The 115,853-nt window shown below is 30.2% G+C and overlaps 3 protein-coding genes and 1 long non-coding RNA gene across 12 annotated transcripts; 1 reads left to right on the forward strand and 3 right to left on the reverse strand.

The window, feature by feature from the left end:
* Positions 1-6,531: 6,531 nt before the first annotated feature.
* On the reverse strand, positions 6,532-64,500 carry LOC119609783. 9 transcript variants are annotated; one of them, XM_037964727.1, is made up of 6 exons: positions 63,994-64,499; positions 39,331-39,393; positions 16,026-16,183; positions 15,870-15,949; positions 11,491-11,639; positions 6,532-7,099 (listed from the first exon to the last, which is right to left on the reverse strand). In XM_037964727.1, exons 1-6 carry the CDS (start codon positions 64,387-64,389, stop codon positions 6,620-6,622), a joined length of 1,326 nt encoding a protein of 441 aa, XP_037820655.1. In that variant the 5' UTR covers positions 64,390-64,499; the 3' UTR covers positions 6,532-6,619. The 9 variants fall into 9 exon arrangements, with proteins under 9 accessions (XP_037820655.1, XP_037820627.1, XP_037820697.1 ...); XM_037964699.1 differs by having other exon boundaries at positions 11,491-11,643; positions 15,571-15,949; positions 63,994-64,497; XM_037964769.1 differs by having other exon boundaries at positions 11,491-11,643; positions 15,571-15,949; positions 39,331-39,469; positions 63,994-64,085.
* Positions 64,501-77,571: 13,071 nt separating this feature from the next.
* On the reverse strand, positions 77,572-83,720 carry LOC119609934 (PRADC1-like protein). Its single transcript, XM_037964981.1, has 3 exons — positions 83,492-83,720; positions 83,161-83,413; positions 77,572-78,070 (listed from the first exon to the last, which is right to left on the reverse strand). Exons 1-3 carry the CDS (start codon positions 83,568-83,570, stop codon positions 77,776-77,778), a joined length of 627 nt encoding a protein of 208 aa, XP_037820909.1. The 5' UTR covers positions 83,571-83,720; the 3' UTR covers positions 77,572-77,775.
* Positions 83,721-91,477: 7,757 nt separating this feature from the next.
* LOC119609836 (CCHC-type zinc finger protein CG3800) lies at positions 91,478-92,720 on the forward strand. The gene has a single exon (XM_037964812.1). It carries the CDS (start codon positions 91,663-91,665, stop codon positions 92,143-92,145), a length of 483 nt encoding a protein of 160 aa, XP_037820740.1. The 5' UTR covers positions 91,478-91,662; the 3' UTR covers positions 92,146-92,720.
* A 19,997-nt stretch (positions 92,721-112,717) lies between these two features.
* LOC119609930 lies at positions 112,718-113,343 on the reverse strand. The gene is made up of 3 exons (XR_005231965.1): positions 113,081-113,343; positions 112,919-113,025; positions 112,718-112,850 (listed from the first exon to the last, which is right to left on the reverse strand). It is a non-coding gene; the product is annotated as an uncharacterized LOC119609930 (long non-coding RNA).
* Between the last annotated feature and the right edge of the window lie 2,510 nt (positions 113,344-115,853).

The raw sequence follows: 115,853 nt of genomic DNA on the forward strand, positions 1-115,853 counted from the left end.
ATTGGCCCTTCTCCCCCTATTGGGTCCACTTCAGGAAATAGCTTTAACGCTCATTACTGTCTTAAAAATAAGAGTAAAGCGATGAAATGCTACACATGTAAGTTTCTTACGAGCCAAAATCTCGGTACCAATTTTTTTTTTGGATCGGCCCATAAATGACCCTTCCCCCATATAAGGCCCCCTCTGCAAATAACTATACTGCTCATTACTGGCTTAAAAATATTAATGTAGTGACGAAAATTGACGCACATAAGTTTAATGCGTGCCAAAATCTCTCCACTAAATTTAGGGAGGATCGGTCCATAATTTACCCTACCGCCCATACAAGGTCCCCTTTAGAAAATTTCTTAAACGATCATTACTGGCTTAAAAATATGAGTTATGAAATACGGTTATGAAATTCGCTCCGAATTTCATGCGGAATGTGTCGGTAATTCACCCTACCCCCCATATAAGCCACTTTATAAAATTACATGAACGCTAATTGCCGGCATAAAAATGCGAGAACAGCGAATGTAAACAAGTTTTATATGAACCAAAATCAGTCTACAAAAAGTTATGAGGATAGGTCAACAATTGACCATACACCACATATGAGATCCTCTTTAGAAAATTTGATGAAGAAAACTCTGATAATTACAAGTACAGTACAAAATATTAAAAATTAATATTTTGTTAGTTCAAAAGAGCTCGGTCCATAATTGTCTTAAGCTATATTCCAAACATCACCCTGATGTTTATATGGGAGCATTCCTTTTACGGCATACGGTTTGATGGTGGGTATATGAGATTCGGCACAGCCGAATATAACACTCTTACTTTTTTTTTTTTTTTTCGGGTTTTAATTAGGATGGCGGTACATTAAGCACTCATATTGCCAGGTTATCACACGTTTGTCCAGAGAAAAACCCCACCAACCGACCTATACCTTCATATAGGAAGTTGGAGCATCCGGACTTAATTTCATCAAAAGTATTAATGGTCTCCACCAGAAAAAAGTTTTAGAGTTTTAATGGTCTCCACCAGTAAATATTTGAGTTTAAATGGTCTCCACCAGGTTATATCGTGAGTATTTTATGGTCTCCACCAGTTAAATACATAACCTCACTCTGAGGTAAAACGAAAGCACGCGTTTAATGAAGACAACGCATAACTTAGAACAGTTATACGAAGTAGTGCATTAAATTAGTGCGGGGTGAGAAGTAATTCTGTCGAAAGCCCAGCAACAAGCACAAGCCTGGCCGTCCTTAAGAAATAAAAACGATGACGCGAGAGTTGTTCCCCAACTCAGACCTGAATTACAACTTGACACTCTTACTTGTTTTTCTCTTATTTTGATGTTGTAGCGTTGCCATATGTTCATAATATTTTGCAGATTTACAAAAACAGGGTTGTTATAATGCGCATTTTTTGTCATGTGTTATTAGATATTAAATGAAAATAATAAAAATTAAAATACGAAAACATAATAACAATATTATTGTTTTGTTTCTTTTATTTTATTCTGAATAATTTTTAACCATTCCTATTTATTTCTTAAAAAATAATTCTAATTTTAAACAAAAACATCATTTTGCTTGTTTTTTTCTAATAAACGTCAGAAATTGTGGTCTGTCGACAACCGCTTAATTTTAATTCGTCGCTCGCTCTTTTTTTGTGGTTTTCGACAGCGGTTCCAATTGTAATTAAACTGTTTCTTTTTTCAGTTTTAATTAAAATGAAATGTCAAAAAACAAAAAAAAAATCGTTTATAAAATATAAATTAGTCGCAAAAAATAAATATTGTGTTTAAGAGATAAGTGCTATTAGCACTTTTTTGTGAGTGCGTTTACTTCTCACAAGTGTGTTTTATTCTCTCAGAACTCGTCTGTGTGAAGACAATCAAAATTGTTTGACAATCGCTTCAATTTCGCCTATGTGTACATTCCCTGCAAACAATTGCTATCTAAATAGTATCCATAACGTAACCACGTGTAGGTAAAAATATCTAAAAAAACATCTTATATTGCACAATTTGAAAGGAAGAAAAGTGACCGCGCACAGTGGTATAGGAAAAAAAAAAGAGGGAAATAATTCGGTAACTTCTAAACTGTATATAATTTTCAAAAATTATATACAGTTTTGAAAAATAGACAAAATTACCTTTCCATTGATATATAACATGCCTACCTAATGTTTTTTAAGTGACAAATTAATTAGGGAAAACTCAACATCTTTTAGAAAATTTACCTAGCACTATTATTTTCATCCATATATGTAACAAATTTAAGAGTTAACCTTATGGATGAAAATAATAGTGCTAGGCAAATTTTCTAAAAGATGTTGATTTTTCCCTAATTAATTTGTCACTTAAAAAACATTAGGTAGGCATGTTATATATCAATGGAAAGGTAATTTTGTCTATTTTTCAAAACTGTATATAATTTTTGAAAATTAAAAAATTCGCGGAATACTTTTTTTAAAAAAAATTAAAAAATGTTTTTTATTCAGTTTTTGCGAAGATACAAATTTTTCTAATTGCAATAAAAATTTTATTTATGAATATTTTTTGATGAAATTTTACAGTTAGGTAGATTTTTTTACTTAAAATCCAAAATTAAATCAAAATTTCGAATTTTCTTATTAGAAATCCCGGAATTCCCAAAAAAGTTTTAAAAAATCCCAAAAATGGGATTTTTTAGTTTTTTGCCTATTATATCCATACCAGGGGCGGGGTTATCGAAACCCGTTACAAAATGATTAAGAACATATTGGGTCATATAAAACAGGTCACTATAATTTGATATCGACTATGCGATTTGAGAATTTTTGCTCAAAATTTAATTTTCCATAAAAAATAGGGTTTTTTTGGATGGACCTGGTCCCCTCGGTATCAAAAATTTTTAGGTTTTGTTTCATTTATCGTATTTTATGTAAAGTCAGCTTTCCAAAAAGTATAAATTCTATATACATCTTCTTAGAAACTTTTTAGATAACTTAAAAAGAAAAAGATACTTTTTTCCCAAAAAAATGACAAAAAATCGCCTTTTTTTAATTTTTTAAATTTAAATGCCTATAACTTTGGACTCAGTCATGATTTTTACATAATTCTTTCACTGCTTGGTATATAAACTTGTTGTTAAGCAAATAAAAAAAAATGGCGAAAATCGGAAATATTTGGACCTGCTATTATCAAAAAAACTAAAGTAAGGACGGTAAAAATTTTAAAATTTTAATATTCAAATGCGAATATCTCCTAAACTATAAGAGATAATTTACTGCTACGACGACATTTTTTATAGTGCTCGATGAGGAGATTCTATATACGAAATTTTTTTTAAATCGGAACTCAAATGAAGAAATAGGATCGTTTTAAAAATTTAACATAGCCGAGGTGTCCTAATTTGAGGACCCCCCGCCGGGCCCCTGGTTGGCCTATAAGGTCCAAATTCAAAACCTAAACTCGACAACACCTCCTCTTTGTGCATACCAAATTTCATTAAAATCGGATTAACCGTTTAGAAGTTACCGAATTATTTCCCTCTTTTTTTTTTCCTATACCACTGTGCCGCGTTGGTAAGAAACTGTTCCTCCTGTTTAATACTTACTTAGTGAGTCGATTTCGTTTCAGTTTTAAGTCACTTTTTTATAGCATAAAAGTGCGTAAAATTAGTAAAATTTCCAATTTTGCCATAGCAATAGGGAAACTGGAAATTTATCTAATTTTACACTATTTTATGTAGTAAAAGCGACTTTATAATACATTTTCTTTATTTCTCTTACTTTATGAATAATTTAAAATTGATTATACTCACTAATCTCTCACTTATGTTTATCATACCCTCCACCACCATCAGTGGTGATAGAGGGTATATATAACTTTGTCATTCCGTGTGTAACACCAAGAAATATTCATCTGAGACCCAACAAAGTATATATATTCTTGGATCTTATGAAATTCTGAGTCGATTTAGCTATGCCCGTCTGTCCGTCCGTCCGTCTGTCTGTCTGTATAAAACATTCTCACGTTAACACGAAGCAACAAAAATTAACGAAATTCACCCAAAATATTTATTATTGTCCTAGGCAGTTGGGTATTGAAAATGAGCAAAATCGGTTTACACCGGGAAAAGTTATGAATCAAAATTTGAAACAACCTCGAAAAAAATTTTTTTACACATTCTGATGTAATTTTCTCAAAAACTATGAAAGATAATTCCATGAAAATCAGCATACATTCGTTTCTACAAGAGCTTGACTCCTGCTGAAAATTGCCAGAATCGGTCCACAATTTCATATACCTCCCATACAAAAGTACATATTCCCGGAAAATGGGTTTTTTGTTAATAACTTCCGTCACAATCTCGAAATCTTTACAAGATTTTACAAATTAAAATCTTATGTCAATAGAATTCATTCAGAGAAAAAATTTTCTGGATCGGTCCATAATTGAACATAGCTCCCATACAAGGTCACCTCCCGAAAATAACTTAAACGCAAATAATTCATTTCTAAATCAAGTTATCTATGTAAAATTTGGTACAAGTACATACAGAAGTATTACTGTGAAATTTTTTTCCGATCGGTTCATAATTGGTCATAGCTCCCATACAAGGTCCCTTCCCGAAAGTCACTTAAACGGGCATAACTCATTACTAAATTAAGATATCCATATAAAGTTTGGTACAAGTATTGCTCACATATACAGAAATATTACTATGAAAGTTTTTTTCCGATCGGTCCATAATTGGTCATAGCTCCCATACAAGGACCCTTCCCGGAAATCACTTAAACGCGCATAACTCATTACTAAATTAAGATATCCATATAAAGTTTGGTACAAGTATTGCTCACATATACAGAAGTATTACTATGAACGTTTTTTTCCGATCGGTCCATAAATGTTCATAGCTCCCATACAAGGACCCTTCCCGAAAATCACTTAAACGCGCATAACTCATTACTAAATTAAGATATCGATATAACATTTGGTACAAGTATTGCTTATAAGCACAGAAATATTACTGTGAAAATTTTTTCCGATCGGTCCATAATTGGTCATAGCTCCCATACAAGGTCCCCTCCCGAAAATCACTTAAACGCACATAACTCATTACAAAATATTGATACCCATACATTTAGCACAAATATTGCTCTTATATACATAAATTACACTATAAAAATGTTTTACTATCGGTCCATATTTGGTCATAGCTCTCATACTAGGTCCCCTCCAGAAAATCCCTTAAATGCACAATATTTATTGCCAAATAATGATATAGATACAGAATTTTGAAATTTTGTCTTAATATACATAATTGGTCATAGCTCCCATACAAGGTCCTTTTACGAAAATCTCTTAAACGCACATTACTCATTACCAATTAAAGCCATTGATACAAAATTTGGCACAAATATTAGTTTGGTACACAAAAAATCTATTTCAAGATTTTTTCACGATCGGTCCATACCATGGGTGCGGTCGGTCCCATGCAAGTGTCCCTTCAGAAAATCACTTGAACACACATTAGTTATTACTAAATTACGATATAGATACAAAATTTGACTGAAATATAGCTTTTATGTACAGAAATGTAGCTTAAAGAATTTTTTACGATCGGTCTATAATTGGTCATATCTCCCATACTAGGTCCTGCCCCTAAAAGCAATGTAACCGTTTTTAACTAGTTGTATTATCAATTTGTGTAGAACAAAATTATATATGTATTTTGAAAATCCTTAAATCTTTCACACATATGCACACATGGACATTAAATATCGTTAAAGCATATCTTAGGGCGCTATAAAAATATAAAAGAAAATGGGGTTTGTAATGTTCAATAAATCTTGGAATTGTAACAGATTTAAGCTGTTTAAATCTTGGGGTTTTTCTATTTAAGACATGAGAATACTTATTTCTACAAATATTTGATCAATTAAAAAAGTATTAATATAAAAGTAGCTGGTGGAGGGTATTTAAGATTCGGCTCAGCCGAATATAGCACTCTAACTTTTTATATATGAAATTTATTTTTTATGTATTAAATTTTAAATAAAATCATTACAAAATTTCACAATGTGTTACTATTCACAAAACTGATCACTATAAACTTAATATATTTACTGAAATATACAAACACTTTTTTAAATTTTGAGAGCAAAAATAATTCTGCCTTAAATTATCTTATTAGTGTATTAAAAAGTGTTCTTTTTATACATTTTTATTCTATCTATTTATTATCATTTACGTTTCTTTTTGGTATATTAGATCGAACTTAAATTTTACAAAAATGGGATAAAAATTAGAAAATAATGTATTTTGTTTTTGTAAATATTTTTATTTAGCACTGAGAAACATGAAGTTGAGCCTAAATAGTGTAAATTTAGTTCATTTATCCAAAATTAAACTCAAATTTGCTGGCAGGGTTACTATCTGCCTTTTGGTATATAACTCAAATATACACAAACGTATCATTAGTGAAAGCTGAAATAGAAAAACAGGTTTTTTAAAAAGTATTTGACAAAACTTGGAATCTACCCAAATACTCTGTATTAATTTAAATGCTGTTTATTTTCTTTTATACATTTTTCAATATTTTAAACCAGAATAAAAACACCACTTTTGAATAATTACTATATATTACAATTTAGGAATACCAAATATAGAAAGATTAAAACACATTCCCAATGTTAGAATAACTATTGATATAATAAGCACTGCAAAACAAATGTAGTTAGATTGTATAGGCATGCGAAACAGTTTGGCTGACATATCCAAGGTCGATGAAAATATCAACATCGAATTAAGGTCCTCCGTAGATGTATTATGGTACACAAATGGTCTTACTCGTATCTGATGACCATTATTTCTGACTGATTGACATGCCTGAGTTAACGATGCGGCAATGAAAAACGGCAATAAACCTAATATTAACCACAATAAAACATTTGTAAAATTTAAAATTACGGTTTTCATGGCACAATAATGGAAGTCAAAGTCTTTGAACATATAAACAAACCCAGCGAAGGCATACGCCATATTCATGATTACAAAGAAGGACACCGGCAAAGACACATTATTGTTAAGACGTTCGAGTAATTTCCGAAACTGCAGGATTTCCTAAAAATACAGAAAATATTTGTTATTTTTTTTTTTTTTTTTTCATTTTAAAGCGATTTTTAATAAATGGATATATGCGAATCTGAATTCTTGGAACGATTAAACAAAATTTGCCATAAAGTTTTAAAATACTACTATTATAATATATTTTTATACATAAGTGGTGATAGAGGGTATATATAAGTTTGTCATTCCGTGTATAACACCAAGAAATATTCATCTGAGACCCAACAAAGTATATATATTCCAGGTTCTTATCAAATTCTGAGTTGATTTAGCCATGTCCGTCTGTCTGTCTGTTTGCCTAAAACACGCTCACGTTAAAACTAAACAAAAGAAATAAACCAAATTCACCAAAAATATTCATTATTGTCCTAAGAAGTTTGGTATTGAAAATCAAATTTCAGACTACCTCGAAAAAAATTACGTTTTTTCCGTAATTCTTTAGCAGTTTTCTTACCAAATACAAAAGATAATTCGACGAATTTTGTCACTAGTCATTTGTTTACCCAGGGATCAATTATGTTCAAAATCATAACAATCGATCCAAAATTTCCTATAGCCCCCATTCAAAGGTACATATTTCCGGAAATGGATTTATCGTTAATAACTTCCTCAAATATATCGGTATCAACCCAAAATTTTTCACATAGATTTTTCACGTAGATTGTTATTGGTCCACAATTGGTCATGGCTCCCATGTAAGGCCCACTTCCGAAAATAACTTAAACGCGTATATATCATTGATAAATAAATCTATCGATATAAAATTCGACATGAATATGTTTTGTGTATGTATCAATCACTCTACGAAATTTTTACTAATCGGTCCATAATTGGTCATAGCTCCCATATAAGGTCCACTTCCGAAAATCACTTAATCGCTCATATTTCATTAACTAATAATAAAGCTATCGGGGTAAAATTCGACGAGTATGTTTTGTGTATATATAAATCTTTCACCGAATTTTTTTCGAATGAGTCCACAATTGGTCATAGCTACCACATAAGACCCTCTTCAGAAAATCACTTAAATGCGCATATTTCATATAAGTTTTGTGTATGTATCAATCACTGTACTCTATTTTTTTCGGGATAGACCCGTAATTGGTCATAGCTCCATACGATAAATTGCAACTGGCAGTTGCTCATTTTGCTACTGGCAGTAGTAGAACCAACACAATTTATTGCACAATTTTTCCATGGCAATAGTAGTTCGACAGTTGTGTGCGTGCGCTGCTAAAACTGAAAAATATATTTTGATAGTTTTGAAATATTTTGCGTCTGCTAAAAGAAATTGCAAACAGAACAAATATTTCTAGTAGTAAAGTGATTTGTGATTTTGAAAGTTTTATATATATTGCATAGTCGTACAAAAAAAATCTTGTGCTATTGCTGCATATTTCAACGCTGGTTATTACTAGGATTTCATATACTAGTGAATGAAAATATTAGTTAATGAATTTTTTTTTCAGAAGATATTTCATCTTAAACCATATTATAAACACGTCTTTTTGTTATTTTTTTCAGCACTAATCGAAAAAGAAGAAAAGTATGTGAAATACTTTTTGCATTTTCAATACGAAAATTTACAAATTTTCTTTTTTCAGTTTTAATTTAAATGAAATGTCAAAGAATAAAAAATATTTTTTTTTTCGTTTGTAAAATATAAATTATTTTCGGGATTTTAAATACAATAAAAGTGTGGCAAAAAATAATAAATATTAAGTTTAAGTGATAAGAAAAACGATTAAGTGCTAATATCTTCGCAATTTCGCGAAGAAAATTTGAAGTTTTGTGAGTGCGTTTAGTTCTCTCAAGGGTATTTTATTCTCTCAGAACTCGACTGTGTGAAGAGAATAACAAATTTTGTTTGACAACCCCTACAGTTTCGCCTATATCCCTACTATATGTGGTACGTTTTAAACGATTTTGGCATTTTTTTGACAAAAATTTCGTAGGTTTAAAACTTCCCAGGAAAAACTTACATTGAAAAGTAATGAGTTAAATAGCTAATAAAACCTCTTTTCACTACTTCTTCATTAGCATTTTAAGTCATTATTTTAACACGGTGATGTCATTGGAGGCAAGTACTTCTACGCACGCTTACAAATAGGGACTTAAAGAAGTACTTGCAATTTCCCTTACAAAACAGTTGTTGAGTAAGTTGTTTTGTTTTTTAATAATAAAAAGAGCCAGCTAGAATACGAACCAGGGGCTTCGGTTTGTTAGTCAAATGTTCTACACACTGCACCACTGCTTAGCTATTTTATTGCGCGTCAAATAATGGTTTTCACAAACAAAACTAATTTTTTTTTTTATTTTTTTAAAACACAATTCTTAAAACGCAATTAAATAAAATGTGCAAACAAAATGACAAAGCCGAAAATAAAGTACTTCTATATCAGATTATAAGAAAGTCATTACTAGAGTACTTCTATGTAATGCAGACGGTAAGTAATAGTCATTGAAAAGTAAGTGGTTATGGAAGTACAACCCATTACCGAGTTTTTGCTGGGTTGGTCAGTGGCAACGCTGAACCTGACTAATAGTTTTTCTCTCATCGAGACTGTAAAAAATCACACTTTTCCTTTAAAGTTAGTGTTTTATGTTTGCGTTTATTATTCAAAGACATAATACTTGGTATTTTAATTTATTGTAATCTATATAAATATATAAAAATGAATGTGTGTTTATTTGTTTGTGGGTTTGCTTGAAGTCTATAGACGGCTGGACCGATTTTCTTCAAATTTTAACAGTACCTTCCTGTATATCTGGAATGAACTATAGGCTGGTGAACTGGTACAAATAGATTAGTTAGGATAAAAAGTGAGCGGACTAGCAGCAGGGGGCATGGTACCTCCCATATGAATTAAATACAACAAAATATTTTATCTAAGAAACTAATAGAACTAAATTCCTAACATTTTGCAAAAAGGACTTTCATATTCATCTGAACATTTTGGGGGAAAAAAGCGGACTTTCATCATCAACTATAGGCTACTTTTATTTTAAAATTTCAAGTAGGCGAGGTGCCACGCCTACTCATTAAATAACTATTAAAAGTCATATATGTATCTTGGAAACTGGTACAATTAGAGTCCTCAAATTTTGCACGGACAACTTTGACATCCATAAGAATATTTTTGGATAAAATGGGCAGAATGACTATAGTGAGCGTGGCACCTTCCATATTAAGAAAATATTAAATCAGTATATCTTGGAAAATGTAACAGTTAGAGCCCTCAAATTTGGTCGGAGCCACATAAGTCTCAATATGATTAGCTGGGATAAAAAGTGGGCGGTCTAGCAGCAGGGGGCGTGGCACCTCCCATATTAATTAAATACACAAATTCGTTTATCTTGGAAATTATTAGAGTTAAAAGCTTGAAATTTTGCACGAAGAACTTTCGCATCCATGTAAATATTTGGGTAATAAATTGGCGGACTACCAATGGGGGGGAGCGGCACCTTCCATATGAATTAAATACAACAAAATATTTTATCTAAGAAACTAAAAGAACTAGATTTTACAAAAAGGACTTTCATATTCATCTGAACATTTTGGGGGAAGAAAGCGGACTTTCATCAGGGAGTGGCTTGGAACCCCCACAAGAATTATATAGAAAAATTTGTATATCTGAGATGCTATAGAAGCTAGAATCTTCAAATTTTACATGAAGAACTTTGATATTCATGCGAACATTTAGAGAAAAATGGGCGGACTTTCAATGGGGGATTGGCCCTTCCCATATAAATTAAATACAATACAATATTATTTACATTTTTAGCTTGCATTAAAATCCTTATTAGCGTTCGGAAAAATTGGCGAACTTGCAATAATTTGAGTGGCATCTCCTATGTGTAAGTGTAAGTTTTTTTGCTTTCAGGGTAGCAAATCACACTGAGTATAGCTAGTTTTAATTATAATAATGATAGTGCAAAATATAAATACAAGTATGAACAACAAAACATTCTAGTTAAAAGCGGGAAACCCCGGAATTTAATTATTTCTTGAATAAGACCGGATGTATGTATGTATGCATGCATGTATGTATGTATGTATGTATGTATGTATGTATGTATGTATGTATGTATGTATGTATGTATGTATGTATGTATGTATGTATGTATGTATGTATGTATGTATGTATGTATGTATGTATGTATGTATGTATGTATGTATGTATGTATGTATGTATGTATGTATGTATGTATGTATGTATGTGTATGTATGTAGTATGTATGTATGTATGTATGTATGTATGTATGTATGTATGTATGTATGTATGTATGTATGTATGTATGTATGTATGTATGTATGTATGTCTGTATGTATGTATGTATGTATGTATGTATGTACATATATTACTTTTTACTTTCTAGCTTACCCGCATCCAGTCAGCTGATTCTATAGAGTGCAATAATAACTTCTGAGACAATGTTAACAAATGAACCTTTAATAAATAACATTCGATACAATAACTGCTTAAAATAATTATCTCAATTAAATTTTGCACCGACAACGTTATCAAGAGGGCTACCTAAAAATAAAAATAAGATTTATAAACATTGAACGTGTAAATAAGTACTTAAAAATAGAAAAAAAGTAAATATTCATTAATTTAAGCTACGTTTACAATACTGTATTTTGTGGAATTGTATATACATTCTGAAAAAGTCTTGAAAGAGTGATGATTTTAACACAGGTTTGTCATAGGAGGGATGTCCATTTTATTTGATATTTTATTTGATTTGAGAGTTAGAATAACCGAACCAAAAAGTAGCGGTTATATCATACCCACAGCTACTTCTTATGTTAATGCTAATTTTGGTATTCTTGAGTTCAATTAAAAGCAATAACAAAAAACTGATAAACTGAATCAAGCCTTATACATAAGATCAAAATGCTTTAAATAAGTAGGCGTTCTTATGATAGGGATGCGATAGGTTGATATTGACCTTCAAAGTTTTTGGGTTAACATTATTCGATTTTACTAAATCTGAAAAGGTTTTATATAAAATACTTAACAGTAGAGGATTAAGGCAAATTTTTTTCTTCGAAATCCTCAAAATTCAAATCGCGGACCTAATCTATGAGCGATATTGATCTAATTATTCTAATGATCGATTATTCGACGTTTTCCAAAAACCGGTTTGCGAATAGTTGGCATTTGAAAAAACCGGTTGATATTTTTCAAGTTCAGAAAAAAACTGGTTAACGGGGGATTTAATGATTTTTCTGGAAGCAAAACTTAACATTTCTGTTTAAATTTGTTTCATAAAACATGGCCCGAGCAGTTTTTAACATTTCAAAATAATATAACTTTAGATCTAGTCTAATTTACATTACATCTTTAATGTATTAAAAATTAAGAAAAATGTGGGACACTTCTGTTAAACTTATTGGGTAATCATAGCTTATTCTAAAATCCCTTAGTTTTTTTAACAAGAGTTTAAGTAATTCTCATAGACATTCCAACATTTCCATAAAAATTTCAGTCCGAAATTTAAGATATACTTCTATTATTATTTGGAATATAAACTTAAGAATAATAACATATGGGAAATTGTAAGTATGTGACGTTCGTACGTCTTCAGAGTGTTATAGATTTTGTAAAAATAGGAGTACAGTAGTTTTCGCTTATAGTCCACTACTACAGTTGCATATTTTTTGTGGACTATAAGCGAATTAGGACTAAACCGAATTTCTTTTTAAGCCACTTTATGGACTATAACTAAATCCTGGTATAATACACATTTTGGATCATATACAAAGTACGTACTTTCTTCAATAAAACCATTTTTTTTAAACAAAATAAAAGTTTATTTAAAATATAATCAAATATTGATTTAAATAAAATCAATAGTTTAAACAAAACCTTTACATATTAATATTATTTATTATAATTTAAATGCTTTAAAAGCTTATTGTAATAAAGTACAAACTTAAAGTATGAGATCCATTTTAAGGCCCGTATTCAGAAAGAAGAATGTAAAACAATTTTTAAAATTTTATATGAAAACAAGTAAGAAAGTATAGTCGGGCTTGGCCGACTATGTGATACCCTACACCAGTTATGAATATTAACTGTGATTTATTTTTCATAATAAAGCATTTATCTTGAATATTACCTTGATTCCGATTTATTATTTATATGGGGGATAGGAGCAAATGTGGACCGATCCCGATAAAATGGGTTGGATAGATTTGTATTTATATAATATATATAATATTTGTCTGTGCTAAATTTCATTGCAATAACAGTGCTAATAAATGAATTGCGGATATTTAAGTCACTTTCTGAAGGGGGCTTTGTGTGGGGGCTAGGGTCAAATGAAGTCCGATCATTTCGAAATTCGGCAAGGTCATCAAGGCTTGTATGAAACTTAGTTGTGTGAACTTTCATCGAGATACATTTATACATAATTATGAGCTCAAAACCTCTTTTTGGGGTGTTCAGTTATATGGGGGCTAGGTGAAATAATGGACCGATTTTAACCATTTTCAATAGGCTTCGTCAAAACAAACGGAGTCAAAACAAACGTGTATTCCAAATTTCATCAAATTATCTTGTAAATTGCGGCCTGTACTTTGATTACGTTTACAACGTTTACACACGGTCGGACGGACGGACATCGTTACAAACATTAGCACAAACGCATAATATAATTAGTATAAACACTAACAAAAACTGAGTAGTTTTCATACAAAATTTTAAAAATTATTTACTTCTTTCTGAATTCGGGCATAAGTCTTTGGATGACTAAATCTAACACAAGATAGATATCAATATCTATATGAAATATAAATTGCGAATTGTTGAACATTTTTAAAAGAATTCTTAAATCTTAGATTGTTTCTTTTTTAAAGAATTATTTATTATAAGTTTGCCAGTTTTTTTAAAAAAAGTGGACCTAAAAAGTGGACTTAAAAACAAATAATTTGTATGAAATTCGTTATAAAATATATATTTTGCAAATAAGTATATGGATACACATAATTCAACAAATAAAAAGGAGTAGGAACGTGTAGTCGGACATGGCCGACCTATATAAATATTTAAGCAGATAGATTAATATTAGTAGATTAAAATTAACAAACAGAAGTTTTATGGCGACTAGGGTCAAATATGAACCGATCCTCATAAAATTTGGGGGTGGGATTTTTATTCATTTATTCATTTTTATTCAACTTATTTGTGCCAAATTTTATCATAATACTAGTGATTAGAAGAGAGTTACAGATGTTTAAGTGTTTTTCTGAAATTAAACTTTGAATGGAACTAAGGTCAAATGAAGTTCAATCGTTATGAAAATCGGCATAAGGGTTCAGGCTTATATACATTTTTGAAGGGATAGTATTATAATAAACAGAATTATGAGCTAAAAAGTGATATTTGCGAGTTCGTTTGTATGGCGGTGAAGTGTAAAAATAGACCGATTTCAAAAATTATCAACAGTCATCGTCTTTGGTGCTACAAAAGAGCATATACCAAATTTTGTTGAATTATCTTCAAAAATGCAAAAGTTATAAGGGTTTTATATGTAAATGTGTCAAATAAATAAAAAAAAAAAAACTAACAAATAACTTAAACATTTTTCATGTCGGACTGTGTTATTATTAACTTCAAAAATTTAATATAAGTACCCGTTGAATACAAAACAAATAAATGTATTCGAAACCGGTTTTCTCAAAATAAAAAACGGCTTATTTGATATTCGAAAAATCAACATTTAGAAAAAACCGACAGTAGTAAAACAGAAAAAATCGGTTTTTAGGCCGGTTGAAAAACCGAGTCGATCACCCTAATATATACATGTAAAGGTGTCGCTCCGCTTTTAATTTCTATAGTATAATTTTCCTATAAAGTATATAATCCGACTACTTATAGATAGCGTGGTGAATAAGCTATGTCCGTCTGTATGAAATCAATTTTCTGAAGACCCCAGACATCTTCAACAATTCTGTCAGAGATGCTTTCGAGAAGTTTCCTACATCCATGCTTAACTTTAATATTTAATCTAATTTTACGAACAAAATTAATTAGTAACATACAAAAATTATTTTGATTTTACGAAATAAAATTATTTTGTTACGAATTTTTTTGTTATTATCGTAATTTTAAGCGAGTTAAATTAAACGTAATTTTAAATTGACAGGAAATTAGCTGCCTTATTTCTTAAGTTTTTGAAGGTGAACATTTGATGATAAAAATTTTGATTTATTTTAAACTAAAAGTATGAATTACAACAGTTAATTAGATTTATTACACGTTTTACAACATGTTTATTTTTTATTTAATACTATAATAAAATTGTCGTAAGTTATAGTCGATTAATCGACAAAAATTTTTCGAATTATTCTTGAAAAAAATTTGTTCGTTCAAAGAAAAAATATTTTTTCCTCGATTATTCGAATGACACCCTTATGTGTATATATTTACTTATTTAATTATGTACATATATACCTTTACAAATAATTGCCATATAGTCTCCAAATCACCAAACCATTTGTACGGAATAATAGGTGATTGTAAAATAACAACGGGTATAAAATACGCATATAAGCAGCAACACAGAACAAATGCACCAACTATATGCAACCAGAAGGTTCTAAATAGTTTTTTCGGTTGCATTGACATTAGAAATGTACGTTCAATAAGATTTTGCAATTGTTCGTGATCGATGAATTTGCATATTATAACTGCTGAAACGTATCCAGCAAGATCCAATGAACAGGGTATAATAAAACCAAAAAGAAGCTCACCAATTGTATAGGCCGAATCGTCCTTTGATTCATCAATAGATTCCACATTTTTAGTATTTGTTGAAAATCCACGATCGCCTCTGAAAGGGATTTAATAGATATTTATGTTTATGGTTGACACGTTTACATTTAATTAACATTTGACAAATTACTTACCGATATGCTGACAAATACTGCAAAAAATAACCAAAAAGTAAAATAATTATTAGAATTGTGCATTGCAAATAGCTTAGGTAAGCTTTACATCTGGTTGTATCTGTTGATATTGGATTTAATCCCACCAATGATAGGATGGCAACATATGGGCGCAAGACCTAAAAATATAATTTTATAATAAAAAACTATTTAAAATGAAAAGTTCATCATGCAATATTCAAATTGTATTAAAAATAGACCATGTTGTATATTTATATACTATAGTTATGTATATGTATTTTTATACCCTCCACCACCAGTGGTGATAGAGGGTATATATAACTTTGTCATTCCGTGTGTAACACCAAGAAATATTCATCTGAGACCCAACAAAGTATATCGAGGGACTATATTCAATAGTCGCTATCTCTCATTTTTATGAAAATGAGATTTTGATGGCAAAATATTCAGCAAACTATCGCGCATCAGTGATATAAATGTCAAAGAAAAAAATATTTTTTGGCAATTTTATAGCATTTTTTAAATTTCTCCATCTTAAAAAAAGAAAAATTCTGAATGCAAAACTCTCTATCTTATCCAAAAATTGCTTCAAACTCGATCCCTTTGGATAATTTTCTGTTGCAAAACAAGTCTTCTTAATAATTTGGACATGCTGAACACAAATCCGTAAAAATATTTAAAATCGGTCTAATAGTTTTTGAGATATCGCTCATTATGATACTAATTAAATCAATTTTATTGTCGTGTTTAACCATATAACATTGGTTTTGGACCAAAACATTATAATCTGTTGCTTTTTCAACAATTTGGTTTCATTTCCTCCATTAAATTGTATAAAATATAATATTTATTGATCTGTTGGTTGAATGAACATTTTCGTAGAAAAATAAGCTCTATCTGATATAAATTTGTGAATAATTTTGTAAATAATGCAAAAATTAAAATTCTTTTTATATAATGGTTTAGAATATGGTCGTAAAAATATATTGTAAAAGAAAAAAATTAAAAAATCTTCACGAACTAGCGAAATAAACAGTTTTTTTGCTCTCCTGAAAACTTGTATTATTTTAGATAGAGACTATTGAATATAGTCCCTCGATATATATTCTGGGTCCTTATCAAATTCTGAGTCGATTTAGCTATGTCCGTCTGTCTGTATAAAACACGCTCACGATAAAACGAAGCAGTAGAGCTTAACCAAATTCACCCAAAATGTTCTTCATTTTCCTAAGTTGTTTGGTATTGCAAATGGGCAAAATCGGTTCACACCGGGAAAAGTTATGAATCAAAATTTAAAACAACCTCGGAAAAATATAAGCATTTTTTACACATTCTGATGTAGTTTTCTCGAAAACTATGCAAGATAATTCCATGGAAATCACCATACATTCGTTTCTGCACAAGATCTTGATCCCTGCTGAAAATTGCCAGAATCGGTCCACAATTTCATATACCTCCCATACAAAAGTACATATTCCCGGAAAATGGGTTTTTTGTTAATAACTTCCGCCAGAATGTCGATATCTTCACAAAATTTTACAAATTAAAATCTTATGTCAATAGAAGTCTTTCAGAGGAAAATTTTATGGATCGGTCCATAATTGGACATAGCTCCCATACAAGGTCCCCTCCTGAAAATCACTTAAACGCGCATAACGCATTACTAAATTAAGATATCCAAATAAAATTTGGTATAAGTATTGCCCATATGCATAGAAATATTACTGTGAAATTTTTTTCCGATCGGTCCATAATTGGTTATAGCTCCCATACAAGGTCCCCTCCCGAAAATCACTTAAACGCGCTTAACTCATAACTAAATTAAGATATCCATATAAAATCTGGTACAAATATTACTCATATGCACAGAAATATTGTTGTGAAATTTTTTTCCGATCGGTCCATAATTGATCATAGCTCCCATACAAGGTCCCCTCCCGAAAATCACTTAAACGCGCATAACTCATTACTAAATTAAGATATCCAAATAAAATTTGGTGTAAGTATTGCCCATATGCATAGAAATATTACTGTGAAAGTTTTTTCCGATCGGTCCATAATTGGTCATAGCTCCCATACAAGGTCCCCTCCCGAAAATCACTTAAACGCGCATAACTCAGTACTAAATTAAGATATCCATATAAAATTTGGTATAAGTATTGCCCATATGCATAGAAATATTACTGTGAATTGGTCATAGCTCCCATACAAGGTCCCCTCCTGAAAATCACTTAAACGCGCATAACGCATTACTAAATTAAGATATCCAAATAAAATTTGGTATAAGTATTGCCCATATGCATAGAAATATTACTGTGAAATTTTTTTCCGATCGGTCCATAATTGGTTATAGCTCCCATACAAGGTCCCCTCCCGAAAATCACTTAAACGCGCTTAACTCATAACTAAATTAAGATATCCATATAAAATCTGGTACAAATATTACTCATATGCACAGAAATATTGTTGTGAAATTTTTTTCCGATCGGTCCATAATTGATCATAGCTCCCATACAAGGTCCCCTCCCGAAAATCACTTAAACGCGCATAACTCATTACTAAATTAAGATATCCAAATAAAATTTGGTGTAAGTATTGCCCATATGCATAGAAATATTACTGTGAAAGTTTTTTCCGATCGGTCCATAATTGGTCATAGCTCCCATACAAGGTCCCCTCCCGAAAATCACTTAAACGCGCATAACTCAGTACTAAATTAAGATATCCATATAAAATTTGGTATAAGTATTGCCCATATGCATAGAAATATTACTGTGAATTGGTCATAGCTCCCATACAAGGTCCCCTCCCGAAAATCACTTAAACGCGCTTAACTCATAACTAAATTAAGATATCCATATAAAATTTGGTACAAATATTACTCATATGCACAGAAATTTTCTTGTGAAATTTTTTTCCGATCGGTCCATAATTGGTCATAGCTCCCATACAAGGTTCCCTCCCGAAAATCACTTAAACGCGCATAACTCATTACTAAATTAAGATATCAATATAAAATTTTGCACAAGTATTACTCATATGCACAGAAATATTACTGTGAAAATTTTTTTCGATCGGTCCATAATTGGTCATAGCTCCCATACAAGGTCCCCTCCCGAAAATCACTTAAACGCGCATAACTCATTACGTAATTAAGATATCCATATGGTACAAATATTACTCATATGCACAGAAATATTACAGATAATTTTTTTCCGATCGGTCCATAACTGGTCATAGCTCCCATACAAGGTCCCCTCCCGAAAATCACTTAAACGCACATAACTCATTACTAAATTAAGATATCCATATAAAGTTTGTCAAAAATATTGCTCATATACAGAGAAATATTACTGTGAAATTGTTTTCCTATCGATCCATAATTGATCATAGCTCCCATACAAGGTCCCTTTCAGAAAAATACTTAAAGGCACATAACTCATTACCAAATAATGATATAAATAAATACTATTTTTGTTCATAAATACTATTTTGTAATGCAAAAAGCACTTAATGCTATTTCAAAAATTTTTCACGATCGGTCTATATTTGGTCATATCTCTCATACTAGGTCCTGCCCCTAAAAGCTCTTTAACCGTATTTAACTATTTGCATTATCAATTTGTGTAGAACAAGATTATATATATGTATGTATTTTTAAAATCCTTAAATCTTTCACACACATGAATACATGCAAATACGAGATATCGCTAAAGCATATCTTAGGGCGCTATAAAAATTTAAATGAAAGTGGCGTTTCTAATGTTCAATAAATCTTGGAATTGTAGTAGATTTAAGCTGTTTAAATCTTGGGATTTTTCTATTTAAGACATGAGAAAACTTATTTCTACAAATATTTTATTAATTAGAAATGTATTAATACAAAATTTGCTGGTGGAGGGTATTTAAAATTCGGCTCAGCCGAATATAGCACTCTAACTTGTTAGATTTAAAGACCGCTAGCAGTCAAAGTTAAAATTTCTTAAAACATTGCTTGTGACAAACAAAAATTTCCACTTTTTTAAATTACTATCTACGATCACGCGATCGGTGGCACATTTTTCAAAAAAATAAGAAGAAAAAAACACCATTTCGTATCTCAATATTGGAATAAAACCAAAATCCCCAAAGGGTTTAAAAAAGTTATAGGCATTTAAAGTTTTGCAATTTTGTGAACAATTTTCCCATATGTATATTTTATATGTATAGAATCCAATAAAATAAGTCAATATATAAATTACTCAATTATATTTGCCTACTTAAGGTCTAAGATATTTACATTTCTTAATGTTTATACTTTGTGGGTTCTAATTTCCTTTCTGTTTTAATAGTTATTAGTCGATACTCCACTAGAAATTTTAAAATTTTATTTGATTTATCAAAAAATAAAATATTTGTACAAAAAACGAATTAGTTTACTATAATTAGATTTTCTATGGATCCCTTCACGGTCTAGCTCTGATTTTTTTATATGCTGTTGTAGATATTATAAACTAATTTTAGTAAAGGAATAATGAAAATGGGGGATACCGTTTTTAAGATATCCTTGACTCAAAGACATTTTTTGATATCATTATCCTCGTTTTAAAACCATAATATTTCAAATAACATATTGGCACACTACGACATATAGGCATTAATTACAGTCTAAAATGATTAAAATCCTATAAATATGTTAGAATTTATACAATATCAATTTTAATCCTTTTTAGAAAAACTCTTAGAAATATGAACTTTAAGCCTCGATAAAATCAAAACCGTAACGAATTTTCAAATTTTGGAGAACTCTAAATTTTGTAAGTATGAAAAGAATGTGTGTGTGTGCCGAATTTCATCAAAATAAGAGAAATTAATGCACTAATTAGATTTGAAGACCCAAAATTTGTTGCATAGTGTTATAGGTCTATCCAATCAGCATTTAGAACAATTCTTATACAAAAATATTTAGTTTAGATCATGCCAAAATGATATGCTCTGATTGCAAATTGACACAGAATCAGGCAATTAAGTTTGTATTTTTTAAACGTCTATTTTACATCCCTTAAAATAATCCAACTCGTTTCCCTTTATTTGAAACAGAAATATATTTTTTCTCAAATTTTCGTAACTCTCTATAATTTGTACCTTTTTAGGATGGTGTTCAATAAGATTGGCGATTTATTTAATTTGGTTTGTTGAAATCCTAAAAAAAAACATTTTATTAATTGTAAAAATATTATAAATTTAAATATAATAGAATCTTGTAATGGATTATTTTATAGCTAAATGTATAAATGAGGAAAAACCAGCGTTTAAATATGTATGTATGTAGAAAAAGCACAAGATTTATTTTTACGAAAATGCAATAAATATAAAACTTTAAAATTTGTCCATCACTTCACTACTAGAAATATTTGTTCTGTTTGCAATTTTTGTTAGCAAAATATTGCGAAAAAATCGAAATATATTTGTATGTTTAAGCAGCGCACGCACACAACAGTCGAACTACTATTGTCATTGACAAAATTTCTTTTGTTGTGATTTGATTTTTTTCCAGCTACAATAAATTGTTTTGGTTTCGCTACTGCCAGTTGCAATTTGTCGTATCTTTTACTATATGGAAAGCGCGGAAAGCCTTATATTTTATATTCAATACATGTTTAAAGTTTTTAGTAAACAGTATGCATGTTCAATAACTAAAAGTTGATACTAATTTTGACAAAAATATTTGCACTCTGTATTGAAATACAAAAACAATTTGTGATAATTTATAACAATTTTTCGTTAATGAACAGACAGATTAGGTGCGCGTACTTTCCAATAAAAAATATCCAGTAACAATTGTTGCAAATTGTTACAAATTATCGAGTATGCGAACAGTCCTATTATTAGTTGTTTGTTAAAAATTAAAACATATTTGACAAAGAATATAAAGAAATTGGGACTTGTCAGTTGGTAACTAAAGATGTTGTTATTCGGTACCTTACTCTAAGAATGTATTGGTAGAATTTTTGTATAACCCAGCAAAAACGAACTTCCAAAGAAGCGTACTGAAAGAGACCTGAAGAAGTGATGATTTTAACACAGGCTTGACATAGGAAGAAAGTCCTTTTTATTTGATTCCAAATTTACTACTTCTGAAGTCATTCTCAAGTTGTAATTTTAATGCCCTTTTTTGGAAGTTATTCGGAAGTGAAATTGTAGTATTATAGAATACAACTAATTTGACTTAAATAATATTAACATTAACAATTTACTACTTCTGAAGTCATTCTCAAGTTGTAATTTTAATGCCCTTTTTTGGAAGTTATTCGGAAGTGAAATTGTAGTATTATAGAATACAACTAATTTGACTTAAATAATATTAACATTAATTAGGGTTATATAAACATTTAATACAAAAGCGCAAATATAAAATTTTTTATCTCATAAAAATGTAAGAACAAAAAATATATCTTCAATATTGAAAAAATAGAATTATTTTCGCTTCAACATGAAAAATGCAGCTAACTCTCTGCTTAATCGCAATGTATGTTATAATTAAAGTGCGTGATATGTTGAATTACGCATACATTGCACTCTAAGTACTTAGATTGCTCGCATAGAACGTCATACTTATGTATGTATGTATGTACATATATTAAAGACGGCACAACAAAGCTTTACCAAATTTCGCAATGATTTGACCCTAGTTCCCATACAAAGCCCACCTTCAGACCACAATGTGTTAGCTTTAATGTACATACATGAGATTAGCACACTTGGTATATGTTTCCTATAACATAAAAATTTTCCTATAGTTCATAACATTTTTAATAAATTATTTTTTGATGCGTAACAAATGTCCTTCGAGGATCACGACACATTACAGTTTGTTCCACTACTTTGTTTCTATAGATTTTTTTATTTCCAAAGTAAATTTACACCCTAAATAAATCTGGACATAAATTTAGCACACAATAAAAAAATTATTAAAAAATTAAAAATTAAACAAAACGATCGGCTAAATTTATCTAATTTCACTTAAAATTTCATATTTTATAGAATAGTTGCACATTTTGATAATATCATTCCTTCTCTTGGACATAATCTTCACCAGAACCCACCAGAAATTTCATGACATAAATTTTAATATTCAGGCCAAAAATTGGCAAAATTCTTAGGTATTTCTGCTTTTATTTGTTGATCCATATAATTTCATATGTTCTCTATTGGATCGGGATAGAGAAATTATACTGGGCACTACTTCGCTCGCTTCCAAGCGAAATATATACCTAGAAACATAAAATTAAAAATGTAGACCCATAAGCCCCCTTCACACGAGCACACAAGTAATATGATCTGTCAAAATTTTGTGTTGAAGAAAACGGATGGGATCGTCTAAACGCAATATGTAATAAAACCATCACACATTGAGAGAAAATACGGATGGAAAATTTGACAGTCGTATGGATCTCTTCATTTTTTGAAATTATTAAAAAAACAAGCCGCATTAGATCAGGGATGTATTTTTATGTAAACACATACAAAAAAAGTGAAACAGCTGTTTCCATCTTTGTTATTGTTACTTTTTTGTTCTTCAAAAGGTTTGGATGGCCGATATACGAATTTATATGGGGCATTTCACGTCAAGTGAACCAACTTTTGAAATCGATGTCTTCCGATCGCGATGAAATTTGCACCATAGTTAGTTCTATTGGATAGTAATTCAGACACAATTTTTCAACAAGATCGCTCGTGAACTTTCTAAGTTAGAGGCGGTCAAAATTTGACATTTTGGCCATCCAGGTGTTTTTTCTCATCCGTGTAACTTATTACCTATTGTTCTTAGCAAAATGTGTCCCAAATAGTTTAGATAGCTATTTATGCAATCTTTCGAAAAAAAAAATTAAAAAAATTTAATAAAATATTTTTGAATTTTTTTTTTTTTAAATCAAAAACATTTTTGACTTTTTTTTCAAAATGGGCCCTTTTTATTTTTTTTTTTATTTTTTTTTAGAAAGCTTAAGTCTTTTCCTAAGCGACATATATGTTCGCTTAGTGGGATGCGAGTGGGATATCTATCAAAAAAATATTTTGTAACTCAAGATTTAAAATTTTTGAATTTTTTTGCAAAATCAAAAACTTTGTTGACTTTTTTTAAAAAAATGGACCCATTTTTTATTTTTTTTTGCTCAGAAGAAAGCTTATGTGTTTTCCTTTAACACCCTTTTTGTCGCTTAGTGGGATGCGAGTGGGATATCTATAAAAAAAATGTTTTGTAACTCAAGACATACAATTTTTTACTTTTTTTTTTTTGAAAAATCAAAAACTTTTTTGACTTTTTTCCAAAATGGACTCTTTTTTTATTATTTTTTTTCTCAAAAGAAAGCTTAGGTCTTTTCCTTTAAAACCTTTTTGGTCGCTTAGTGGGATGCGAGTGGGATATCTATAAAAAAAATATTTTGTAACTCAAGATTTAAAATGTTTGAATTTTTTTGCAAAATCAAAAACTTTGTTGACTTTTTTTAAAAAAATGGACCAATTTTTTAATTTTTTTTTTGCTCAGAAGAAAGCTTATGTGTTTTCCTTTAACACCCTTTTTGTCGCTTAGTGGGATGCGAGTGGAATATCTATAAAAAAAATGTTTTGTAACTCAAGACATACAATTTTTTACTTTTTTTTAAAAAATCAAAAACTTTTTTGACTTTTTTTTCCAAAATGGACTCTTTTTTTATTAATTTTTTTTTTCTCAAAAGAAAGCTTAGGTCTTTTCCTTTAAAACCTTTTTGGTCGCTTAGCGGGATGCGAGTGGGATATCTATCAAAATAAATGTTTTGTAACTCAAGACAAATGTTTTAAAATTGATTTTTTTCATATTTGTGTCTAAACCTTAAAAATTAAACTTACGCAGAGAAACTAGACACATTAGCCTTTCCGATGGTATGTAACATACCCAACTAAAATTTCATAGCCTCGATACTGTAATACCCATAATATGTTAACCTCAGGAATAAAAATCACTTTTTTTCTATGGAAATGTTGAATAATTTAAGTTTGTTATTTATTTGTAATAATAATTAATTTAATATATAATAATAATAATAATAATAATAATAATAATAATAATAATAATAATAATAAATTTAATCTTAATCACAATAGATCAATTTATATAATAACTATTTTTACACTTAATTTATGAAATTTTTAAATTTTCAAATATCCATACTTTTATCCTCCTTATTTGTCACCTTTATTAGCTGCTTTTTTTTGTCAATCCTTTCTTGGCGTTATTAGATTCAGCACCTGATATTTTAACAATGAAAATCACGTGCGCTGAAAACTACCTCTAGGATTGACTAAAAAAGCCGCAAGATACAAAACTCAGACAAATTTTGGGGGTGGAAAATTAATAGCGGTCGGCCTCATATTGCACCCCTCCAGTGGCTATTATCGGTCAGTTGTTGTGGTTTTTATTTTTAAGGTTTTGGAAACACTTACACACAAATATGAAAAAAATCAATTTAGAAACATTTGTCTTGAGTTACAAAACATTTATTTTGATAGATATCCCACTCGCATCCCACTAAGCGACCAAAAAGGTTTTAAAGGAAAAGACCTAAGCTTTCTTTTGAGAAAAAAAAAATTAATAAAAAAAGAGTCCATTTTGGAAAAAAGTCAAAAAAGTTTTTGATTTTTCAAAAAGAAGTAAAAAATTGTATGTCTTGAGTTACAAAACATTTTTTTTATAGATATCCCACTCGCATCCCACTAAGCAACAAAAAGGGTGTTAAAGGAAAACACATAAGCTTTCTTCTGAGCAAAAAGAAATTAAAAAATGGGTCCATTTTTTTAAAAAAAGTCAACAATGTTTTTGATTTTGCAAAAAAATTCAAAAATTTTAAATCTTGAGTTACAAAATATTTTTTTTGATAGATATCCCACTCGCATCCCACTAAGCGACCATATAGGTCGCTTAGGAAAAGACTTAAGCTTTCTAAAAAAAAATAAAAAAAAAATAAAAAGGGCCCATTTTGAAAAAAAGTCAAAAATGTTTTTGATTTAAAAAAAAAATCAAAAATATTTTATTAAATTTTTTTAATTTTTTTTTCGAAAGATTGCATAAATAGCTATCTAAACTATTTGGGACACATTTTGCTAAGAACAATAGGTAATAAGTTACATGGATGAGAAAAGGCACCTGCATGGCCAAAATGTCAAATTTTGACCGCCTCTAACTTAGAAAGTTCACGAGCGATCTTTTTGAAAAATTGTGTCTGAATTACTATCCAATAGAACTAACTATGGTGCAAATTTCATCGCGATCGGAAGACATCGATTTCAAAAGTTGGTTCACTTGACGTGAAATGCCCCATATATAGGCAGGTGCCACGCCATTATTGATTTACCCACTTATTTAGTCCGGAATTAATGCAATAAATAAATCTCATATAATAAGTATATACAATAAAAATTCTCGTTTAAATGAGTTCGTTTAATTGCGCTACCTTTCCAAATGACTTATAAATTAGGAAGACATTTTGTCAGACCAAAATGTCAATTATAAAGCCGTAAAAAATATCGAAATATCGACTTTGCTGCAATTTAAATTTTCATATCTTAAATAAATGAGGAGCTTTGTGCAAAATATAAGTGGTCCAGTGTCACTATAAATAGAATTAGAAATAAGAAAACACAACGTTGACTCTTAAATACACGCAAAACTTGATTTGGATGATTCAAATCAGGTGACGAGATATATTTCCCCGTATGTCGAAATAGAAAAAAACGCCGCAAAGGAATATTATTTGTTCAGAATGCCGCATGTCGAAAACATTGAGATGTAGTTTTCAGGTCTGGGCATTATTTAATGCTTTAAGGGTTATTTCGAAAAAAATTTTACAGTCAAACTCTGTAGAATTCGGTCCATATTTCCCAATGCTCCCATAGGGGAAATCGTCTAATCGCATAGTGAAAAAATTCATTATAATGAGGAATTGTTTTACTAAATTAACTGCCGGTTTCTCTAAATGCGAAAAAACATTTTCTTTCTTACAAATATATTGAAAACAACAAATAAATTTAAAATTTTGTTTTTGTTTTCAATATATTTATAAGAAAGAAACTGTAGTTTCGATATTGTGAAACAGGCAGTAAGAGAGAATGTGCCCATAATTGACAACAAAATTATAGCTGGTGCAGTGTATCAATACCCGACTACATTATTTCACTGTTTAATTGGTTAATGGGCGCAATTAAACAAGTGCCATTTAATTGCATCACTGAATGAATAATTGCACTAAAAACTTGAACATTTCAAAAAATCAACTAGGCGAAAACAACCGTACTTGTCAAAAATATACCATAATACAATTTTCTAGTCTAAACACAATTTGTATTTTTATCTACGAAATTATTGTTGATTTTTTTTGCTCGGTATACAAAATTTTGTAGAACAATTCAAAAACGTTTTACTTATTTTATTAATACAATAAAAAACAGACAAAAAGTAAGTAATACGTTAAAAACAAGAACGAAGTGTTCATAAACAATTTAAAATTGTATTAAATATGTTACAAATATTATAGTGTTAAAATGAAATGTATTTTTCGGATTGTTTTTTTGAAATTTCCTCGAAATGTAAGCAGTCGAAATATGTCACTTCAATATATCAGAAGTTTCAACCATGCATCTATAGCATACCATAAAATAATAGCGCTTCCACTTCTTCCATATACCTCAATCAGTGTTGCCAAAACGGCGGTTTTCCCGCTAAATCTGGAGGTTTTTGATCATCGATCGCGGCAACATTTCAATAAAACCCGCTAAGTGGTTTTTTAACTGGAAAATATTTTTATTTAGCTGGTTTTAGCCTTTTTGGCCAATTATTTTTTTTTTGTTTATCAGGTGTTTGGATGATTTATCGGTAAATGCACATATTTAATATAATATCTAACGGATTTTTTTTCTTCATAAGTGAGTGCAAAGAAAATTTGTGTTAAAAAAGAAGAATTTGTTTAAAAAAGTGAAAACATTAGTGCAAAAAAAGAAAAATACATTAATAAAATCAAACATTGAAATATACAAAAGTTAAATATTGTTTTTATAAAAAAATTCGTTGTTGGTAAGAAAAAATACAAATATATTTGCAATAAGCGTTCTTGTTGACAACCTCTTTATGCTGGAAAATTGGTAAACCAACCTATAGTCAAAAATTTAGAAAATAGTGGAAGACAAACCCCCAATTGAGGGATTGGATTAGTGAATCTGACAATGCATCAAAGGCTTTTTGTCGCCATTGCAATTGTAATTTGCAATGTAAATTCTAAGATTTAATTGCTCATGTATCTACAAATAAGCATAAGACAGCTAAATGTGGCTTTGCAGAACAAAATTAAATTCACTTTTAATCATCAAACCATAAAGTTCAAATGAATGAAGCTGCATTATCAATGTATTTTTGTCAACACGGACCTATAGCTCCTGTAGATAATTTGACGTCGCTTTTAAAGAAACAGTTTGACGATTATACGAACTGTCAACAAATTCGATTACATAGAACCAAGTGTTCCAAAATTGTTAAAAATGTTTTGTCAATACACTTTAAGGAAGACTTACTCCTTTTAGATAAATCGACTGATATTGAAATAGTGAAATTACTTGGTAAGTTTATTGCTGAATTTTTAGGAAAGGCTTTATTTTATCTAACATGTATTTTTACAAGTATTGCAATTATATATTATAGTGTGAATCGTGAAAAAATTGTCTCAACTTTTTTAGAGCTTGTTGAACTCCCTGGGTCGGACTCAGAATCTATAGCTCAATGTTTGAGAAATGTTCTGAAAATGTTTCACCTAGATATGAAGAAATTGCTTGGAATTGGCACAGATAATGCGAACGTTATGGTTGGGCGTAATAAAAGTGTATATCGTCACCTGAAACAAATGTCCACACCAAATATTGGACTCCTACGTCCAACATTATCGATTTTATTGACAAAAAACAAAAGACAAAAACATTTGAATATTGAAGGTAAAAAGTCCAATTTATCCATTTTTATATACGCAACTGTCAACTATCATAACAAATTATAGGTTTCACTATTAAACAATTTGTTTATTTACTACAAATGAATCGCGTTAATATAAAAAAATTTTTCAATTTAAATAGTTTTTTGCTTTTCCTGTAAAATTTTAAAAATGTTAAATAGGGCCGTTTGCGTTTTAGGTGACGATATGCAGAACACAGAAAGGAGAATCCTCATTTAATATTAATAAGATGCGTGTGTCATTCTGTGCAACTAACTTGCCATAAACCACGCTTCTGCAACTCTTCCCAGAAACCTTGAGTTTTTAGTTCAGGAAACCTACAACTGTTTTTCCAAAAGTTCTGCTAGAAAGATGTCATACAAAAACTTATACAAGGCTATTAACGACGACAAGGTAAGTTCTAAGTAAACATTTTTTTTATATTCTTAAAACTATTTATGTATATAGGAACCATTAAATATAACCCGTATATGTGATACCCGACGGCTCTCTATAAATGTCGCAGTCAAAAGAATTCTTAACCAATGTTTAGAGTTAGAAACATATTTTGGTATTGCTCGTCTCTCAGAAAGATGTTATTCAGCTGAAACACTTCATAAAATGTATAATGATACGTAAATTTGATATACCTTTCGTTTTTGAATCCAATTCTTTTCGACATAAATGTTGTTAACATGAGGTAAATAATTATATTATTTATTTTTGTTTTACAACTAATATTTTCTAGCTTTCAGGTTACCGGAAAATAGGGACATGAATAGAAATAGACTGCTTTTCTGTGAATAATATATTCCAATTAAAAAAAAGGAAAATGTTATTCCATGTTTGGAACATTTTGGATGTAGTACAGAAAAAATTGAAAAGATTTTAAATCAGCTAGGTTATATCAACATTGTTAGATGGAAACATCTTTCAAATACTACATCGTTCTGGTTTGAAGTTTTGCAACACGAAGATTCCGCAGGAAATAAAATATTTAAAGAATTAGCAGATTTTGCTTTGGAAGTTATTTGTATGCCGTGGTCCAATGCGGAATGAGAACGAGTTTTCAGTCAGCTAAATATTGTAAAATCCAAATTAAGAAATCGTTTACAACCTGAAATGGTTAATGCAATTTTGACAGTAAAGTAGGAACATAAAATAATTAATTTGAATATGTTTTCATCAAAATTTGTTTCAGACAGGGTTTAAAAATATTCATTTACGAACACTTAAATTGATACATTCGTAATAGACATGAATGAAATTTGCAATTTCTGTTTTTATGTTCAAATTCTGAAATGAGAAGTTAATTTGTCTTTTATTTTAAGCACACATAAATGAAAAAATTTGTATATTTTATTTTAGCACATTTTTGTAAAGTGAATGATGAAAAACAAAAAATGCCAAATACTCAAAGTTGTCAAGTGTTCTCATCACCAGTGTTACCGTTGGAAAATTTCGAAAAGTCGCACTGGAAGGGGATTTTTAAAGCAAAAAGTGTCAACTTAGGTAAAATCATTTCATTCGTATTTAAATGTGCATTAAATTGGTAAATAAATCAAAATAATTAACCACATTTTAATTAGCAATAAAATTATAATAATAATGCTCAGTACCGCAATTCAGTAACTTTTTAACAACAAAAATTTGTCGTTAAATAGTAAAAATCGTAAGTTAACAATAATTGTCGTTATGTGGTATTCTGAATTTTATTTCAACGATTTTTTCGTTGAACATAATCATTAGTTAACGAAAAGTATCGGCAATGTAACGACAAATAAAAAGTTCACGTTAATAATTTTATATTTTAAAAATATTTCAATACAAAACTTTTGACATTCTCATATTTTTCCGATCTTTGTCGTTAAAATATTCTAAGGTCGTTAAAAAGTTAGAAAATTACAAATTCGTTAATGCAACCGTATTTGTCGTTACTTTACGATATCGGTAGTTAAAATTAAAAAAATACAGAATTGCGGTACAGATATAAAATAAAAATTCAGTCGATACACCCAATATCAAATTATTTACCCCATTTTCTTTATTTATCGTCGCAATATTTTTCCGAGATAGAATAAATGGAGACTGAGAAGAGTCATAAATTTGTATTAAATCAACGATTTTTATATTTTCTAAAACGTTTTCTAGCTCTCACCTTAAGGTTTCAGTATATTAAGGACATTCATAAAATATTTTTCTAGTTAGACGATTCACCAATTTTTAATATCATACTGGGGGATTAATCTGAAACTCGATTCTAATGGAAAATTTTCGAATTTGTGTGTTAATTGTTTGAATGTTTAATTAATTAACATTGTGTTCGAAAGATTTTTCTTTCAAATCGAAATACAGAGTAAACCCCAAAAAATGTTTGAAAAATTCCACCTCCTATGCTCACTATTTGTGGGCCGTTTTATCCATAGAACAGTCAAATAGACAGAAATAGATTTGTATAAAAGCCTAAATAAAATCGTTGAGCGTCTTCTACTTGTAAAAACATATTATTTTTTTTTAATTTATGATCCCATGGCTTAACCGCACATCTGGAAACAATAAATAAATTTTAAGCAATTTTCGGAATTTAATCCTATATTTGACCACAGTTTAATCATTAATACTGAATTTCATTATCGTATATCAATAGTCACATGAACATCAATAATATTTTCGGAATAGAATGGGGGTAAGAACATTTATAGACCGATCCACATAAATATTGGTAGAAATATTTTGGTTTCTTTAAAGTTTATTTATGTCGAATTTCATAGGTATAACAACAGTAGTGATTGTTGATGTCATTTTCTGTAGGAGGTGAAGGTCCTATAGGTGTAGTGTCAATTATAAAAAGATCTTCATAAATTTTGGTAAAAAGATTTTGGCTCCTTCATAATTTGTTTATTTTTTATGGTTTATTTGTTATACAGTCATAAGACTGTTATGAGCGTTAAACTTACATTTTAAAGGAGAACCTCTACATGGAGAAAGGCCAATTATAGACCGATTCATATGAAAACTTAGCAAAAAAAATCGGTTATTTTAAATGAGTTTTTGTCGAATTTCATTGCTGTACCGTTTTTCTGGGTGATATTCATACAAACATTTTTAAAGAAAGATACATAAAAACAGGTATTTGCATGAAAACTGTCAATCTACCGTTTCGGTGAAATATAACCAGACATTGAGAAAATGGGGGTATGTCTGTTAAAGTTGTCTTTCGATGGGCCTAAACGTTGACTAATATTGCCGATTTTCAATACTAAACAAACCTACCCATAGGAAATATTTGTGTCAAATTGCAAAAATACAAAAATGTGTTTTATTCAAAAAGGGGCAAAAAGTGGCAAGAAGTGAAAAATTCTCAAATTTAGTTCATTTTGACAAGGGGTCACAAAAAGTAAAAAATAAAAACCAAACAATACACACAAGAATGAATAAAGTAAAAACTGTTTTGTCTATTCGTACATGAGTAGATGATAACACAACAAGAAATTAAAGAATATCTGGTACTTTGGTTTCAGATATGGACTTCGTCGCCATGAAAAATGCTGTTTTGCCTAAAAAGTTTTTAAATTTAATTGGATCCAGTGAAATATATTCTTGTTCTCAAAACGATGATTTTGAATGGATAGATATTAATTAATTTATATGAATGTATACATATATATTTTATTTAAAAATTAAATTCCTATTAGTTTTGTAAACAGTTTTGTTTAATAAAATCGGTTTTCTACTAAATAAACTTTAACGGTAAAAGTTAGCGTTTTTATTTGTGGATTTAGCGGATTCTGGCGTTTTTCAAAACTCAATCTGGTGGGATGGGACCTAAAAGTTTTGGCAACACTGACCTCAATTAAGATGGCTTTTGCTGAGATTAAAAAAGGTATTTTAGTAATGGACATAATTTTGCATGCTTTTTGAAGTATTTCGAAAATCAACGGATAAAAAAGGTTAGATTTAAATAAATTGATTTACTAAAGCTGGTCATACACGTTGGACTTGGGTGTGCTATTTATTGAATGCCATTTCTCCACAGACGTCGATGTATGTTTAGCTTAAGATTAATTATGATATATCTTATAATTAATCACAGGTTGGATAAGAAATCTTCAGTGTTTATAAGCAATGCACTCATACTACTTCTGCAATAGAAGCGGACAATGGAGTTTGGGGAGATATATTAAAAAATGGAAACTTTTTCAAATTCACAAAAGCAATTCGAAACGAGGAGTTTTTTAAAAGCAAACATTTCGAATGTTTCTTTTCTCCAACAAAGAAGGAAAAGAAACATCGATAGAAATGCAAAGATCGAAAAAAGCCACAAGTCTGTTAGATTCTGGCAAAATTTGAAGAACGAAAAAGTACCAAAAAGCAGAGATTGGGGTAGTGCACTAAATTATTAGTTAAATCAATATTTAACTAGCACTAAATATTATTTCAAAAAAATTATTTTTCACCAATTTTCAGTAGCTTAGTGGTAGTGAAGCTTAAATTTTTAGCACTAATATTTTTTAGTGATAATGTTATTTTTTTAACTATAACTCAATTGAGTGGTAATGTAGAAAAAAGCACTACACTCAAATAGTTAAAAATTTGAACAGTCACTAACAAAAGGCTTCAACAATTTTCTTTGCCCTATTTTTTATGAAAATGAAAGAATTTGTAAGACAATAAATGATTAAATTTTTTAAAAGATACATCTATTAAAATGGAAAATACAGATTTTGTTAGCGATGGCACTATGATAGACCCTACATATGCAGTTACCCCAAAAAGAAATGGTTGAAACACCTAAATTCCAAAACTTTTGCCTTCTGCTCAAGTATAACGATTTTTTCTTTTGCGGAATGGTGAATGGCAATCGAGGTTAATTTTTAACCTCGATTGCCACGATATCTGCGTTGCCAAAATGATGTGGTTACTGGATGTTTTTTAGGCAATAGCTTGGAACCTTTGAAAATAATGAACGTTTTACCCATTAATAATATTCGTCCAATGAGTTTTTGGTTGACTTAAACCATTTCTATACTGTCCCATTAACTTAAACTTTCAAATGAGTGAAACATTTCTCTGTTGAAAAAAAAAAAATTGTGCAGGAATATTTTTTGAACTAATAATTTAGTGTAGAAAAAATTATTTCACTAGGCTGTAAAAACAAATATTTTAACTAGTTTTTAAATATTTTTAGTTAAAAATGTTAAATATCACTATCACTATTATTGAATGAGGCTTATATTATTCAATTCATCACTAAACATAAATAAAAGTAGTGACTAATTTTGAACTATCACTAATAATTAGTGATAGTTAAAAATTAGTGCTCTACCCCCATCTCTGCCAAAAAGTCCAATTTTATAAGTTCTCAATCCGACCTCTACATGCTTAATTTCATGTTTCTAGCATCAATATTATAGAATATTCAAAAAGTACATTTTAAACAAGTACCAAAAACGTCCATTTTTAGGTTTTCACTTAATCCGGGCTCTACATGCTTAATTCCATGGTTCAATATTATAGAAATTTCTAGGTTCAATATTATAGAAAATTCAAAAATATCTTTTAAAGAACTAAAAAGTGCCAAAATGTCCCATTTTATGTTTTTATATGTTCGCACTTTCTCCGGGACCTACATACTTTATTTCATGTTTCAATGCAATAACAACACACAGTTTCATCCGTAACGTGTTGCTCTTGTTCTGCTTTGTTTTTATAAACAAGCAAATTCAAGAACAAAATTTACCGTATAATCATGTGTGTTGTTGTTTGTTTGTTCATTATTCTTATCTCTGCATGCACCAAAAATATAAATTTTCGATGAAATTTTCAGAGGTTGTCTCAGATTTTTGCTCATATCTCCGTTATTTATGGACGGATTTTGTTGATTTTATGTCTGATAGAATTATTGAAGATTCGGATCTTGCCGATATCTGTGGTCTTTTAATATATTGCTAAAAGACCTTTGGTTTTTATGACACTTTTTATTCGTTTTGGCACACTTTCGTCCAAATTATCAATGGTCCGGTTGTACTCTCGACCAAAGTTCATTAAGATTTCTTGGTGCATTATCGTATTGCGCAAGACGTTTTTTTAACACTTTTCACTCTGATTGAGGTCCGAGCTTTGCGCTGGCCATTACATCATTTGAAAATTATCCGCTGAAAGTCAATACTTCGGATTCCCATCCTGTTGGAATATAACTTCTGACTGTAGACATGCATCGTTTCTTTCACTTAAGGGACCTTGAGACGATCACACTTTACGTACGACAAGTCTAATGATAAAGTAAAATGAAATTCCATCCGTATGACAAAAACGAAAATAAGTCATATGATTTATATTTTTTGTGTTTACACGATTGGTATAAAACAATAACAAAGAAAGATGGAATCAGCTGTTGCACTTTTTTGTATGTGTTAACATAAAATCATTTGTTTTTTAATCATTTAAAAAATTATGAGAGCCATACGACTGTAAAATTTTCCATTCGTATTTTCTCTCAATGTGTAATGATTTCATTACATATTGCGTTTAGACAATCCCATCCGTTCTCTTCTACACAAAATTTTGACAGTTTTAAGCTTTCATAAGGGTGGTGCCAGTAATATTCCTTGCCATCAGACTGAAAGCGATTAATCTTCGTTTCATCGGATTATATAACCCATTTTCAATCGTCAACATCCCAATTCTTGTACTCCTTGCAAAATTTAATAATTTAATTTTTTTTCTGACAACGTCCAATTCTACGGTTTTCTAATAAAATATATATTTGTTTTAATTTTAACTTGAAAATGAAATCTGCCAAAAATTTACAATTTGACGCAAATATGGTAACTATTTGTTTTGATGCTTTTTTCAAAAGTAAATCAAGTAGCGGTACTCTAATTCATTGTTTTTTTTTTTTTAATTTATTTGTGTTGCCAGATTAATTAAATTTAAACGTGCAAAAGTTGATACATTAACTTTTTTAATAAATTTAGATAAAACTTAAGATGAAGTTTCAATATTACCGAATTTTCTATTGTTTTACTTTCTTATTCTTCCATTGATTGGTGCGTGAACTTTTTCTAACAACCGAGAACAAATAATACCATAGTTTCTTGTATTTGTTTGCTTTATTGGACTATGCTATGCCAACTTACATACATATTTGCAAACAATGTAAATATTTATATCCCTAATGTCTATCTGTATATTTAATTTTATATGTATTCTTTGAAAGAATTATTCATTTCGGTAATAAAATATGACATTTTATAAATATATTATTATATGGGGAATTTCATATCAAAATCGATTTTGACGAAATGTGCACCAGTACTAACCTACTGCCGGAACTTTTTGTAATAAATTGTTATAGCGCTATTTTTTTTCTGTTCCACTAAAAGAATTTTAAGTTATTAAAAAGATTTTTAATTTCTTCAAAAACAAAATAGGTAAAATTTGCTGATTTAGCTCCTTTAAAAAAATGCTAATAGGAAAAAAGCAACATGCGGGTTTTAAAAAGCGCTAAAAGCGATAAGATGGCAATGCCGTCCCCCTTCTTCCGCTCACCAGCAATCATCGACAAACATGAAATCAGACGTCTGGGCAAATATCATCACGTGAATGGCGAGAAACTGTGAAGTCAACTAGTACATTTCTAAGAGTATAGGATACATTTTTGTATTTTTTATTTTATGGATCACTATTTCATTGAAGGACATACAATTTTTAGAATTACTGTCCGAAAGTACGAATTATTAGGTATAAGAAACTGGATACGAAAATAAAATTAGCTACAATTTCTGCTAGTTCCCTGATTCCATGGGAACAGGGTATCGTTATTTTGGTAAAGGCGGGCAAAAGGTTTCTGGAACTCATTTTGTTAAGACCAATCAACAGAGCTAGACTTTCAACTTGAATAATGTAAAAAAATCCTTATAATCCAGGCAAGGATTTTCATGCACTAAAAAATTAAGAATATGCGCTTATAACATGCACTATAAAATGGGAAAATATGCACCAAAAAAATATTTCCCTGTGAAATTTGTTTTGATGCAATACATTCGAATAAACAATAAAATCGATTTTGAATTTTTGGTAAGTTAGGGCTACTTGCGTTTCAGTTGACGATATATAACAGTCTTCAGAGAAAACTTTTCTTCGGAAAACAGGCCTGCTGTCGCAAAATTTGGTGAGTGATTTTTTAAGAAAAGAAAAAGTGAACCAACTTTAAAAATCGATATCTTCCGATTTGGATGAAATTTGCACCAAGGTTAGTACTATGGGAGAGTAGGCTCTATCGGTCAAGAACTGCCGGAATCAGCGGCAGTTTTTGGTCATACAGGGTTTTATTCAAAGTGTAACTTTTCACCTATTGGTCGTAGCAAAAATTCTCCAAAGGAGTTCAGACAGCTATTTCTTCATTCTTTCAATTTTTATTTTTTAAATTTTAAAAAATTATTTTTTAACTCAAGAATAAAATTTTTTCCAATATGTTGCACTTAATTTACGTTTAATGGACTTAATGGACGTTTTTGTTGTATTTTTATACCTACCATCAAAAAAGATAGGGGGTATATTGATTTTGTCTTTCCGTTTGTAACACATCGAAATATTGGTCATAGACCCATAAAAGTATATATATTCTGGGACCTTATTAAATTCTAAGATGATCTAGCCATGTCCGTCCGTCTGTCTGTTGAAAGCACGATAGAGTCCGAACGGAATTAGCTAGAGGGTTGAAATTTTCCACAAATATTCTCTATATAAGGTTTACTTGGTATTGAAAATGGGCAATATCGGTCCACGTTTTCGGATAGCCCCCATACAAGGTGCCACCGAAAAACTGCTTTAACGGGCATATCTGTCTTAGAAGTACGAGTATAGCGATGAAATTCGACATAAATAAGTTTCATATGATCAAAAATCTCCCTACTAAATTTTATACGGAACAGTCCATAATTGACCCTACCCCCCATATAAGCTCCCCTTCGGAAAATCACTATAACACTCATTACTGGCTTAAAAATAAGAATATAGCGATGAAATTCGACACAAATAAGTTTCATGCGAGTCAAAATCTATCTACCAAAATGTATACAGATCGATCCATAATTGACCCTACTCCCCATATAAGGTCCCCTTCAAAAACTTTAATGCTCATTACGGGCTTAAAAATACGAGTATAGCAATGAAATTCGACACATATAAGTTCCATGCGAGCCAAAATCTGTCTGTTTTATGTAGATCGGTCCATAATTGACCCTACCCCCTATATAAGGTCCCCTTCAAAAAACGACCTTAACGCTCATTTCTTTCTTAAAAATACGAGTAAAGCAATGAAATTTGACATGAGTAAGTCTCTTACGATCAAAATCCTCTCTAGCTAATTTTATGTGAATCGGTTCATAATTGACCCTACCCCCACATAAGGTCCTCTCTAGATAAATACTTTAACGCTCATTACTGGCTTACAAGTACGAGTGTAGAAATTAAATTTTACATAAGAAAGATTCTTACAAGTGTAGAAATTAAATTTTACATAAGAAAGATTCTTACAAGCCGAAAGCTAAGAAACTTTTATAGAAACGTAAATCTTCCTACCGGAAAGTGTCGGGAACTGACATTCGATGTAAACATGTTTTATATGAACCAAAATCGGTGTAAAAAAATTATGAAAAAAATTATGAAAAAAATTATGAAAACGGTCAATAATTCACCCTACCTCTCATATAATGTCCTCTTCAGTAAATTTGAAGAGTAATTTTACCCTGATGCTTATAAGAGAGCATTCATTTTACGGCATACGGTTTGATAGCACTCTTTCTTGTTTTTTACTCAAAAGAAAGCTTAGGCCATTTCCTTTGTGGTCACTTAGTGGGATGCTTACTATATAGTACTAACATTACTGCAAATTTCGTCAAAATCGATTTTTTGAGTTGCGTTACTTGACATGGAATTCCCCATATACGATAGTGAATATGTCGCGAAGAAGAAAGAAGATATGTACATATGTCAGATGTTAAGCCTTTATTATAAATTTGTCAAAAATGGCCAAAATGCCATTTTCAAACTTCAGTACACTAAAACCCCAGATGTGGTGGAGAAAATGTGATGTCAGATTCGCATTCAGAGCAGCTCGATCTTTTAGAAAAGTATTCTTAGGTTTCGACTTTTTTCAAAATTTTCATTTGGAACAAGTTTTCTACTTTCAGAATTCACAAAAACAGGAAATTACTTAATAAGAAATGCGTATGTAAAATATTCATATTATGCAACATTTAACTGTTAAACAATATACCATTAATATAAGTTAATTAATATAGGACACTTACCTTTCTTTTGCAATAATCGAGAATTGCTGAAGTTGGCTCATGATCATTTTGATAGTCATCAGACTGCGGAAAATTCCAACGATTTATAAAACAAAAAGAACTATTCAAATCACTTTGAAACATTTTTCACGAATTTCAACTATAAAATTAATAAAAAAAATGAGGTAGTGCGGAATATCCAGGAAAGACCAATTTTGTATGTCACCCTAAGGAACAAAATTGTACTTAAGCGTCGCTTTTTCGAGTCCAGTTTTTATAAAATAAACTGTTGTTTTTAGAATATTAGTTTAATTTTTTGAGATCTCCTAAGGCCTTATTCATAATCAAAATCAAGGGCCGATTGTGAATTAAATAATGTACACTAGAGATGCCCAAGAAATATCGATATTGTTGAATGGGTCTTATTTTGTTCATTAGTGTCAAACTGTCCGATTGGTAGCCCAAAAGTGTGAAATTGGTTATATAATAGGACATTTTAATTACTTCTAGACCTATAACAACTTCGGATAAAACGGTATTTTTGTTTGTACCAAAAAAATTCAAACAAGAGGGTATATATAACTTTTTCATTCCATGTGTAACACCAAGAAATATTCATCTGAGACCCAAAAAACTACATATATGTATTCCTGATCCTTATGAAATTCTGAGTCGATTTAGCTATGTGCGTCTGTCTGTATGTCTGTGTGAAATACGCTCACGTTAAAGCGAAGCAATGGAAAGTCACGAAATTCACCCAAAACATTCATTATTATCCGGTACAGTGTGGTATTGAACATCAGCAAAATCGGTCCAATAGGTTCAGAGATACCAACAAGTACTGGTAATTTTGAGGAGTCAAATCCGAGGTCAAAGCGAGGAGGAAATCACTCACTCGCCCAAAGACAGAACAGCAGTGCTGTCCAAAATTGGGAAAGTGTCGATTAAAAAGACTGCTCTTGCTATGCTATGCCTGACCGCAGTACCATCAATGGTACCCACTGCATCAATAGCCACTTCAGGTTACCCGGAGGAGTCAAATCCAACGAGCTGATTGATCACTAACTCACAGGAAGACAGTTTAAATGGATGACAATGATTGAGGTTATTCAAACAAACCTCCATCGGAGCGAGACGGCTACCAACGCTCTGATAGCTAAAATTAACACAGGTAAGATACATATAGCTTTAATCCAGGAACCTCGGACGATGTTTCTGGATTAAATCAAGTAAATTTCCAACTTTTATCTGATACAGGGTCTCGACCGAGAACATGTATCTTATGTCACAAGAACTTATGTTTTCTCCTCTCAACAGGATTATTCACATCGGATGCAACGGTGCTGAAGCAAGGTCGTGATAACATACACCTTGCATATGTTTACCTGCCTTTCGATTCTCCGACACTACCACCAGCTGATGAAACTGGTCGAAGAGGCACAAAGGAAAAATAAGAAAATTGTAATAGGTTGTGATGCCAACTCCCACCATGTAGCTTGGGGTAGTACAAACACCAATCGCAGGGGACAAGCCCTTATGGATTTCCTTAATACTAAAGACTACTTTCCTTAATACTAAGAGCTACAATAGAATCAGAGAAGAAGTATTAGATATAACTATATGTTCAGAAGAGCTTCTAAATGAAATTCAGGATTGGAGAGTTTCGGATGAGCACTCCTTTTCTGACCATCGGTACATAAGATTCTAAATACTACGGCCGCCACCAAAGCCGATAAAGTTTCGGAATAAGTCTAAAACTAATTGGACAATGTTCGGTTCCTTACTAAAGAACCGTTTATGTCAGAACACTTTTCAATGTCGAAATAAAGAAGACATAGACGCCAAAGTAGAAATGCTCACATGTGCCTTGGTTGAATCGTTCGAGGACAGCTGCCCTCTGCGAGAGCGATGATCTGCCCGGGAGAAACCCTGGGTAACCGGGGAGATCCGGAAGTTTTAAGACTCTTCGCAAACTAAAGACCGCAATATGCTGGGATGAGTATCGTAGTAAACTTGGTGAATATAAGAAAATTGTTCGTAAAGCCAAACGAGACTCCTGGAAACTTTTCTGTGAACAGGTAGACAGCGTAAATGACGTATCGAAGATAAAAAATTCCTATCCAAAACTCATGTCCAATCGGAATCTATGGTCGATGATACGGGTAGGAGGCTGGAAGATATGGAGGAGACAATGAAACTCCTAATGGTCTCTCATTTCCCACCCGGTATATCGAATAACGTAGAAGAACCGATATTGGAGGAAGGGGAGGCTAACACGGAAATTGTAATTACATCTAATATGGTTAAAGGGGCAATCAAGAGCTTCGCTCCCTATAAAGCTGCAGGGCCGGATGGCATTTTCCCGGCACGCTTACAGATGGAGGCGGGACTGGTTTCCGTACATCTGTCTCAGATATTTACTGCATGCTTGAAATTCACATAAACTATATACACTGGCGGTATGTATTGACATCGAAGGCGCCTTCAATAACGTGCACACTAATACAAAGTGCAATATCAAACTACTACAGGGAGTTCAGCGTACATGCTGCTTGGGTATAAGTGGTGCCATGTGTACTACTTCAACCAAGGCTCTGGAAACGTTGCTAGATATTCCACCCATTGAAACATATTTAAGATATGAGGCGGCGCTTACAGCCGAACGGCTCTTTACTTTAGGCGAACTGGCCAAAAACGGTTATAGGACACGTCATCAATGTATACTGGACACATTGGAAGGTTATACACATTCATCGGACGTGCCTGATTGTATACCAGACACAGAATATGTCGGAAACTTTGAAACGCTGATCTCTGATAGAATGTCTTAGTCAAGCGGAACATTATAGCAATGGCTCTAATTGGGGACAAAATGGGGTTGGGGTTCTATATTAAAGACCCAGAAACAGAAATATACCGTTTGCCAAATCATAACACAAGCTTAATATATTTACCGCTAGCAAGAAGGCAATTAGGGCGATATTAGGCGATAGAACTAAATCTAAGACCGTATTGGATTGTAAGAAAGCTTTAACTGAATACTCTCCCAGAGGTAAAGTTCACATCGGGAGTAGTCGGTAACGAAAGGGCGAATGTAATAGCTTTAAAGGGTAGGGAGCTCGAGGCAGTTAACCTGACAAACGCGAAACCATACGACGCAACAAAAGCTGAAATAAAAATATGGGTGAGAGAATCCCATAAGGCCTCTTGGAATAATGAAACAGTGGGTAGAACCACAAAGATCATGATGAGAGCAAGACGAAAAATCTCCTCAAAATGAGCAAGTCTGAAGTTAGTATGATGGTACGTATTCTGAGTGGACACACAGGATTACGAGCACATCTATGCAAAATTGGACGTGCGGATTCAGACGAATGTAGAGCATGTGGAAAGGACAGTGAAACTCTGGAGCACTTTCTTTGCCACTGCCAGGCATTCGTCGAAGTTAGATCCAAGTATCTTGGAAGTAATGTTATTCCGGAAATAACATTCCTGACTAACACTGATTGGAAGATTCTTAGGAATTACGTTCCGGAAACTGAGTTTATGAACACTGAAAAATAATTCATTCAGTTCCTTTTTTAGCGTGGGTCGAAAATAGGCTTTTCTCTCAAATCAACTTCTTATAGTGAAAATATGTTGTATTTTAACGTCAAATGGAAGACTGTAAAATATTATTCAATTATTATGAGGGTAAGAGGCTCTTACTTGTAAATGTGTTCATATGGGGGAAAAAAGGTAGTTTTTCGAGTATTTTGAAAAAATGAGTTATTAAGTATTAATTTTTACACCATTTTATAGCAAAATCGTAATGTGTACAAAATTGTATTTCCAAAAACATAGAAAAATATAAGATTTTTTTTTAGTTTTGAAAAATTGTACAAAAAATATGATGTTTACCTTCACAAGATCCATAAATATGCAAATACGAATTTTTGTTCAAAGTGGATAACGCTTACTTGGTTTAGTCTGTGGTCAATAAGGGCCTTTATTTTATCAGCATCACAAAAACTCCATTTTCAAATTTAAAAAAATGGTTAAATGAATTTAAATAAATTAAAGTTTTATATACTGGATGTTATAACGGATATACATATATAAGAATTAAATATAAAAAGAATGAGCTCATTATCTCTTATAGTTTTGCCGTACCTGCGATGTGAAATTGAAGGATTTCGGGAAAAGGGTAATGTTTAATTCTTACATATATTCCTTATAAAATCCAGTATAGAAAATTTAATTTTTTTAAATCCATTTAACAAAATTTTAAAAAGTTTTTGAAATGCTGTTAAAATAATGGACATTTTTTGACCACATACTAAATCAAGGAAGCGCTATCTAATTTGAACAAAAATTCGTATTGACATAATTATGGATCTTGTAAATGTAATCATTATAATTGTTTGTGAATTTTTTCAAAACTAAAAAAAATTGTTATATTTACTTTTATGTGTCGTCAGAACCAAAAGAAATTTTAATAACTTAGTTTTTAGTTTTTCTATGTTTTTGAAATAGCGCAAAAATTAATACTTAATACCTCATTTTTCAAAAAATGCGAAAAAGTGCCATTTCCCCATATAAACGCATTTTCAAACTTTGGCGGCGATGCGCGGGCTCTTACCCTCAAAATAATTGAATAATATTTTACAGTCTTCATTTTGAAGTTAAAATACAACATATTTTCACTATTAGTAATTGACCCGAGAGAAAAGCCTATTTTCGACCCACCCTATTATACATAATTTATTATTTAGAAAAAAGTTGCAATAAATACAATAAAGTTGCTTTTATACCCAACATCAAAAAAAGATGATTTCGTCATTCCGTTTGTAACACATATTATTGGATTCTACCCCTGCTAAAAATAAATAAAAAACTAATAATATTATTAAAATTACGATGTCGTCATCAAAATGTTTTTTTACAAATCATTGCTTAATATACATCACGTAAATTGAGAATATTATTTTCGAGTCCATAGAAAGTTATCAAGAATCGTCAACCCTTTTAAAAGCGGGGTCAAAATCAGATGTGTGTATATTTGATATTCTTCTTATAATACTAAGCATAATGTCGTGTATGTGAAAATAATGTTACATTTGTATTTTTGTAAGGTGAGCGATTGTGACGACACGATTGCAGTAGAATCTAAGGTCTAGTTCTGGCAATCTGAAGAACATTTTTGTGATAAACCTTGGCTGAATCGTAGTTTATTCAAATATGTTGTATTTGATTTTAGTAAAACAGTACTTACCGCACTATTGAAATTACGGATTTCTTGATTATTTTTTTAAGTGTACTACATCAAATCCAAAAAATTCACCTAGGCCACTATCATACAGTGATTTGAATTATATCCTAAGAATTTTCCAATCAGTGATCGTGAGGGATTTTATATCCCAAGATAGAGTTTCACTATCCTCTGGACATGCTTAACATTTGTCTGTATGTCCACTTAGAATAAGGATTTGCTCATTCTGAGAAAACCACTAGTCCTACTCTCGTTAGAGTTACCCCTTGGTGGGTTCTTGGTGGTTCTATCCACAGTTTCATTATTCCAAGTGATCTTATGAGATTATCTCACCCGTAAGGCTAAGATTAATTTCCTCGATAATCGGTAGCGAGCTCTTATTCCCTAGTTGCCCAAAACAAATATGATGCAAAGCTTACCTCTGGGTGAGTGTTAGGATAATGATCAGGCAAAATTAGTATAAATTATTAAAAAAGCTTTTTTCATTCATTGGCTTACGGCTAAGATAACTTTTGTATGAAAAAGTTAAAAAAAAATAACTAGACATTGAGTAATTGGGGGTTAAAGTCACATCCAGTTTAAAATTTTTATTGTTTATATTTAAAGCAATGTCATTTGATTGCGAACAGAACTTTTCGGCAAGTCGTTTTACGTACTATGTATATATCTACATCTTTTTGATTGACTATTTTCAAATTAATATTAATAAAATTTTATTGATAACCAACATTAATTACACAAACGAAAAAAAAACACAAAATAATTTTAACATAACTTATTTCAAACTTTTTAACTAAACTTTTTACTTTGGTTTTTTTCAAACAGCTGATTTTGATTTCAGTGTTACCGTTTAGTAGTTTGTTATCTAAATAAGTTATTATTATTGATATACATATGTACATTAGAGATATAACTATTGACATATTTTGCAAATATGCCAGTTGGAATCGAGCATTAAAATGGATGTAAAATTTTATATCTGCAAAAACATCAAAAAGTCTTTCCCCTAATATACATATGTATGTATAAAGACATTTTGTCACATCATATCGGTGGAAATACCTGTACATATTTAAAATAAAGAAATTAAAAACTTGAACAAAAAATTTGGTTTATATTTGAAATTGGTGTTGGTGCGTGGTGTTTTTGATTCCGAATGACATAAATTATTATCACAACTTATACAACATTGGCCATCAAATGGTGGTATGACAGAAATTTCGACAAATTACCCAGCAAAAAAAGAACTTCCAAAGAAGCGAAAAAAGGTAGAATTTACTCCATGGAAGTACTGAAAAAGACCTGAAGAAGTGATGATTTTAAAACAGGCTTGTCATAGGAGGGATGTCCTTTTTATTTAATTCCAAATTCACTACTTCTGAAGTCATTCTCAAGAAGTAATTTTAATGCTCTTTTTTGGAAGTTATTCAAAAGTGAAATTGTAGTATTATAGAATACAACTAATTTAACTTAAATAATACATATTAACATTAATTAGGGTAATAGAAACATTTAATACAAAAGCCCAAATATAACATTTTTTATACCCTCCACCACCATCAGTGGTGATAGAGAGTATATATAACTTTGTCATTCCGTGTGTAACACCAAGAAATATTCATCTGAGTATATATTCTTGATCCTTATGAAATTATGAAATTCTGAGTCGATTTAGCTATGTCCGCCTGTCCGTCCGTCTGTCTGTCTGTGTAAAACACGCTCACGTTAAAACGAAGCAATAGAAATTCACCCAAAGCATTCTTTATTATCCGGTACAGTTTGGTATTGAAAATAGGTAAAATCGGTTCACGACATAAAAAGTTATGAGTAAAAATTTCAGACTACCTCGAAAAAAATAAAGTTTTTTTCCCCAATTCTTAAGTAGTTTTCTCAGAAACTACCAAAGGTATTTCAATCAATTTTGTAACACATTATTTTTGTGCCAGGGATCAAGTATGTTCAAACTCATAACAATTGATCCAATATTTCCTATAGCCCCCATTCAAAGGTGTATATTCACGCAAATTAGTTTATCGTTAATAACTCCCTCAAATATATCGGCATCAGCACAAAATTTTGTACATACAAATATAATATGAATAGAAATCATACTAGCAACGTAGACCTCAGTCGATCCACAATTGGTCATAGCTCCCATATAAGGTCCACTTCCAAAAGTCACCTAAACGCACATATTTAATTGTCAAATAAAGGTATCTTGATAAAATTCGACACAAATATATTTCGTCCATATATGAATCACTCTACGAAATTTTTTTCGGATAGGACCATAATTGGTCATAGCTCCCATATAATGTCCACTTCCGAAAATCACTTAAACGCATATATTTCATTGATAAATAAAGCTATCGGTATAAAATTCAACTTGAATATGTTTTGTGTACATATAAATCATTCTACTGATTTTTCCCCGGATCGGTACATTATTGGCCATAGCTCTCATATAAGGCCCTCTTCCGAAAATCATTTAAACTCACATCTTTCATTGTCAAATAAAGCTATCTTGATAAAATTCGACACAAATATGTTTTGTGTACATACATACATTTGTATGAATCACTCTACCAAATTTTTCTGGAGTGGCCCGTAATTGGTCATAGCTCCTATATAAAGTCCACTTCCGAAAATCACTTAAACGCACATATTTCATTAATTAATAAATCTATTGGAGTAATATTCGACTTGAATTTTTTTTTTGCATATAAATCATTATACGAATTTTTTCCTGATCGGTCCATAATTGGTCGCAACTACAATATAAGGATAATTTCCGAAAATTACTTAAACGCACATTAACAATAAAAGTCATCGGAATAAAATACGGAATTTTATTTCTGAAAATCACTTAATACCACTTAATTCATTATTAAATGATTATATCTAGATAAAATTCGACATGAGTACGTTTGCGTATAGATAAATCAATAATCAAAATTAGTTCCACATATAATATTCCTCACGAACACTGATTGGAAAATTCTTAGGAATTACTTCCAGGAAACTGAGTTTCTGAACATCGGACGATAATACATTTAGTGAATACTATATAAGGTTTTTGTTTTTACCAACAACAATTTTTTTTCTTAAGATACAATAATAAATATAATTCAAATAACAAAACTTAAAATTTATAATGGAACTTAATTTTCGTCCGATAACTGACATATATTTTTTATGCATACCCGGGTATGTTAAGTATTGATGTACGAGGTAAAAGTAGAAAATCGGTCATAAATTTGTTTTAAAAACATACTTCCAACTAGTTTTAGGTAAATTTATAGAAAACATTACTCTGACAGAATACTCCAAATTTCAAGTTGATACGATATATTTATAGATCTCGAAATACATTACTTTGAAAATAAACAAGTAAGTATATTCGGCTGTGCCGAATCTTATATACCCTTCACCATGATGTGTTAAAAAACAGTCAGTACAAATTTTATTACAAAAAATCAAAAAATACCTATTGTAAAACGGTTAGGTACCAAAAAGCCCCCTTTTATGGGTTATCACTTAATCCGGGATCTACATGCATAATTTAATATTTCTAGGTTCAATATTATAGAAAATTCAAAAAGTACCCATTGAAGAACGATAAAGTACCAAAAAGTACCCTTTTATAGGTTCTCACATGATTTTCATTGAAGAACGAAAAAATACCAAAATATCTCACTTAATCCAGGCCCTACATACTTAATTTCACGTTTCTAGGGTCAATATTATAGGAAAGTCAAAATGTACCTTTTAAAAAAGTCCTCTTTTATAGATTCTCACCTAATCCGGGCCCTAAATGCAAAATTTCATGTTTCTAGATTCAATATTAGCTCTTCATATTTAATTTCATGTTTCTAGGTTCAATATTATAGAAAATTCAAAAAGTACCTTTTGTAAAACGAAAAAGTACCAAAAGTCCCCTTTTATGTGTTTTCATCTAATCCGGGCTCTACATACTTAATTTCATGTTTCTGGGTTCAGTATTATAAAAAAATTCAAAAAGTACCTTTTGTAAAACGAAAATGTACCAAAAAGTCCCTTATATGTGTCCTCACCTAATCCAGACCCTACATACTTAATTCCATGTTTCTGGGTTCAATATTATAGGAAATTCAGAAACTACCTTTTGAAGAACGCAAAAGTAGCAAAATGTCCTCTTTTATAGGTTCTCACCTAATACGGGCCCTATATACTTAATTTTATGTCTCTAGGTTCAATATTATAGAAAATTCTAAAAGTACCTTTTCAAGAACTAAAAAGTACCAAAAATCCTTATTATAGGTTGTCACTAACTCCGGGCCCTACATGCTTAATTTCATGTTCCTAGGTTCAATATTATAGAAAATTCAAAAAGTACCTCTTTTATGTGTTCGCACCTAATCAGGTCTCTACATGATTAATTTCACATTTCTAGGTTCAATATTATAGAAAATTTAAAAAGTACTTTTTGAAGAACGAAAAAGTACCAAAAAAATTCCCTTTTGTGTTCGCACCTAATCGGGGCTCTACATACTTTTTTTACATACTGCTTCGTTCGTATAGTGACGTCATGCTAAGCTTTGTTTTTATAAACAAAAAAAAATATGGTTATGTGTTTTGTTGTTGTAGTTTACAGTTTCTGTCTGAGCATGAATAAAAAATCTAAATTTTTTATGAAATTTTCAGAGGTTGTCTCGGATTTTTGCTCAAATCTCCGTTATTTATGGACGGATTTTGCTGATTTTGAATAGCCATCTTCTCGAAAGCATGTCTAAAAGAATTATTGAAGATTCGAATCTCGTCGATATCTGTGGTCCTCTAAAAGCTGTTTTCTTGATGATAGATCCCATCTTGGTGTATTGCAATCCGGGGGTATAGAGGTGCTACCAGTACCTCTTGTCTGCCGGGACTATAAACTGGTGATGTCACTTCACTCCTCGGCTTGTCGTTGGTATGATTTGATATGGGGTCTAACCATGAGATAGGCCAACACGGCAGGTACTCACGTAAAGCACTTCGACTTCAGTACCCTTCTCACGAAGATGACATGACCCAAAGAATTGTTATAAAAATAGTTTAGATTTTTAGAACAAGTGTAAATCAATGAAATACTATTATGAGATGTTTAATCAATATCATTAAAAAATATAAAATATGTAATTGATGAAATGACTCAAGAATTATTAGAAAAAACGCACTGAGTGTTCTTTCAAAACTGTCAAAGGGGAGCGACTTGTATCCAAGGAAACCATTGAACTCCTCAAAAAATTTAAACCTCTAAACAGACCTTAGGTTGCTTGGAACCAATATAAAGTGAACTCTATTGTGGCTATAGTGGTATACGGTAATGCCCACATACTTAGAGTGGCTAGAATGGTACTTAGTGTTAGCTTTATTAAATATGAACCAATATTTTACAATTCTAAACAAAATTCGGTCAGTACTCCCGAAAAAGAAGGGGTTTCCGTGAAGTAGTTTTTGTTTATCAATACAAAACGACCAAATAACCAGATTATTTTGTTATAATATGTAGTTTTATACCCCACGAAAGATTTTAATAGTTATTTTCTGAATGGGACCTTATATGCGGGAAGGATCAATTATGAACCAAACACATACAGTTTTGTACAGAACTTGTTTATGTCGAATTTCATCGCTATAGTCGTATTTTTAAATAAGGAAAACTCGTATTTTAATAAGCAAAACTCTTTGCTGAATGGAGCCCCATATAGTGGCTATTGTCAGTTATATATTAATCTTCATTAAGTATTAAATTTTTTATGTCGATTTCCATCGCTGAACTCGAAATTTTCTGAATCCTTATCATCAGATTAACTGAAGAGGTCCTTATATGAGGGGTAGGGTGAATTATTGACCGTTTTTATAAAATTGTTTAGATTTTGGTTCATATAAAACATGTTTACATCGAATATTATCGCTTTACTAGCATTGCATGCCAGTAATTAGCCTTAAAGTAAAAAAAAAAATTTACCAGCAATGATCGGTAAAATAATTTTCTTATATGGGGGGTAGGGTCATTTAGGGTCCGATCTACATAAAATTTGGTAGAAAGGTTGTGACTCATATGAAACTTATTTATGTTGAATTTTAACGCTATACTCGTACTTCTAAAACAGATATGCCCATTAAAGCTGTTTTTCGGGGATCCACTTGTATGGGAGCTATCCAAAAACGTGGACCGATATTGCCCATTTTCAATACCAAATAAACCTGACATATAGAAAATATTTGTGGAACTTCAACCCTCTAGCTCATTCCGTTCGGACTCTATCGTGCTTTCAACAGACAGACGGATGGACATGGCTAGGTCGTCTTAGAATTTAATAAGGACCCAGAATATATATACTTTTGTGGGTCTATGACCAATATTTCGATGTGTTACAAACGGAATCTATATACCCTCATATTTTTTGATGGTGGGTATAAAAATTGTAAAAGTTATTACAAATTCCTACGATCATTTAGTGTCACAAAACACTTACATGGGAAATATTAAAAATAAAGTTTAAAAAATTTTGGAAATATTCTAATAAAATCATGTCATTGCGTTAAATATATTCGTATTAACTTAAATGTCATTTTTTATCCTCATTAGGTAGAGGGGTATAGTCACAAATGGGAAACCCTTCAGACGGCCGTTTCAAAATTTTAGCAATTTTGTTAAGTAAATTTTAAAATGTTAATAAAATATCCATGTGACTTATAGGCAATAAAGAAAGGAATTAAATTAGGTCGATATCTCTCACATTTTAGCGGTACCTGTGATTTGAATTTTGAGGACTTCGCAGAAATTTTTTTTTAAATTTTGAAAAACCGGCATTATTCTTTACTGTTATGTATTCTATATAATACTTTTAAAGAATGTATGTATTCAGGATGCATAATAGGAAACATACATATGAATTTTTAGTAAAAGTTAATGACCAAATTTTAAAAATTATACCTACTAAAAGCGACCTAAAAGGAAGAAATTAATAATTAAAGGATTGGAATGCCAAAAATCTTGCTATAGCGAACAGTATATGCAGGAAGTAGATGTTCAAAATCTAATTATAATGGGCGACGAACAACAAATGGAAATATTGTATATATTGTTTCTAATACTGAAATAAGGAAATAAAAAAAAAATAAAATAATAAATACAAATGGAAGAAAGTTTTTAACTTTTTGTAATAACTACGGCTTAGTGATTTTAAATGGATGAACGTTAAGTGATGATGAAGGAAATTTTACATTTATAAAAAACATTGGAAGCTCAGTAAACGATTTATGTAAAGTGTCAGTTGATGTAACTATTAAATCTTATGAAGGGTTTTGAAGTTGGAAGTCAAATTTGGTCAGATCGCCAACCAATAACTCTTTCTGTGGAGATAAATAACACTCAAAATACTAATAAAACTAGAAATCTCTTACCGATGCTGAAATGGCCACCGAAAAATGTGGATGTCATTAACAGAATTGTTGATGAAACTCTGACAACACTAAAATTACAAACGCCCTCAATTGATTTACAAGATCTTAGCAAAATACTATTTAAGTCATATAAAAAATAAGAAAATCAGTCAAAATATAAGCCAAACCCATCTGTAAACAAATAGTTTGACAATAAATGCTGAAAAGAAAGAGAAAATTCTATGAAATTATTGTTCCGAAAATCTCAAAACATTAACGATTAACTTACGAATTTTTTAAACATGCAAGTGAATATTTTCTAGAAGCACTGGCGATAGCATATAATCAAGTATAAAGAATTATCATGCTAAATGGAAATTTTTCTTGGCAGTGTATATGTAGATCGATACAGAGTTATGGGGCACATATTTCACATTTGAGCATAGAACGAAATAAAATAACAAGGAACGATAACTGCATAAATATTATTGAGACTATGAAGACCATTCATCATGATCACGTATTAAAAGCAACTAATAGCCAACAAAGTATCTACAAGTTTTTGAAGTTGCACAAAGGTCAAAGTTATTGTGATGAAGCCTACAGTCAGGAGCAAATAAGTTATATACAAGATATACAAATAAGTTATATGCAAGAGCCGATCTACTGCCATTAAATGGAAATCAGTATAGAGAGGAAACTTGATGTTTCCTCTTATGCAATTTAAATGAAGTTGAAACAATTCGCCATTTGATTTCAAGGTGTCCCATATTTAACTATATTCGAATACAGTGTTAAAAATACATCAAAAATAGTTCAATTGGTTTTAAAAGATTTCACAAACCTTCATGTCGTTACCCTGTGTAATTTTGCTTCTACAAAAATTATTTGATATACCGATCAATGCATTTTGTAATATATTTGGATAGGATTGTCTACCCAGTATTTAAAAAAAACCTAATCAGGATTTAAATTTGAATAACTTAAAACGGACGATACATTAGTGGTATGCATCACTGGACCCCATTTTATGCCGCAGGGCCAAGATTTTTTAATTTTTTTGATAGGGTTATGTACAAAAATATATGTATATTTAGATATTTGAAAGAAAAATTTGTAAAACATTTTTTAATAAAAATGCCCTAAACTATATGTATATGGCACTTTCATCATAATAAGGGTTAGAGGGTACAAAGCCCATAAAGTGCAATCCTGGCTGATATAAAACGTTCCCCACATCATGGAAATATCACATCATAGTCCTGACATAATTCCTACGATGAAATTATCGAATTCTATAAATAAACGGATTACAAACATATGTTTTTCATCTAAATTATGTGAAATAGTGTCAATTTTCAAATAACGAATAAACCGAATAACAAATTGAGGGTCATGGTGTGGGGGGTGAAAAATTACCATGATAGCTTAAAGTACTACGTTAGAGTATTAAAACCCACAAACCGTTCGGCATTGGTATATCAAACTTTTATGTTATCGGTCATAGAGAGTTGTGCTTTTTAACACAATTTTGCGAGGAATATTTTAAAATTTTCAAATAAACCATGTTTTTAGTATTTAAATGTGTATATTCAAACTTTCCGCATTTAACTTATATGTACACAGTAAACAGTAAATTTTGCAGAAAAATTTTTAATTTGGCCATTTAGTTAGCCGTTTAAATACCATTTTTTCGATTTTCCAAACATTATACTTTTATTCAAAAACCGCGAAAATTTCGGAATGGATGTTCATGATTGACTTATTATTCAATGGCTATCGAAGAAGATTCCATGTGATACCCCATCATTAATAGTTTCTATTACCCACAATGAACTTTCAATTAGCGATAGCATAAAATATTGTCCTAGCAGCGAAATATGCTTCGGGTTTGAATACACTAATGGCATACTTTCAATTAGTGAATTAATTTTTTGTCCCCATAGTGTAATTTTTAATTAACCGATTTGAATTGATATATATGTATGTACAATTCAATTGTCCAATTCACAATCGATGTCGTATCGTTGTACGTCGTACAAAATGTTCATAGAAAATTTTTTGAAAAAAAATAAAAAAAAAATACGACATTCTACGATACAACCGTTCAACACTAATTTTGAATTGGACAAATATGTATTTTGATAGTAAATTTTCTTCTTTTATTTATTCCTGAATTACACAGGCTAACGAAATGAAGGTTTGTAAAAACTTTTGAAACCAATTCTACTGATTTTAATGTATTTTTAGCTGCTAATTTGATATTTGTTTTTCTCCATCGCCTACAATTTTCTCACAAAATGCCATTGAATATTTAGTTCATATATTACGGACATTTTATGTAATTATTTATGTTTAAGGTTTAATTTCGATTTTTTATGTCATCATAAATACGGGTCTTCAGTAACTAAGAAACATTTACATATTTTTCCTATGTTTAATTTAAATAGTTGGAAACAAAATAATATTTCACTATGGTTCCAAGTAAATTTCCCAACATTGCATAGATTGAGTTTGAGAATTTCCCAATATTGCATAGCTTGAGTTTGAAATTCATTGTTTATGGGCTAACATTATTCGATTTTACTAAACCTGCAGATGTATGTTTCCAATTATCTGGAATTTTATATTCTGAATAGGATTTATATGAAATGCATTACAGTAAGGAATTAAGGAATTCGTAATAACCAGGGAAACCAAAATATGCAAATGCATGTTTTTTGTGGTGCGTCGTATGGACTCATGGATAAGATATGTTTAATGTTTCCAATTATCTGGAATTTTATATTCTGAATAGGATTTATATAAAATGCATTACAGTAAGGAATTATGTATAACCAGGGAAACCAAAATATGCAAATGCATGTTTTTTGTGGTGCGTCGTATGGACTCATGGATAAGATATTTACACCTTTCAGACCAATTTAAGAATTTTGGCATCGATATGTTAGAGCATATTTTTGCATATTTTACCCATAAGAGCATAATTTTGCATGATTTGACTTTTTTAGCATATTTAAGGCATATTTTCGAGATTTTAGAGCATATTTTACTCTTTTAGGGCATATTTTGATGTTTTCGCTTTTTTTCGTTTTTGTACATTTTCAAAACTTTATTTAAAAAAAAATAAAATTTTATTTTTTTATTTTTAATTTTTTAGCCTATTTTACAATTTTGAAAAAAAATTTCGTTTGTAGAACTTAAAAACTGCAAAAAATACATTACTCTCATGAAAACCAATGTTATAGTTTTTTGTTCAATTACTTTTGATTTCAAGAGACCAATCCATTTTTATAGTTTAAAAAACTAATTATTGGAATTTATGACAACACCGATTAAAATATCAGTTTAGAAGCTATGAATACAATTGGAAGAAATGTGTCAAACTTTGTCGTTTGAAATATGTTTTTTGGGGTCCAAATGGTTTCATGTTATTTATTGGTTATCTGAACGTAAAACGGAATTCTATTAAACTAGTTCTTCAAACTATGAGATGAATCAATTATAAAAAATCTTGTAGGATGAAATATGACACTAAACATTTATTATTTCATTGCAATTTCTGTCTTTTTGAGCTTTTCAATGTTAAAAAATAATGAAAAATTTTATTTTTAGAGCATATTTTTTAAATTTTAAGAGTATATTTTGAGTTTTTTACGGCATATTTAAAGCGCTTAAAACACTTTTTTTAGACCATGTTTTCGGTTTCCCTGGTAATAACTTTTACAATTTTTACCAATTTTTCTGTTTTATATATACAGTGGCGAGCAAAACTGGTTCAATATCAATCAAGTGTATGTTAAAAACCCAATAAAATCCAGAAAATATTAAAAAAAAAGTCAATGTATCCACTTTTGCACGTTTAAATTTAATTAACCTAGCAACATTAACCTAGTAAATTTAAAAATATAAGCACACCAGAAGTTAAGAAAGGTCGATCGTGCTTGCTTTCGGAGAGAGATGCCAGAACTATGGAGCGTTTATTGGCATCCAAACAGGTAAAAACACCAAAAACAGGGTCCTGTCGCCATAAATAAGCCCTTAAGTGAATGGGCAGCCCGGAGAGCTCTTCGTAGCATTGGCCTTATATCAGCCGTAAAGCAGTAAACACCAGCGTTATCAGAAAAAAATGTGAAGGATCGTCTTAAATTTTTCAAGAAGCACAAAAATTGGAGTGTTGATGACTGGAAAAGGGTTATATGGTCCGATGAAAGGAAGACTAATCGTTTTCAGTCTGATGGCAAGGAATATTACTAGCACCGCCCTTATGAAAGCTTAAAAAAGCACCAAGTCAAAGAAACGGTGAAACATGGTGGTGGTAGTCTGATGGTGTGGGCTTGTTTCACTTGATAGAATCTCGGTTCATTAGTAAAATTAGATGCTATAATGAAAAAGGAAGATTATTTGAGCATTAATATCAGAAACTATAAATTAAGTAGGAAAAATTTTTGCAAAACACATTTTCACCTTCCGAGTCATGGCACCACCAGTAAACGCAGTCTTATCGCCTCAAATTTTTCCATACTGCATTTTTATAACTTATAAATTGTTTTGTTTTATTTCTATTATTCTTCTAATTTTATAGGACATTATTCAAATAGATAGTGTTTTCGATTTTTTTACTTTGGTGTTAAATTGTTCCTTAAAAGTGCCTTAAACGGTTAATTTTGCTTTTCTCTCTACTGTTTTACTATTTTAAATACTGAACTTTATAAGATAATCAAGTCTGTTTTATTATGTAAATATGGCCGACAAATAAATAATATTTCGATATGGTACACTAAGAATTACATCGCAGATACAGCTAAACGTAAGAAATATTGATCTATTTTTTACCTATTTATTCCCTTATCTATTGTCCATAAATCCCCAAGAGATCTCCATATATCTCTTTTTTCTTCTCTTTTTCGGAGAATTTTTTACGTAATATCATATTTAATATGAAAGTTTTTGATGGATTAATTTTGTGGTTAGACTGCAAATCTTTTTGTTTATAGTCCCACTTGAATACCTAGTATGTATAAAAAATATGTTAATTGAATTAGTTTTAAGAAAACATGTATGATTAAAATTGAACTTGAACCCATGAGTTCCAAAAGTTCCAAAATTTGTTTAACAAAGTTTCAAAAAAACTGAAATTGGAGTTTTGAAACGGACGGCCATCAATCAAACTTTTTTGGCCATGGCTGAGAACAAGTTTGCGTTATCTTATAAGCACAAAAACTAATATATATTCGAGTAATTATACATATGTATATTTTAAGTAACAAAATGTTTTTTTTAATATGTATATCCTAAAAAAGGGCATTTTTTTTGTCACATTTCGAATTCATGTGCTGTGGGATACGTTAATGACATGGGGAATTTGCAATAACTTTCTAATAACTAATAATTTAATGGCAAAACTAAAAAAAATTTTTTCCCCTTGTTAATGCACCTATAAACATCAGAGAAGGTACCAGACGACTAGATCAAAAGTTGTAATCTTTTAAACCTTTTATAATCAGTTCGGGTCGTGTTTTATTTATCAAATTTAAACATAACGTATTTTTTTCAAATTAAAATTTATTTTTTATTTATAATGAAAAACCGGTTAACCGCCTTTTTCTGAATTTGAAAAATATCAACCGGTTTTTTTCAAATGTCAATTCGAAACCCGGTTTTTGGAAAATGTCGAATAATCGATCACCCTAATATTAATATATGCGTAAACATAAGTTTCGTTGGATTATTGAAACAAATTTTCAGTTTAACAGAAATACTCAATTTCAAGTAAACAATGTATTGTAAATAACATTTTGAATGTTGTAGAAAAAATCTCAATGATCTGAATGTTTAAATAACTAATAACACAGAGGGAAAAATAAATATACACGCCTGGTACCAAATTAACACCAAATTTTTCAATAACATCCATTGTCAAGTATATACATACATGCAACAACAACATGTAATGTAGACCACGCAACTTTGTCAACATTGCAACAATTCGTTATCGCAATCTAAACTATATGCACATCCGTTATCTAAAAGTTAACAAACGTGGTAAGCTCAAAATGCGTTGCCAATAGTAAGCTTACCACGTTTGTTAACATTTAGACAACGTATGTGAATAAAGTTTAGATTGCGACAACGAATTGTTTTCAGCTTACATTTTAAAATTACTCCTATAATTGGTATTCTCTTATTTCCTGCTTCTCAGTAAGGCTTAATAGTAAGCGAATACAGATGCAGTTAGGTCCCTTTTTAGCTTCTTAAAGTCTAAAAATTATTTTACTGTGATACTATGTACGTAGAGTAGGGTGTCCCGAGGACCACTTTTTAGGACGAATACCTCAAAAACGATGCGTTTCAATGTACAAAACACGAGAAAAATAAAAAACAATTTTTTGAAAAGGTCCACAGTTCCCTAACTGCGATTGAAAATCTTGATCTCAGTACAATGTGTTCAAAAAAATTATTGAGGTAGCAATAGATTAAAACAAAATAAAAATTCGACAGCCAAAGATAAAGTAACATATAAACATACAATAAACGGATCAGTATACTAAAGGCATTATTCTAAAGACACAAGTAGATCCAGCCGCATTGCAAAATCGTTTCAATTTCAAGGCCTGTAGATGGTCTGCCGTTGAAAGCCTATTGGAAGGTCTTCCGTTGAAGGCTTTTTAAATGATCTTCATTCGAAGGATTTGTAAAATGTCCTCATAAGAAATTTGATATATGTGAATGAATCTATAAAAAGAAATGAGTATCGTACCTTTATAATATGTAAATATGTCTTTAGAAGACCCAAGAATCGAAGTCCTAGCATTTTTTCCCGCTGCTTGTGCCTTTTGTTCAGAATGTCGTATTTTTTTATTTTTCGTGTTTTAATAAAATTTTTATTTTCTATGCTACCAAAATTGCTACTTCATTTAGGTAGCAGTTGCTACTAAACTTTTGATAGTTGAAAAATATAATTTAACTTATTGGTACTTTAGGGAAATATTTACTGCTACTATTTGAAGTATTCAACTGCTACATTTAAACATTTTAGACTGTACTACTGCTATTCAAATTTTTATTTTTTGCTACTTCTATAACTACTGCTACCAAAATCTAAAGGTAGCAGTAGTAATAATAAATGCTTTACTACTAGCTTTGGAACATTACTACTGCTACTTGTACACAGAGGCAAAAATACATATACACGCCTGGTACCAAATTGACACAAAATTTTTCAATAACTGGATACATATCAACCAAGTTTATGTTAAAAACCCAATAAAATCCAGAAAATATTAAAAAAAAAAATTAGATATTTGTTTTAAAATAAGCAATAGAAGAATAAGAAAATAAAACAATAGAAAATTTGCGAATATCATGAATTCCATGAGAAATCAAATAAGAATTGACCGATTTTTATGGCGATTGTAATTTGTTCGAAAACTACAAAAAATCAAAAAGGTATAAAACTTTGAACCTTTATATCTTTATGAGTTCATATCGGATTTTGTTGATTTAGAACCCAATCTATTACTGTGGATGAGCTCTTTCATTCTAATATAATGTTTATATATTAAAAAGTTTAAGATTATTTATGGAAATGCACTTTTTGAATGCATTTTTGAAATCGTTCTCCCTATTTAAAATTTTTTAAAAGTGCATAAGTCGATTATTTGAAGCTTTTTATGCAAAATATAAAAAATATTTTGTTGTGACGTTCATTACATCTATTTTTGCCGATTTTTTTAAACGTTTTATATTGAAAAATTTTTAAATTTTATTTATATTTTATGCATTTAACAGAATTTAAAACTGCTTAAAATACATTACTGATCACAATTGGGATGCAAACATTCAAATTCAATTACAACTAATGTACACTTTCATAAAAATGCATTTCTAAATAATATTTGTTAAGATAAATGCATTTTTATTGCAAATGCATATTGGGTGCATTTTCTACATTTTACTCCATGTTTAACTTATCTTTTAAGTGCATTATTGATAAATTCATTTGAACTAACTTTAACTAATAAATAATAATTTTCAAAATATCGCGAAAAATTATGATTGCATATTCGTTTAATAAAAAAAATCTTATACAATATAGAAAATAGCAAGATTTGATTTATGATATTTTAAAATACTTTCAACAGGGAGAACAATTTGTAAAACGCACCCAAGGTGCACTTGCATCAAAAATTTTTATGAAAGTGTACATTAGTGGTAATCGAATTTAAATATTTGCATTCCAATTCTGATCAGTAATGTATTTTAAGTAGTTTTAAAATCTGTTAATTTCTTAAAATATCAATAAAATTTAAAACTTTTCCAATATAAAACATTTTAAAAAATCGAAAAAATGGATGTAATGGATGTCACAAAAAAATATTTTTATATATTACATAAAAAGCTTCAAATAATCGACTTATGCACTTTCAAAAAATTTTAAATAGGGAGAACGATTTCAAAAATGCATTCAAAAAGTGCATTTCCATAAATAATGCACTATCTTAAACTATATAAAAATTATATTAGAATGAAAGAGCTCATCCACAGTAATAGATTGGATTCTAAATCAACAAAATCCGATATGAACTCATAAAGATATAAAGGTTCAAAGTTTTATACCTTTTTTATTTTTTGTAGTTTTCGAACAAATTAAAATCGCCATAAAAATCGCGTTTCTTGAACTTTTTGAAAATAAACAACAGAGTTGTTTTATTTTCTACTTCAAGAACATATATTGATAATATGAAGGAATTTGGAAGACATGAGGTGAAAAATTGTCAGTTTTTCTGTGTTCATGGAGGTGGTAGTCTGATGGTGTGGGCTTGTTTCACTTGGTAGATTCTCGGTTCTTTAGTAAAATTAGATGCTATAATGAAAAGGGAGGATTATTTGAGCATTTTCAATCCAATATTACAGATTTTGTGGAAGAATGTGCATATCCAGAGTCGAGGTTATACTCCAACAGAATGGGGATTCGAAGCATACAGCAAAAATCTAAAGAATTGGCTTTCAGCGCAGAATTTTCAAACGATGCAATGGCCAACTCAATGCCTGGAAATCAATCCAATTGAAAATTTATGGGCTTTGTTAAAAAAAACGTCTTGCGCAATTCGAGAGTGCACCAGTGCCATAAAAGCAAAAGGACTTTGCACAAAATATTAAAAATCAAGATTTTATTAAAACGTGCAACACTGGATACTTCGACTGTTTTAATATTTATAATAAAGTTTTATAGATTAATATTTAATTATCATGAATTAAATTTTGTTTTCTTTTTATATTGTTTTACTGAATATTTTAAATTGAAAACTTAATTATTTTTCCTTTATATTATGGGTTTTATGGCATTTTTAAGTCTTATTGGATAAATATTGGATAATATAAAATCCGATATGAACTCATAAAGATATAAAGGTTCAAAGTTTTATACCTTTTTGATTTTTTGTAGTTTTCGAACAAATTAAAATCGCCATAAAAATCGCGTTTCTTAAAATGTTTAAGAATTTAACGTTGATATGTCTTATGTGTTACAAAAAATTAAAGAAATCTGAAGACCATCGGTCAATTCTTATTTGATTTCTCATGGAATTCATGATATTCGAAAATTTTCTATTGTTTTATTTTCTTATTCTTCTATTGCTTATTTTAAAACAAATATCTAATTTTTTTTAATATTTTCTGGATTTTATTGGGTTTTTAACATAAACTTGGTTGATATGTATCCAGATATGCTCGCCACTGTATATACTTGACAATGGATATGTATTTTTGCCTCTGTGTACAAGTAGCAGTAGTAATGTTCCAAAGCTAGTAGCAAAGCATTTATTATTACTACTGCTACCTTTAGATTTTTGTAGCAGTAGTTATAGAAGTAGCAAAAAATAAAAATTTTAATAGCAGTAGTACAGTCTAAAATGTTTAAATGTAGCAGTTGAATACTTCAAATAGTAGCAGTAAATATTTTCCTAAAGTACCAATAAATTAAATTATATTTTTCAACTATCAAAAGTTTGGTAGCAACTGCTACCTAAATGAAGTAGCAATTTTGGTAGCATAGAAAATAAAAATTTTATTAAAACACGAAAAATAAAAAAAATACGACATTCTGAACAAAAGGCACAAGCAGCGGGAAAAAATGTTAGGACTTCGATTCTTGGGTCTTCTAAAGACATATTTACATATTATAAAGGTACGATACTCATTTCTCATTGCCTTTTCACAAGAAATATTCCAGGAGGACTTTTTAATAGATTCATTCACATATATCAAATTTCTTATGAGGACATTTTACAAATCCTTCGAATGAAGATCATTTTGCAATGCGGCTGGATCTACTTGTGTCTTTAGAATAATGCCTTTAGTATACTGATCCTTTTATTGTATGTTTATATGTTACTTTATCTTTGGCTGTCGAATTTTTTTGTTTTATTCTATTGCTACCTCAATAATTTGGTATCAATAGAACGATCAACTAGTAGCAACGATTTCTATTGCTACTCTATTGCAGAAAAATTTTTGTGAACATATTGTACTGAGATCAAGATTTTCAATCGCAGTTAGGGAACTGTGGACCTTTTCAAAAAAATGTTTTTTATTTTTCTCGTGTTTTGTACATTGAAACGCATCGTTTTTGAGGTATTCGTCCTAAAAAGTGGTCCTCGGGACACCCTACTGTACGTACATAGTATCCCAGTAAAATAATTTTTAGACTTTAAGAAGCTAAAAAGGGACCTAACTGCATCTGTATTCGCTTACTATTAAGCCTTACTTAGAAGCAGGAAATAAGAGAATACCATTGATAGGAGTAATTTTAAAATGTAAGCTGAAAAAAATTAAAAGCTTACTACTATCCCTTACAGAGAAGCAGGTTGTACGTGAAGTATTTAAATAATATTTAAGCTTACTCTTGTCCCTTACAAGGAAGCAGGTTGTATTGCAAAGACTATTGATATCGGCAGTTTTACCGAGTCTTTTCCGACAAAAAACACATTTTAAATTACATAATCTAAAATGTTTAGTCATCGAGTTGCATAAGTTGTGAATAAAAGTGTAAAAAAAATCTTATATAGAAAATATAAAAAGATTTTATATAAATATAAATCTATAAAGTGATTTAATTAATTAATACATTTTCAATGTAAGAAATATCTTTTTTAAAATTTATTAAAGTGTGTGTTTATTATAGTGTATGAACAGAATTTAAATAATTTTTTGTACGAAATATTTTCAATTATTTGCTTTTGGTTTTTCTTGTTTCTGTTTTTTAATACTTCTGCTTTTGTCCATGTACAGTTTGTGTTGTTTTGTTTATGTTTTGTTGTTGTTAAATAATATGCCGAAAGTGGTTGGAAAAAGATAATTTTATAAATTAAAAAGAAAAGAGGCAAATAAAAATGTATTTAATCTCTTGAAGGCAACAGAAAATAGTCCCGAAGAAATTATAAATATCGAAATTGTTTCTAATTTTGAGAATTCAGAAGTAGATGTAATAGCTGATGATAAAAACGGGACATTAAGAGAATATATAAGGGAATGGTATATAAAATATCGCCCATCTGTGGCAAGTACATCAGCCATTTTACATATTTTAAATAGTGTACATTCAGAAATACCATTGAGTGTAGAATCCCATGAAGAAAGGGTTTCATATAAGCAATACTGTAATAGCTTCACATCAGCTATGAATTCACGTCTTCTGGAAAAGCATTAGGGAAGAGCTTTTTGTAAACAATGAAAGAAGTAATGCCATAGAAACATGAAATAAGTGCTTAATTATAGCTGTTACTCAAAGCTGAATGTAATGAGTGAAAACACGCTTCATTTTTTAAAAAGTAATGCTTCCAAGTGGGAATTCGCTATATAAAAATCATGCCTTATCGAAGCAGGTTTGTAAGGGAGAAAATAGCTTCGTTCCCTTACAAACCTGCTTGCATATAAGCTTCAATTTTTACTGGAATATTATTGTAGAACCTATCAAAAAATTCCAAAAAAAACGCATTAAAAACATTACATGTTCGTTTTACCATAATTTCTGTAATACTATCTGCTAACATTGAAGAACCAGCAGCTACTTGTTGATAAATTGATCCAAATCTTGAGGAAGAGGCTCGACTTATATTATCGTGACATTCATGTCTTCCTGTTAGTGATTCGGAAATGGCTCCGTAAATGCTAGCATCTCTATCATCTACAATATTATTATGATTGTCGGTAGAAATTGTTTTGTGTATGTTTCGTTGTTTTTCAATACTATTTTCTCGAGATATATTTCCTAAGTGCTTGGAATTTGTTTGTAAATTATTAAGAGAATCCTCTTGGTTTTCTCTAGCGGCACCTCTGTATAACAAAGGAAGATCTTGACGTTCGAGAACGTTTATTTGACCATCCCAATCTGTTAGAATAGCATTACTGCTTAACATTTTTTATTTCACTATTTTTTCTTTATTTAATATTATTTTTTATTATTTTATTATTAAATGTTAAATATTTTATATTTCAACTGAACCAATGGATATTGTGTGTAGCTTTAAGAAAATTAAAAACTGGATTGTGATTGTTTTGCTTTCTCTCTCATTTTAAAATTATACATGTACATATCATTAATTTACTATAAAACTGCCATATCTCATAATTCGGGGTTTTTCGGTACCACAAAATATTCGCCGTTTTTAAGTCTTTCTTATATTTCTGACTATTTTCAGAACTTTATATTATTTTTGATGTGTCGAAATTTAGTTTAAATTTAGATAAGAAACATATTAGCTTCTAATATTTAAATATTCAAATCCCATGATTTGTTTAAATGTTCTTTAAAAATTCAAAGCCGTTTTTCTAGATGCGATGTATATATTGAATTATGTCAGTCTTGCAGTAAATAAACGATATGTACGTGATAACCCTACAGTCTCTTATCAGTAAACGTCCGAAATTATAAACAATACAAATGCATCTACAACAAAATTTAATGAAGGGCTTGCTGAAACGACTTTATTGAAGGCGACATCGTAAGTACAACTTGGCTTATCAGACGTACTATATTCGGCAGTACTCGTACTGTGTTTTAGTTATTGTATTTTTAACGGCATAATCCTTAAAGAAGTACCTTTTTATACCCTACACCACTTTAGTGGTGTACAAAAGTCAGCACAAATCCAGGGTATATTGGATTTGTGCTGACACACAAATATATTCGTCCCATACCCACGAATTATACCAATGGGTTGATTATAGGGTGATCGACTCGGGTTTTCAACCGGTTTTTATGTTTTACCAGTGTCGGTTTTTTCTAAATGTTGATTTTTCGAATATCGAATAATCCGGTTTTTACACTCTTTAAAAACCGGTGTCGAATAATTTTATTTGCTTTGTATTCAAAGATTACTTAAATTAAATTTTGAAGTAAATAATAATACAGCCCGTCTAAATTTTAAAAATATAAGTTTCAGATTTTATCGAGGTTCAAAGTTCCTATTTTTTAGGATTTTTTCAACAAGCATTAAATATGACACCGTATATTTTCTAAACTATTGTCCAATTAAAGCCTGTCTTGTAGTTCGTCAAGATTTTATTTAAAATATTACACTTTTAACGTAAGGATGATAACATCAAACAACGTCCTTTAGTCAAGAATATTTCAAAAAAAGGTACCTTCCATTTTCTTTATTCCTTCACATAAGATTGCTTATAGTTTACTTATCAATATATACAAAATTCAGAATGGGAAAATGAGGGGATCTCAAGTAAACCAACTTTTAATAAAAAAATCCACATCATTTCCACACAATTTTCAAAATTTATACATAGTTTTATTTGTTGGTGAACACAAAAATAAATTTAAAAATTTGTAACAAAAATTAAATTGTTCATGAACAAAAAATTTAAATTTTTGAAATTTGTATGGACCTACCTACCAACTTCACTAGGTCTCGCAATTAGTGTATTGATTTTTTGGAATTTTGTCACACCGTGTAATCAATTATATTAATTTTCAAAAATAATCGTAATTTGTGATTATTAATTGGTAACAATTAAAATTAATCTAAAAATAATCAGAAATTAATTTAAATTAGAATATGATTATTTTCAAGGATTAATTTTGATTAATATCAATATTAGGCTTCATTTCAATAAAACTAAATGTTTTCCAATTTTGTGATATCATACCATTTTAGAAGGTTTTTGTATCAGTATTCTCATTGCTGTAATATTCCAATTCCTTTATCTGCGTATCTGCGTTTTTTTTCTCCAAAGCAGAAACTGAAGAATAGATTGGAAATCATGCTTTAATCATTGATTCTATAGGAAAAATCAGAAGAATGAGTTTAATTTCAAACTTTAAAAATGCTCCAAAAGTGCATTTAGAATTATCCAAAAATGCAATTTTTTCCAAAAAAAAATATTTTTTTGTTATGGGAATAATCCAAATATGCTTTTTGCCGAGAAAAATGGTGCAAAAATAAAAATTATATTATTAACTCTTTAGATGTGACGATTCTTTAATTTTTTAGATGTTAAACTTTACACTATTACTTTTTTTTAGTTTTTTATTTATGACCAATGTTGTTGACAATTTTCAGTTTTTAAGATTCCAATCTTAATTTATACATTTGTTACCAAATGTATAAATAAAAATCAAAATATTTTCATTTTCAATTTTTATTATTTACCCAACGTTTCGTTTGTTTGTTTCAAACTTCTCCAGGGGTTTCCCTTTTATCTTCGAATTCTAACGACAAAACATATAAATTCGTTTATTATAAATCATTGAAAACTTAAAATGTAACAGTTTAACTTACGAAATTCTATTGTTTACATTGTTTGTCAATTAACTTATTATTTTAAAAACTGGACTTCACGACACAGAAATTAATAAATAAATAATTAATCATTACAACACAAACATATACCGTAAGTCAAACTTAATACTAGTATCACAGAACTTCAACTGATTTAATAATTAAATATTGCAGCAGAATATTGCAGCTTTGTGTTATCCTTGTCCTCTTTCGTATTCATGGTATTGTGTATTTTTAGTTGTATTCTTAAGCTTTCAAGAGTGTATCGTTCGTTCTCTTTTTGTTCTCTGTCCAATATCTTTACATTATCAAAATCCATCTTATGATCACATTCCTTTACATGCAGAGATAATGCCGTCGATATTTTTCCTTTTTCAATATCTGTTTTGTGTTCATTAAATCTCGTCCCTAACATTCTCTTTGTCGTACCAATGTAAACCATGTTACAACTCTCCCTTTCATTACCGTCACATTTTATCTCATAGACCACATTATCATTCTTTAAGGCCCAAATAGACTACACAAGCGGCTTATCAAACATACTTTTTTCATTCGCACACACATTACACAAACATTGCTCGTACTAACACCGATTTTTTCACGTTTTTGTGGACTTTCAAAGATACAGATGTCAATTTTTCTTAGAAATGTAAATTTTTTGAAAAATTTTTTATTATTGAATATAAACCATACAAATGGTTTGACAAAAATTCAATATGTTTGTGTAAAAATCAAAATTTTTTAATTTTTGTACAAACAAACAGCAAGCATTTGTACAAACACGAAACACCCTCATACACTACACAATAGGCTTGCACAAACGTAAATTATTGGTATGTTTGTCAAGCCGCTTGTGTAGTCTATTTGGGCCTTTAGTTTGTCAATTTTTGTTTTGTTGTTTGTAAATAGCTGCCCAGTGTCATATTTGACTTGTAAGCTATTGTTGCTGTTTTCCCTGTGATCATGCTCTTCATTGTTTTTGTCTCTGTTAGTTTGGGAATAAATGGTACACTGTAAAAAACTTCTATCTCCTCCGTGTTCTGTTTTTTCTGCTGGTTTTTATTTTTCAGAACTTTGTTGATTAAATTGTCCGTCATATATGCTGGGTAACTATTCCCTGCAAGTATTTTCCTTATTCGGTTAATATTGGTTTCCCCGTATCTAACATCACTTATCTGTAATACTCTTTCCATTAGGTTCGTCGCTGTATTTATCTTCATTTTCAATGGTTGTGCAGAGTTGAAGTTAATCATTCTACCTGATGATGTGGGTTTTGTGTACCAATTTGTCCTTATTTTCCCATTATCCTTAATGATATGGTATTGACATATTCCTCTCACGTTCCATTGTGAATTGTATTCTACTGTGATACATGTTCATTGTTTTCAGTATCCTCTCTTCGTCCGATTTCCTTATAATCGCAAACAAATCATCCACGTATTTTGTGATAATCTTAATCCCTATATTATTCACTCTTAATTCGTCAATTACATCGTCAAGTAATGTGTCAAGTACAATATTAGCAATTGTTGGCGATAGCGGGTTTCCCATTGGCATACCATATGTTTGATGGTAAAATTTATTGTCAAAAGTGAAATAGTTGTTATCAGTTAAACAAAACTGAAGAATTTTCGAAAATGTTTGCCTTGGTATTGCCGTGTGCTCCTTAAGTGTTTTCCATTTGTCAAGTATATTTCTTATAGCCAAGTGAATCGGTATATTAGTGAATAATGATATCACGTCGAAGGAGACCATAATATCGTCATTTTCCAATGAGACGCTTTCTAGTTTTCGCCTTAATTCTAGTGAATTTTGTATATTGTATTTGGGAGATACAATGTTCCTCAAAATATTTCCAATATACTTCGAAAGACTGTAACACGGCACCTTCATGGATGCAGATATCGGTCGAAGTGGTATTCCATCTTTACAATATTACGAAAACTACGAAAGTTATAAGCCGCAAAATTTGCCATAATACAAGGTATATAAGGAGCATTAATTTGGTGGAATTTGGTTTTATTAAATTCGGAGGTGATGATGAAAAAGGCCATTGTTTGATGAGAAATTATTAACCCACAAGTTAACATTATTAATATCATAAATCCTAAGAGCGGGTTTTTGAGTTGGCAATCAAATGCCCCCTTCACACGAGCACACAAGTAATAGGATCTGTCAAAATTTGTGTAGAAGAGATCGAATGGGATCGTCTAAAGCCCCCTTCACACGAGCACACAAGTAATATGATCTGTCAAAATATTGTGTAGAAGAGATCGGATGGGATCGTCTAAACGCAATATGTAATGAAACCATCACACATTGAGAGAAAATACGGATGAAAAATTTGACAGTCTTATGGCTCTCTTCATTTTTTGAAATGATTCAAAAAACAAGCAAGTCGCATTAGATCAGGGATGTATTTTTATGTAAACACATACAAAAAAAGTGAAACAACTGTTTCCATCTTACTTTGTTATTGTTTTGTAGCAATCGTGTAAACACAAAAAATATAAATCATATGACTTTTATTCTCTTTTTTGTCATACGGATGGAATTTCATTTTATTTTTTCATTAGACTTGTCGTACGTAAAGTGTGATCGTTTGAAGCACAAAGTATACAGAGGTGTCACTTTTGACATTTAAAAAAGTCTAAAATCAGCTTTTGTTTGATTTTGAAATTGTTTGGTGAGAAGAGGTATATAAAATACAGCTAAAAAAAATTATTGAATTCGTTTTGTGCGAAAGAGAGGGAAATAGTTTTTTGCTCGTGACGCCTCTGTATACCCTGTGGTTTGAAGGGTCCTTTAATAATCAGTGCCACGTTTCTGTAACTCTCGCATCGAGAAGTTTCTCGCATGAAACAGTGAAATTGAAGAAAACCAATGTGAATTGAAACAAAATATCATTTCTCACATGCAACTGTATCTGTAAGAAAATTTTGTGAGAACTATCTGTCAGTTACGGGTGCTCCGTAACTGGATCAACTACATGCTAAGGAACAGATGGATAAGCTGCGAGATGTACGATATAACTATCAGGAAAAAGGTATTTCGCGGTATACCACAGGGTGGCATTTTGTCACCTTTACTCTGGGTCACCACGATTAATAGCCTCCTAAGGACCCTAACCGAGAAAGGACTTAGACCTGTCTGCTATGCAGACGATGTCGTAATACTTTTAAAGGGAAAGGATCCAAATTACTTGTGTAGAAGAGCTGAGGAGGCTCTGAATACGGCCTTGAGCTGGGCTCAACCGAGAGGCCTCAATGTTAACCCGGCGAAGACGGAAATCTGTCTTTTCACAAGAAAGACAAAAATTTCTACATATACTGAACCTTGCTTCTTGGGCAAGAAGATACCGGTGACAGACAAAGTTAAGTACTTAGGTGTAATACTTGACCGGAAATTAAAATGGAGACACCACATAGAGGATAGGATCAACAAGGCACATCGGTGCTGGGCGATATGTAGGAGAACCATAGGCATGAAATGGGGTCTTAGTCCTACTATGACAAATTGGCTTTATAAAAGTGTAATTAGACCAATTCTAGCTTATGCTTCAATAATCTGGTGGACTGCTTTGGACAAAAAGTGTAATATCAAACTACTACAGGGAGTTCAGCGTACATACTGCTTGGGTATAAGTGGTGCCATGTGTACTACTTCAACCAAGGCTCTGGAAACGTTGCTAGATATTCCACCCATTGAAACATATATAAGATATGAGGCGGCGCTTACAGCCGAACGGCTCTTTACTTTAGGCGAACTGGCCAAAAACGGTTATAGGACACGTCATCAATGTATACTAGACACATTGGAAGGTTATACACATTCATCGGACGTGCCTGATCGCATACCAGACACTGAATATGTCGGAAACTTTGAAACGCTAATCCCAGATAGAATGTCTTGGTCAAGCGGAACATTAGAGCAAATACCAGAAGGAATCCGTTGCTACACGGATGGCTCTAAAATAGGGGACAAAGTGGGTCTGGGGTTCTATATTGAAGACCCAGAAACAGAAATATACCACCGTTTACCTAATCATAACACAAGCTTCCAGGCAGAAGTACGAGCAATAACGGAATGTGTAAATTGGATTAGAATAAATATGGCACCCACAGGGCTTAATATATTTACCGACAGCCAGAAGGCAATTTGTGCGATATCAGGTGATAGAATTAAATCTAAGACCGTATTGGATTGTAAGAAAGCTTTAACTGAATACTCTCCCAGAGGTAAGGTTCACATCATATGGGTACCAGGCTACTCGGGAGTAATCGGCAACGAAAGGGCGAATGTAATAGCTTTAAAGGGAAGGGAGCTCGATGTAGTTAACCTGACAAACGCAAAACCATTCGACGCAACAAAAGCTGAATTAAAAATATGGATGAGAGAATCCCATAAGGCCTCTTGGAATAATGAAACGGTGGGTAGAACCACAAAGATTCTATGGGGTGACCCTGATGAGAGCAAGACGAGAAATCTTCTCAAAATGAGCAAGTCTGAGGTTAGTATGATGGTACGTATTCTTAGTGGACACACAGGATTACGAGCACATCTATACAAAATTGGACGTGCGAATTCAGACGAATGTAGAGCATGTGGAGAGGACAGTGAAACTCTGGAGCACTTTCTTTGCCATTGTCAGGCATTCGTCGAAGTTAGATCCAAGTATCTTGGAAGTGATGTTATTCCGGAAATAACATTCTTAACCAACACCGATTGGAAGATTCTTAGGAATTACGTCCAGGAAACTGAGTTTCTGAACATGGAAAAATAATACATTCAGTGAACAATTTTTTTTTTTCCTTGAATTGGAGCGCACAACAGGCCCGATAGTGGCCTAGGTGTATTTCTTCGGATTTGATGTAGTATACATCCTCCTATCAACCTAACCTAACCTAACCTAACCTATGTTTTTTGACGTAAGTTATTGGAAATTTGTGAGTAAAAGTGTTTCTGTAAGAAAATTTTGTGAGAAGTTTCTCACATGAACTGTCAAAAAACTCACATTTTAAAACAGTGCGGAAAGGAAAATTTTAAGTAAAAAAAATTTAATTTAAACATGAATTCTATGAAATAATGAAAAAGTAATGTTATATTTATAATTAATTAAGATTAAAATAAATATTGTTCGCTAATTTTTAGAAAATAGGAGGAATTTCGGATATACAGAAGCAAATGCTAAAAAAGTACGTGGGCGTAAACTTAGAATTTGCCAAAGGCGAATAATTTTTCGAACAATTTTCATTTAATTTCTATATTTTTTGTTTATTTATTCTTCGTTTATAAATTTGTTCGGCAATTTTTGTTTTCTTCTTTTAATTTTTGTTTTTGACAGCTGTTTTATTGGAAATTTCCAATAAAAACGTAATTCGTGTAGCCTCTTCTCACTTTAAGTTACAGAAACACTTTTTACTCACAAATCGAGAAACGATGGAATTTTTTGTTTCACACTTCTCGATGCGAGAACTTCTCACTAAAAGTTACAGAAACGGGGTACAGATTTGAATTGTTTGATTTTATATGTGGTATACATACATACATATAATTAAATTTAAATACATCGTGATTTAATTCAAGAAAAGACTGAAAATTCGAAAATGGTACTCATTTTATTAGTACTTTCCATAAAGAAAGAACTTACTCCACTATTTCATGGTTCTAAACGATTTTTTTTAATAATATTAATATGGAAACAAAATTATTTAATCTAAACGGTACTGATTTAATAAAAAAAGGGTCATCTTAGGTACTTCATCAAATGGTACTTTTTGTTTTTTTTTTCTTTAAATTAAACCTAGAAACATAAAATTTAGCATCATTAAATGAAAATCTATCAGAGACGACTTTTTGGCACTTTTCCTTCTTCAAATGGAATTTTTTGTATATATTATAATATTAAGCCAAAACAAAAGATTATTGAACAAACACTGAATTATCTTCTTTAATAGATAACTGTTTGGTACTTTTTCATCCTTCAAATGGTACTATAATATTGAACATGCAGAGTCCTGACTGAATAAGTATCCGCAAGGGGACTCTTTGGTACTTTCAAACGTTTTAAAATTTCCACAGTGGGGACTGAAACAAATGACACACGGTTCTTATAAAATGAGAATTTATAAAAGGGAGATTTTTGGTATTTTAGTACTTAAGCGAAGCACCCAGGGTACACTAGTACTATATACTTTTAGAGCGGGTTTTTGAGATGGTAATCAAATGCCAATTAATAATCAGATTAGTTAATCTAAAAATAAATTTAATCTTATGTTAATCCCCTTTGATGTTTTTGAGTACAAGATTAAACTTCGCAGTGTTTCCATACAAAACAACAGAAAACTTCACTGTTTGTTATCAAAACAATGCATATTTTATAAAAAAGAAGAAGACAGTTGTAAATTTAATATGAAAATTAAAGAAAACTTAAATTAAAAACAAAAAAATGTATTTTGAAGTGTCCATAATTTATACTAATCAATAAATAGAACATTTTAATGTTTATATTTATAAAAATTTTATAAATTTTTTTGCATCAGCTGTTTACACTTTTGCATTTCGTGCTTAAGATTAAACCACCTCCATTGGGCGCTTAAACTTGCAAACAAAATTAACTAATTGAGTACTCAAAAACATCTTTCGTGGATTAATTTTAATTTAATCGCTAATCTTTCACCTAAAGATTGGCCCTTAGTGACTTTAAATTAAATTTTAGCGCGTTTTTGGAATAAAATAGTTGACAACGCTGATTGTAACACTGGTTTTTAAGTGCATTATTACATTTATGAATGATAAAATCAAGTTTTTAAATTATTTTTTGAAAATATTGCATTTTTTCTTTTCCTCTTATACATTAGATGCACTATATCCAAATTCTATAAAATTAAGTTTATATATCATAAATTTTCCTGTAGAATTGTATACTAAAGTCTGGTATACAGTGTCTCATATAAATATTAGAATTTATTATTTTTTATGAATTACTGTGTTATTTTATGATGCTACTTTAAAAATAATAATAGTATTTAAGATTTTTTAATGAAATTTTATTAATTTATATTATTTTTACGAAATACAAAAAAAAAGTAATAAAAAAAAATTTCCAATGGAGTTAATGTCTGGACTTAAACTCCATTGAAAATTTTTGGTTATATTTACAAGAACAACTTTTAAATCACTCATTATCCTCTAAAACCACCATACGGTTGCTTTGCATGAAGAACGGGACATAATAACGCCAGAACTATTCCATAAATTGGTAGAAACGGTCCCACGAAGCTTGGAAGTTGTTTTTAAAAACAAAGGCTACTATACAAAACATTAATTTCATTTTAATTATTTATTTTTACTTCATAATGCTAATCTAAATATGATTTATACAAAAAATTCGAATACTTTTGTGAAGCTATTTTTTGAACTTTTTTTTTAAAAAGTTAAATTATTTTTTTTTTTAATTTTTAAAATGTGGTATAAAATTTAAGGACTATCTGGACAACATAATAAATTTATTTATTTATTTTTCCCACAAAATCTATTATAAAATGATGTATGTTTTCATAATACATTAAATTAGAATACATGTTCAGCAGTTTTCGATCTATTAAAGGGGTTGAAATTTTAACAAAATAATTACGCCAATATTTGTGCTGATCCAAAAACTTTCATAAAAGGTTTGATATCACAATTTCCGGAGAAACGAAACCCTTCTAAAATGATTAATAAATCCAAAAATTTTGAGCATTTTCCTAAGATAAGCTTATTTTTTATTAACTAATTAATATTTGAAGAAATACTTGCGGTTTTTCTTTTACACTCGGAGACATAAAACTTACGCCCTCGAAAATTTTTTTTCTGTAACCCAAAATGGCGTAAGTTACATAAGGCTTCTTTGTTTTCATAAAGATTTCCGAAAATTGGAATTTTATTTTGAAAAAATCTAGAGCTGTTAAAATAATCTCTAAGGGCCACTCTCTAGGTGAAAGATTAGCGATTAAACAAAAATTAATCCTCGAAAGTTGTTTTTGAGTACTCAATTAGTTACAGTAGTTTTCGTTTATAGTCATCACTGTTATAGTCACATTAGTGACATTGTCAATTGTATTAGATTTAAATGTCTCTGTCGATCAATTTCATATAAAAAGATTACTTTATAGTCCATTTTTTGATATAAGCACTTTTCACATATATGCCATCTATCCGTGGCTATTAAAAGTCATGTTATATGAAAAAACTTCACAATATTGTCACATACGAAATTTTTTTAAATTATCGTGAATAAAATGAAGAAGTTTTTGTTGAAGAAAAACAATTTTCGATTAAAGAAATTTTAAATGCAGTAGATATTTTGCGACATTTATGCTTAGAGCAAGGTATAATTCAAATATTTTGTTTCAAAAATATAGAAGATAAAACTGTAACCAACATCCTCAACCTAAAACAGACTAAAATTGATGATTTTTTTAAATAATATAAACAATATTTCTAATGAATTTATGAAAATAATATTTATTTCTTTAATAAACATGAATTTTTATACCCATCGCTAGGGCCGTTTGCGTTTCAGGTGACGATATATTCTGTGTCCTTATTAAATTCTAAGACGATATAGCCATGTCTGTCCGTCCGTCTATCTGTCTGTTGAAAGCACGATAGAGCTGAACGGCAAGAGGTAGAGGATTGGTCGATAACTGAACCTACCCCTCAAATAGGGTGCCCTTCAAAAAATGAATTTTCTGCTCATTATTGGCTAAAAAATATGAGTATAGCGATGAAATTTGACATAAGTAAGTTTCTTGCGAGCCAAAATCTCTCTACCGAATTTTATGTGGATCGATCCCTAATTGACCCTACCCCATATAAAGTCCTCTTCAGAAAATGACTTTAACGCTCATTACTGGCTCAAAAATGCGAGAAATTTTATAAGGATCGATCCATAACTGACCCTACCCCCATACAAGGTCCCCTTCATAAAATGATTTTAAAACTCATTACTGCCACAAAATAGCGAGTACATCGATGAAATTCGACATGAACAAGTTTTATGGGAACTGAAATCTTTCTACCGATTTTTATGAAGGTGGATCGATAACTAATCCTACTCCCCATTTAAGGACCACTTTAGAAAATTACTTTAACTTTCATCAGTTACTTAAAAATACGACTTAGGCGATGAAATTCGAAATAACTTACTTACGAAACATAATGTAAATATGTATGTACAAAAGTTATTGAAGATCGGTCTAATAAGGTCCACTTCAGAAAATTACTTTAACGCTCAATAATGCCTCAAAAGTTCGTACAAATTACAGTTGTTTTATAGGGACTGAAATTTTTCAACTGAATTTGATGAGGATCGGTCGATAACTGATCCTACCCCCATTATCGGCATGGGCGAATATAACACTCTTACTTGTTATTTTTTTATATTCACACAAAATTAATATATAAGATTTTCTTTATAAGCACATTGTGGCATATACAAAACATTTTGTTTATAATCACTTCAGCGATATAGTCCTCAATTTGTGTGCAATTAAAGGTTGTGACTATAAGCGAAAAGTACTGAATTTTATTTGCAAGTTTAAGCGCCCAATGGAGGTGGTTTAAACTTAAGCATAAAATGCAAAAGTGTAAACAGCTGATGCATATTAATACAATTTTTGTAAATATAAACATTAAACTGTTCTATTTATTGATTATTATAAATTATTGATTAGTATAAATTATAAAGAATTCAAAATGCATTTTTTGTTTTAAAACTTAAATTAAAAACAAAAAAATGTATTTTGAAGTGTCCATAATTTATACTAATCAATAAATAGAACATTTTAATGTTTATATTAATAAAAATAGTATTAATTTTTTTGCATCAGCTGTTTACACATTTGCATTTCGTGCTTAAGTTTAAACCACCTCCATTGGGCGCTTAAACTTGCATACAAAATTAACTAATTGAGTACTCAAAATCATCTTTCGAGGGTTAATTTTAATTTAATCGCTAATCTTTCACCTAAAGATTGGCCCTAAAGGGGATTAACATCAGATTAAATTTATTTTTAGATTAACTAATTTAATTATTAATTGGCATTTGATTGCCAACTCAAAAACCCGCTCTAAATCACAAAGATTCCCTAAAAGTGCCACTTTTGTTTTTTTTTTATGCCAACTTACAACATTTTACAATTAAAAACTCAAAACAATCTTTATTGATGGTGGGTATAAAAACATATTTATAAGCTCTAAAACCATATCCGGAAGGTCCGTTTGTATGGAAGATATGCAAAATAACGGAGCAATTCCACCAAATTGAAATGTGGCCTTTCTTTGACCTATATAGACTATGTGCCAATTTTTATTATAATATCTTTAAATTTGTAACTGGCATTAATACAATAATATTTAAAAATAAGTCAATAAAGACAATCGGACATTAGAATAGCCTTAAAAAATTATTGCAATTCAAAAATGTATTTCTTAACATAAAAATAAACAAACAAATACGACAATATTAATAAAAAAATTAATATTACCCTTCCCTGAATTAGACATTTTTTTACCCCATTTACCCCAATGTGCGTCGTTGACTTCACCGCTTAAGGAGAATCAGGCCGCCCTGATCAGAGCCTATTCAAAGTTTTTAGTTTTTTAACTCACTTATAAAACGAGCCCAAATCTTCATTGGCCTGATTCGGAAACGATTAAGACTTTTGGCCAGAAAAATTTCCCCCAGGCTATGTGTGCAACGTATAGTATAGATTATCTTATTCCCAAAAACCTTAATAATAGATTAAATAACATTGCTACTAATTGTTGTAAGTTTTCTCACCATCATTTTTAATTATGATTTACTATAAAAACAATTTTTTTTGGTTTGTACTTATTTTATACAGACAGTTACACATTTAAATAGATTAATTTTTAATTTAAACAAATATTTTCATAAATAGAAAACATGAAGTCACTTTGGTTGCAAGCTTTAGTTTACAAATTTTTTGTCGTTAAATTTTTTTACCAACCTAACCAAGGAGGATGATTTATTCTTGATGGTGGAACAAACGTTAAATTAACGGGCAAGTTTATGCGAGCATAAGTTCTTTTTAATCGGCGCAAAGTATTTCGTATAGCTACACCGTTGCTGCCAAGTAAGTATCCTGCGGGAATTTGAGCATCACGATTTGTTTCGTCATGTATCATTTCTATATAATAATCAAATTCACTTGATTCGCTGTTAAACTCTGTGATGATAGCAGCTCTGGCTCCAGCATCTTCAGCATTGATGGTTTTGGTCAAAAATGAACACTGCCTGCAAAATATATAAAATTTATTATAATAATTAAAAATGATTCTATTTACATACATTAAAAGCTAGCTGCAACAGGTCCGTATTTTTGGTCCTTATTTTAAGCAATATTTCATTCCATATTAAGATTTAACCACCATACATGTTTTAATAAACACCTAACGTCGCTCACATTTCTAATTAAATAATCGATCTTAAAAGATAAAGTGAACCTGCACTGCAAATAATCCATGCTCAACTTTACGAAAAAAAAATCGTAACTTCTTTTTTTGTAATATATATTTACAAAAATTTCGTGTATAATAAGAAATATTATTTAATAAAACCCTTTTCTATTTTTACGAAAGTACGAAAGCCTTTCGTAATACTTTTTTCTTAAATTTTAGCGAAATTAAACATAATGATATTAATTATATTATCATCAAATAAAACTATATTATAATTCACGAACTATTTTCATAAAAAAATTAAAAATTCGTGTGGAGAATAATTTTTAACTAAAATTATAAAAATTATTTTAAAATGAACACAAATGTTTGCATAAATTAATATTTCGTAAATTTTACCATATTTATTCAAATTCACTTTTTCAATTTATGTAAATTCATTTTTTCAAGATTATCTTGCATTATACTAAAATATTTCGTACAATTTTGTATATATTACAAAATAATTTCGTGGTGCGAAACAACGAAAGATTCGTACAATGTACGTCATTTTTCGTATATATTAGGCATGGATTTTTTCAGTGTGCCTTTAGCTATGATAAATTTAATTTATTTTATTTATCATATTTTTACACATCAGTTTCAAAACTCCATATTCAGTTTTTTTTATCTTTGTTAAACAAATTTAGAATGTTTTGAAATATCACCGGTGGATTTATGGTCAATAGATTAGGGAATAAAACAGTGAAGTAAAGTAGGTCAATGCCACTTATAGTTTGTTTAGCTGTACCTGCGATTTGAATTCTGAGAATTTCGTGAAAAACTTATTTTTTTGGAATATTTTAGAAAATATGTCCTAATTCTTTACTGTTATACATTTTAAACAAAATATTTACAGAATATTATTTTCAAATAATATAAAATATGTCCCTGAATTTATATATAAATTGGGAAATCCTAAGGCTTAAACTTTGGAGGTCAAAGGTAAAATTTTGCAATAAGTATTTGGAAATTCTCAATGAAACATATAGAAATATTATTAATTGTTGGCCATATTTATTAAAATTACAGGAATTTACATTATATGGTACGATTTTAAAAATAACAAAAATAAAATTACATACATATGTATACACTATCGGACAAAATAAAGGACAAAAGTACTCATGATATATTCTTTCAGCGAAAAATTATTATTGAATATTGAACATTTTTTAAATTCATGTAGTTAATATACAATGCTACAAAAATAACAATAAAACAAAATTAATGTACTTAAAATTGTTCTTTATATATAAAGAAATTTTAGATGTTATAACATCTAAAATAATATAGTGAATTCACTTTTTTGTCGGCCAAATAAAGTGACATTTTATATATCATTATTTAAATTTCTTGTATGTATATCAAAATGTTTTATATATTTTGGTTCCGATTTGAATATTTGGATCTACTTAAGACATTTTGGTAATTTTTTACCAATTTTGGTCAGATGAGTCCCAATTTGTATCGAAAATTTTAAAATGTCAACAATGATTGTGAGGTAAGCCCTTCAATATACACAAATTTAAAAACAATACCCTGGGTTTTAATTATTATCGTGGAGGGCTATCGGCATTTGTACATTATTTGACTAGGAGCGGGAATCTTAGTGAAAATGGAGTAAATAATAACAAATGAGCAATACACGACTATATTTAATAAAAATCCTTAATAAAAAAATTAAGTAAGACTTCATGCCTCAACAGATTCATGACAACAAATACACGACAAAGGTTAAAAACATTATTGTAAAAGATTTTCTTGCTTCATTGTATTTTATTGGTATTAAAAAAATTTGGCATTGGAAAAAATAATTGAAACTATTCATAGTATCTCAAAGGAGACATAAGGTAAGATTTTTTAAGCGGAGTTTTTGTATTTAATCTTCTTTTCTTCTTTTTCTTACGATTTCGTTTTTTGTTGGAATACCAATTTTCGATCGTGGCGTAACTGAATGCGGAAACGTAATCGAAATGCAGAATAGGGGTGAATTTTGAAAATTTTAATAACAAATGAAGTTCTTAATATAAAAATATACTTTTTACTATCCACCGATATTTGGCCCAAATTTTGAGCAATATTTACATTTAATTTATTTAAATTATTCAATTTAACCCGCTCTAGGAGGTTTAAAAGTGACTTAAATATCAAAGTATTTTAACAAACAGGAAAAATAATTTTAAGTTAAGTTAAATATAACACAAAAAGTTCAAAAAATTTTAAATTTTTCACAAACAACATTTTTATTTTTAAAAGGTTTATAAACAAAATTTCCATACAAAATCTAATTTATAAACTGTTTATAAAATACAAATTTTGTTTGTGAATAAGGGGGTTAAAATTCGTCTTGATTATTAGGTATAGTAATTAATAAAAGTGTATCGTCATCTGAAACGCAAACGGCCCTAACTAACAAAAAATTCAAAATCGATTGTTGATTCTAATCAGTGTTGCCACTTTGGTTATTATTAACCAAAATTGGTTATTTTTATTTTGCATGTGTACATGTGAATTATTTTTTCGTTTTGGTTATTTTTTGCAAACAATTGAACAAAAATGCTGTTTGCTTTTATTCTAAAAATAAAATTAAAAAAAAAACTTCTTTTATCTCTAGTTTTAAATCAACTACGTAAATATACATATCGTCCTGTTTTGAATTTTGGTAAAATGTGGAATTTTTTTTTACTATTCGAAATTTTTTTATTACTGCAATTTGTACATCTACTGGTTATACTTATGTGCACAAGGGTATTTTTCGATATCTTAATTGGTTAGGATTTAGCAAAAGTACCTATGAGTTTTCCACATATTAAATGAGTTGATTTAAATCATTACAACACCGTAATATTATTTTATTCACACTAGTCAATCTAACACCGTGAATAATTAATCCTCTCTCTCCTTTTGGTGCATCCATGAACTTAAAATCACTTTTGGGGTCGATTCAAACTCGTCCGTCCTTCCTTTAATATTTCTATTGGAACTTTTTATGTAAAGAACTCGCTTATGTGAAAAAACGAAGTAGGCTGTATTTCGCATTCCAATTTTTATGGAATTTGGTGGGAATAGTCTACGTACTTAGTAGATTATGTCCTCCAAATTAAATTTAAAATTTGAAGTATAATTGCAACTTCTATACCTATTTGAAATTTTGCATAAACAGATACTGTGTTAATTTGCCGAAATTCTAAGATAAATGATTTAATAAGAATTAATAAAGTATTTTCTGCTAATTGATGCAAGAATAGTATCACAATATCTTTAAAGTAATAATCAACTGATATTTTTAAGTAACACAGCTAAGGAAAATGAAATTGTATTGTATACAAAAGTTGTAATAACATCTAAACTCTTACGACGAACAATAATCGCGATATATGAAAAGATTTGATACTCATGACCTTTGACTATCTCACCATGACTTTTAGTTCTTTATTTACATTTTCTAAATAATGTTGTATACTAGTTTTTATTTTACCGTCTTAAATTCTAAATTTTGGTCAATTTGTTGGATAATTTTGATAGATTACGTTTACAACGAAATCTCCAAATCGAACGAAATCTCCAAATCTGTACATAAAATGGGAAGAATTTTATAATTTAAAATTGTTTTCCAAAAAGTCATATGTGGAGTATTTTTGAATTGCGCTAAAACGCGTCAAAAGCTCAGTTGTTTTTTAAAATAAATACTAATTACATTTGTTAACGAATCCGCGAAGAGACATATATTTATTGTTGAAAACACGATAGAGTCGAAAAGAAACAAGATAGAAAACTGAAATATTTTGCCAAAATATTTTTAATTGACCCAGTTTGATTGGTATTGAAAATGCGAAATATCGGTCAACGATTTCACTTAGCCCCATATTATGCCCTATTCAGAAAATTACTATATTGCTTAAAAAAGCATCTATAGCGATGAAATTCAATATAAAGTTTTATTGGAAATGTATTTGTCAAAGTTTATGAGGATCGGTACATAATTGAAGAAAATTACAATAACGCTCATAACTGTGTTCATAATACCAGTTTAGCGACGAAATTTAACATAGTTCCACTTCAGAAAATGAATTTGTTATTTTAATGTCCAAATGTAAACATGAAACAAATAAAAATAATTTTATTTACTTTTTTCTTAATTTGGTTATTTTTTATTCGAATTTTGGTTAGAAAAAAAATTTTGTTGTGGCAACACTGACTCTAATGTATTGCATCAAAACAAATGTCCACACAAAAAATAGTACTCCTCCGACCAAAATTAGCGATTTAATTGACAAAAAACAAAAGGCCCTATCTACAAAAATATTTAAATATTAAAGGCAATTTTTTTTACTCTTAATAGTACTAATTTTGGACGTTTTTCACCCATTTTCCCCCATTTCCCCTCCTAGTCCAAGTTTTGAAAACAAATATAGCCAGTAACACCCTCCAAGTACCTATAGATCTAACTTTATTCCAAATTTGAAGGAAATCGGTCCAGCCGTTCTGGTGTGATTGACGAACGAACAGACTTACAAAGAGATTTGTAATTTACATACCTATATTGGGATTCTTGCCTAAGAATTTAAAATTAAGTTTCTTTTAATTATTTTGCTAATTCTATACAAATAGCGAGATTTGTAGGACGTTTTTCCGAAAAAATCCTATTTTGTGCGATTTTTGCTTTTATAAACAATCAAATTAAGTACAAGAACAACATATATCATATGAAGCTGTACGTTGTTCCAAAAAATCCTCTTTCAGTTTGTCACTATTATATTTTAAATATACACACACAACTGGAGTTGGATGTCATATAGTGGTGCATGACCGTCTATATATTCTTACTATTTTTATTTATTTCTATATGTAATCTTGGAAAATGACTTTAGGACTTTAACTTACCCACGGTCAATTAGAGCCACATTACCGCGTACAGCATGATTATTTTCAAGTTTTATACATCCATGCGATGGAATTGTAGGTACTAATGCAACTCCCTCTAATTGTTTCGAAAATGAAGTTCCGAAATTCTTAGCTGGTCGTAATCTATATGTGTATTCCAATGAAAAAGGTTCGGTTATTTCAAAGAAAACGTCTCCAGCAATAATATCTTGAGTGGTTACAATATTATTTAAAGGTGGATGATGTCCTTCTCCTAATAATATATGTACGCACATATTAAAGAATAAAAGATAGACATAGCTACATACATCTATGCAAATATTATAGTTACCTAAAAAGCCAAACACAAGTTGACACAATGTTATTAATATTATAAACCAAATAATTTTCTGGACGTTTGTTTTTCCCATTGTTTCGACATCAGTATGAAAATATTAAAAATTAAGCATTATCACAGGTAAAATAAATTACAAATATCTAATCGCAAAAACAGCATATTCTCAATAGGAGGAATTATTATAATTATCTCAGCTGATTTGATATTCCCAGCAGAGCCCTGCGCCGACAAATATTAACGGCGGCGGCGACTGACACTAAATATGTCGGCGGCGGCTTAAAATCGACTGTAAGCCGGGTAAGTTTTCAACTACGTTTAGTTTTTAATTTTTCTACGATTTTAAATAAAAACGGAATCCGAGAGATCAGAAAGTGGGATTTTGGAAGCAAATATATTGTTTATAACAACAAAACAGAGCAAGCTCAAAAGTTGTGTAAGAAATTATGCAGGGATGAATAAAAAATTCTTAAAAATTAAAAAACAAATCCTTTCTCCAAGTTTTACTAGGATCTACCAATATTTAACCCTATCCTCCATATAAAACATATTGCAGAAAATCAGTTTCTAAAAAATTTTGCATTAAGAAAATGATCAATAACGTAAAAACAAAGATTTTTTATTTGTTTATTTACTAGCTATACCCAGTGTGCTGTGCTACCCTAAAAGCAATATAAATAAGAAACCCACTTAACGATTTTGATGATTCTAACTACAATGGTTTGTTACATATGGGAGATTCCACGTAAATTATTGCAATTTCGCCAATTATTCCGAACGTTAATTAAGATTTTAATTTAATCTATGAAAAATTTTAATAATCTAATAGCTTCCCAGATATACAAAATTTTGTATTAAATTCATATGGGAAGTGCCAAGCCCCCCATTGAAAGTCCGCCCGTTATTCTCTAAATGTTCTTCAGTAAAATTTGAAGATTCTAGCTCTAATAGTTTCTCAGATATACGAATTTTTCTATTTAATTCAAGCCCCCAGATGAAAGTCCGCCCTTTTTTCTCCAAAATGTTCAGATGAATATTAAAGTTCTTCGTGCAAAATTTTAAGAATTTAGTTCTATTAGTTTCCCAGATAAACGAATTTTTGTATTTAATTCATATGGGAGGTTCCGCTCCCCTCATTGGTAGTCCCCCAATTTATTACCCAAAATGTTTACATGGATGTTAAAGTTCTACCAGAACAACATCATTTAAAGGGATCACAAAGAGATTGAAAAATATTCCAAAAGTTTCACTTTGAAAACATTATTAGAGTGTATGAAAACTCGCAATTCTAATGGCAGACTATTCCTATTTTAGCGGTAATTTATCATTAAAATAAGTAAGAAGTAAGAGTTATATTCGGTAAATCATATGTCGTAAAAAAGCAAATTTTGGAAGTGGTCATATACATATATATGTATATGGACTTTGATCATTAGATTAATAAGAACGTCACCGTGATTTTCGGATTAGGGGCTTAAATGTGGAATTGGATCAATTATGGACAAAGTTCTCTATAATTTAAAGTATTGTTTTTAATGCTACCATAATTATATCATAATGATAACTTTTGGAATGATGTATTAGCTATAAACTGATTTTCTGTAAGAGGGTTATATTGGCGGACCGATCCTCATAATTTTATTTTTCATAAATGTAGGTTCCATTTTATATGTTCTCACTTACTCCATGCCCTACAGGTTTAATTTTATGTCTATAGGTTCAATATTATAGAAAATTCAAAAAATACCTTTTGAAGAACGAAAAAGTACCAAAATGTCCCCTTTTATATGTTATCACTTAATCCGGGCTGTACATTCCTAATTTCATGTTTCTAGGTTCAATATTATAAAAAATTCAAAAAGTACTAAAAAGTACTAAAAAGTCCCTTTTTATAGATTATAATTTACTCCGGGCGCTACATATTTATTTTTATGTTTCTAGGTTTAATTTTATGGAAAACTCAAAAAGTACCAGTCGAAGTACGATAAAGTTCCCATTTTATAGATTCTCATTTACTCCAGGCTCTAAGTGCTTAATTTCATGTTTCGAGGTTCAAATTTTGTAGCAAGCTCAAAAAGTACCAGTCAAAGAACGAAAAAGTACCAAAAAGTGCCATTTTATAGATTCACATTTACTCCAGGCTCTACGTGCATAATTTCATGTTTCTATGTTCAATTTAATAGAAAACTCAAAAGGTACCTTTTGAAGAACGAAAAAGTACCAAAAAGTCCACTTTTATAGATTCTCAAGCAGTGTGACCATTTTGGCATTATTGCAGCTAGATTTATCATTTTTTATTTTGATTTAGCTGTAAAATTTTAATTTAGCATTTGGCATTTTATTTAGCATTTTTATAAAATATTTTTAGCATTTTTAGCTTTTTTTGCAATTTTAGTATATAAACAAAAAAAAAAGACAAATTTTTGCAAAAAAGATTTATATTGGAAATAGGTTTAATAATTTACTCCGGGCGCTACATATTTATTTTTATGTTTCTAGGTTTAATTTTATGGAAAACTCAAAAAGTACCAGTCGAAGTACGATAAAGTTCCCATTTTATAGATTCTCATTTACTCCAGGCTCTAAGTGCTTAATTTCATGTTTCGAGGTTCAAATTTTGTAGCAAGCTCAAAAAGTACCAGTCAAAGAACGAAAAAGTACCAAAAAGTGCCATTTTATAGATTCACATTTACTCCAGGCTCTACGTGCATAATTTCATGTTTCTATGTTCAATTTAATAGAAAACTCAAAAGGTACCTTTTGAAGAACGAAAAAGTACCAAAAAGTCCACTTTTATAGATTCTCAAGCAGTGTGACCATTTTGGCATTATTGCAGCTAGATTTATCATTTTTTATTTTGATTTAGCTGTAAAATTTTAATTTAGCATTTGGCATTTTATTTAGCATTTTTATAAAATATTTTTAGCATTTTTAGCTTTTTTTGCAATTTTAGTATATAAACAAAAAAAAAAGACAAATTTTTGCAAAAAAGATTTATATTGGAAATAGGTTTAACCGGAAAAAATGAGAATTAAATGTCTACCCAAACACAAGCAACAAGAAATATGAGAAATGTAATAATTTACACTGTAATTCAAAATAATGCAAAAAGATTCATGAAGATAAATAACTTAAAATTACGCCAATACAAGTGAATACTTTAAAATGTTGTATTCTAAATATTTTTCTGGAACCCAATGCTTTTTTAAATTCGAGGTGATAGAAATAATTCAAGAGATTTCATATATTTTTACAAATACGTTCAGTACGTTATTTTACAAACTAATACTTTTTGTTTGCTCATGGAATGAAACATATAATTTTGGAAAAGGCTATGTATGACGGTTAATTAACAAATTTTATTTTTTCCTATACGAAATAAAGAGGTTTTAATTTTTATCATCCTTCAGGAGTTCTTGTTAATTTATTGAAAATAAGTATTGAAAAAAATCAATAATATATATTTAAGACTTTCTCATCCTACTTTCTACTTTAATCTTTTTATTTTTACCAAATTTTTAGTAATTTTGTTATATAAATACATAAATTTCGAAAATATTATTAACAATTTATTCCAGAATTACAAACTTACGGATTTGAATATATCTCTCAATTCATTTCATACATTCTCATATATATTTTTTCGAAAAAATCTTGGAAGTATGAGTTATAAACCTGACATCTATTCACCGAGATTTAAAATTATTTCAACGGAATTTTCAATATTTTTGTGACATGAAAACCATTTTTAAAGTGTTTTGAGGAAGACAAATAAAATTGTTTATATAAAAAAAGTAAAACTAGAAATATTATACTTTTCCTTCCGAAAACACATATAGGTTTTTACCATGAGCAACTAGTGTAATTAATAGAGTTTTAATGTAATTTTTGCATTGAGAAATATTTTAAAGTTAGAGACATTACATATTGCTAAATTTACAAAAATTTTGAAATAATTTTTAGCATTTCTGTTTATCTTAATACCACGGAACTTAATTTTTTACCCTACTCCACTATACTACGTTTGAGTATACTAATCGATTAAGAATCATTTTCTGAATCGATTAAGCCATGTAAGTCTGACCGTCTGGTAGAGGTTGAAATTTTCAGAACAATAAGCACGTATGCTTTTTGATCCAATGACAAAACCTTTTAAAAATGGTTAAAGTCCGTCCTTTATTTTACCTAGCCCCCATACATATACAAATGTATAAAGCCTTTTTCAGAAAATTAGTTTAAATATATCGGAACCAAGGTTCATTTCAACATAAATGCTTTATTACGAAAAATAAATCAAATTTTATACTCATATGGTCAACCACGGCAGAATATACTTTCTTACTTGATATAAATTACAATGAATTTCAGTTACAAATTAATATGAATTGTTCATAAAAACACTTAAAAAATTTTAGCTTTTTTTTGGCATTTTAAAATCAATTTAGCATTTTTTCTAGCATTATTTTGGATGGGATTTAGCCGCAACATTTTTTGAGACCTGGTTACACTGTTCTCAAGTGCTTAATTACATGTTTCTAAGTTCTAAGTTCGTATTGGGAGCCCGTTATTATGTATTCATATGTATAAGTTAATAAACCAAAAACAATTTTTTATAAAAAAGTACCAAAAATAGGTACAATTTTCACCTCTTAAACGTCCGAATATCCAAAAAGTACTAAATTCATATTTTTATTTGTTCGTCAAGTTATGAAGGATTCAAAAATATTTTTTGAATGTTCTCTGGTTTAAAAGATACATGGGGTGCAAAAGAAGTACCAAATTACAGTTTTTACCCGTTTATTCTCCAAAGGGGCCGAATTTGAAAAAATTACCAGACACCTGTCCGTTTTTTTTAAATGAGCGACGATAACCTTTAACTGTTTTTTTAACTTTTCTAGTTTAGGAGATTTGAGGTTACCGAATTTACGAGTAAAACTCGTTTATAATAAACTCCGGGGGACCAGTCAAATTTGTTCGTTATAAGCTAAATTTTTAATAAGACGAGTGAAGTTTTTATACATCCAAAAATAAAGTGAATTTTACGAAATTAAAAGAATATAATTTATAAATTTTTTTTGCAAAATAAGACCATTGATATTATTTGTTTATATATTTCAGAACAAATATAAGTTTTTTTCAACAAAGCTATATATTTTCTTATGATTTCTAAGCATAATTTTGAAGTTTGTTATAAAAAGGAAAATTGTATAAAATTGTACTTGAGGGGTTGATAAAGTAGTTTGTTTTATACAAGGATTTGTAATAACCAAGTTCGTTATAAGAGAGGTTTTTGTAAGAAATTAGTTAACACAATATCAGGACTTGAAAAGTTGTTCGTAATAACTGAGAATTCGTTATAAGCGAGTTTGACTGTATTTATTACTAACAAACAAATTTTGATAAAAATTTTGACATGTGGTCATATAGCTTTATACCACATGTAATATGATCTGTCAAAATATTGTGTAGATGTCAACGGATGGGATCGCCTAAAGGTACTTTTACATTATATCACCAGTAATATGATCTGTCAAAGAATTGTGTAGAAGAGACTGAGTCTAAACGCAATATGTAATAAAACCATCACACATTGAGAGGAAATACGGATAGAAAAATTGACAGTCGTATGGTATTAGATCAGAAATGTACACTTTAAATTCTACTCGCTTTTCCATAAAATTTGTAATGTTTAATTATAAAACACATAATGTGTTTCAAAACAGGAATGATTTTGTCAGTACTTAAACACAGCTATAACAAAGAGTAATGTCAAAACCGAAAAAAAAAATTACAAAAAAAATTAATTTTTTGTTTAAACGGTAATAAAATGTTTTAATTTTATAAATAATTGTATTAAAATCTTCAATTCAGTGTAATTTAAGTGAATTTTTTTATTTTCAAAATACACAATAATTTTATATGTGAACGGTTGTGTTTAAACCAGAGACAGTAATTGTTATTATTTTTATTAAAACAAATTAATTTAAAAATTTTATTTGTTTTGTATTTCATTACTCAGAAAATACAAACTGCTTTTAATTTTTCATATTTTCCTTAAAAATTACTGTGAACTTTTTCAAGTAAAAATCGACAATAAAAAACACAAATAATTTTTAAACCATAAGGACCAAATAAAAATCAGGCAATGATTTTTATACCCTTCACCTTCGTGAGAAGGGTATGTATAAGTTTGTCATTCCGTTTGTAATTTCCAAAATATAATTTTCCGACCCTATAAATATATATATTCTGAATCCTTATAGATAGCGGAGTCGATTAAGCTATGTCCGTCTATCTGTCTGTCTGTCTGTCTGTTGAAATCAGTTTTCTGAAGACCCCAGATATCTTCGGGATCCAAATCTTCAATAATTCTATCAGACATGCTTTCGAGAAGTTTTCTATTTAAAATCAGCAAAACCCATCCATAAACAACAAATTTTAATTTCATAAATACACTATGGTGAAGGGTATATAAGATTCGGCACAGCCGAATATAGCACTCTTACTTGTTATTTTTTGAAATTACTTATAAAACTCATTATGCGATATTTACGTTTAAAACACATTAAAAATTATCGGTTTTAAACAGAGATTTATAGTAAATTGGTAAAATTTCTTTACAATGATATCATCGACCAAATTTGCTGAAATTATGCAGAAATTAGATTAGAAAATTGGAAAGTTAAAATTTTTAGGTGATTTTTTTCTTTGTTTTGCAAAATAAAAATCATTGATTGATTTCAATTTTTTTTTTTTTTGAATTAATAAAAATTACTGAGTGAGTTTTATTGAAAAAAACACAAATAATTTTTTTTAACAATTAGAATAAAAATCAAAAATAATTTGTATTTTCAATTTTTATTATAAAAATCAAGAAAAAAAGTTTATTGAAGGAATCGATTCAAGGTCTTGGACATATTTTGGTACATTCAAAACATTAAATGTATTAAAACTTAGGGAAAACACTAATAAATAATTAAAAGTCCTTTAAATTTGTGTTTTTTCCTTTGAATTCAAGTTTCATTTTATTTCAAATATGTTTTTTTTTTTTTTTTTTTGAAAATATCATACCTTTTTTTACTTTGTTTTGACAGCATAAAATAAAAATTTAACTTATATCATAGTGTGGACGCAGCTTTACTATTTATTATGAAGGTTTAAATTTATGTGATCCATTAATTCCCCCGTGTCAATATTAGACAAATATTTATCACGGCACTTGACAAAACGTCGGCAGAAAAATTGTCAGTTTTTTGTTTATGTTAATACAACAAACAGGTAACAAAACGCTGATTTTATCACGACAACTCACAGATAATTTTATTGAAATAATGCTATATTTTATAAAAACAATTAAAATTAAATGCAAATTTTGTAAATAAACACTAATTTCACTAAAACTAATGTTAAAAATCAATTTTAATTGCACAAAAACAAAATTCTAAACAAATTTTACAATAAAATGACGTTATCAAGACAACGTTGTCTAAACAATTGTTTAGACAACACTGTCATAACGGCGTTATAACTCTAATAAATGCCGTCTGTACCTGCTAATTTTTTATTATGATAATAATTTGACGTTTAGCATAATAAATTAAGGTCGTTATGATAGTGTTGTTTAAACAATTGTTTAGACAACGTTGTGTTTATTTACAAAATTTGCAATTAATTTTATAAAATATAGCATTATTTTAGTAAAATTATCTCTGATTGTGTCTCCTATGCATTAACATAAACAAAAAACTGACAATTTTTCTGCTGACGTTTTGTCAAGTGCTGTGATAAATATTTGTGAAATATAGACACGGAGTTTTTTATCTGGTCAACAATTTTACTTTTAGCATAATAAACATTTTAAATCTATACAGGGTGTTTCGTGTAGAAAACATTAATTTTTGAGCATGTTGGTAACGCTGTGGAAATGATGCATATATGTGGCATTAATTAAATTTAAACTTGGTAGCATTGTTTTGGGGCATTGTTCTTACTAAACCAAGTAGGAGGCACTGTTGGTTGAACGGTCGGCAGCCATTTCGATTTGTATTAAGTGCGTGGAGTGGTGAAAGAAAAATTTCACCGAGTCCGAAAGCTTTGCATTTAGTAGATAAAACATTGGACTGTTGCAAAGACTATATAGTTATTAAGACACATCGTCACATATTTAAATGTCCATGGCTTCCACGTGCTACAATTGCAACCGTCCGGGTCATTTCGCCCGCGAATGCAGTTCTGGAGGAGGAGGAGGAGGTGGTGGTGGTAGTGGTGGTGGTCGCGGCGGCGGTGGCCGTGATATGAGACGCGGTCACTATCGTGAAAAATGTTTCAAGTGTAATCAGTTTGGCCACTTTGCTCGCAATTGCCCTGAAACATCGGAGCGTTGCTACCGCTGTAATGATATTGGTCACATCTCTAAGGATTGCTCACAACCGGACAACCCAACTTGCTTTAAGTGTAACAAGATTGGCCACTGGGCGCGTAACTGTCCCGATGCATCGAATGACCGTGGATCAAGTAACATTTCATGCTACAAGTGCAACCGCACTGGACACATTTCTAAAAATTGTCCGGATACTGCTAAGACATGCTACGGCTGCGGCAAAAGCGGTCACTTGAGACGTGAGTGTGAAGAAAAAGGGAGTCGTAACTAGGATGCGGCCAACAACTACAGGTCCTCCCTTTTTCACCTCACCGAATCGACTCATTAAAATAAAAACTTAATATTTAACCCCCAAAACTCTGAAGATAAAAATGCCATCCTTGAATTCCAAGCTGGGCCAATTGCAATGGTCTCGCGAGTATACATACATATATCGATATTTCCTACCACATCTTCAAATTTTACATACAAAATATACCCATGGAAATTAATAGTTTCAACTTTGGACATACTATCCCAACAATCAAATCAACCGAATAACTAAAATGAAGCAAATATTTTAACAATTTTTAAATGTTTGAGAATCGCTGTGAACAAATCTCGAAGAAGCATCTCTTCACCATAACCCACAAGATGGACTTGTTTCAACTATTATAAAACAATGGATACGATGAATTACTAGATGAAGTGATGGAATCCCGAGTAACAAAACAACCATCTCAGAAGTGAACTAAGTTATTTACTTTCAGATTTATATTAAAAGAAAAAACTACAAAAATTCAAATATCACTGTGATTGTTTTTTAATTGTAAATTAAAATACTGGAGCTGCTGATTTGAGAACATATGTTTTCTTTGTTTTATTTTTCTAGCATAAAATGAATTCTGTAAATATGTATAATTATTTCCACTCGAAACAAGTTTTGGTCTTATCCCTATCTAGTTGAAATGAGGGGAACTGAAGAATTTCCTAAAAATGCACTGTACGTTTTTAAACATCGTACGTATACAATAAAAGTATACATTTTATGTGAATGTGTGTATATATACATAACTAAAACACATTGCCCATATTCAAGTCTGAGTCACGGATGGTATTCCTTTTTTTATTTCTTCATACAAATAAGAGAAAACACATGGTTAAGCAGCTGACTTTTTCGCTCGTTTATAGATTTTGCTTTTATTAATGATATAGTACTTTCTTTGCCTGTTGCCCAGTAATCTATACGAAAGTGTAGATACATACAAACAAACATACTGGAAAATATTTGTAATCCATCTAAGTATTTCAACAAACAACTCGGCTATCGTATGTTTGGGGTGAAAATGTTTGTTAAGGTTTAAGGTACAGTCATCATTATTGTTTGTTCACGCTATGATGTATCTTTTTTGTATGGAACAATATTTTTCATTTAATTACTTATTATAGAAACGTTCAGATTATTTATATATTATATATGTACGGTTTAAAACTAAATTTTCAATAATTTACTTTTTTTTAATATATCCATCTCACGAGTGGTCATCATTAAACGCAATATATTGGGAAAAATTATACAACAGTATGAATAATGCAAATGTGCATACTATAAATTAATTAATTGCAGAATTTCTATTAATAAAAATTTAAATACTTCCAGAGTTAAATTGTTTGTGAAGGTGAAGATTCCTCACCACCAAAAAAGATTTCATTAGAATCAACTGTTAATGAAACGAAAACCCAAACAGTTGAATCATCTGAAGATGAAGCTTTGAAAACAGCAACTCAAACCCTTAAAAATCAAATTGATCCATACATATGTACATATCGTCACCTGCAACGCAAGCGGCCCTAACTAACCAAAAATTCAAAATCGATTTTATTGTTGATTCTAATGTATTGCATCAAAACAAATGTCCAAACCAAAAATTGGCAAAAAACAAAAGGCCCTATCCACAAAACATTTGAATATTGAAAATGTCCAGTTTATCCTTTTTATATATACGCCACTGTCAACTATGATAACAAATGATAGGTTTCACTATGCGTTTTAGGTGACAATATATTGAAAGCTTTTCAAATTTTATATGGGCTATCATCGATTTTATCAAAGAGTTTGTTTTCAAAAAAAAAAAAAAAAAAAATAACAAACTTTTGAATGAAGGTGAATGGAAAAATAATAAAGCGAATATATTTGCCAAAATTTTATAAAAAACATAAGCTATAAAATTTTAACGAAAAAATTAAAAAAAGTATTAGAGTTTCACACATTTATGATTTGAAATTTTCCAGTAGGATTTTGAGTAACTTAAAACTAACTTATGGTTAACCACAAATGATCCAGAGGTCAAAAGCTAACCATTTTGCTTATAAAATACTATTCAGTTTTTCAATGTGATGTCACTCACTATTCATCAGTTTCAGTTAACCAGAAGTTACCTCATGATGAGTTACCTTCTAGTACATAAATAAAAGACCAGCTGTAAGTTACCTGTTCAATTTTCTTATAAATTATTACTGATTATAAATGCAATCAATATGCAGCAACATTTCCTTTCTATATACACCATTATCTATGTCTTATATTCCTGAAAATGTTAATTTATTAATAATAAATTAATTTTTCATTTCTGAAACAAATTTTAATTTTCATAATTAAATTTGGTATAAATTAAGCGTTCTGATCCAGCTGATTTTAAAACTTTTGTTTATACCACATAATAGTACTTGTTCTTGTGACTTCAACAAAGGAAAAAAAAATTATCCGCTCTATTAAGGTTCGGGAGTTATGGGCCTCCAAAGGTCTGATATATAATTGGATATATCTCGATCACTGATAAACGGATATGGTCGATATGGGTATCATTGGAAAGGTCTTTGACAGAGCTTTCCACTGATGTGTTAGATGACAAATATTATTAACCCATTGTGAACCAGGGTGAATTTTTTTGTTTTTTCTTTGACTTTTTTTTAAAAAAGTACCGTTATCTTAAAAGTTATCGATATAACGGTACCTCATCTTAGGTGAATGTTTGTAGACTACATTTGGAGCTTTCCTTTGATATAGGTTTGAAAGCTATAACCCATGAAATGCAGGAGTTATTTAAGTTTAAAATTTTATATTTTCATAAATTTTGATTTTTATCATATGTTATTATAAATCTCAAGTGCTTATTATTTGATATGGTCAATATGGGTATCAGTGGATAGGTCTCTGAAATACCTTTCAATTGATGTATATTGTAACTTATATCATTAACCCATTGAGAGCCAGGGGCAATTTGTATATATTTTTATTTATTTTTTTTACAAAAGTACCGTTATTTCAAAAATAAATCGATATAAAGGTACTTTATGTCACATGAAATCTTATAGACAACATTATAAGCTTTCATATGTTGTATGTTTGAAAGACCTAACTTATGAAATGCAGAAGTTAGATAACTTTAAAAATTAATATTTTAAAAAAAATTAGGTTTTTATGGAATGCATTTGTATAGATTGACTATTTATTATTCGATATGGATATCAATGCAATGGTATTGAAATATCTTTTGATTGATATATAATATGGTCCATATCATTTATATCAACCTATTAACAGCCAGTGCCTGTGTTTTGTAACTTTCGAATCGACAAAAAAAATCGAAAAATTTATAATTGTCTTGTTTAAAACAGTGTGAACACACGTAATTCAAATATATTTTGGTTAATTGTAATGTGTTCAGTTTAAAAATTATTTGAATCACGTAACTACATACATACATACATACATACATAAAAAATCGCGCGATTTTTTTAAATAATTTTTCCCCTGCGGCGGTATGCTGCTTTTTTTCACAATTCAATCATTTCACCAAAAAGTGAAAAATTATTTCAAAAAAAACGCGCGATTTTTTTGAAATAATTTATCGCGCGATTTTTTTGAAATAATTAATAGCTTTCCAGCTATTTCATTTCCAAATCAATAATTTCACCAAAAAATAAAAATTATTTCAAAAAAAAAATAATACAACTTTTTACCAATTTCAAATCATTTAATCAAAAAGTGAAATATTTTTATTCAATTATTTCATCAAAAAGTGAAACAACTTACCCACTTCTTTGTTTAATAATTTATTTCACCTAGATATGCTTTCTTTCTAAATTAACTTAAAAAACTTCTAAACTTCATGAGTTACAAATTTCAAACGTATATTATAAAAGCCCCAAATATTTTACAATTTCATGTTAAATGAGGTACCCTTACATCGATTTATTTTTGAGATAACGGTACTTTTGTAAAAACAATAAAAGAAATTTATATACAAATTGTCGCTGGCTCTCAATGGGTTAATGATATAAGTTACAATATACATCAATTGAAAGGTATTTCAGAGACCTATCCACTGATACCCATATTGACCATATCAAATAATAAGCACTTGAGATTTATAATAACATATGATAAAAATCAAAATTTACGAAAATATAAAACTTTAAACTTAAATAACACCTGCATTTCATGGGTTATAGCTTTCAAACATATATCAAAGGAAAGCCCCAAATGTTGTCTACAAACATTCACGTAAGATGAGGTACCGTTATATCGATATGTTTAAGAGATAACGGTACTTTTTTAAAAAAAGACAAATGAAAAAACAAAAAAATTCACCCTGGTTCTCAATGGGTTAATGATATAAGTTACAATATACATCGATTGAAAGGTATTTCAGAGACCTATCCACTGATACCCATATTGACCATATCAAATAATATGCACTTTAGATTTATAATTACATATGATAAAAATCAAAATTTATGAAAATATAAAATTTTAAACTTAAATAACTCCTGCATTTCATGGGTTATAGCTTTCAAACCTATATCAAAGGAAAGCCCCAAATGTTGTCTACAAACATTCACGTAAGATGAGGTACCGTTATATCGATATGTTTTAGAGATAACGGTACTTTTTTAAAAAAAGTCAAAGGAAAAAACAAAAAAATTCCAATGATACCCATATCGACCATATCCGTTTATCAGTGATCGAGATATATCCAATTATATATCAGACCTTTGGAGGCCCATAACTCCCGGACCCTAATAGACCGGATAACTTTTTTTCCATTACTGCACTCAGAAAGTAAAATGCTACAAGGCAATAAAAAAAAAACTCTAAAAATCAGCTGGATTAGAACACTTAATTTGTTCCATTAATCCTCGAAAGTTGTCTTTGAGTACTCAATTAGTTAATTTTGTTTGCAAACAAAAACATTTTGTATTTTGTTTTTGTACTACTTTGTACTAGAATCAGACTAATGTCAAAAATGACATATGAAATGTAAACAAATAACATTCATAACATGTAAACAATAACAACATTTGACATTAAGCATACTCTACTCAAAAATAAAAAAAATAATCAGATGTTTTATCGCAGTCACCTTACTTTATTATGCCATGGACGACATCTATTTACATATCGATATCCTATATTCAAAAAGTGCTAAATCAATAAAGTCTAGTTTTCAGGAAAGCAAAAAAAACTATTTAATTCGTGAAATATTGCACTAAAAGACAATATTTCTTCCATAATACGTTTTTAACATCCTTACTAATTCTTACCTATGAAAAAATTTTAATATTTTGCACATTTTAGCGACTTATTTAAGGTAGATAGATTTTTGGTCGACAAAAAAAAAACAAATATTTGTTCTAAGTTAGCATGTTTTGTTCAAAGAATAGAACAAAAATTTCTTCTAATAATATGCGTTATTTTATAATTTTATGAAATGTTTTTTTTAAAGGGATATAAGTCAAACTAGTAAGTCCAATAAGATGCATTTACACCATTTAAGTAGAAAAACTCATGGCATATCTGCTCGTTTACTATTCCTTAGTCTCAGTACAAATATTTTAAATTATGAAAAGTTTTTGAATATAAAAAGTACCAATATTTTTTGAATAATACTCCATAATTTGCACATTTAAAGACTTTTTTATAATCAAAATTCTAAATTGGAACCATAGAATATTATAGATCTTAGTGTTATAAACGATTTCTGAAATAACTTTACATTTTTCGGAAAAACATTACTTAAAGTCTAAAACTGGCTTTATATACAAATATATAAATGATCATATCTTAAAAACTATACATTCAATTTATTAATCTTCACCTGTTTTGTGTTCAGCATGTTGATCTTGTTAATATACAAAATAAATTTGAAGTTTTAAAAAATGTAAAATTTTTATGGAAGTTAGCACCTACATTCTTCAATAAAAATTTAACTTTGAGATAGCATATTAACAAAAATTGTTGTTAAAAGTGCAAAAATTACTTTTTTGGTTTCAAATTTATACCAGACGTGGATTATGCATTGAGGAATCCTTTTGCATCAAAAACTCACTTTGCCCAAAATTGAGTTCGCACTTTTTGAATATAGGGTCACGATATGTACTGTCAAAATGTTAATCTGTAAAAGTTGTACATATCGTGTGATACACATGAAACATTGCATGTGTAAAATACATGTGGAAATACATATGTATGTAATTTTTTCGATTAGAGCGTGCTCTATTTTCGTGTGACAAACATAAACAAAACAGCTGTTTTGTTTTGAAAAAAATAAATTAAAGAAAATTAATAAAGAACATGATAAAGAACATAATTTTTAATGAACTAATTAATAATTTTAACAATTTTTACACATTAAAAAGACAGCTTTGATTACATTTATAGGTTATGTCATACAGAAAAACACAGGCAGGCGTGATAGCAGAAATTATGAATCGTATGCAAAATAACAATTTTGACATACATTAGGAATTACATATGGATAAGTGACAGTACATATGTAAAGTACATGTTGTCTAATACCACCTTAAAATAGATGATTGCCCTCTAAAAAAGAGGAAGTATGGTCTTATAACTTATAACAGGGTGTACTGAATACAAGGTGACATTACTAGCCCAGCTGATCGTTGTTTACAATTTTTCATACATAGACTCAAGATATATTAATTATAAGGTAGTGTGATCAGAACAGCTGATCGTTTTTTGCTATTATGTTCATTTTTCGCCGTGGTGTATAATTAATGTCAAACTTTGTATACATTTTGTAAATGTCAAACTTTGTTTTCATTTTTTTAATGTCAAACTGGTTTCATTTTGTATATGTGAATTTTGTGATTAAAGTGAAATTGTGTGATTAGGGTATATTTTTGTGTTTTTAATCTTGAAAAGTTAAAACATCAAAATAACCCAGCAAAAAATAATTGATGTCATACTTTACAAACGACATCTTAATCACATCTAAAAATGCGATTGCATACTTTTCGCTTTTATAAACCAAACATATCTTCACAAATGAAAACACAGTTAAAAATGAGAAGAGATGTAGAAAAGTCACTACAAATTTTGATGAAAAACCAATGAAATTTACATAAGCGTTTCATTGAAAGAATGTGGTTTATTTTTGACATACAAATATCGGATTTTTACAGCTTCTAAAGATAAGATTAGATGTAGTTCAAAGTTGTCAAAAATGAACAACATCCCTCCAATGACACGCTAATGTAAAATTCATAGGTTTTTCACCTGAATTTGAAGCACTTCGGGTTACTAGTTGTGATGAAAATTCTACATCTTTTTCCACACTTTTTTTGTTGGGAAATTATAAACAGATTCTAATTTATAAAATTTTTTTGTTTAATTTAAATTCGCTTTGATTTATTTGTTAGCTGTTTTTGAAATTTTTCCCTTACAGCCAATTCGCCTTCAAGTGCAGGCACAATGTCAAACTACATATAAAAAAAATATAACCAATTCGCTTTGTATTCTGAATTCGCCGATGACACTACCTTATAAAAGTAATATACCTTGCATAGACTTGTATACAGGCTTAAACCGCACGTTTGTCAAACTCCATATAAACAAATTTGACAATCGTGCGGTTGCTCTCAACTGCTGGTACCTTGTTAAGTATACCGTGGCTTATAATAACAAGGTTCTCCAAAAAGTGAGGGTAACATTAATCCTCGAAAGTTTTTTTTGAGCAGGGTGTACTGAATACAAGGTGACATCGCTAGCCCAGCTGATCATTGTTTACAATTTTTTATACATAGACTTGTATGCAAGCTTAAACCGCAATTGTGCGGTTGCTCTCAAGTGCTGTTACCTTGTTAAGTATACCGTGTTTTTGAGTACTCAGTAAATTTTGTTTGCTGGTTTAAGCTCCCAATGGAGGTGGTTTAATTTTAAACATGAAATGCAAAAGTGCAAACAGATGTGCAAAAAATTGATACAATTTTTATAAAAATAAACATTAAAATGTTTGATTTATTGATTAGTATAAATTACTTCAAAATACATTTTTTTGGTTTTAAATTCAAGCTTTCATTAATTTTCATATTAAATTTAAAATTTTCTTTTTTATAAAACACTAGCTATACCCAGTGTTTTATACTGGGTATAGCTAGTGTATAAATAAAAATCCCACTTAACGATTTTGAAGATTCTAACTACAATAGTTTTCCAAATTTATAATATGTTACATATGAGAGATGTCAAGCAAATTATTGCAAGTTCGCCAGTTTCTATATATCGCCAATTTCTATCTATCTATAAAAAATTTTAATAATATAAGAGTTTCCAAGATGCACGAAATTTTGTATTTAATTCATATATGTTGTGCCAAGCCAGCCATAAGATTCTAGCTCTAATAGTTTCTCAGATATACGAATTTTTCTATTTGAGCTTGAAGCCCCCAGATGAATATTTAAGTTCTTTGTGCAAAATTTGAAGAATTTAGTTCCATTAGTATTCCAGATAAACGAATTTTTGTCTTTAATTAATATGGGAGGTGCCCCTTCCCTCATGGGTAGTCCGCCAATTTATTACCCAAAATGTTTAGATGGATGCTAAAGTTATTCGTGAAAAATTTAAAGATTCTAACTGTAATATTTTCCAAGATAAACGTATTTTTGTATTTAATTTATATGAGAGGTGCCACGCCCCCTAATGATAGTCCGCCTACTTTTTGTCCTGACAAAATTTGAGATCTCTAACTGTTATATTATCTAAAATATACAGATTTAATATTTTCTTAATATGGGCGTGGCTCTTCGCCCACTTGGAATTTCAAAATAAAAATTAGTCTATTACCTATTCCAGACATACAGGAATACGCTTTAATTTTAATAAAATCGGTTCAGCCGTTTAGTAGTCTATAACGTTCAAACATACAAACAAACACACATTCATTTTTATATATATAGATGCATTGTTTTGATAACAAACAGTGACGTTTTCTGTTGTTTTGTATGGCAACACTGCGAAGTTTAATCTTGTACTCAAAAACATCAAAGTGCCGGTCCACACAAGCAAACTTTAAGGTGGAAGTACACAAGACGCGTTGAGGGGCAACGCGTATTACGCTTTTTAAACTTTTCACGCTTTACAAGCTGCAAGTTATACACCACGCGTCATTTTGATCTTTCTTTTAATGTTTTTTAAGCAGAGACAGTAACTATTATAAGTTTTATTATAAAACTTAAAATTTAATAATTATTTTTCAAGCAAAATTTTTTTCCTCAAAAATAAAACTTATTTCTTGATTTTTATTTTTTGTTCAAGAAATAATTATTATTTTTGAGTTTTATTTTTTTCATTGAAAAATAATTTTTAAGTTTTATATTTTTGCTTGAAAAATAAAAGTTATTCTTGAGTTTAATATTAGTTGTGTTTTGTTGCTAACGTTCAAAGGCAATTTCATATAAATTTAAAATTTATAAACGTTAGGAGTTAACGTGTAAAATTATACAAGTTAATTTTAACGCCGATAAAAGTGCTACCAATTCAAAAATAAAAATACAAATATTAATGTGTTTATGTCAAACAATAAAAAAATATTTTAAAATAAAATTTAAATAAAAAAAAATATCAAATAAAAAAACCTTTTTTAAGAAAATGTAAATAATTTCAAGATTTAGCAGATTTCTTCTGTGGAGTGATGCCAAGTCAGGTAATGTTCGTTTTGTTGCTAACTTTAAGCGTTAACACTCATTGATAGCAACAAAACACAACTATTATTTTCTTCAGAAATAAAACTTAATAGACAATATATTCTTACAAATAAATGAAAAGAAAGAAGTAGTTGTGTTATATTCAGGCAAACCGAATGTATTGTCTCCATCTAAACCAACGGTGGCCAAACATGCCCCTGCGGGCATTGTGTTATACTCACTTATACACACGCAATATGAATTTCTCAGCAACAAAACAAACTAAACACAAAACAAAAACAATTTAGTTTAGTTGCTATCTCTATGAAATTATACACAGAGAATATTTTCAAAAGCAGTTACAAATAAATATTTATATGTATGAATACTTTTGATAGATTTATTAGACAAATAATTAATTATAATTATATTTCGTCACCTAAAACGCAAAACCAAAAACAGGAGAAGCAAAAAACTATTTGAATTGAAAAGTTTGTTTCTATCAGCGCGATTTATTTTTATAAAATAAACAAATTGTTTAATGGTGAAACGTATTATTTCTTAAATAAATAACATATTTGTATACATACCAATTATGCCATTATTTAAATAAAATGATATTTGTTTACGAGATGCTTGGTATTTTCAGATTTTTTACATAAATAATTCAAAATATTAACGAAGTGTTTCTCCGTTTAACGGACATTTTTAAATATAAAAATGTAAACAATAACAAACTTTGACAGCTACGTAAACCAGGCGAAGAAAAAAATGATCAGCTGATTGAATAATACCACCTTATATGAATTCGCCTTGCTACCACATATGTATGCACTTAAGTTCAGGCACTCATTTAAATTTTGCAAATTAATCTGCCGGAATAGAATTTTTCGTTTGAAACAAACATTATTCAATTCAGAATATATTTTCCTCACAAATTTTAATATCTTCATCTTTATTTTTTAATAAAGTAACATTTTACAAAAATTTTTCATCAAATGAATTCGCCGTACTTTGCATACGTAAACCAAATGCAAAAACAAAATACATGTAAAATGTTGTTGTTGCAGAACTGCCACCACCTTATCTGAATTCGCCTTGGTATGATTTTTAAAAACTCTCTTTCTGGCCACCATTGATCTAAACGTACATATCTAATAAATTTGGAAGGAGATCTTAAGAAGATGGTTGAGTATCGATCTATTCGGAATTCTTTATTACTTATTGGATTAACACAGTAACTACTATATTATGATATATCGATACAATGTGAGCATTAGGGCGATTTTCGAAAGAGTGCCTTTTATTGTTCTTAGTAGGGTTCTATAGTTGAAACGAAAAGTCGACTTTTCGACTTTTTGCATTTAGTTAAAAGTCGACTTTTCGACCTTTCGACTTTTTCCATTTTATGAAAAGTCGATTTTTCGACTTTTCGACCTTTTTCATTTATTTAAAAGTCGACTTTTAGACTTTTAGTATTTTATAAATGGTCGACTTTTCGACTTTTTCCGACTTTTCGACTTTTTTCGACTTTTTCCGACTTTTTCCGACTTTTTCCGACTTTTTTCGACTTTTTTCGACTTTTTTCGACTTTTCGACTTTTCGACTTTTTTCGACTTTTTTCGACTTTTTCCGACTTTTTCCGACTTCGATTTTTTACGACTTTTTGACTATTTTCGACTTATTTCGACTTTTTTCGACTATTTTTTACTTTTTTCGAGTTTTTCCGACTATTTTAGAGTTTTTGACCTCTTTTCCACTTTTTTAAAATTTTCGACTATTTTCGACTTTTCGACTTTTTCCGACTTTTCGAGCTTTTTCGACTTTCCGACTTTTCGACTTTTTTCGACTTTTATTTACAAAGTCGACTTTTTTCATAGACGATAGTCGAGTTATCGACTTTTTTGGAACAAAATAGTCGACTTCGACTTTTCGACTTTTTTCGACAAAAAGTCGATTGTTCGATTATTCGAAAGTCGATTTATAGAACCCTAGTTCTTAGGTTATTTATGTACTCTGCGTTAAACTAACTTTTTCAACTTTTCAAATGAGACCTAATTTTCGCCACATTTTACATGTGATTTCGGACTACTTATATTCTTAGGTATTATTTGATCACAATTGCTATATAATAAACATATTTATAAGAGTTTAAACTTTATTCTAGAAGGACTTTTCAGAATATATTTCAGCATCCTTGCTTTTCCGTTTGCACTATACAGTGCATCCAACAAACACACGTTCGTATTTGTCTACATCGTCTTAGAATATTATAAGGACCCAGAATATATGTATGTATGAACTAATGTGAATCTACGACTACGATGAGTTACAAACAAAATGACAAAATCAGATTACCCCAATATTGGTGGGTATAAAAAGAGATAATGTATCCATAAATGAGTGTTTATGCAATCCGAAAAATCCTTGACATAGACATAAAAATCAGAATTTTCAAACTAAACCTTATATTGGATGCACATATTCCATATTGAAAATTTTATAAATATCAATATTATCATAGCTATGCGTTTTAGATAGTGAAGAGTTAAAATGCATACTTTCCCTTTTTTTGAAACTTTCTTAATAAAAGCTCAAAAACTACATTTAATTTTATAAAAAGTCATTTCTCTAAACATTTTGTAAAAGAAAATGTTTTCATATTGAGTTTTATTTTTGAAAAAATAAAATAAAACTCAAGAATAATTTTTATTTTTTTAGTTAAAAAAATAAAACTTAAAATTGATTTTTATTTTTCAATGAAAAATATAAAAATCAAAAATAATCTTTATGATTTGAACAAAAAAATAAAACTTAAAAAAATATTATTTTCTGAGTAATATATAAAACTCAAAGAATAATAATTAAAATTAAGTTTTCTAAATAAAACTTAAAAAATAAAAATCACTGTTTTTACCGATAATGCATCTTTAGAGAAAACAAATGGTATATTCAATTAACTTTTACTCTTAATCCTTGTTTTTGATTTTTTTGTTTTAAATTTTAAGAATAATCATTATTTAAACAGACAATAAACAAATTAATTCGTAATTCAGCTGTCGTGGTGCGTCGTTTCCATTATCGCTTAAGGGGAATCAGGCCGTCCTTTTTGCTCTGCCTTCGAGAGTTTTACGTTTCAAATCGCATTGGTCAAATGTGTGACGTCGAATAACTGTACCGAGTTACGGTTTTTTGAAGTGCATGTTGACCATATGCATTCGGGTTAACTTAACCTAAGTTTTAATTTTGATTATGGTGGAGAACCAAAAAAAAAACTCAATTTGATATTCTGTCCAGTCGTACTGGAATAATTGGTGTTGGTGTTATAATTTTTCGATTCGGCCAAGAAGTCTTAGCTGCAGATGCATCTAAGCAAACTTAAAGAACAAACAAACAAAACTAAAATCTATCGAAATTGATAAAAAATTTTCGATAGTTAAAATAATTATTATAAAACCGTAAAAATACCATCAAACATGTATATTATATAAATGGAAAATAGCTTTGACGATTTAATGACGATTTCGAAAAATCAGTTGACGATTTTTTCCTCGAAATTTTACGATTTTACACCCAAATCATCTGGCAACTATGATTGAAACCCATATTCCGGAGCATAATCTGGAGTGTATTAGTGTTCACAAAATCATAAGCCTTACTAATATTCAAGCATGCTGCAACCAACTTGTGTTTCTCACCTCTGTGGTATTGTGCGACTTTAACCAGTTCATTTATGTATATCATAGTACTGAAATTTTTACGGAAAGCATAGGAGCGATTTGTTATCAATTTTTTCCGGTCAATGTGTTTCTCCATTTCGACCTTAATTAGCCCCTCTTCGACAAATTGACAATTTGTCTAGCCCCTCGTAGACAAATTGGTCTAAAATTAGATATGTCTATGGCCGACTCCGGGTCCCTGCAGTAAAGAATGCCAGGAAATCCTCGTATTTAAAATTAGCCGAGTCCGATGGTGTGGAAAAAACTAATTTTTAAAGAAAATTTCCTACAAAACGGAAAACATGAATGAAAAGTGTTTTGAAGGTAAAATATAATGTGATATTTAAATTCCGAATTCTGTACAATAAGTAAAATACAAATAAATATTTAATATTTTATTATGATCTACTCGCGAGTCACGTGTCGTCGTCATGCAGCAATCGTGAGCAAAATACTACTACGGAGGTGGATACCTTGGCCTCCGTGGCGGACAATGCGTCAAATGTACAGCATGCCCCTGGCAAAAATAAAGGGGTGAAAGAGAAGGATGTACTCGGAGAGAGCTCTAAGCTACCTCAGCCTTTAAATATACATAGGTGAGGGCTCCGACTCTGAATCCTCAGATGATAATAATAATACCATTATCCAAAAAGGATGAAGTAGAGCAAATGGTGAAAGAGGTGAGTGATAGCATAGCTAAACTACCTATTACTAAGAAAAGACTTTCTGGAGCACAGAGGAGGAAAAAGATGCTTCAGGAAATCATAGTTAGTCAATCCCACGACACTCCAAAGGAAAAATCTGACTCTCTCACAAGATCTGAGGCAAAAAGGATCAGGTCTCCCGAGGAGTTGACAACTGAGAATAAACCTAAGAAGAAAAAGAGCTCCCCGTCTTCTAATACACAGTCGAAGCCAAGCCATACTTCACTCAAAGGAACCTCAAGTCAGAATCCTGAGTGTAAGGGTGACAACGCCAAGCTAGATATTCCGAAGACGAACACGTCGGCGAAATCAACCTCGAAGGTAAGGGAATCTCAAAAGCCCCGAAAATCGAGGAAGGAGAAGCTAGACGGAGGAAAAGGAAAAGAGCCGCCATCTTACGCCAAAGTTGCCAGAAGTAGGCACCGGGACGATCTCTGCTATGCAGTTTACGATGCCGGTAATCCGACAGGCAAAATTCCAATAGACCAACAGAGTAAAATAGAAGACCTGGTCAACAATAAGATAGTCGACCATGCAATCGCTTCAAAGGGCAAACAACCAATAGAGAGCGAGAGCTGCGAGTTCAGCATCTCTCCAATGTGTTAGCACCCTAAAGAACTTGGTGGAAAGTATCCCTCCTCCCTGGGACGGCGCTAGGCTGGGACTGGAAAAGAAGTGCGAGCTTCCGGTGCTCTTAAAGTCCATTATCTACATAAAAGAGTGGGGCAGTAAACTGGCTAATGAACGTATACTGGAAATTCTTGGAGGTCAAAATGCTGAGCTGGCCGTGGAAAAATGGGATGTCTTTTACAGGAAAGAAGAACCTGAGGGAAATTTATTTGTAATAGGTATCGACCAGAAATCCATGGCTAGTCTTGCCAAGAATAGAGGTAGGGCTTACTTCGCCTCTAAAGCTGTCATATTCAAAATTGGATTGGAAGGTCTGTTATAACAAGCCTCGAAAAGGACACTAAAAAACCTAAGACCACAGCATCAGTATCCACTATCGATAACGTTGAGGAGTCAACTCCTAAAATCGAGGAATTTACCATTAACTCGCCAGAAGAAAGTGTAGTTGCCCTTTCCAAAATTGGGAAGGCGCCGATTGAAAGGGCTGTCAAAACCGGCCCCGACAATGACACTAAAACACCTAAGACAGTACCCAAAGCATCATTCGCAAGTACTAGCAATGTTGAGGAGTCAAATCTTAGAAGCGAGGAGGAAATCACTCACCCGCCAGAAGACAGAACAGCAGTGTTCTCCAGAATTGGGAATGTGTCTATTAAAAATACTGCTTTTAAGGACACCTATGCCTGATAAGGACACCGCGGAGCCATCAACAGAACCCACTGCATTAATAGCCACTTCAGGCTACCCGGAGGAGTCAAATCCAAAGAGCGAGGAGGTGGCCACCAACTCGCTGGAAGACAGTTTAATGGATGACCATGATTGAGGTTATTCAAATAAACCTCCATCGGAACGAGACAGCTACCAACGCTCTGATGGCTAAAATTAACACAGGTAAAATACATATAGCTTTAATCCAGGTACCTTGGACGATTCGCAACAAGGTTTCTGGATTAAATCAAGTAAATTTCCAACTTTTCTACGCTGATACAGGGTCTCGCCCGAGAACATGTATCTTATGTCACAAGAACTTATGTTTTCTCCTCTCAACAGGATTATCAACATCGGATGCAAAGGTGCTGAAGCAAGGTCGTGGCAACATATTCCTTTCATCTGTTTACCTGCCCTTCGATTCTCCGACACTACCACCAACGTCGGATCTGATGAAACTGGTTGTGATACCAATTCCCACCATGTAGCTTGGGTAGTACAAACACCAATCGCAGGGGACAAGCCCTTATGGATTTCCTTAATACTAAAGACTTGATAACATTGAACTTAGGTAATAAAGCTACCTTCGTCAATAGAATCAGAAAAGAAGTATTAGATATAACTATATGTTCAGAAGAGCTTATAAACGAAATTCAGGATTGGAGAGTTTTGGACGAGCACTCCTTTTCTGATCATCGGTACATAAGATTCAAAATACTAAGGCCACCACCAAAGCCTATAAAGTTTCGGAATAAGTCTAAAACTAATTGGATAATATTCGGGGCCTTACTAAAGAACCGTTTAGGTCAGGACACTTTTCAATGTCGAAATAAAGAGGATATACATAGATGCCAAAGTGGAAACTTTCACAAGTGCCCTGGTTGAATCGTTCGAGGATAGCTGCCCTCTGCGAGAGCGGAGATCTGCCCAGGAAAAACCCTGGGTAACTGGGAAGATCCGGAACCTTGGGAAGACTCTTCGCAAACTATTTAACTGGGCACGGCGTAAAAAGACCGCAGTATACTGGGATGAGTATCGTAATAAACTTGGTGAATATAAGAAACTCGTTCGAAAAGCCAAACGAGACTCCTGGAAACTTTTCTGTGAACAGGTAGATAGCGTAAATGACGTATCAAAGATAAAAAATTCCTATATAAAACTCATGTCCAACCGGAATCTATAATCGATGATACGGCTTGAGGATATGGAGGAGACAATGAAACTCCTAATGGACTCTTATTTCCCACCCGGTATATCGAATAACATAGATGAACCGATATTGGAGGAAGACGGAAATAGTTATTACATCTGACATGGTTAAAAGGGCAATCAAGAGCTTTACTCCCTATAAAGCTGCAGGGCCGGATGGCATTTTCCCGGCACTTTTGCAGATGGAGGCGGGACTGGTTTCCGTACATCTGTCACAGATATTCACTGCGTGCTTAAAATTGGCATATACCCCAGTTAAATGGCAAGATGCAAGGGTAATATTTATGTAAAGGGACGATCGGTGGAAACCGCTTTAAACGAAGTCGTCCACTACATAGGTGAATCTTTCGATAGCAAACTGTATACACTGGCGGTATGCATTGACATCGAAGGCGCTTTCAATAACGTGCACACTGATACCCTTATCCAATCCCTAGACCAGTTTTATGTTGACCGGTTGCTAAGGAACAGATGTATAACCTGCGAGATGTACGATATAACTATCAGGAAAAAGGTATTTCGCGGTATACCACAGGGTGGCATTTTGTCACCTTTACTCTGGGTTACAACGATTAATAGCCTCCTAAGGACCCTAACCGAGGAAGGACTTAGACCTGTCTGCTATGCAGACGATGTCGTAATACTTTTAAAGGGAAAGGATCCAAATTACTTGTGTAGAAGAGCTGAGGAGGCTCTGAATGCGGCCTTGAGGAATACTTGACCGGAAATTAAAATGGAGACACCACATAGAGGATAGGATCAACAAGGCACATCGGTGCTGGGCGATATGTAGGAGAACCATAGGCATGAAATGGGGTCTTAGTCTTACTATGACAAATTGGCTTTATAAAAGTGTAATTAGACCAATTCTAGCTTATGCTTCAATAATCTGGTGGACTGCTTTGGACAAAAAGTGTAATATCAAACTACTACAGGGAGTTCAGCGTACATGCTGCTTGGGTATAAGTGATGCCATGTGTACTACTTCAACCAAGGCTCTGGAAACGTTGCTAGATATTCCACCCATTGAAACATTTAAACTTTAGGCGAACTGGCCAAAAACGGTTATAGGGCACGTCATCAATGTATACTGGACACATTGGAAGGTTATACATATTCATCGGACGTGCCTGATCGCATACCAGATACAGAATATGTCGGAAACTTTGAAACGCTAATCCCAGATAGAATGTCTTGGTCAAGCGGAACATTGGAGCAAATACCAGTAGGAATCCGTTGCTACACGGATGGTTCTAAATTAGGGGACACAAGCTTCCAGGCAGAAGTACGAGCAATAACGGAATGTGTTAATTGGAGTAGAATAAATATGGCGCCCACAGGGCTTAAAATATTTACCGACAGCCAGAAGGCAATTAGGGCGATATCAGGTGATAGAATTAAATCTAAGACCGTATTGGATTGTAAGAAAGCTTTAACTGAACGCTCTCCCAGAGGTAAGGTTTCCATCATATGGGTACCAGGCCACTCGGGAGTAGTCGGCAACGAAAGGGCGAATGTAATAGCTTTAAAGGGAAGGGAGCTCGATGTAGTTAACCTGACAAACGCAAAACCATTCGACGCAACAAAAACTGAATTAAAAATATGGATGAGAGAATCCCATAAGGCCTCTTGGAATAATGAAACGGTGGGTAGAACCACAAAGATTCTATGGGGTGACCCTGATGAAAGCAAGACGAGAAATCTAATCAAAATGAGCAAGTATGAGGTTAGTATGATGGTACGTATTCTGAGTGGACACACAGGATTACGTGCACATCTATACAAAATTGGACGTGCAGATTCAGACGAATGTAGAGCATGTGGAGAGGACAGTGAAACTCTGGAGCACTTTCTTTGCCGCTGTCAGGCATTCGTCGAAGTTAGATCCAAGTATCTTGGAAGTTATGTTATTCCGGAAATAACATTCTTAACCAACACTGATTGGAAGATTCTTAGGAATTACGTCCAGGAAACTGAGTTTCTGAACATGGAAAAATAATACATTCAGTGAACGATAGGCCCGATAGTGGACTAGGTGTATTTCTTCGGATTTGATGTAGTATACATCCTCCTAATTGTTTTGTTTTTAATTTCATTCAGCTGTATTTGTTTTTAAAATGAAATCTAGCCAATGTCAAAAAGTGAAGTGTAAACGATCTAGATTTTTAGCAAGATTTAAAATCTAATCTACTAGATTTCGCTGTAGTGTAAATGCGGTATACGATTCATTCTTACTTCTTAGAATTAATGTAATATATCAAAAGATCAACTATTTCGTAATTTTTTAGACGAATTTTTACATAGTCATGAAAAGCGTATGAAATTTATTAAAGAAAATGTCTTAATTGTTAGATCTATTTGTATTTGAAAGAGCTTTCTCTTTTCACACTTATTTTCACACAAATATTCAAGATTTAAGTTCTGAAATTCGCCCAAAAAAAAAAAAAAAAAAAAACGATTCGGGCATAATTTTTATGACACAAACACGCACTTTTTATTTTTTTATAATTATTTTAATATAATTTCTTTATCAAAATCTTTTTTTATTTTAATTTTCTAATTTCAAATTGAAGGTGCGGAGTAGCATTTTTTAGTAGTAAACAACGCTGCAGTACGACGAACTAGTTCGACATAGGCGATATCAACACTAAGAACTACAACTAGTGAATTTTCAACCCATTAGCAATGTTATTTACTGTTAAATTTAACATGGGGATGTCATTGTGGGTGGCCGATTGGCACATTATGCATTACATGTCACTAGTAATATCGAAAGCGCACTGAAGCTAAATATTGTATTGTTCAAAGCCAACTGTTACTTTCTGCAAAACAATTCACTAGTAAATTCTAAAGTAATGTGTAGTGAAGCAGCTTTTACATAACATATTATTAGTAATTTGGAATATAATATGTAGCTAAACTTTTCTCCCTCACAATACACTAGTAAATTCAATAGTACCAATTCTCCATAAAAAATACATATATATATTTTATTATTTTTTTATATTTTGTTACATTTTTATTTTTTAATTCTTTTATTCTATTTTTTGAATTTTGTAATTCTTTTTAAACTTTTTATTTTTATTAAATCCATGTAAATTAATTATTTTTAATTTAAATTGTTTTCATATTGATATTTTTTGATGGCTCGATCTCACAACCTCACGTTTTGTAGTCACACACGCTAACCATTACCCCATGTCTATATTAGACAAATATTTATTATGCTAAACATCAAATTGTTATCATGATAAAAAATTAGCGGCATTTATTAGCGTTATAACGTCGTTATGACAGTGTTGTCTAAACAATTGTTTAGACAACGTTGTCTTGATAACAAACGTCATTTTATTGTAAAATTTCTTTAGAATTTTGTTTTTGTGCAATTAAAATTGATTTTTAACATAAGTTTTAGTGAAATTAGTGTTTATTTACAAAATTTGCATTTAATTTTAATTGTTTTTATAAAATATAGCATTATTTCAATAAAATTATCTGTGAGTTGTCGTGATAAAATCAGCATTTTGTTACCCCAATGCATTAACATAAACAATATTTCGTATTGTACATATAGTAAAAATGGTATGAAAAATTTCTAATTTCTACATAGTGTAAGTAGAGAGTTATTGTTCTGGCTGGTGAAATGTAAACATTGTTTAAACTACACAAATTAAACTATTGAGAGTTATTATTATCTATGATAATTATGACTATTTGAACAAAAAAACGAATACTTATATATTTTTAATACTACTGATTTATTTTTTCATATTAATTTTTTACATTTTTTTAAAATTTTCATTTTAAACATTATTTTTATTAAAAAATTCTTATACTATTATAAATTAAAACGAATATTAACAGTTTTTTCTACTTTATAATATTATGAACTAATTTATAAATTAAATTTTAATTCATTGTTATTTAATTATAAAATGAAAATTTAAAAACTAATGGTGAACCTGTTTGTTTAATGAAACCATTTTAAAGTGACTTTTTTTGCAGCTGTAGTGCTTTTCTTAGCTGTACTTCGGCTGGTCCTAAATTTGTGTTATAAATTGATTTTGCAATGAATGAAGTACAATATTTATATAAAACTTTAAATTACCTAAAAGAACATCATAGAATTTATCTAAACCTTTTAAACTCCGTTTGCCATGTACCCCATCAATATTATATTCTAGCACAAAATATATTTTAATTGCTTGACCACATCTAATTAATTAATAATTAATTACTGCATTAAAATCTGTATTTAAATGCTACTTACATACATATGATCTTTTGTTGATGCTATTAATTTTATTATTTAGCCTTACAAATTCTCTTTCATCTTTCACAGGAAATTTCATATGTAATGCTTCGGTTTCTGTCTGTTTAACAAAAGTCTTCCAATTATTATTTTTTGTTCTGCCAGAGTTTCTATTACAGTTTAAGCCCGTGAATTTGTTGACCAATATTTTCTTATAGACTCTTTAGTTCTTGATGAACAAATTCTGAAATTATAAGTTAAATATTACCCATAAAATATGTATTTTATTTCTACTTTTAAAGTTACATTTAACATCATCCAGATTCTTCTCCAATGATAGAGTAGAGTTGCAAGTACAGTTGTGATGTTTTGAAAAATATGCCATTATTATGATATGTTGTTAGTTAGTTGAAAATATTTAGTAATATTTGTAATATTTAAATAGAACTTACTTTTTTTTATAAATTTTTAGCAGCAAAAATTATTTTGTTTTGTGGGTGGGCTGTTTATTTAACCTTGATTTATGTATTTTAAAATAAAAAAATTTGAAATTTAAAATAAATTGACAACAATTGAAAGGAGTAACAAAAGATAACACAGTGATACAGCAAAAAATGCAGGGGTTCTCATATACCAATTCCATTTCGTTATAATCCGTAGAGTAGGAATATATTTTTATTTTTTTTTTTTTAAATATATTCCTTATCGACATGTCTCCAGTAGCTAGTTGGATTTGGATTGATTATTGTTTTTCTTAAGATATTTTTATGTATTTGTTCCAAAATTTGAGTCGGTTTTTTATCCAAGTTTTTTAGTTTTTGTAAGTAGTTTTCAAATGTATATGATGAACCCTTTATAGTATCGCCAACCTGCTCGATAGATGATTTGAGATGCAGTAAGTTATGCACATTGTACGTTTTATTAGTTATTCTTGTTAAACATTTTCGCATAACACCCAAATCTATTAAGTGCATACAATCCAGAGGCACTTGAGTCACCATTCTAATATTTAATGTTTCTAATGGGGATTTTATTGATAGGTGTTTGATGTTTTGATGATATGGATATCTTCGCTCATTAAAATCATCATCCGTAATTTTTTTTCCTGATTTTGAGCTATATGTTAAAACGTCTATGATTTTTTTTGCTACTTGGATGCACCGGTAATAAATGATCTAGCAGGGGCATCGCAAATTATTGCTCTTACACTAATGTAGGAATGAACCCCCGGCGATATTTTCAATTTCTGTAGTAGGGCAATTAAATTTATAGAATGGCATTACATACAGTGTCTCTCATAAGTATTCGAATTTAGGTAAACTATGAAAAGAAACCAAATTTAATAATATATTTTGTGTGCAAAAAAAAAAAATCATTAATTTGTTATATTGTCTAGACAGTCCTTAGGCTTGATATATTTTTGGACCATTGGGTCCACAATTTTTGAGGATTTGTACCCTCTTCATATGTAATACCATTAAAATGGCGATTTTTGGCAATATTTGTAGTATTTTCTCTTCTTTTTTTCCAGAGATAAGACCAAAGTTTGATATTGGGATTTAATAGACCCCTTGGAGTATCTAAAAATAGTATTTTTTGTTACAAGAATCTGTATTTAAACGATCCAAGTTATATTATTGATATCATTATTCTGTCGCTAATTCAATATATTGGAACTTAAGTCCATTTTCATAATACTAGGGTCAAAAATTTTCGGGGAAAGTTTTCTTGTATATATTCTTTTAGATGTCAGCTTTTATATATTTTAAGTTTTCAACGTATTGGGGAAGTGTACAACTCCAAAACATGCCTCGAAGAAACACCATTCAATATGGTAGTATCATTATTTTTATATACCAATACCTCCAGGCTGCATGCCACTACATCATTATGGTCTAACTCAAAAATATCGATATCTGTTTAAATATTGATTACTATGATCAAAATAAACCCAAAATTTTGGATCATTCATTGTTATTGTAATGGGCAACGTAAGCGTGAAAGTTACGAATAGTAAAAACTCAAATCTACTGTACAGGATGACGTTTTGTTAAGGCAATTTTTGGAGTTGTATACCGATATAATGTATTGAAAATTTAAAATATATTAGTGCTAATATGTACATACATGAATGTATACTAGCCAACTTTGTCGGAAAATATCGACCCTAGTGGTACGAAAAGGGACTTAAGATCCATACAATTCAATTAGAAACAGAAGAACGATACCAAAAATACATCTTGGAACTTTTAAGTACAGATCCTTATAACAAAAATTATTATTTTTAGATACCTCAAGGGGTCTATTAAATCCCAATATTAAAGTTTGGGTTTATTTCTGAAAAAAAGGAAAAAAAATGCAAATATGGTCAAAATGATATTACATGAAAATATGGTACAAATGCTCCAAAATTGTGGAATAAATAGGCCAAAAATATATAATTTCGGTCGATAGTAACCCCTTAACACAATTTTAAGCAAAAAACCACTCGATTATAATTTTTGCGTTTCGTATAATATGGTCATATATGAAATACAGGAAAAATTCGAATACTTTTGTGAGGCAACTTTATGGACTTTTTTTAAAAAAAGTTAAATCAATTGAGGGAAATGTAATTTTTCCAAATTTTAAAGAGTGTGATATTATACCTTAGGACTCTCTAGACAATATAACAAATTTAATTATTCATTTCACACACAAAAATATTATTAAATTATGTTTCTTTTCAAAGTACAACCAAATTCGAATACTTATGTGAGAGGGTACAGATAGCGATCGAATTCAATTCGCT

The sequence above is a fragment of the Lucilia sericata genome, unplaced genomic scaffold (genome assembly GCF_015586225.1).
Source record: "Lucilia sericata isolate MDLA Ls3-8-SP2 unplaced genomic scaffold, ASM1558622v1 Contig000025F_arrow, whole genome shotgun sequence".
Classification (NCBI taxonomy): Eukaryota; Metazoa; Arthropoda; class Insecta; order Diptera; family Calliphoridae; genus Lucilia; species Lucilia sericata.

Bases quoted from the DNA above. Each gene is read 5' to 3' on its own strand.
- LOC119609783 (XM_037964699.1), bottom strand. From the start codon at position 64,389: ATGTTAAGCAGTAATGCTATTCTAACAGATTGGGATGGTCAAATAAAC. The intron at 15,950-16,025 runs GTAAGTAATTTG...AATCCCTTTCAG, and splicing joins CAGTATTTGTCAGCATATCG to AGGCGATCGTGGATTTTCAA. The intron at 7,100-11,490 runs GTAAGCTAGAAA...CTGTATTTTTAG, and splicing joins AATCAGCTGACTGGATGCGG to GAAATCCTGCAGTTTCGGAA.
- LOC119609934 (XM_037964981.1), bottom strand. From the start codon at position 83,570: ATGGGAAAAACAAACGTCCAGAAAATTATTTGGTTTATAATATTAATA. The intron at 83,414-83,491 runs GTAACTATAATA...ATATATTATTAG, and splicing joins ACTTGTGTTTGGCTTTTTAG to GAGAAGGACATCATCCACCT. The intron at 78,071-83,160 runs GTAAGTTAAAGT...TATATTTTGCAG, and splicing joins GTGGCTCTAATTGACCGTGG to GCAGTGTTCATTTTTGACCA.
- LOC119609836 (XM_037964812.1), top strand. From the start codon at position 91,663: ATGTCCATGGCTTCCACGTGCTACAATTGCAACCGTCCGGGTCATTTC.